The following is a 126883-nucleotide window of genomic DNA, read 5'->3' as shown; positions in this document are numbered from 1 at the left end:
TCTTCGCTTGAGAAAATGATTGACAGATTAAAGTTTTTCACCCACACGGGAGCTCGTGGGCGTTCTGCAAGCGTTCTCAGCTCACTCCTCAGACCGCGCTAAACTGGTAAACTAGCTGTGACAGATTGTTTTGATGGAAGTTGTGTGTGTGTGTGTGTGTGTGTGTATTGGCTTCGTCAGTTGATTCTCGCTCCGAGGAGAGTCCTCCTCGCCAGAGCGATTGACTGTTCTGGTCGTTTCGTCAGCAAGCTGAGTCCATCGTCGACTTCCTCGCCAAAGATTTCGAAACGGGCCTCACGTGTGCCCGGGCAGTCCAAAAATCAGTGTTGGAGATCGTGCTGCTGGTGGTCACAGTGAGGACATTTTGGGTCTACTTCTTCGTGAAGTTGGTGATCGTATGCAGCGAAGGCAAGGTGTTTACCACATCTAATTCGTGCCAGGTCTACCTGGTCGTGCCTCGTCTTCACTGCTTTCTCTTTTGACATTGAATATTTTGAATAAACTTCTTTCAGCCAAGGGCGTTCCGGGTCCCCGTCTTTGATATTGGATTTTATTATTGTGCGGGCACACTTCATGCTGGTTGCCTGGTGGACGCCTTCTAGCTTTGTCGCTTCTTTTGCAGCTTTGTCAGCTGCCTCGTTCCCCGGTATGTTACTGTGTCCGGGCAGCCATTGAATTGTGATTTTTGCCTTCGTTTGGCTCAAACGTTGTATGATGGCATCTACCTCTCTGTTGTTGTGTTGGAGAGCTTGGCATAGGGATTGACTATCAGTCGCAATCACGATCGAATCATTGTCTTCTGTATTTACTGCAATCCACTCTGCTGCTCGTTCCATGGCACGGACTTCTTCTTCATATGAACTCGTGAACTTCGCCCCTTTGGTCTTTATGATGGTGACAGGTGCTATTTCAGCAGGGTCATCTGTTGTCACCACTAATCCTGCTCCTCCATCGGTTGTTCCCGCCATAGCAGACCCGTCTGTGTAGATGGTATATGTTGGGTTGATGGAACGTAATTGCGTCAAGGTTGCTTCAAGGATTTGATCCTGATTTGCATGTTTATTCTCGATGCCAGGTAGTGAGCTGAATATTTCGATGTTTGGATTTGACAACCAAGGTGGGTGGGTGAAGTAGTCTAGAGGTTTTCTGTTCTCGATGTCGTCCAGGTCTGGGAGTCTGGTTAGCAGATCCCTTGCAGTCGTCCCCCAGCTCATTCTTTTAATTCGTTTGGAACGATTTGTTTGCTCGTACGCGAGTCGTCGTGGGTGATCGTGGGGGAATCTGAGTGCCTTTTCTGCTGCGATGATGGTATTTCGTTCGAATTGGGTTTTCAGGCTTTGTTCCCCAGATTCTAGGAGGAGTGCTTCACATGGTGTGTTGAGTGTCTGGCCCGTTATTTTCCTTAGTGGGCGGTATTGGACCCTATCTAGGTTTTTGATTTGGGTAGCGGAGAGACATGGCTGCCATGCGAATCCTGCATAGTTGATGATGGATTTGACGTTGGCGGTGTATATCTGTTTCAGGTAGTTTTTCTTCCACCCCCACTTTGTATTGGAAAGGTAGGAGATCGTTCTCAGTTTTGGTGCGGTTCTTTCTTCAATGCTTGCTACATGTGGACCAAAGCTTAAGGATCTGTCTAGTATCACTCCCAAGAGACGGGGGGTTGGGTTGTATTTGATTGGGTTATCATCTATTTTGATAGAGGGTGTCCATTTTTCGGCCGTTTCTCTCGTTGAATTTGAGAAAAAGCTCGACTCGCTTTTATCGGAATTGAGGGCGATTTTCCACTCTTTGGACCATCTAGCTACGACATCTACCGATCTTTGACATATTTCCTCAGCTTCCTTTAGGGTGTTGCTGTTGCCAGTAGCGTTACGTCGTCGGCGAATAGGGAGTTGGTTGTCTCTTGTGGTAGGATTTTAGCGAGATTGTTGATGTAGAAGAGGAACAATATTGGTGAGAGTACGGATCCTTGTGGGAGTCCTTGGTGCATGGTTACTGCCTTTCCTAGGGTCCCGGTCATGCGTACTCTTGCCACTCTGTTGGTCAGAAAGTTGCTGAGCCAGTGTACGTATACCTGCGTATACCGGGGGGACGCCTTGGTCTTGCAGTGACAGCAGTAGTTTTTGCTTCCAGACGGTGTCATATGCCTTGCTGAAGTCTAGCAATACAATTACCGATCGTTTAAATGGTTTTTCTTGGAAACCATCTTGTATCTTTTGGATTAGTCTACCTATCTGATCACCGCACCCTCTTCCCTTGCGAAATCCTGCTTGAGCTGCATGGAACCATCCTTGAGTTTCCGCCATGTGGTAAAGTCTGTCGTTCACCATCCTCTCGAGGGCTTTCACAACACACGATGTTAGTGAGATCGGTCTGAATGAGGCTAGATTACTGGCAGATTTTCCTGATTTGAGGAGTGGTAGGATATGTGCAAGGCGCCATACTTGGGGGCAGAATGAGGCTGTGAAGCTGCAATTGAAAATATCAAGTAGTTCTTTTTGGGCACAAGGTCCCAATTCTTTTAGGAAAGAGGGAGGTATGTCATCTGGGCCAGCGGCTCCTTTACGTTTCATCTTCTTTATTGCTCGTCTCAGTTCTGTTATGGTGAACGGTTCCCAATCTTTATCCTCTCTAGTAGATCTTAGTCTCTTCTTACATTCTCGATTAGTGTCTCTTTCATCTTTCGAGAATTGGTGGCGGCTTACGGACGCATAATGCTTCGCGAATATCTCTGCCTTCTTCTCATTTGAGGTGATTGTCTTTCCATTGTGTTTCATAGCTTCATTCGGGGAATTGGTCTCTGGGGTACCATTTAGCGATTTGATCAATCTCCACATCTTGTTGTCATCTGTCTCAGTGATAGTGTCCTCGAGTAGGTTCCTCCAACTCTCTTCTTTTGCTGCGTTGATAGCTTCTTGAGCCTCCTTGCATGCATTTAGCCAGGCTTGTCGATTCTCCTTCACGGATTTTCTCAGTCTGTTCCTCTTCTTGAGGGCAGCGCGAACTGTTGGTGTCATGAAAGGTTTCGTTCTTTTGTTTTTCCGACGTATCGGCTGGCTGCAGACTTCAAGGTGGAATTAAACCTGATCACTCTAGCTGTTAGATTGGGTTCAAAGGTGAAGGAATTACATGCGGTCTCTATCTCGTTCCTGAAAAGTGACCAATTTACGCCGTTGGACTTGGATGGAAGTTGTTGGAATGTTTAGCCTTAGCTCTTGTCTTGACAGAAAATCCTTTGTTTTATTGTCAGTCATAACAATGCAGTTATTAACGTTATCAGATGCTGTTTTAGAGTAGTCTGTCACTTGCAAAACTGGATATTTGTCTATCTGGAATAAACTCTGTAGCCCTTTTGTTGCGATTTCACCTGCAGCCGCAGGGCGGAATACTACGCCCCAACAAACCGCCTCTGGCGTTAAAAGGATACAGGAAAAGTGTGTAATTTACTAGTAATCCTTTATCGGAAGTAATTTCCCAATTATGATTTACATTCCCAATCCGGCTTTGAAGAAAAGAAGCTAATATACAGTGGCGGTGGAGCAGCGCAAACTTGTTGAACAAAATTGGGTTATGAACTGATTGAGTTGCAACCCATTGATCGAACTTAATTGAACACTCACAATTTTTTTTTTAAATCTTAGAGGTCGATTGATTTTTTTAATCGAACTTTAATCGTTCGATGGAGCCCAATTGGTTCAATTGTTTGATTGATTCAACAAGTTTGATTGATCTCGTCTGGTTTTCAGAATGGATAATGCAAATATGATATTATTTTAGTTAATATGTGTGGTGGATAATGTCTTGTGCAAGTTCCACTTTTTGCCACATTTTGGTCTAAAATTGACCATAAATAGCATCTTTTGCGTAAATTATCTTGAGTTAGGTAATGAAATCGGCTATACCCGTTTAAAAGTCTTCTATAATAACAAAGAGTTGACAAAATATCTTTGTTTCAAACTCAGAGTTTCATGGTGCACAGGCACCAATCTTCAGTGAAAAGTCTTCTATATAGTTTTTCGAGAGCTTTCGAATGGTATACTTGATAATGTCTGAAAATGAGTGTGAAATTTTCAAAAAAATTTACCCTTAGGGTCTTGCCTGGGGAAAAAAGAAATGTCCCAAAAAAGGGATGTTCCACCAGTGGGATTTTAAGGGATTTTTTCCTGAGGCATAACCATCCTATAGAGAAGGTCTGGAGAAAGTTTCAGCTAGATCTTATTTTTTTCCCGTAAAACATGCTAAATAAACGACCCCACTATATATGAAAGTTGTAATCACTGATTGAAAAAGGATTTTTCCTCTCTGATCATAAGCAAAGAAAAATAGTCTCAACCTTTCTATTATTTTCAGCTCTAAAAAAGGGTCTTGGGAAATTAGATGAGGGATGTCAGCAATCAGGCTAGTTCTAAAGCTCTAAAGCAGAATCTAGTGACATGAAAACCAGAATATGATTCTTCAATGGAAATCAAAACTAAAAAGTGCTCTCAGAAAACATGAATTTGTCAGATCTAACAAAATTAAAAACGGCACCATATGTCATCATTGACAATCAAACAAAGAATATTATCTGTCAAGAACCTTGTAAACATTCCAACAACTTCCATAGAAATGATCTGAGATCAAAATATGCGACCATCCCTCTAATAATAAGAGAGGTGTTGTTTGTATCTTTTATCGAATTCATCTAGGTCTCGATGTGAAACCACAACTCCCTACTGAAGACGAATGTCTTGTAGCTGAGATGAAAACCGGTGCGAACTGGTTTTTTCTTTGCGTCTGTTACCGCTCCCCCAGCCAGACTTTTTTCTCAGAAATGGGAGGAGACTATAATAAATATCCAAAATTTTTCTCCTACTGCTACAATCTTTCTTGGGGATTTCAATGTCAAGAATTCTGACTTGTGGAGCGGTGACGTCACCAATCCTGGAAGCAGAGAAATTCAAAATTTAGCTACCCAGTATGGTCTGCAACAATTAATTGATGGGCTTACTGGTCTCCTTGACAATTCAACTTCTTGCATTGATCTAATTTTTTCATCAGCTGATCATTTGATTCTGGATACTGGTATCCTCCCATCTTTGCACCATAAGTGCCATCACCAGATAACCTTTTGCAGGCTAAATTTTAAAATCCCCTTTGCTCCATCTTATGAACAAAAGGTTTAGGACTTCTCCAGAGCAGATCCCGTTCTTATACAAAGACTGGGATAGGTGTTTTGAGGGTACTGATATGGATGACCGAGTCTCCCTTTTGACTGAAACCATCATTAATATTATGTCAAACTTTGTGCCTAATAAAGTCATAACCATCAGGAATAAGGATGCGGTATGGATAACAGCTGAGATAAAAAGAGCCCTACTTGTAAGATCGAAAGTTTATGAGCGGTATGTAAAAAATGGGAGGAGGAAAGAAGACCTCAAAAAAAAGTTTTTATGGCTTAAAATAGTAACTTTAAAAAAAGTGTGGCATGGTCTCATGCTATTGGAACAAAGTACTCTTGTACGTTGATTGAAATATTTTCATCCCAAATATCTTAAAGTGGAGTAAAACTATTTGCGATGGTCGCCATATGGTGATACAGATAACAAAGATTTTCCATTGTGACCCCCACAGATCCCATTTTGGGGTTCAGAGAGACAGATAGATGGACATATTATACACGAGAGAGGATCACAGCATCGGCTAAAAGGAGAACACAAAGCTGGATAAATTTTGTATTAATTTTTGGACCTACCCCGGTGGGCTGTAGGTCCTATAAATTAACCTCTGTTCGTTCGTTCGTCCGTTCGTCCGTTCGTCCGTTCGTTACTAGCTTTTCTCGAGATTTCATCATTAGTTTTTTCTGATTTTTTGCACAAAGATGCGTATTAGCAATGCCTAAAACATGGATTAGTCCGATCTTTGAGAAAAATTCTATTCCGGCTGAAAATGCCGGAAATATCCCGGAAATCGCCGTTTTTGCAGATTTTCATTGGACTTTTTCCTTATATTTCGTTGTTTTTTCACACAAAAACATTATTGATAGCAATGCCCACCATCAAGCATGGTTTGATTGTCAATAAAAGTGATTTTTGAAGCCGGAACTTTCTAAAAATCGCCGGAACAGCCTATTTTCGCCGGAAAAACGGTATTTCTTGAATTTCTCGAGCTGTACTTTATATTTTTTCATGAAATTTTGCACACTGATGCAAAATGACAATACCTAAATGTGACGGAGCCCGATTTTTCGAAAAATATTTTTTCCCGGCCGAAAATGCCAGAAATATGCCGGAAAACCGTTTTTTTTTACATTTTCTCGAATTTTCATCTTTAGCTTTTTCTGATTTTTTGCAGAAAGATGCGTATTTGCAATGCTCAAAACATGGCCGAGTTCGATTTTTGAGAAAAAAAATTTTTCGGTTGAAAATGCCGGAAATCGCCGTCTTTGCAGATTTTCATTATATGTTTTCCTTGTATTTCTATGTTCTTCACACAAAAACATTATTGATAACAATGCTCACCATCAAGCATGATTCAATTGTCAATAAAACTGATTTTTGCGACCAGAACTTTCTATTAATTTTTCCCTACAACCCTTCCCTCTCCCCCCATCAACAATCAATGATGAATTTATTGCGTTATGCATTTTCGCTAAACGATATATTTTCTGACTGATTTTTTTCTCCTCGCATTGCTATCTAACTTTCATCATCAGGTAGGTCCATTCAGCATCTAGCTTGTTCCTCTTCCTTTTAGAATTTAGATTATAAGAATGAGTAGAAACAAAAATAGTTCAGTTTTCACTGAAACCAAGAAAGCACTAGAACAAAATGATGTCGTCAAACTTAAAAACATTTTGAAAAACATTGAAAATAAGGATTTGTTTGTGGAGGAATTCAAATTATCACCGTTGAGTTTTGCCATAAAACAAAACTGCTCAGAGAGTGTGATAAAAGAACTAGTTAATATTGAAGGTATGATTAATGAAGGTGTGAATTATGAAACTTTAAATGAAATAGACATCAATCCAATTATCTTGGCATGCAAGAACAAAAACTATGATATAATGGAATTACTGATAGAAAAAGGGGCTTTTTTGGATGTTAAAGATTTTTGTGGCGTACCATTATTACATCTAGCTTGTAGGAATGGTCTCAAATTTGTGAAACTTCTTATTTATAACGGAGCTAATCCCCGTCTAATGTGTTTGTCTGAAAACACAGTCCTCCATGAGGCCATCCATTCCCATGCTTCGTTTGAGTTGGTACATTTTCTATTAAAATGTGGCATAAATACTAGTGCAAAGAATACGTTTGGTGATACTGCCGTTTGTATAGCAGTTGCTGATGACAAACTTGAACCCGCTGTTCGCGTAATGTTGCAAACTACGATGGCCCAACAGCAAAAGTCAACATCAATTAAGGAAACAGTTAAACGAAAACTTTGCAATGCACAGACCCAACCTTTAGATAAATTGAAAAATGATATACAACAAATTGAAAAGAAAATGAGGACAAACGATACAGCTTTACGTAAAGCGTATGAAAGAGTTGCAACATTGGAAGAAAAACAAAGTGATTTTTTGAAAAGTGTCACATCAAAACGTAAAGAACTTAACAAGTTTATTGATAGTACTTCTACTGTGTTCGGAACACAGTTGGAGTGTCCATATTGTATGGATGAATTCTCAACAGGTGTCATCATTTATCAATGTAGCAATGGTCATTTGCTTTGTACCAAATGTCAACAACGTTTCAAGAAATGTCAACAGTGTACTGTGGCGCTAGATGTACCAATCAGGAATACTGCATTGGAGGGTATAGTTAAATCAATGTCTACTGTTAAAAGAGAATCTTAGTTTGCATATATTTTTTAATGTGCAGAATTTTCTAAGACATTTTGAATAATTATTTATAAATATATTTATGGCCCTTATTTTGTAGTTTTACCAATCTTTGTGGTTTTAAACTTCCGCAAAAATACACCCCTGTCTCACAGCCCCAGTGGAACTTTTTCCTCAATGAGATAATAACTCCTCTTGAAATCGTGATGGGGGGATAGAAATTCTATTGCTCAAAAATCCAGTGGGGATGGTATTAGAGTGCATTTTTTAACTAAACTTTGAGTGGGGATCAAATCAAAGTCAAATTCCCAGTGGGACTGGGGTACCAGTGGGTTTGTGACACAGGGGTGTAAAAATCGTGCAGAAGCTTCTTTTTCAAGAGTAGTATCAAACACATTCGAGTTGAATTGAATAAATAATGATAACATGATATGAATATCATTAAATCGATTTAAATTTATATTTCTATATTGTTGTAATTGTGTTAAGGTATTTTTATGTTTCGTATAATTTTATAGCTTTGCGTTTTTTATAAATCAAAATATTTAGAATATATTTTATATAGATGAAAAGGAAACATTTGATTTTTATATTTTCAACATTATTTTTAAGAAATTATTATACCAAAAATAATATATTTTGGGGGAAGTAAATATTTTTATTTTATTTTTTATTTTATACAGGATCATTAAGTTGATAATGTTCAAGATTATTGTAACAGATAATAATTATTTTATTACTATTTTAAATCTGTGTATGCGACTTACTGCTCCTTTCATTAGTTGAACCTTAACTCACTTTCAAGTTTTATATTTTTCTATATCTGCAGTACACGTTTTTTTTATAAGAACATCCAACATTTTTAAAGCCTTCGGATGTTGTTAACTTTTTGAGTTTTAAGCCTAAACATGTTCTTAATGTTCTTAACATGAGTATTTTTGTCCATTTTCCTAAGAAAGTAGGTGTTTTAGGATCCGCAAAGCCTTAAAATGTTCTTAACTTGTTCTTAACGTTTTGGCCAACAAAGCCTTATGCTCTTATTATAGTTTGTTCTTATAAAAAGAAACGTGTAGGATGTCCAACCTTCTCTTGACACATCATTGCAGATAGGGTAATCTATTAATCATAGACTGCTTTTGTCACTAGGATGCTCAAAACACCGCCCCTGAGGCTTTTGTATGATTGAAAAGCATGATTGATACTAGGGCTACACGTTTTTTTTTATGAGAACAAACTATACAAGAACATAAGGCTTCAATGGCAGAAATGTCAAAAACAAGTAAAGAACATTTTAAAGGCTTTGCCGACTCTAAAACATCCGATTTCTTAGGAAAATGGACAAAAATACATGAAATATAGGGAAAATAAAGAAAATGTTAAGAACATTTTTAGGCTTGGAACTCAAAAAGTTAAGACCGTCCAAAGGCTTCAAAAATTTTGGATGTTCTTATAGAAAAAAACGTGTAAAAAAGTACTTCAGCCACTTGGGTTACATGATGGGACTTTAGGAAACTTTTGAAATTTTTTGCATCCATTACCATTCACATCTATCAGAATACTGTATCACTACTGATTCTCAATTGGTGTTGCAACATTTTCAATCTAAAACTGTGATGTCAATTTTAATCAGGCTTCAATAAATTATTTATTATATATCCTTTATGATTAAAATCACAATAAGTGGATTAGCTGAAACCATTATAATGGTATTTTTGTAGAGAAAAAATTCAATTGCAAAATATGATTTGCTATCTAACTGTTCAATGTTTTCTTACATTTCACTGTAATAAAAATAGCATGCTGCCTTGTACCATTGATATTCTTTGATATTACATTGTAATTATAATGTTACACAGTTGTAGTATGTAATTTATATTGCTAAGTGATTTGTACACGTGAATTTGTCATTCTTAAAAATTTATAAAATTTATAAGATTTTGTGTGTTGTTCAATGGGTTTTGTGTTTGTTAGAAATTTTAAAATTGATATCACTACTCTATAAAGTTTTTTTGTAGAAATTCTTTTAGGTCAATTTTTTGACGTTTTTGTAATTGTAACTGTCTGTTAAAACGATTTAGAGAATTCGAATTAAATTGTATTTTCATATTTTGTGTTGTAAATCTTCTTACAAAATCGGTTCGCTATCTGATTTCTTATTATATCCAATCGGTCTGAATGAGGTCATGTAAAAAATCTTTTTTAATAGACTGTATTAATATTATTTTGGTGGAAGAGGAGATTGGAGAGTGAAGGTAATTGAATTAGTAATTGAACTGGAATTTTAGTACAGTAATCTTTTTCTTACTGCGTTTATATTCCATACACATTGTATTTTTTTATTTCAACACAGACTGAATCCAAAATGTAAATGTTTTCCTTATAGACCTTTTCATAAATTACATCACGAACATCACTTGCCTCGTTTTGAAATTATTGATATGGTGATTAACTCCCAGTGGATTTTATTAAAACTACTTCCTATTCATAAAAGAATCATTTAACATCTCAATAGACACAACAATCACCATGGTAATTGTTTGAATACGAGGCAAGTGATGTTCGTGACGTAATTTATGAAAAGGTCTATTATGGAGTATCTATTAAAATAGTTTGCTTAAAATTTCTAAAATGGACAATTACGATGAAAATTATTTTTTTATTATTTCGACATCAAGGCTAAATTTTGGAGTCTAGTTGCACAATTGTTGCTATTGGAATGTCTATCACGTTCTACTAACCACAGAAATGCATTTCTGCCTGATTAAAATGTGATCTCCAGTCGCAAAAGGGAACTCCTTTTCCTCCAAAAGAAAAAAAAGTTGCACGAGTATTTCAAACGTATCTAGAGTAGTTTTATTAAATGTATTACAAATCTTTTTGCTCATAGTGTTTAAAAGATCTCTATCTTTTGTATGTTCGTTCGTGTTTGAATGAATATTTTTATCTGCAGTATTTAATATTTTTGTGCTCATACGTTTCGAATAATAGAGAATTTTCATAGTTCCGCCATTATGGAAGGAAACATTCGATTTGTGGTAAAGATCGTCTCTACGGTTTCGAACATTTACTTCGATAATGGCGGAATTTAGGTAACTTTAAGAAAACATGAAAAATCTTTATACACAAATGAATCTTGACGATTTTTGATAATTCACTCACTTCTTAGTAAGTTTTTTGAATGTTTTACCTTTCTTTATCCAAGCTTAATGAAAAATAGACTCAGCTTATGAAAAATTTGCATCGCAGAAGGAGTAGGAAAGTAAAAGGGTCTTAATAGGTTAATTAGATTGTCGTTACTGTAATGATACACGCATTACATTTCATTATTAAATTGCTTGCATGAGAATATTTGCAGTGTCACGCATATACTACTGTTAGTTAATTTCTTGAATTGGCTTATGGGAAAAATTGACAAACATGTAGAAAAGCTTTTTGGAAATGGAATACTAGATGTTCTTTGTTTTTAACCTCCCCACAATTTTAGCTGTAAGATCACTTTTTTCTCCAAAAGAATCAACACTCGTTAAATTTGAAGACTTTTGGATTATATTTTTTTATGATTAATTCTAATGTAAAAAGATTTCTTATTTTTCATTTTCAAGTAAAAGCTTTAATTGTTTTCTTTAGGCAAAGACAAAAAAAAAACTAAAAAAAAAACTAAGACAACAAAATGAACGAAGAGAATTTCAAACTTGCAGAAAAATACGTGTCCACTGGATATGTGAATCAAGGAAAAGAAGCTCGTCGTGTGCTGGAGAAAAATTTGCGGACCTTGCTGGAACAAGTGAGTTTAATCTTCATTTTTAGATAAGCAAGCGAGAATTTTTTCGTAATAGACATACAGTATCACCACTGTTTCTAGGCTACGTCATATCTTCCTTCTTTTCGAGCGTAAAACTCCTGCTCAAGAGTAAGGCCTAAAAGCCTGGAGCTTTCTATTGTGTAGACTACACTTTTTCATCATGATTTTATCATCTAACCAGATGCTCCGCATTTATAGATTTTTATGAAATCAGTCAACTTTCTATTTAAGTTAACCTTTTCAGCCCGGCAGACGTGTATACACGTCGAGCATACGTTCCGGCAGACGTGTATACACGTCTTTTTGACATAGTGATCTTCTAAGCTATATTTCTCCCATTGGCTTCTTTGCTAGCCGTAGAAGTAAAGAAAAACGGAAAGTAGAGGTTCTAAGCTTTCTTTTGATATATGGTGATGTAATGTTTTGATCACGTGGTGAGGCAGCAGATTTCGTAGAAAAAGTAGAGAAAAACACTGAATCAAGATGGCGACCAAGAAATGGGTTTTTCAAACTTACTGCTAAAGCTCTTGGATTTTTTGACTGGTTTAGGCCACTTTTCTTCATGGAAACATTGTTTTTGTAATGGCAAAACATCCAGTAAGTATATCCTATATTTTTTGTTTTGTTTTTAGCATAAAAATTCCATTTATTTGTCATTTTGACCACTTTTCTCGACAAACCATAGGCGGGTCGACCCAAACTTACAGTACTTTTTACTTTTTCTTCAGGTTGGAGCATGGAAAGTTGACAAATCCAATGCAAAAGTGTTTTCTGCACCTCATATATTTCAAAGGAGCACCAAAGAATTTGAAAAGCCTGGATTTATGTTGAATTGCACTACTTCTTTCACTCCTCTCCAAGCACCAGCGACGGTCGATCGATCCCCGAAATTCTTGGCTCATAACGATGTCCTGATTACAGCTTATATGGATCAAAATGATAGCAGGAACCACATAACAGCCACATGGAGAAAGAGACCAGATTTGATAGCAATGAGTTTGCCTCAAAAGGCTTACGGTTTTTGGAAACTTTGCAACTGTCGCCGTGGCATCTAGTTTTCACGGTAGCCGATACCCTTCAAAAGCTTCAGGAGCTAAGAATACTGACTGAAAGTGTTGCTTAGATAGTTGGGAAATACTTTTACACCATTTTTGATGTTGTAGCTGCTTCTAGAAACAGATTATCATCAAAATACTTCAAAATTGTATGTATTGGATTTTTTTAGCCGAAAATTGTTAATTTATGCAAAAGTGACCGATGTTTGGGCGGCTGGTGTGACACATACAGATTTTTCTGGAAGCTGATTTTTGGTATATTACTTCAAAATGATGTATAGAATGATAAATAGCCAAAGACAGATTTTTTAATTAACTTCCCCCCACTTTTTTTTGCTCTAGAAGTGAAAAATGCAGAAAAAGTGACATTACCGCAAAACGTGAAAAAAAACTGTGGTTTACGTGATGCTACCATTTTTGTTGGAATATTCTATTTGGATTGGTACCTGGTCTAAAAGTTGTAGAATTTAATTAGCTTTTCAGGGATACCTTACTTTTTTTCTAAAGATTCCTAGTTCTTGAGTTATGATAAAATAACTGAACATGTCTATTTTCTGAAAAAATGTTGCGCGCTGACAGCGTGAAAATTTAAAAAGTTGCGCGCTGGAAAGGTTAAGAATAAATTTCTAGTCAACAATTCATGATATGCACCATTGCAGTGTCTTCCACCGACCCAACAGCTGATTGGTTGAAAGTGACGTATTAACTGATTTTACGTCACTTACAACCAATCAGCTATTGGGTCCGTGATGTAATGTCAGAAGACCTTGCAATGGTGTATATCATGAATTGGTAAAAAGACAAACAAACTTAACTCAAATAATACGAATCTCATTTCTTCCTTTCAGGGAAAGATACCTACAGAAGGCTGGAATGACTTAAGTATACGACAAGTACTTAACGAGATTGCTTTGATGGACAGTAATAATTTCCCTAGTAAGTGCATAATATTTACACCACACAACCATAGTATGAAAGGGGGAATGGGTTCGAGTTTGGTATAGGATGACGTCAATTGTCTGATATCAATTCATTGTTGTGCTAGCGGATACTTTTTGACGACATTCATCTTGCTACAACTCAAATCCAAACCCCTATAGTGCACGGCATTCTAAATCTAAAGGGAAAGATCACAGAAACAAAACAGAAAGCCCATTTTGATTTTGTATTGAAATTTTGTACTAGCATCAATGTAACAACTTGGAAAAATTGAGCCTCCACAAAATCGAAGTCGCCTGCACGTTGTTGCTGGACCCATATAGTTTGATGGTTTTAAATGGAGTTTTTGCTATTGATACACCGATACACCTTAACATTTTTTAAATAATCACCCTCAAGAATGAAATAAAGATTAATTGATTGATTAATTTAAAATCTAGATTTCCTTCTTCCATAAAATCCCATTCCTTTCCTTCATTAATCTCTTTAAATGAGGCAGTCATTGCACTCGATCTAATTTATGAAAAGGTCATTTTAAATTCGCAACTTCTTATTTTCATAAAAATCCTATTCTCTTTTCCTTCATAGATAATTGTGGCGTTGGCGAACGTGAAGCTCGTATTGCATCTAGACTAGTGGCCGAGCGTCATTTTCATCTCGGACATGGTATGGGCCGGTCAGGTGATATTGCGGAAATTCAACCAAAAGCTGCCGGTTCTTCGCTTGTTGCTAAACTAGCAAATTCGTTTGCACTAGATGTTATCAAGATGGCAGGTACGTGTGTGTAAAGTTTGTAATTAGAAGTGAGATTTCTGATGCTTTTCATCGAAGCTAAACTTTTGTGACCCTCGGTATTCTGATTCCAAATGCCAATGTAAAGCATCGCTGCTCCGTGGCTTTCCTGGTCAGCTTTGCTCAAGTAAATAAAGGCCAACAGTAATGGTTAAATATTAGGAGCAAAAGATTGAAACAGTATGGGCTGGATTTTATGTTATTTTATGTTTTTGATTTTTTTACAAAAGATTCTTCGTGGTCAACCATCTTTCCGACATGGGTGTCCCCAGGTGTCTCTTCTTGAATGTATAACACGCACAAATCCGTGCTACAATCTGTCGATATAGCCGTTTGACCGAGCCTGTCTGCCGTGTTTGCAACTTCTGGGAAACTGGAATAAATGATAAACCCGCTCCCGACAGTGTAGCCTCTGCCCTGTAAAAAGCCTGTCAGCAAAGGTTAGACCCACTGGATCCTGGGAAATTGATAACTTCGCTGCCAATAATCTGGTACCGTAACATTTTAGTCTCTATGCATAGCCATAAACTTTACATAAAAGCCTTGTGTATTAGTAGTCAGAAAATCGGCAATTTCAGTCACCAACAAGCCCAGTCTCCAGACAGGGTAGCCTTTTTACAAAGTCTTCGTTTCTTTCGTTGTTTGTTTTCTACAAACGACGATGAAGAACAAAAGACTTCTTGATTTTTGGAATATTGGATTTCTTCCTCAAGAAATTTAGTTTGACGTTTTTCATCACCCTATTAATAATTGTCTTTGGTTTCTTTTCATTCTTCTTAGTATTTCTTGATTCTTCTTATCGTGCCTCAAATTCTTTCTCCAATCGTTCAAATTCTTGGAGTTTAAAATTTGCTCGAAGTTTTTGTTTCAGATCTTGTTCCTTGTCGAGTTGACGATTTTCTTGTCCGAGACCTTTTTCAAGAGCGAATTGTGCTCTCGAATTCTTGAAGCTCCAATTTTGCTTGAAGTTCTTTTCTCAGATTTTGCTCCTTGTCGAGTTGACGAGTTGCATTTTCGAGCTGTTGTACTAGAGTGAATTGTAATTTCAATCGTTCGAATTCTTGGAGTTCCAATTTCTCTTGAAGGTTTTGCTTGTTTGCGTTAAGTTGACCAGTTGAGATTTCGAGTAGCTCTTCCAAGGCAAATTGTTTTTCCAGATTTTCGAATTCCAACAAATCTTGCAGCTCTTTCGCTCTTTTTTCTTTAATTTTTTTTCATTTTCTGCAGCCTCTATGGCTTTGATAACTAGTTGGCAGCCTTTACAGACCAACTCTCATTGAAATTCATTCAAAATAAATATTTTCAAACAATCGCTCAGATCAATTTCTGCTTTTAGCGAAAGATTACTTGAAAAAATCGATAGGACTTTCCTGTATTCTTCGTTTTGTTGACAAAAAGTATACTTGACGTCAATTTTTTGAGATTTTTGATGTCACTGTTTTGAGATCTCAAGCATGTTCTAGCTGACTTTTGAGCTAGACCATGCAAATTCCGACCGGTCAGCAGAAAATCTTTCGAATCTTTCCCATTTCCAAGCAAAATTCGAGCTAAAATGAGGGTCAAAATCCGACTACAGTTCATTTGGAGACGTCGCTGCATTGGGGCAAGATGTTTTTAATTTTCTTGAAGAATCAAAATGGTTGACAAAATCGGCGTGGATAAAGCGCCCTCACCAAAAACTCACTTACCCAAATCAGATAAAACGTAAACTCTTTGGATTTGTAAAAAATTTATTAGGAAGTAAAAAGGTTGGACTAACCACTGATAACCGGGATATATAAAGGTCAGTGGGACTAACCCGTAAAATCAATTGCTTTTGCACCCTAAATTTATACAACTTTCTTCTCAATTACCCAGGTGTATCTTCTATCAAATCATGTCTCGTGTGCCCAGTTGCTACTGGAATGGCACTGGTCTTAAGTATGATAACACTAAAAGAGAAAAGACCAGAGGCTAAATATGTTATTTGGTCACGAATCGATCAGAAATCATGTTTCAAATCCATATTGACTGCAGGTAGGTTCTCCTTACTTTAGTGGGATAAATTTTTGTGGGTTTAGGTGTCACCCGCGAAATTAAGTGCCAATGAAAATTACGAAAGGTTATACATCCGCGAAATTTTTTTGAACCGCAAAACTCAAAAAATGTCAAATAACTACTTTTAAAATGTTAACTGTCAGCTCTACTGTCAGATTTTGACGTCTAATCTTGTCTTGATTGTACTGACGTCGGTATGTTTTTGAACTTCAAGCGGCTGTATTTCTTTGTGTGTTTTAGTCAGAAAGTTGTTGTAATACATTTTTTTTGCACAGAATTTTATGCTCTTTCAGATGGTACCAATCATGTTCGTTTATTTTGACTTTTGAAAATCAGCTATTTCTCTACCCCTTACTTTCCCTTGCAGTTTTGCTCATGGCGTCACTATTTTGGTCATAAAAAGTTTTCCCGGGCCCTATCCGCGTCCTCCTTCTTAAATATATCTTGTAATATACTGTTCTTTAGCATAGACTAAAAATGGCTAGGTCGTAAAAAAGTGTAACCAGTATGTGTAATTTGGCAGTAAAAAGGCACAAAATCGTGAAAATATTGTCTCTTAAGAATGCCATTCGCGAAATTAAGTCGCCGCGAAATCTTAAAATTCCGCAGATGGGCTCGACCGCGAAATTTATCTCATTAAAGTAGTTTCTCGTCCCTTCTTGAGAGTATTGGACGTCATTGAGACTAGAGGAAACTCTAATAAAAAGTTGAACTATGATACTGTTGACATCTTTCTTAGTAATTTTACTGTCAAATTTGCATGAAATACGTAAACGCTTCTTTGATGTCCAGTAAAAGTTAATTTGGAGTTTGATTCAAAAATATATTGTGGAAAGGTTTGGAAACTTGAAGTGGAGTAAAATTATACTTTCTAGGACTGGAACCGATTATTATTGAAAACATTCTGAATGAGGGTGATTACCTGTCAACAGATGTGGATAGTATTCGCACGACAATCGAACGCATAGGAAGTCAACACATCGCATGCGTATTGACTACCACAAGTTGTTTTGCACCGCGCGTTCCTGATAGGTATTTTGTCATTGTTGTACATTAATATATACCAAATCGCACGAGGACCTAAAAATTTGCTTGAGTTACTGAAGATTCGGTTTATAGAGACTCGTTTATAAAGGGTTTCTTATTTATGCAGGGACGAGAAAACTTGCTCAAGAAAACACTTTAGTTATCTAGGTTTGAGTCACGAAGACTCTGCTTTATAGATGGACTGTAAACATTCATAATCCGTATCGTACAGTAAATACGGGTGCTTTGTGATAATACGATAAAGTTTGTATAGACGACTGGACACTTTCGGCGTTCCAGTCTTATGAAAGCTCAGTCTGGACTTGCAAGAGCTTGTGTTACGTAATAAGTAAGTATTAAGTCTGTGACCGCAGTCGGAGGCGACCCTGAGGCTCCTCTTTTGATAACTGTCTACACGAAGGTAGGGGAGGGCGCCACGCTCCCTGGATTGCTCCACTTACCCTTGGTCCTTCTCTTAATTGCTGAGTATCAAGAAGAGAGGCATCAAGTACCATTTTGAGAATCTTTGATATGACTCGGCTGGGGGTTGAACCTAAACCTTGTGCACCGTAGCCGGATGCTTTACCACTGCACTACGGTCGCTATCGTAAAGCGTATCGTAAAGACAAAGAAAAAAGAACTCTCTGCGAACAAAATTTTTACACTTTCTTCACTTCACCTCGGCATTATAGATTAGAAGAGATAGCGTTGGTTTGCAAAGATTTGGACGTACCACACGTGGTCAATAATGCTTACGGTATACAAGCTTCAAAGTGTATGCATCTTCTTCAACAAGTAAGTGGCTGGTATTGCTTTCAAGTCTAAGTTTTCATAAATTTGGAAATAAAGTTAAGTAAGTATATTCATGAAATGGCTGTTGGCGGAACCAGAGTTTAACCCCTTTTCTATTTGTTCTATTTGTAGAGCACCACACCTACTTTCAAAAGTTTCTCTTGTTTTAAGCATAACTTGATGTGTAGTACACATTCCTATAGATGTGAAATGAAGAATATTTAATCTTCTCTACCTCTTGACAGGCGAATCGTGTGGGACGTGTTGACGTTTTCGTCCAATCAACAGATAAGAATTTCATGGTGCCTGTCGGGGGTTCGATTATCGCTGGTTTCGATAAACAACTAATTCAAGATATCGGGAAAATGTACCCAGGTTTGTTAGATTTGTTTTTTTTCTCTCTTTATCATTTCCCATTTTTGTTGCATTTTTGTTGCACTACGTATAGATGAACGCTTTCTGATTTGAAGATTTAGGGAGAGAGTTGATTTTAGTCTTACCATACTAGTAAGCTATGTTGTGTTTGAAATTTGTATTATGATTTTTAACATGTTTGTTTGCTTTGGAATCTAATCAAGGTTTGTGACCTTGTTTTCATAAGAGCGCTCTAAAGACCCTCCTTTTTGGTCACTGTCTACTTACTTAGGTCAACGAATCTCCTACAGTTTTTACAGTCCTTAACGAAACTGCCAAATCTTAAGTTCTTAATCTTAAGTTGCACGGGACAGAGCTGGCCTTGAGATTTGGACGCTAGCCCACGAAAAACTCACGTCGTAGATTCCGTACGTAATAGATAGCTTCTTGCTTAACCTCGCTAATAAACATAGAAACCACCGTGTCAAAATCTGGCTTTTTTGGGGTGCTTCCGTTAGAAAATACTATAATGTATGTATTACGCGTAACACGAATTGCGCTTGTCTTCGTATAGCCATGTCGTAAGATTACCGGTCGAAAGCCTAATGAAAATATTGCATGATTTCCAAGGGGAACAGTAAGACCAGCGAAAGGATAGAAAAATGTTATTGGGGAAAAGTTCGGTCCTCCTATCGAAGAGCACCCCCCCCCCCCAGTCACTATTCAAATCACGCAATTACGAAGAAAAAATTCCCAAATCACGTTATCACGAGTTAAATTTTTCTTTCTATCACGATCACGTTGATCACGCTGGTTCCTCTGCTCACGCAATCGTGCACTTTAAAATCTTCAATGACGAAATCGCGAACTTGAAAAAACGTCAATCACGCCATCATGAAAACCGCTGGGGGCCAGGGGGGGGTCTTGCAGTTACTCCTTGACACTATGTGGAGTAACTGCAATTTTGGACATTTTCTACAGACACCACCACCCTTGCAGTTATTCCATAGTGTACTAACTGATTTTACCCTCAAAATTGGTGTATACCACCCCCAAAAATGCCTAATTTGGCAATTTTTTCACTGAATTCCTCATTTTTGATACCATTTCACTGGGTACGTCTTATTAACGACCGTTCAAGAGTTAAATATTTCAATCATTTTCCAAGTTTGTTAAAATATCTTTCATGCCTTGATTGAAGAAAAAAATTTGATTTTTTTTTTGACTTTTGAAAAAAATGTTTTGAATTTTTTTGCTTCCGGAATTTTTAAAAACCTAAAATTTTAAGTGAAAAATTGTAAAATGTGCTCACTTAGTACACCATATTCTACCAAAATCGACAATTTTGGGCTTAGGCACCACCCATGTTGCAGTTAGTCCACTGGTGGAGTAACCGTTTTCCCAAATTTTGGTTTATATACCACCACGGTAGTAATTGTCATAGTGTTTATATAATAACTGCATGACCCCCCCCCCCTGTGGGGGCCTCATCGAAACTGCAGAAAAACAATCACTTTAAAGACTGAATTAGCATCAGGAGATCAGCAGCAGGATGGTGAGGTCGCAACTAAAGGTGTGATGATAAGTCGATTCATAGGATTGAGATGGATTGAGAAAATGTTCATCTTCAACGTGGCTATCCCCTTAAACGTGAACACTTTTCATTTTACTTTAGGTCGAGCCTCAGCTAGCCCAATTATCGATTTTTTCATCACTATGCTCTCACTTGGTGCCAACGGATATAAGAAGTTGCTGCAAGAACGAAAGGTATGTCTAAATTAGCCCATTAACTGTGCAATAAGAAGGTTCCATTTATACTGAGGCGGAAAAATCGTCTGAGACGAGTAGTTTGTAAAATGTGATCTGTGGAGGAGATCCTTATTTATTGAAAAATGAATGGAAATAATGCTCATTTTCTAAATTGCTCGTCTCAGACAAATATTCGGGGGTCATCAAAAGTCACAATGTCCGGGGGTAAATTTCCAAAAAAAAATATATCCTCCACCCCCCCATAGGAAAAGCCCAATACAAATTGGGGACTTTTGGGAGTTATTGGTATAAGGCTTTTCAGAGAGTCGCTTTTTAGAAGCCTGGATTTTGTGCTTGTTTTAAATGCTTTCAGGATGGTCACTACCATAAATCCCTAACTTTTCCAACTGATAAACTTCCTCACTTTGCATTTCTTCACCTTAACCACGAAAACATATTCTTCCCTACTGAACTTAGCGACCTCGGTTTTACATCCCATGAGTTTTTATGTCTAACCACTTATGTTAATAACCTCTTCAATGAGGGAGGTAATCTTCCCTAGAAAGCATGTAGAAAATGTATACCGAGTTTATCGTTCTACATCTGCAATTTGAGCTTTACTAAGCTCATTTGACGTCAATCGATACTTTGTCAGCCGGATCGAGAGGGAATGAAATGTCAAGTAGAAAATGTAAAATGATTTTTTTTCCATCAGGAACTCTATCAATATTTACACGACGGTATGAAGCGTATAGCAAAACAATTCAACGAGACCGTCATCCCAGCCAAAGAAAATACCATATCAATAGGTAAAAATATCAATCATCATTTTATATTTCGGTAATTTAATATTGAAATTTGAAGCAGAATGTTTCCTATAAAATGAGGTGTCAAAAACGTGTGACGCAAAAAGGCTACTCAGATCACAAATTTGAGCGTCCTTTTCTATTTTTTCTACTTGAAAAAAAATTGATATGCGTTTTAGTAGGGGGCCAAGCCTTGGGTCCCGTGACATCTTTTCTACAACCTAGCCATTTTTAGTCTATTCAAAAGAACAGTATATTACAAGATATTTTTGAGAGCGAGGATGCGGATTAGGCCCGGGAAAACTTTTTATGACCAAAATAGTGACGCCATAGGCAAAACTGCAAGGGAAATAAGGGGTAGGGAAATAGCTGATTTTCAAAAGTCAAAATAAACGAAAATGATTAGTACCATCTGAAAGAGCATGAAATTCTGAGCAAAAGAATGAATTACAACAACTCTCTGACTAAAACACACAAAGAAATACAGCCGCTTGAAGTTCAAAAACATACCGACGTCAGTACGATCAAGACAAGATTTGAAGTCAAATCGCAGTAGAGCTGACAGTTAGTTGGTCTTAAAGCCGCTGTATTCCTTTGTGTGTTTTAGTCAGAGAGTTTTTGTCACAGAACCCCAGGCTTGGCCCCCTACTATTTGAAATGGTTTATTGTCTTTTAGTGGCTAAACACATTTTTCAATTCAGACTTTGCCTTCAACCTAACCTAGAAATCTAACCTAATTTGATTCAGTCAATAGGATAAATCTGATGTTTAATTTTGACTGAATGTATTCCAAGGCAAAGTTAAAAATTTAAAGATTAAAATTAAAGCACTGAAAACGTTGGGCCGTGTAAGCTGTGTATCTTACTTAACCTTGTCAATACGCGCTTAGTTAACTAGGCTACCTTCAAAATAGCTTCATGGAAATTATTGGCTATAAATTTTGCATATTCGTGTTTGTAGTTTGTCTGTCAGGGGCTTAAAAAATGTTTAACCTTTGGTCTTTACTTTTAGCTCTGTCACTGCGCTCTCTGGACGAGAGATGTGACGGGCAAAAAAAATCCATCACAGAATTTGGTTCTCATCTTTTCAAAAGATCCGTCTCAGGAACGAGGTATGCTATGTTTCATGGTTTCAAAGTGGTCATAACTTTTGACTTGTAAATTAATTGTAGTAGATTTACGGTTATTCTTTTATTCGATTTTCGATTTTTCGAAGTAAGATAGTTTTTTTCTTGGATCTGCTTACTCAAATAAAGCAAAAACTTTCTCGGTTAAATTCGAACTTCAGTTATTCGAAATCTCAGTTTTTCGAAGAGATGTCTAAGATCTTTAGTTCTAAATTTGGTCTAAAGTCCCTTCAATCGTTCGAAAACTTTAAATTAGGAAATCGTAGAAACCTGACAATATACGGATTAAGTTTCAATTCGATATTTGGTATTATGGTGGGAAGGGAATGAATTTTTTGATATTTCCTCTCTTCAGAGTTGTCACACCCAATGACGAAAAGACGATCGGTCGTTACCAGTTTATTGGTTGGGGTGCACATTATAGTAATTACCCATGCTCCTATTTAACCGCCGCTGCTGCCATTGGCGCCACACGACAAGACATCGACCTCTTCCTTAAAAGGCTTGAAAAGAATTTTAAAGACTTCTTAAAAGAACCAAGTAAGAAAGTCTCTTCGTCTAAGAAAGAAACTGATAAATCGGCCACCGTAAAATTGAACGGGGTCTCGCCTACTACTACTACTACTACGTCGACTAACGGCGGACTTATCGAGACTTCGTTTTCGTCATCGTTACCACGAACTAGAACTGAAGTGCCGAGAGCGCTCGCGAAAAACCCTTTGCGCGTGATAAATTCATGTGGCGTGGAGGGAGATACAAGTAAAACATGGCCGAAACAATCAAAAGAATATGCTATGGATGATAGTGCAATACAGAAAAAACGTAACCAATGGTTTAATAACGTTGACGGGAAACGTAAATCCCAATCAACTACTTCAGTCGATGAACGCGCCCAAGCCGTTCGGGAAGAGCGCACACAGCAGGTAATCACGAAAAAAGACTTATCTCCAGATAAGATGTCATTTTTAATTGATTTATAGTGAAAGTTATTACTTTTTTATCAAGCTAAATTATTTAATTTTTACTATATGAAATTTTGATTCTTATCTTAAGATGTATTCACTGACCTTTATATACCCTTTTGGGTTATCGAGACCTCAAATTTTTTGAAGCATCACGTCCACTGACCTTTATATACCCTGGACCAAGCTTCTCAATCCCAGCCAAGCAAAATCTTTGATCGGAGTTTTTTGAAAAGTGGTACCCTAATGGCGGCACTACTCGATAGCGGTGTAAATACATCGAGAGCGCTAGGTCTACTTTTCCTCAAATTCTTTTGATGATGTAGCGACGTTAGACGTTAATTTTTAACATTGCAATGGCTTCTTTTCGGGTACCAATTCCAAAAAAACTCCAATCAAAGATGGCGGATATTGCTTGTTCCAGGGATATATAAAGGTCAGTGGATATATTACATTTTTTTTATTCGGTTCGATATTTGTAGCATATATTTTGTAGAAAGGTTATATATTAGTGAGATATAATAGTGATTATAGAATACCGTATTTATCCTAAAAAAATGCGAAATGTTTAATTAAAATCATCAATTTACAAACATCGATTAACAATCATATTTTTCTACAATTTTTAGTGATGATATATGATACGAGTCTATGCTATATACAATAAACAGTGGGGCGTACGGTATTTCGGAACTCTGAAATTGTTTCGGTATCGAAAATCGATGAATTTTTGCTTCGAAATTTTGGTATTATAAAGTTTTTATCCCGCCCTTTTTCGGAATTCGTACATGAAAAATCAAATTTGATGAAAAATTAGTCAAAACGAAGGAAAATACCCCAAAAAATCGGTATCGGAATTGCAAGTATTTTTTTACAGAATTTCGGAAGTTTTGGCAAAATCATTTGGTATTTCGGAAATCGCAAACCCCGTACGTCCCCTCCCTACACAGTGTTTGGAAATAATTTCGAACACTGGATAAACTTAAAGTTCGAGTGTAAAAAAGGCTTTAACTCTCAATTCTATGCCCTCGTTACATTGGAGTTAACTAGCAATTTCTGTTATTGAATTTAGTCATTTCTGTCTTTAGAGAAGTTAGCCATTTCTGTGTCAACTTTATTCGAGGTACTATTGACTTCATCATTAATTTCCTTTAGAGCAACACCGTTTGTTTCTGGTAAAAAGTAGCAAAGACATCCTGCAACGATACCAAGTATACCCATGACGTAATTCGGTAGAGCGATATCAAATTTTTCTAACCCTTTGGACACCCATGGGGCGCTAGCTCCGCCCACCCAATTTGAAATTGACATTATGCTGAACGCCTCCGATCGGATATTGGTTGGGTAAACTTCACAAACAAGAACCTCGATAGTATCGAAGCAAAAAGCGATCCAGAATTTCCCAAATATGCCAACGAAAACACGAATTACGCGGGTCGTGGTAGACGTATCGGGGATAAAAGGGATGATTACGGTCAAGACTCCGCATAGTAAGATCGGTATAGCCGTAGATTTCAATCGACCAAATCGGTTAGCTGAGTAAGCTGAAAGAATAGCTGCAGGGAATTCAACCAAACTGAGCAGAACAAAATTTAAATGGATGGAACCAGCGCCTAGATTATCAGCTGCTAGTAAGAGGCCGTGATAAATCAAAGCTGTCGCATAGAAGCAATAAATTAGGATCACTGTATGGATAGCCATTCGTTTGCCATTCCGGAATACATCAATGGGGCTGGTCATTTTAGCGGCATGTGTACCTGGAGATAACATTACTGTTGGTTCAAGTACCTTCCCATTCCAATCTGCCATTCGTCGAAAGATCTCCATAGCCTCGTCCACGCGCCCTTTTAACCTCAACCAACGCACTGATTCAGGAACAAATTTGTAGCTCAGTAGAAACGGTAAATAAGGTAGGGTACAAGCGATAATAAAGTACTTCCAGTTATCAAGTAAGTACGATTTCAAGGACATCATACAAAGAGCTGCCGTGTATAGAAACCAGAGCGTGTTACCAGCAATGGCACGATATTTCTCACCTACAGTTTCATTTAGCGTGACGTAGTAACACGGATGTACGGACGCTACCAAGAAGCCGGTCATAAATCGGAACACGATAAGCGATGCAATATTCGGCATGAAAATCAATAAGAAATTCGTTAAAATAACAAAGAAGAAGCAAATATACAGAATCTTTTTCCGCCCAAAGTTGTCACTGTACCACCCAAGAAATATGGCGCCAAATACTCCGCCAACAAAGGTTATTGAGGTGGCAAGGAAAACTAACCAATCATTATCACAAGAGAGATCATATTGAACAATAATAGAGTAATCTTTCGGTTGAACATATTCCCAATCTGATCTTGATATTCCACAACGGTATTTATCTTCGTGAGTAAAAGTCCCATTGAATTGACATGCGGTGCTGTTTGCGGCGCATCTCCACTCTGGCTTTAAGGCTGCAAAGTACATTACATAGTAGACAAAGAAATAAGGCCATAACATAAACGCAAAAATGAGGGTTAGGATTTTCTGGAATTTTCCAAATTCACCGACAAATCCTAAGAAATCGTCTACATTTAGATTGTCTTTTTCTTTTCCCTCCGACATTTTTCTCTTTCCGTGTCTCCAGTACTACTTGTCAGAATGAAATAGATCTTTAGACTTGAAATGTATTTACATTTAGGTTTGAAAGTGATTTACGCTCAATCATAATAGTTTATTTATCAAGATCAAGTTACAATGTTTGGATAAAGGTCATTGCATGGTATACTTTAATGAGATAAACTTTCGCGGGGATTAAATTTCGTTTTTGGGCCTATCCGCAAAATTCAAAAATTTCGCGGGGACTTGTTTTGGCGGGTGGCACTATTGGGTGGCAATATTTTCACGATTTTTTGTGACTTTTACCGTCAAATCGTGCATGTCGGTTGTTGAAATACACATTATTAGCGTTTCTTTATTATTTATTCTATTAGTATTTATTTGACATATTTCGAGTTTTGTTTAGAAATATTTCGCGGATGAGGCCCTTCCGAGTTTCCATTGGGACTTAATGTCGCGGATTTTCGTGGATTACACTCAAATCCGCGAAATCCGCGAAATTTAATTCCTGCGAAAGTTTTATCCCATTAAAGTACATGGTAGGTGGGAGTGGTTCACCTAAAATTTGGTTCGATCTTGTCTTGTTGCCCCCGCAACGAGCGTAGCGAGTGAGGAGGCCTTCATAGCTTCACGCAAGGATATTGGACAGGAATCTCGAATCTTTGCGCGCGCGTTTGTTCGTATTTCTGTTCCGGCCAATTAAGTGTTCCGCAAAAATATGGCGGTAAATTATACAGCGGTAAATGTTATACACATTTTCATATTACGTTATATGCTATTACCATTATTATATATTGCATTTCATTAGTTTTGATTTAGGATTGAAAAGCTGAAGCGAGTGTTATAAATGCAAATTATAGAAAAAGTATATAACATCACCATAACAAGGATTACAATATTACTTTTGCAAATCAAAACAAACAAAATGGCAGACTGGTTATGATGATTAGCTGATTCGATTCATTGAATGGAAAAAGTGTTTTGTATGTCTAATTTTGTTTCTTGTCTTTAAAACTGAATAAATACTGTAATTTTCAGCAATGATTTCAATTCTTTTTCGGGAATCTTTAAAGAAATTTGCTCAAGTTTTCAAATGTACATTTTGTTGATATTTTTGTTCAAACTTATCAAACTGTAATTTATATTGTCTGTTATTTTATTAATAACTACCTTTATTGTTTATAGAGCTTCTTAAGCTTTAAAGACCATTATATGGTCGTAACTCGGGAATATCTTTCTTAACTCGGTAAAACAAGATACCGGCAAAGTACAAAAAAGTAGAATGTAGCATATGAATCCAAAATTGAATGTGAATCGATCTAAACAAACTTTTTTTTTTGGTCTTCAAAATAGATTTACCTCACTTAGAGTGTTTTCATTCACTGTTTGTTCAGTGTGGTAAATCTATTTGGAAAACCTGAAAAAAGTTTGTATAGGCGCATACATTCAACTTTTTCAGTTGTGATAGCCTACGTAATAACTTGCGCTCCAGTAGTTTGGTGAAATAGCTCCAATTCTGGCTTTCCAAGTTAGGAGGGACCTTCCCGAAGACATTTAACGGTGGTTAGACTAGGCACACAGACAGTCATACAGAAACGGTAAAACAAGATACCGGCAAAGTACAAAAAAGTAGAATGTAGCATATGAATCCAAAATTGAATGTGAATCGATGTAAACAAACTTTTTTTTTTGGTCTTCAAAATAGATTTACCTCACTTAGAGTGTTTTCACTGTTTGTTCAGTGTGGTAAATCTATTTGGAAAACCTGAAAAAAGTTTGTATAGGCGCATACATTCAACTTTTTCAGTTGTGATAGCCTACGTAATAACTTGCGCTCCAGTAGTTTGGTGAAATAGCTCCAATTCTGGCTTTCCAAGTTAGGAGGGACCTTCCCGAAGGCATTTAACGGTGGTTAGACTAGGCACACAGACAGTCATACAGAAACACCATAAAGTGAAAGTATATAGCTATAAACTCAAAAAGTCTAGCTTCCTGAAGGCACATCTCTTCATTGTCTGCGCTGCGATCATCTTAATGGATTCAATCAGCTTTTAGTTTGGAGAAAAGATTGCATCATGAAAAAGTACTATGCACTTTAAAAAAAATTAGGCGCATTTCAACTTTTCTCGACTGTACGTCTGAATGGACCACAATGGTATATCTTTATTTTTCTTTTGACCAACAACATAAAAGATTTTGCTTGAGAAGTACAATCAAAGCGTAGGCGAGTGGAGTCCGGGCCTTAGCTAGGATTGGTTTCTATTTCGCCCTATTTAAGATGGCGCAGAACTTTTTGATAAATTTTATCCGCAGTATCCTCTTGACTATTGTTTATTAGGCAAAGTAGCAATAGAGAATCAATCAATCAATCAATCAGTAATTAAATCAATTAATTATTCCTGATTATTTTTTATCATATGTTTCAATCTTTAAAGCATTAAAAGCTTTATCTCGTCAACCTGTTCCGACAAGCTCGTTTCTTGAACCCGTCTTACATTTAAAATCTATTCCATGTAAATTGGAAGTTTGTTTTGCTACCATGTACAAACCACTCTCAAGGAAGATACTCTCGGGTATCTAATAAACGTACATGTACGTTTATTAATTTTAACAAAAATTTTCCTCAATTTCAAGTGCCTACTTTTGTTTCTAATGATAAATATCCATCTTTGACTTTTGAGGTTTGTTCTACTCGTCAAAAGAAAGCAAATTACCCAATATTTACCCCCTAACCTCATTAAAAAGATCCTTCAATTAGGTTTGCATGCCTCCATTTTCGACCCTGTACGTTTATTCGCTACTGTACGTTTATTAGGTACTCGAGTAGTCTAATTACTCTGATATGGTTTCCACATGATAGCAAAAATGAATGCCAATTTAAGTGGAATAAACTTTAGCTTGCAAAACATAAGAGTCATTTCTTTTTAATTAGATTTTTTCATGTCTTCGTCGAAACCTTAATTATAACTAGGCCATCGTTTTTATTTATTTAGATGGAGTGTTATTGTTATTATTTTCAGGAAAAAAGAAAATCTTTTATTTCTTCGTTTAACCAAACGTGTAGTTACTTACTATTTTTTGTCCCCATGCATTTCTTATAATCTTGCAATTGACATTGTTATGATTATACAATTTATTATAGAATTTTTTAAATATTATATTGCTGCGGTGGCATGTTAGTGTAAGCTATGTACTAGTTTTAGTTAAAGGGAAAAATTAAATTACTGTGGAACCTCTTATTAGCCGACACCGTCGGGGAATCGGATTAGTGTCCACTAATTAGAGGTGTCTGCCTTTTGGAGGGTTTGGAGTTTCAGGCTCAAATTTCGAAATTAAACCGTACGAGGGGGTCGCAAACATGAAATTATGGTTTTAGGCATTTCCCTAAAGACATCGGAACATGAAAAGACTCGAGAAAAGTTATTTAATTAAACACAACAAACTGCTTTTTTTTCAATCGTTCAAGAAAAGTCTAAAAATACTAAAATTAACAAAGTCAACTTCAGGGTTGGGAAAGAGCTAGCTGGGAGAGCTTGAATAGCTGTAATTGTTACTTCCATTATCTAAAAAAATGTTTGATTGTTTTTTGTTGTTTTTTTGTTAGAATTGACAACAAAGTTAATAAGTTAATTCTAACAACCTCAAGTCGAAGATAGAGAAGACCTTTCCTCATTATTAAGTTATTTTAAGTTAATCTCTGGCGAGACCAATTTAATTGGTTGCTCTACGGGCCCGACCGACCCTATTTTTGCTAAAATCAAAAAAAATAATAATATTGAATTTCCAATAGAATATATTTTATGCACTAGTTATTTATAAGGATTAAATTTGAATAAAGCTGAAAATTAATTCAAGAAATTGAAAATTTTAGAAGATAAGCATTCCATAGACTCAAATTTTATTATGATCTTCATCAAAGATAAAAAAAAATTTTTGATCAAGATATTTTTTGGAAAATATTTTCGGTACCTTACCAACCCTGATAAATGAAAAATCTATTCTTATTTTACCGACCGACCGACCCATATTTTTCTAGCGATCTGCCCGTAGAACAACAAATTAAATTGGTCTCGCCTCAGTTTGTCAAGGAAAATTAAGTGTGGTGTGATTTCCTCCGGGTCAATTTTTTGAACCTCGTCTTCACTTTCCAGGTCAGATTTTGGGTTTTTTTCAATTCCAGATTCTTTATTCAAATACTCGCTAACACATTTACTCACGGTGCTTACTCTCCAGTCAACTGAAATAACTGGCAAAAGAGTGAACATGGGAGGTGGCTATGGACTTGAAGTGCCAGTCATTTACTATTTTACTGGCTCAGGAAAGCTTGTCAACTGGGTAAAGGAAAAACTGAATCTTTGTAAGCAAAGTTTGGAGAAAAAAAAACGAAAAAAGCTTGAAGTAATTGGTTTAAAATCACTTATTACTTGTATTTTAATGTCTGAAACTATGTTTTCCTCGGTGTCCGCTAATTGGAGGAAAAAAAACAGGTTTTTGACCATTCTGTGCAAAAGTTTTTGTCCACTAAATGGAGGTGTCTGCTGAGTGTCCAACTTTTGGAAACTTTTTTATAAGGATTTGACTAGGAAACGACCGGGGAAAAATATTTTGTCCGCTAATCAGAGGTGTCCGCCTTTTAGAGTGTCCGCTAATTGGAGGTTCTACTATGCTTGATAGTATGCTAATAGCCATTCTTTTAGGCAATGTAGAAGACGATTATTTTTAAAATAATTTTTCAAAATATTTTTACTATAATGAAAATTTCCCTCATGGATATTTGATTTATGATGATAACTGTCATCGTGATACACAATGGAATCATCACGGGAACCAATCAAAGAACACCACGATCCAATCACCAGTGAGGTGCACACGTGATTCTTTCCGTATCGATTTTAGATTTATGGTCGGCAAACACAAATAAAGGTTCTTATCAATTTCAAAGCCCGAAACCACTTATGAGCATAAACAAAAAAGTTAGTCAAAATACCCTTGAACTCTTAATGTCTATTTCACAACACCACTTACCTACACGCCATTGAATAGGTATTACACATATTTAAAACTAGCCAAGTTGTTAATGGTCAAAAAATTAACACTATAAAAATCAAAATCTAAAATAAGAATTTGTACCCTGGGTACCAAAGCTCAAGTTTTCAGAGCTGTGATACTCGTGGTAAACAATTTGCTCTTAAGTTCTTGGATTTACGAAAGACGGACAACTTGCGAAAGCATTCGCCAAGAGTGTTTTCATTAATCAAGAACGATTAAAAACACACCATACACGCTTCTTTTTTATAAGAATGGTGTAAATCCATTTCATCATGGATATTCTTAACTTTTTTGGGAAAATCATCCTAAAATATTCTTACAGTACATTCTTAGTTTAGGACCCTAATTCATACTAGATTTAACATTTAGTACATACGTCTCAAGCATAAAATGGCACTTTTGTAAAAGGAGTGAGCCGTAGTACTTGAGGATAATTTATAATTTATAATTGAAAATGCTCTTAAAATGGCATTCTTAGCTTCAGTACCCAAATTCCATGATGGTGATATTCTTAGCATATTCTTAGTTTTTTTGGCCATTTTCATCATGGACATTCTTATAAAGTGTATTCTTATAAAAAAAGCGTGTAGCTGGCTGGTTAACATAAATTATATGCCTCTCCTGTAGGCAAAAAACAGCCATTGAATAATTACTAATGTAGAACGGCTACTGCACTATACAACAGTAGAATTTTTTTCTCAAATTTTGGTTTAATTCGCTTATTGAGTTCACGTGACCTAGATAGGATTTCCTACCTAACTACGACACACTTTTAGGCCAAAGCCACCCCATCTAGCCCTTCGGTTTCGTGCTTTATAAATATGTGGGTCACAGTAGAAACCTTACCCTGAGTATCAGAGGTTGAGTTTTCAAAGAATATAATCAACCTCTGAGGACCAATAATAGAAATTTTATCGCGCATGTGTCAATCTAATCACTGTAGAAAGAATCAAAGATGAAGAGCAAATATTACCATATTAATGTCTAGCAGACGGTATCAGTAAGCAGGTTACTATTTACGAATTCCCCAGAAACCTCCAAATGTAATTGAAATGATTTTATTTCGAAAGAAATCTGTTACATGATGTGTAATGTTACTTTGATGGAATGGAAATAATAAATATCTTCATTTTGCGTCCTCGTTGGGTCTAAAAAGTGAGTCGGTCGGGTCGGTCGGTCGGTCGGTCGGTCGGTCGGTCGGTCGGTCGGTCGGTCGTAAAAATTTTCGGGTTTTCTTACCTCCATCATCCATTTTTGGAGTGTATTCTTGAAGGAAACACTACCAGCCAGTCAGCAGCCAAAACAACCGCGTGTTATGGGTGGTTTCAAATCATGACCTTATGAACACTGTGACCTCCGACCAAAAATGGCACATGTAATGATAAACAAAGTCAAAATGCCGCGAATGTGCTAGTAATCACTCGCAAAAAATTGGCAATAATAAAATTTTTGAACGAAGGAGAGAAAAAGTCCAACAAATTTACCGACTCACCGACTCAATTGTACTCAATTTTTGAGAGTCGGTCGGGACGCGAAACGAAGATATTTGTGATGTGATTGCCGCCTTGATGACATTTTTAAGTTGTGTTTTCAACGACGGGAATAAAAACATCAACTTTGAACTTCATCCAAGATCTTGGAATATATAATTTTGGCCTGTGCTTTTTACGGTATAGAAACCTTGGTTGAAAATTCTTTGACACAAAATGACTTCGGTGCAATCACAGATTTCTACATTACTGTAAGGCCCGAAGGGCTAGATGTCGTGCTTTAAGCTCTTCCAAGCTAAAAAAAAGTAAATATCGGTTATCGCAAAGAAACTGTTATTGTTTTCAATAAGTCGTGAAAGCTTCTGATTGGTCAAGCGCTGAAATTCCATAGTAATGTCGTGTGACCTCTAGGTAGGATTTTCCAAGGAAGTATAAATAAGCCCGAAGGGCTAGAATCGAATCTCTAACCTTTCTCAGGCAAGAAAAAGGGAAGCCTTGAAATAGGCGCCGTATTTTTGACGACAGACTGAATTTAGCAATTCCTTTGTTTTCGATTCGAATGATATTTCTTTCGAAATTTAGTGGTAAATGTTAGTTCCAATCTGCCATTTGTGTAAAAACCAGGCGAGGCGCCGCGGTAGGATTTGTTGGCTTCAAATTCTATTATCTGATATTCCGATGGCGGATTGGCGGATTGGCGGATTGCCCACGCTAAAGCTCTAAAGGGAGCGGGCCAATATCCCATCGGAGAGGAATGATAGTCGACCTTATGTGCCGCATCCTCAGTCGGGTTCAACAGCCCTTGCCTGTAAACCCCGGGGGGGGGGGCAGCTGGGCAAAAAGACCGACGGGTATGTGCGGGTCCTAAGGGTACCTTTTCCAGTATGTTTAAAATGCGCTGTAAGGGTCGGAAAAACTAGAGATGCACTGTAAGGGTAGAAATTTCAGAAAATTTTTGAAAAATCTAGATATTTTGACCAAAAATGCTAGAATTTTGATCATTTTTTGGACGAAAAGGATAGAAAATTTTGGGGAAAATGCACTGTAAGGGTATGATTTTCACTGATTTTTGCTGCACTGTAAGGGTGCAATTTTAAAAGCCAATTTTTGGCCCGCACATACCGTCAGTCCGTAAACCCAGTGCCCCCCCCCCCGGGCTGTAAACCTAAAAATAAAAATTTCAACATCTGGGTGCCAGAGATAACAAATTCTACTGAGAAGATTTGCTTCTAGCCCTTCGGGCTTATACTTCATTGGGATTTTTCCGGTCTGGACTAATCGTCGTGGGTTGGGTCACCGACTTTTGAAGGTTGCCTTGGGTCGGGTCGCCGACTTTCGAAGGTTGTCGTGGGTCGATCGGAGCAGCGCCCTTCGAAAGTCGTCGTCGGACCAGGAGGTCGTTGGGAGTAGTGATGTGACTGTTTTGTGGGATGAGGGTTTTTGACTTCCTCTGGTCGTACGATGACCCTCAAAGGGCACCGCCCCGACCCACGACAACCCTCGAAAGTCAGCGATCCGAACCCACGACTAATATTGTGGACCGAGCGGCATTTATGAGCCGAATCCCCGCTCATAAAAAAAGCACGACATCTAGCCCTTCGGTATGGGTGCAACTCTTGAAACCGACCTGCGTTGAGTCGTTCAGTAGAGTGTCAGTTTGAATTGAAGGTCAGAAGAATTTAGAACCGAAAATCCACCATCTGACTTGGATCAAATTGATCATCAAGAGCAGCCACCGGCTAGGATGTATGAAATATCTGTTCTTGAGGTCCCTTTCTCCTGGAAAAAACTATCTGTTCTGTATCCTGGGCTCTCCTGGATTATATCATCTGTTCTGGAAAAAAATGGGAATCCTGGAAAATGTATATCTGTTCTATAGAAATATTATGCTCCTGGAAAAATAAAACAGCTATTCTCTAAGAAAGTTAAAATGCTCCTAGAAAATTAAAAAGAAATGAAAATTATGAAGCTCCCTGGAAAAAAAATCTGGCATCTGGTTGTGTTTTTCACAATTTAGCTCCTGGATTTTTCGAACAGATTGTCCGCTGGAAAATTTTATGTGTTTTTCCTTAAAATGTGCTCCTGGATTTTAAGAACAGATGTCTTTAAGGCAAGGCGACCCCTGGATTTTACCTAGGTGTTTTGAGGAAAGTCTCTCCTAGATTTATCCATAAAATTTACTCTCCTAGAAAAAAGGAACAGATATTTCAAAAAAATCTGCCGGTGGCTGCTCTTGGATCATTGTATATGTACAAAAAGTAGGAGAAGATCCTGAAAATTGTGAAAGTTCCAGTTTGCTGTAAGTATTAGTTTTGTCTATCAAACTTTTTCATCTGTTTTTTTTTTCATTTTTTAGTTCTGAACATTTGATATTTTATTGTATTGATGTTTTAATCTGGTTTAAAATGTTTAAGGTGGTAGTCTACCGAGAAATGGATAATCATCGAAAAAATTGTCGAATTTTGGTTTTTGGGTGTTTTGAGATCCTTAGGTCTTTCTGAACATCCCCTGGAAATTTCAGAGAGATATCTTTATTTTTCAGGTCGCAGTGAGCATTTTTGTCCTGCTGGGTGCTTGAAAAATTGCCCTAGCAACGGAAAAAATCCCGTTGCTAAGGACTTATTTTTTCAATCTCGGCCGAAACATAGCAATGTGATACGCCAAAAGAAAGCTCTTTTTACGCCCTTTTCGGGCGTCAAAATATTATTTTCCGTGGCATTACGTCATCCTTAAAATTAAAGATGGTAGCTTCAGTAGTGTAACACATCAAAACAAGCTGAAAAGCAAGCTGTTTTAGCATGATTCTGCAGATTTCTTGGCAGGTTTTAGATCAAAACTTAATTTCTTTGATGGAAATGATTTGTTTAAATGAAGAATAGACTCTACAGAAGCCATAAAGTTGCTGTACATTGGTTATGTTGCTGGATTTCTACGAAAAACATTTAAGTTGCCGCCATTTTGTTTTGAGGAGCATATAGGCGGTGAGAGGCGGTGTGTGCTTTTTGGTGGCTCACATAATGTTTTGTAGTGGATTTAAATGTAACTGAAATATTTCCAAGCACAACATGATGTAACAGAGATGGAAATGTGCATTATAATGAACTGGACCTAACTTCTGGAGACGCACATTCTCATCTGACACCCGCCACTCATAACAGCCTTCCTTCGGTCAAGAAGCCAGCTCATTGCTCATTGTCATCTAGTCTATGTGAATAAAAATATGCACACAAAAAGTTTTCATGCCTACAGAGAGTTATGCTGGACTTTCAATGAACATTTTGACACACTTATGTGGCTGTTTTCACCCAAATTTGATGTTATCGCAAGATTACCGCAAACTTTGCTATGTATACATGACTTTAGCGCAACATGTTTTTGTTAATTTTTGGATATTTTATCAATTTTTGTGAAATGTTTTACTTTAACTTTCGAAACCTGACTGGTTGGATGAGTATTCAGTGAAGAAATTTTTTGAAAAGAGCTTTCCAACTTAAAATAATACCCATTTTTGCAGACTTTTGCCTTTTTCTTTGATTTTCTCAAAACGCGTTTCCGGGGGTTTGCATTCACCTTGTCAGAAATATCTTAGGATTGAGAGTAGCTACAGACTTGAAATTTTCAGGGAAGTTTCCTTACATGATTGTGTATTGAATGAATGGATTAAAAAGTTTTAAAATTGGTTTCCTGATTTTTAATCTCAAAAAAGCGTTTTTTTCAGTTTCTTACCCCCTGGAAAAAAATTTCAATTTTTTTTTTCACTCATTCTAGACCTTTTCTAAATATTAGTCATTTAAAAAAAAAACTAACTTCATAGGTCAAGCCGACTATTCAGAAAACCTGACACAAGCAAAATAAAGTATTTTACCCCCTGGCTGATTTTACCCCCGTCTTTGGTTATTTTTAGAATTTTTTTTTATTTTTAGAAATGCTAATAGTTGATATACATTTCCTGAAAATTTCATTACGAAATGTAAAGAAGTTCTTGAGTTATTGCAAAAAATGTGATTTTTTGACTTTTGAAATCTGGCGGTAGACTACCACCTTAACACTTCTAACACTTTGTTTAACCTTTCACTTTTCCACCACCAGGCCACGCTGCTTTTTTATATCCACGCTGTCCCCACACAACATTTTTTGACAAAATGGACATGTTCGATTATTCTGTCATAACTCAAGAACTAGAAATCTTTTGAGAAAAAATCAACTATCACTTTATAACATCAAGCTCAAAATTTAACTTTTAAAATTAGATTATGACAAAAAATGATATAGGCGGCACGGTCATCGAAAAATTGTTCTATTCGCGTCACCCACCCGCATCAAATTTTCCGCTGATTTTCTGACGACCATCGAAAAATTGTTTTGCTTGCGTTACCACCAGCCCAACCGCCCGTCCGCCCGCTAAAATTTTTAACACGTCTGTTGCGATGCGAACAGAGCATTTTTTCGATGACCGCTCAATCAAAAATATGTTGCGTTGGGGTCGTCCAACCGACTGTTTATTTACAAGAAAACCCGATTCGGAAAGTCGGTAAAATCGTCAGGATTTTTTGGGCGCTGTTCGCAGGTTCGGATCTTTCCCATAATGGCGGGCACGGGCGAACGAGGTATGTCTTTGATAGGGTGCGCACTCGTCGGGATTTTTTGCGTGGAAAAAGTCGAAAATTAAAATTAGAACATTCCATCCATCATAACTTATCCTTAACAACTCCAAACTTGTTCATTCTTTTTTTTTAATACTCAGAATTTATCAGAGAAAACAAAGAAAAAAACCCCATCCCATTACCTACCTTCAATAAAAAGATATACCATTTATTAGACATCAAGGTGAAAAAATGGCGACTCGGAATTCGTGGCACCACCGTCTACCTTGACCACCATTTTTCAAATGGCTATCGCTAATGAGCTGGATTAGTTATAGACTCGCGGTTTTTTTTATAAAACGGGGGAAAGATAGTACCTTAGTTTGTCACGTGGTAGCCTTTTCGATAATCTACGGGCCGTCTTTAAATCGAGAAAAAAGAAGAAATTTCGATTTTTCGACACTTTCCTGAAATTTTTATCAGGGCTACCATATATGGTTGGAAAGCTAAGGGTTTCAGCTTTTCATTGGTAAAATTTGTTTTTAGCTATCATTTCCAGCTCATTAGCGATAGGCTAAAGTTTAACAGTCATCGGGCCGATTTTCAGACCGCGCCAGCAAAACTCCTCACGCCCCGCCACACGGAAGACTAGATTTCATCCGCCATTTTTGGCGCGATTTTGGTGCTTCCGAAAATTATTTCTTGCTGGCGTGGTGTAAGGAGGCGATTCTTTGAAAAGGTGGTTTTTTGTGGTTTGAAAATGGAATAACTTTGGAACTACTTAACCAATTTTAACAAATGACCCCTTATTTTTCTCACAAAGGTAAGGACTTTCAAATAAAATTAGTTTGGTTTTCAAAATTTGAGGGGAAAATTTTGGCCTGACCACCCTATCTTTGAATCATTATTTTTTGTTTACTTCACAAGCGTAAGCCAAATCGCGTATTACGAACTATCGTCATCTGGGGTAAAAACGGGACGAAATCGACGAACCTTTCCATATCTCAGGAACTTCAAAAGCTACAATCATGATTTTTGGCCAGCAACTCCCTCTAATGGTCATCTATCAACCCTCTTAATGGTTTAAAATTATGACTTTTAGTTTTCGCAAAATATTCACGGATATGCGTCCCGTAATTACCCCGGATTTTGGGGTAAAAACGGGACACCCCCGGGGTAAAAACGGGACGCGTCCCGTATTTACCCCTCGTTGTTTTCTGCCCAGTGGGGTAAAAACGGGACATGAACTAAACTTTGATTAAATGCTGATAGGTATCTAAAATACGTCTTAACACTTTCTTAATGTCACAAATGAGGGTCTTTAATGCATATATTAGATATAAGGATCGCCTAGAAAAGAGAATTCTTAAGCAGTTTAGGCGGAATCAGGCATTTGACTTAAGATCGGGATCGGGATCGGGAAGATATTAAAAGACCACCAGTATATCATTAATGCTAATTTGTTTTTTTTTGTTTTTTTTGCTTCAGGAAAAAAGATAAAGAAAGTTTATGAGCTATCGATATATACATCAAAGTTTCTTGGTAAGTAACTATTTCATCTCGTGCAATAGAAGCTCAAAAAGAACAAGTAGTCAGTCATCTTATTATTTAGAGGTGGTAATTGGAAACAATCGTTCATATTCCTCCTGTCGTTTTAAATCTTTGACCATTTGGAAGGTTTTTACAACTAATGGATAAGTTGGTATATTCCATTTCCCTGATCCGCGCCCGGTCGGTCCAGACATGATTTTAGCCTCTAGAGGGGCAGAGATAATGTTATGTATCTTACATAGTTCCTGATCTTTTTGAAGGTGGTCAGGGGTTTCCTCCAGGATCGTGGACGTAGATGTAGCGGCTTTCTTAAAACTAACAATTTCAATGTGATTCACTGGACCTTTATCATCTACCATAAAACGTCGAATGATCTTTCCTACAAACAGATGCGGTTTCTGTTTGATATCGTAGAAGATAAAGGCGACCACTTTCCCGAGAAGCTCCTTTTCCTCGTTAGGAGGATTAAAATCTTCCCATACATCCTTCAAATAACGATATCCATCGAGATCGTTTGATGGTGGGAAAAGGCATTGATCATTGTGCTCGGGTCGGTTTTCAGAATCACTCTCGTCGTCGGTGTCTTGGTCAATCCACTCACCTTCTGACTCGCTCGAACTTAATTTACGTTTGGCTGCACTTCTTTTCTTCGTCTTTGCGTTTTCTTTGTTAGCTTCGATCTTCTTTTCCTCCTTTTCCTTCTTCTTCGCCTCTTTAGCGTTCTTTTTTGCCTCTTTTGCATTCTCTTCATCAATGATTTTTTGGAACTTTTCATCGCTAGTTACTAACTCACTCATCGGGTTGACTCGCTTACGTTTTACGGTTTCGGGAGCTTTGGAAGACTTCGGCGTGTTGTTTTGCATAGCTTCTACCCCCTTTAACGCAACTTCTTTGAACGATTTCTTGTTAGAGTCGGGTGTGTTCGTTTGAGACGATGAAGGTGGGGTGTCGATACGCTCCATGGCTGTTGGGTCTTCGTCAGGAACAAAGAACGAAATGATTTTTCCTTTGACGCCATTACGATTGAGTTCTGCTAGTGCCGTTGGTGTGTTTGGCGTTGATTCGTTTTCTTCTTGTTCTTTCATTTCGTCGTCTTTCTTTGCGACATTTAGTAGTGCATCCAGTTCTTCCGCTGATAATTCAGGTTTACCTTCCGCAACCCACAGATCGTATCGAGATTTCAGGTGAGGGTGAAAGCGATTGGTTGGGTACTGCTCTCGGTTAGGAGGGAAGATACCACATCCTCGAAAGCCGTTTGTGATATTCGACTTTGAAAATGCTTTGCTCCAACAATCCAAATCACAAAGGGCATTTGAGAACTCGGCTTTGGATAAGCGATTTCTTGTGGTTTTAAGTCGACTGAACAGCATGTCGGCCCAGTGGTTCTTCAGGGACTTGAAAACTGACACGTCAAGTGGTTGAAGCAAGTCGGTTGTATGGGCTGGTAGTTTGATAATCGAAACATTTTTGTTTACGCGCCAACTCGATCGTTCCGTACCAGATGTGAGATAGGTGGCCATCATATATTAGCAAACGTGGCTCCAAATTACCATCTTCATCATAAGTGCGGGTTTTCGATTCCCATTCCTCAAACCAGCGATAGAACGTACTCGAGTCCATCCAGCCTGATTTGTTGGCGTAGAGCCAAGGATAATTTTCATGATCCTTGGGAAGATTCGGTCGCCAAGTAGTTTGAACGTGGACACCTTCAAACACGATCATCGGGGGCAGTTTTTGTCCAGTCGCTGAAACTGCAGCCATTACGGTTGTGTTTTCACGGTCAGCTCCAGGATTCACCTATAAAGAAATATTTTTTTATTAAATTTTTGTTTTTATTTCCTTTTCAGAGAACCAGAAGCAGAAGCAGGAGCAGCGTCGCACACGAAAAGACGTCGAAATTCTCGAGGCCGAACAAAAGATTCATGTGTTTTCAAGCATTACATATCTTAAAAATTATATAGAGTTTTAATTTTGTATTGAAATATGTATATGTTTGAAATAAGAGAACCTCTCACCAGTAATGTCTTTTGACCTTTTCTTGAGATGATTTTCAATTTGCTTGGCTCATGGGGGAGACCGGATTCATCACAGTTCCAGATCAAGTGAGGCTTGTCCTCGATCTTAAGCTTTTTTATGGTGTCTTCCAATAAGTCATAAAAATGGTTGATCACAAACGGATTTTTTGTCGCATTGTAGCGTGCTGTGCTCAATGTTGTGGCTTGCTTCGCCGAGAGGTTATTTGCTTTCACAAAATTTTCGAGCCAATCGGGGCCAGGGTAGCCTTTCCGTCCTTTGAAGTTAAATGCCTTTTTCCCTCTTACGTGGTCGTTGTAATCCACGTAAGAACATACTAGCTCGCCAATGTCTTTGGAGGTCATTCCGAAGCCAATGTCGGCAAAGGTAACAATTGTTTCGACCAAGTCCGCTGTTTCTTTTACATCAAAAACCTGAGAATCGAGATAAAAACACAGCTTGTCACGACTAGCAATCATAAAAATTAATCACCAAAAAGGCCGAGGTAGGTATTAACTTAAGGTATGTAGTGAATCAGTTAAAAAAAAAAATTGACTTACAGGTTTCCTTCCTCGATTTCCAATATTACTATTAATGTGCCTTTCGATCGTTGATTTCGGCACATTATACTTATTGGCCAAATCCCGATAAGATGTGCCAAGTGTCTTCCTCTCGGCAATAGCATCTTCCAATGCCTTCTCGTGGCGATTCGGGCGAGGTTTTGGATTCCGCGGCATTTGTATCTATGTACTTTTACTTTTTGTATTACTTTTTATTGCTAGGAAAAAGAGAGAAGGTTTAGATAAGCAATTATTTCAACTTTTTGACACACAAAGTTCCCCCTCTTCTTCAACCACAATCTTCTGAAAGAAATGACAGACATCGTATTTTCAGACCACACACATGCTCTCTACCAAAACGAGGCTTAGACATGCGTGAAACGGCGTCCCGTGATTACCCCAGCGCGCCAAATATAGACTGGGGTAAATACGGGACGCGTCCCGTTATTACCCCAACATAGAAAAATCTTCACGGGGTAAATACGGGACACCTTTTTTTCAAAAACGGCGCCCTGTACAAACTTGCGACTTTGGGCAGGTCAAAATAGGGTTGTTTACTAGTCTCGATGACCCAAACATGTAGCGCCTGCATTTAGTACGGCGTTTATTCTAAGTCGAGAAAAAAGCGTTCTAGAAATGAAAAATCGACGTTTTCAACCACCAAGAAACATCGTGGTGTATTCTGATGTAGAGGAATGAAGCTGATCAAAGTATGGATTTTTTTTACAGCCTTATAAATGATCTTTTAAGGGGCATAAATTTGAGTTCATCCTTTTAAGTCTTTGTTCTTTATTTTGGGTGTCCCGTTTTTACCCCGTCATTTTAAGTGTCCCGTTATTACCCCAGATGACTATACCTCTAAATTGCCGAGTACAGGAGAGAAAAAATCGAAATTCAAAATGGCGGCCAAGCCCACGCTGATAACTATCAAAAATCTACGTATTTCAATCAGCTATTGCAGCTCAATAAATCAATGAAATAATTTGAAATAAAAAGTAAACAAACCTTGAACCTTTCATGAATCCAAATAAATAAAGTATTCATCTAAAGTGAAGATTACATTTCAAAATAAAATGATTTCCAAGCAAACCAACCTAAAGTCAGTGTCTGCCAACTAAAAATTTCTCTGCGGGGTCACTGGCAAGGAGTTACGACTTCAGACTTTAGATTCAAATTCTTGTATAGGCTACAACTACACTGCCAAATGATCTGTATTACAAAGACTTCCAAATGGGTCCATAAGTTAAGAAAATGAGATTATCATCTAGCACTGGGGTTTTGTTTTTAAAAACAAACTTCAAAATAAAATTGTTAATGAACTTCTTACCTTAAATCTCATACTCACATAATTTATTTATTATATAACACCCCTTTCTTAAATAAATGGCCTCTTAAAGTCTTTTATGTTTGCCGCAAGAAAGGAGAAACATTTAATATGACCCCCAGTTTTTTTCTCTCTTTTTCTAGCTAATTCCCGCGTGTTAGTGTAGACACAACTTTAATCCGGGGAAGAGAAACGTTTTCATTGGTCTAAAATCACGGATGGTCACGTGACCAGAATTTCTATCCAGGGAAATGCCGTGGCTGCAATGTTTTGCTTTAGTGAGATTGATCATTTTGTTGTTTAGATTTGAGCGGGCAAAATTTCTGTACAAACCAAAATATGGCTTCGTTGGAATACCGGTTGAAACACTTGTGACTTAACCCATATTGAGTCCCGTTCAAGTTTTTTCATGTACCCTTATTGAAATTTTCATGTCAAAAGTCAGCAACGCGGTAGGGCCAATACCCTGGGGGCCGAAAATAAGGGCCGCTTTAAAGGTTAACACATGCGCGCGCACATTTAGTTTGGCAAATTAAAGATGGTAGCATAAGATTCTGTTGATTGCCAACTTGATTCATCGGGATTTTACTAGATCTTAAAAATCCGACAAAATTTACCACTGACCGACCAACCGATTTGAAGATGTTTTAGGACCCGAATGGAACATATTTTTTATTGCTGCCATATGATTCCGGATTCTCTTTTACAGATAAATCTTCAATTTTTAGGAAATCATAGTTACAAAGACCTTTCAAGACAACAAATTTCAATGATTTTGAAAGTTTTGGTTCAAGTATATACAGCAAAGTATTAAAAGCCAAAGAATTACTCAGTTAAATGTTTATTGCTGATTTTAAAGTAAATTCGACAAAAAGTTATGTCCGCAACCAACAAGGTTTCATTTTCAAATTTTTTTTTTGATCAACCGAAACATAGCAAACTTTTGGTTTTTTTGAAAGCTTATATTATAATGAGTCCTTCAAATCTAGAATGAAGTTTTAAACTGATCATAGCCAGTTGTTTTTTTCATGAAGTCAAATTTTATGGGAATATTTTTTTTAGTATTTCAGATTTTCTTCTGGAAAAAGTGTCAGAATTTGAATGTCATACTGGACGATAAAAATTGCTTTTCAATGCAGCTTAATATATTAGCCATGGACTGAAATCTAAGACAAGTATTCAGTGTTTTTTCCAAGCACCCAAATGCCCCCGTTAGACGGTGGCATTAAACTCAATTCAAATTGAGTTCATTGATAAATTCTATAAATTCATTCAATTTTACCCGTTTTAAAGTGCTAGTTAAGACAAAAATATGCTCAGCTCTCTGAACCCCCCACCAGGGCTAGCCCTGGACCCACAGGGGGGCTCAAGGCGCTCCCAGCCTCTGATATCGTGGCTTACGCCTTTGTTAAAAACTCAATTTGAAAGTACAAACGGAGGCATTGCTTGGTGCTTGGAAAAATCCCTGGTATTAGATTATGTATATTTTATCTCAAATGAAGTGTAAACTACAGTACAAAGAGTTTTTTGCCGAATTTGTCTGATTATAACCTGGGGGGGGGGTACTAGGGTTTGCGAATGAGGGGTATGTGCAGACGGGACCTCCGAAAACCAACCCTTAAAGAGACTGATTTTTGCTGAATAGGTGACCCTTAGAGAGACTTTTTGAATTTTGGAAATCAAAAAATTTCCTAAAAATCCTGAATTTTCCGACCCTTAGAGAGACTAATTTAAAACTTTCTGATTTTTCCAACCCTTAGAGAGACTTTGAAAGGTGAAAAAACCGACCCTTACCGTCCGCACATACCCATCATCCATCATCATCCCCCCCAGGATTATAACTACTCTAGGTCAAATTTCTGAGCCAAGCCAGTTTGATTAAGCCCTGATATTTATGTTTTCTGAAAATTGAAGTCGTTATTAATAAAAAGATTATCCAGGAATAAAAGTGAAATTCAAAGCTTTATTTTTTCGAATTTTTTCACCTATTTGGGTGACATTACCAGATTCATGCTCGTACAGGAGAATGTGTCTTTCTAAGGAATTTTATAACACTTTATGGCAGATTAAAAAGACGATCATGAAAACAAACACTTCTTCCTTTTTCATTTTCGTATTTGGGGAAGAATGAAATTTTCAGAAGATGCTCTATTCGGTAGGAGGATTCCCATTTCCATAAAATCGCGACTCCCCATGGTTGCAAAATGGTGGCTATAGGCAATTCCTTTGTTCTTTTGCTATTTTCTTTTGTTCTATGTGACGTAAAGACGCTTCACATATCAAAGTACTTCTACTAACTGCCGGGAAAATATTTAGATTGTTTTATTTTGTTCAATCGCAAATAAGTGCCAAATGTTTTATTATCCAATCATTGTGATATTGATCCTTTTATTAAGATAAGAAAAAATTCATCCCTTAGAATCAACGATTGAAACCAATAAAGTTAAATGACTACTTGTTATCCAAGGTGCTAAAAAGCAATTAGTGCGGAAAAGTAGGGCTAGTCATTAACTTTCATCACACACGGCAATCTCACTGCTTGAAATTTTCTGATGGAGCAAATTACTGAAGCAACTGAGAAGAAGAGACCACTTTCGTTTTTATTGCAGATTTCCATACAAAAGTTGCTTGGGGAATACTTCTGTCAATGTGTATTATGTGTCCACAATTTTATTGTTGGAATAGAAAAGAGAAAAGAAGTAAGTCTAGCCTAGCCTAATTGTCAACTGTCAGGGGGCGTAAAAAGAATGTGAGACTGAGAGCTTTTTTGTATCAAAAGCAAAACACACGACAGTATTTTTCAAGCTGTCAGTGGGGAGGGAAACTTGCATTGCCATCAAATACCTGACCAACCAAAGCAGCAAAATTTCAAAACAGATATCACTTATTGAAGAACCCTTTATCTCCCAATGCTGAAAAGGGGTAAAGCGTGCCTCATAAATATTCGTTATGGTGCCCCATTTTGACAAAAGTATTGCAGGTGGAAAAAACAGTAGATTTTTATTTCATGAACATTTTCTAGAAAGATGGAAAAATAAAAAAGTTGTATATGATGGTTTCCAGTGGTTGCTTGATATAAATACTAAATTTGAAAAGTATGTTTACTGAATTTCTTGCAAATTTCAAAAAGCTGTTTTTTGACCTTCTTATTATTTATTTAACATTAGGTAAACTCAAAAGTGCATTATATACAAAGTCTATTATTTTCTGTGTATTTTGTCTAAAGGTTTAGAGCCATACGTTAATGAAAGAGTGGACAAAAGTGGTTGTTCTTTCAAAAAAAGTGTAACTTTTTTAATACAAAGGTTCTATTTTGATTGAACATGTAGTGAGGAACAACTGAATGCAGTTCAATTACGACTGAACCGATCAAGTATACTGTAGAAGTTTGCAATTCGATTCAATCTGGGATTTAAGTATCAATTGATTGGTTGCATTTTATCTGGTTCACTTGCTTCAGCTAATTTGTCTTTTTTCCTCCCTTTACTCCCAAATGAAAATTCGACCTTAAAATTAGGAAAAAAATGATTTACTGGATTTCCAATCCATTTGGCAAACTAGGGCTTTTTCATTATAAATCAGGGTCTGTCGGGGATAGACACCAAACAATTATTTACAGACAGCCCAAGTTGTTAAGGTCCCATTACACAGAGCAATAAGATGATAAGATAATGCTAAAAATAATACTCATTTATACGGCTGACTTTAATGCTTAATTTTAGAATTTTTATGTTTTAATATTATCTTTAAGTAAGCGTTGATAGACATTACGATAATGGAAAACTGATTACTCGACAATGATAGCAGGAGAAAAATTGCACACTTGTTGAATGATGCTTTGCTTACATTTTGTTGAAACAATAGGTCTTTTGTTATCATCGTAGCTGAATCTTTCTAGCCAAATATATTCAAACAATAAACGACAGACGTCACATTTTCATCTCGAATAAACGTTTTATCTATTGTTGAATCACTTACACGACAAGGTGATATTAAATAACCTTGTGTCGATTATTTTTCACATAATAGCGTAATATTGCCCCGTGTATTGGGCCCTTTTAATATAGTTAGTTTTGATGCTTTTACAGCTTGGTCTTCCTAGTTGTTTATTAATCCAGACCCGATAAATTATTTTATATCCGGGCGTTATTTGAGTTTGCAAATGTGTACTTTGCAGGCTGCCTTCTGATTTTAAAATTCTTTTGGACCTACTTGGAGGTCCTATAAATTAACCTATGTCCGTACGTTTGTCCGTTCATTTCTCTGTTACCAGCTTTTCTCGATGTTGGCTCATTATTTTTATCTGATTTTTGGCACAAAAGGTGCAAAAAAGTAATGCCCAAAATGTGACGGAGACTAATTTTCGGAAAAACCAGTATTTTGGCATTATCTCAAGATTTCATTATTAGTTTTTTCTGAATTTTTGCACAAAGATGTAAATTAGCAATGCCTGAAATATGACCAAGTCCGATTTTCGAGGAATATTTCTTTCAGGCCAAAAATGACGGAAATGATTCATTTACTATTTTTAAAACCCAGCTGGATGAGATTCTTTTCTCATATAAATGTTGAATGTAACTAGTTTTGGGGCATGCTAGCAACAGATACCCAGTTTGAAAGAATTTGGTTCTCTGATGGTATTCATCTTGTTTATTTCAGCATTAAAAATATTTTTCAAATACAAACACAACAATGGAGGAAATAGAAATTCCAAATGAAAAACCCTTTGATCAAGTCACTGAAGATTTACAATCGACACATATAACTGATGAACCGATTGAACTAAACACACCAGTAAATCCAAGCGACGATCCTTCTCTAAAGATTGAACAAAATGGAGAACAAAATACAGAGGTTGCGGAATCAAAGGAAGAAGAAATTGAAGAAATTCTCTCCGAAGAAGTCAAAGAGGTATATTTGAAGGGTTGATTATAAGATCAAAATAAGAGAATAATGTTCTTTAAAGATAACATTTGGGGGGTAAAAGGAAGTGATAGAAAGGGTGGCACCTCAATGATGAGTCAGATAGATAAAAGCTACATTTTTACGCAACGATCACCTCCAAGCAAAATGAAAGATCGAAAGTTGTTTCGAGATGTGACCTCGTATGTGACCTCACATTCTGTTGTTTTTGTAAACAAAAAATAGCAAAGTCGATTTCAAACAAATTTACAATCGAATGTTTTGATCTAAAACGTTCTATTTATTACATGCATAAAAAAACATTCGAAAGAATATCATTGAAGGCTCCTTTGTATGAGAAATGTGTTTTTATTAAATAATTGAATTCAAGAACTTTTTCTAATCTTGTCACACTTGTTTTTACTTATGCATGCGCATACTAATGTCAGGCTAGTGCCAATGCGTGAGCGCTTGTGATATATTGACGATTCAGCATCATCGTACCATTCAGCAGAGGCGGATCTGGGATTTTTTTGAGGGGGTTCAAAAATCTCTTTTCAAAAATTTTTTTTCGGAACAAACGTTTTGGGCGTAAATTTTGCACCCGCCCTGTTTGGGCGGTGTCACATTTTTTCCATTCAACATGGGGGACGTTGATGAGCGCCTGCACGTCTGCAGTTCCCATTACCTATGAACTCCAAACATAGGCCTCAGCGGGGGACCATTCAAAAAGTATGTACGCTCGAAAAAGGCAAATTTTTGACTCCCCCTCCCCCTTGTACGCTTTATGTGTACCCCCTCCCCTTCAACGTACGTACGCTTTTTAGTACACCCCCTAACCAAAGTCGAAACTTGTAACTCTTGTAACAGTAGAATATGTACAATCAAGGTCATAATATTTGAGAAAAAGGGAAATCCACCGGGAAGTTTTTGAACCACAATCGATTTGTAAGTGATATAAAGTAGGTTGGAAGGGTAGAGTTTTAACTCTGAGTTTTAACATGAGACTTAAGACTCTGAGGATCCAAAAGTTCAAAAATAGTCCAATAAGACTCAGAATATAGCCTGGAAGTCTGCCAACCCCTCCCAAATTGAAATATTCGATTAAATTAAAAAGATAGCCAAAAATCGACTTTCTCGCCAGAACTTTAAATCTTGAAAAACGTTAAAATAGCCAAAATTCTCAATATATTATGACCTTGATTGTAGGTATCCAATCGTATTTATAACAAAGTCTCAAGAAATTAAAAGAATCTTTAAGATGAACAAAAATACCAAAGGAGAAATGAAAATAACAATCGCAAAAACCATTCTTTGATGTGAAAATATTGCGTTTTTCTCTCAAAAAAAAAGTTTAGGAAAAATTACGAGCGTACGTACTTCTCCTCAAGGACCCCCCTCCCCCTCGTACGCTTTTGGGATTACCCCCCTCTCGAGCGTACGTACTTTTTGAATGGTCCCATGCGTTGAAAGGAGGGTGGTAGGCCTTTTTTCTTTGTCCCGGCTTGAACAGCCAGAGGCTGAACGTGTAATAATCGTTTGTGGTGATATTTATATATACATTGGGAAATTCCCTAACTGCAACTGCGCACATCTAGTTTCTTCTTTTCAATCTTTATCACGCAAAACGTTCATAAAACAGAAATATAGTTAGTATTATATTTCTTATATTTCTTTGGTTTGACCTTTTATTTTGATAAAACAGACACCCAGAGCATGCTCAGAACTGCTTGTTTGGTGTATATTCTTTTATATATTCATGGTTCTTGCAGAAAATGTTTTTGAGAAAGCCATGGATAAAAGAGCAAATAATTGGTTTTGAAGAAAAGTTTGAAGAAAAAATAAGCCAATTTATAATATTAAATACTTTACACTCTTCAGTTTCATTTCGTGAATATTTAAAACATTGTAAAAAAGTTCGATAATTTATTCTTATAACCATTTTTTTATGGAATTTCTTTGTAGCGAATTAATTGGCTGACAATCAAGCAAAAACTTTTCATGTTGAGTATGTTTACATTATAAAACCAGAAATGGATAATATTTTGAAAACAGTGATCAAGTTAAAAAATAAAGGAGATTATTTATATAATATATACATACATAGGGAATACAATATTCTTAAGATGGAAAAATAAAAGATTGCCAAAAAGTGGAGTACACCATGAGTACTGATATAATGTGTTTTATGTGCAAATAGACTCAAGAAATTCTAGCTCTCAAATTAGATGAATAATCTCATAAAAAAGTACTTTTTACATTCAAAGTAAAAAGTTAAAAGTTTGATGTTCTTTAGCATTATTAAAGGTACTAACAGTAATCATCAACAATCTGTAGGAAAGCACTTTTTCAACTTTCACAATTGTATGGAGTGTTGTTTATAATTCTTTTGGTAGAGATTGTTGTTATATATCATTTCATAAATTCTGCATTCAACCGTACTCTTTTATGCTTACTTGTAGGGGGTGGAAGATGCAGGGGCAGTACTCTCAGAGAAAATCCATAAAATGGGGGGGAGATCATTATTAACTGATTTTGGGGTGATTTTCCCAAAAACCCCAAGGAAAATAAAGGTTTGGCACTTTATCAGGAAAATTTTATAAATTGGAGGTCATTACAAAATGCTAATTGGGTGATTTTTTCCAAAAAATTGCAAAATGTCCATCTACAATTAAGCACAAGAGGGTAATTTTTCAGAGGTCACCAATGTCTCTTTTTGTATAAAAGTACACCACATTTTCATATGATCACGTAAAAGTAATCTTAGTTTTGTTTTGCAAGTATAAAGTGGTATGAACTCTCTTCTTATGACATGACGAAACCAAAAATATTTCCTCGCATCACATTATCTTGAAGCATGCATGAAGGTTCACCTTTCCAGAAATTTCATTCTTCAACCAAATTCAATCAAATTACTAAAATATTGTTCCCTAACCTTTCTTCCAGTCTCTGTTATAAAACAAATTTTGTTTTGTTTTTCTATAATAGTTTTCAAAAATAAAGCTAGCTAGCTTTTTTTTCCATACGTGAAATTCATCAATGTACAATGATGGGAGAAGAATCTCTCGAAACGTAGCAATGCCAATGTGAAATTCATCAATGTCCAATGATGGGAGAAGAACCTCTCGAAACGTATCCATATGTAGCTAGGTAGATTTTTCCCCGTGATATTCCTGATGCCCGATGATGGGAGAAGAGCCAAACGTAAATTCGTGATTATATTCAAGACACAATAAACTTCCACCAAATATTCACAAATAAGTCCTTTCCCATAAATAAATTCCAAACTTCATTTATCAAGCAAAATTGATTTAAGTTTTGTTTTTGCTGGTATGAATGCTTTTCCTCTAAAGATAAACCAAAACAAAAATGTTTCCTCGGAATGAAAGTCTTTTTCTTTTATCACTCTTCACCACATCAAACAAAAGCAGATGAAAATTCCATCACACAGAGTCTTTGTCAAAATCATCATACATTGATTGATATTGTTGTGTGATTCTCAAATTTACTGATTAAATTGAACCAAAAATGTCCTCAAAAAGATAAGTAATTGCCTGATTATTACCACTTTTCAGGACTTCAATTCCTTTCTTTAAAACACTGCATTGAACGCTTGCAAAGAAGTGAGGTCGTTTGCCGTACGAATAGCTACCCTTCAAATCATTCAATATTTTGCCGGCAACGATATGCGACTGAAAGTTATTTTTGTAGGAAAATCTTTTACGCTCAAAACAGTCGGTCTCGTATTTTCGAGAAATTTCCTTGAACCACCTCAAATTTGCCATTTCACTGGATGCATTCTCTGAACCAGGTTCAAAATCAAAGATTTTCCTAGCACAGAACACAGCTAGATATTAATCCCGCAAAAAAAAAGTCATAACAAAGATTTTTTACAGCGCGGGAAAGCTAGCTACGCCGTACACACATAACCTAAAGATTTTTTAGCGCGGAAAAAGCTAAGTTTGTCGCGTGCACCACGGAAACGCACGCCACATCCCCTGGTAAAATAATATCAAGATATGACCAAAAAGAAAAATCAGTTCCGATCAGAAAACTAGACTTCACTTGAAGAAAGGGTCTTTGTTTTTTTATTTACTAAAAGGGTTGGGGTGGTTCAGCTGAACCATTTGAACCCCCTCAGATCCGCCGCTGATTCAACAAAACCTTCAAATTATAGTAGAGGGCATTTTGTAAAATTGCCCGATTGTTTTGGTTTAACCCTTAAAAAAAGTGTTTTTCAGCCAGAAACAGCTGTTTTGTCCAGATTTTGCGCTTGTTGAAGCTCAATATCTCGAGTTAGGTACCGAAATCACCTATACTCGCAATATATCTCTAATCTTAATTTTTTGAGAGCTTTCCAAAAATATACAACAGGTCTCCGTTTTCTCAAGCTAAAATTTTCATTAATTTTTGATCCTATGATTTTTGCCTGAGACCGTCACATTTGTCCGAAAATCACACCAAAGTGTCCGAAAAAAAATTGGAACTAAGTTCTTTTGATTCCCCTACCCCTTAGCTTTCCAAAAATGTATAACAAGTGCTTTGACCAAAACAATAGAGCGACCTCAGAAAATCGAACAAATTCCCCCCTACTACTATAAAGAATTTAAGATTGCTTTTCTTTTATTAGTCCTTTTTTTAACTGAATAAAATTAGCCTTGGATTCTCATTAAATGGTGGAACAACATTTTTAGTTTGCTTCAAAATCTCATTAATTACTATGTACATTCAGAGCATGTTTTTGGTTATTGTGAAATTAAGAATTCATTCATTATTTATTGTCAACAAATTTTCGTTATCTTGCAGCAAAAACACAAGGAAGCGATCACTTTAAAAGACGAAGGAAATGTCCTTTTCAAAAATGCAGGTATAATCTTGATACCCTAACTGAGGTTACTCTGGCTTAAGTTAGTGTCAAATAATTATTAACAAACAAGGTCAATAGGGGGAGATTTGAGAGAAAATTTACATTCAAAATACTTACTCTGAAAAAGACTGTGGGCTGTAAAATAAGAGATTTGAAGCATTTTTAATATAACTTTGAGATCGCTTTTCCCAGCTGGCACACAACGTTGTTTTAACGTTAATCAAACGTTATATCTTGGGCGTTAAGGATGTCAGATGGACATCGAAACAACGTTGTGTGCCAGCTGGGTTATTTCCAATCGTCCTATGTTTTGTTTATTTCAGAATACGAAAAAGCAGTTGGTCTGTACACTCAAGGCTTGCAAACTTGTCCAAAATGTTTTTCAAAAACATTGGCTATTTTGTATTCGAATCGTGCTGCCTGCCATATGAAAACGGTAAGAGATTCAAGAGTTACTTATTCAAAGAAATTAGCTCTAAAATCCTCATAAAGTCTTGAATTTTTTTTTATTTATTTCTCTCAAATAAAAGATGTAGTGGATCTTTCTGATATTTTGGTTTTCCTGCTTTTTTACACGTTGCACCAAGGTTGCACCAAGTTCTCCAATTGGGACTGATTTAATTATTAGCAAATGGTAAAACAATTACCTTATCGGCCCTTTTTACGCCGGCCCTTATTGGCGTTATTTTTGGGCTCCTGGCGTAATAAGGGCCGGTGTTAAAAGGGCCGGCGTAAAAAGGGCCAAAATTTAGTTAATAATCACTGATTTGAAGCCTGAATAGCGATTTTTACAAGTTTTGGCATTATTTACGGCCCTAATTGGCGTAAGCCCAAACCTAGGCTGTGGCGGAATTAGGACTGGTGTAAAAGGAACCGGTGTTAAATTAGGGCCGGCGTAAAAAGGGCCGATACGGTATGTAAATTTATCGAATACAAGCTCTAACTGCTAACTGTCAAGCCTTCCAAATCGGTGTTATATAGAATGAAAGTGATCGGATTATAAAGATATTTTCTTTTGTTAGGATGAAAGCGAAAAAGGAATAGAAGATTGTACCCAAGGTATTTTAATTTTGAATAGGTTCTTCGAAATTATCTTCCCAACAGGCGTTGTAATTTTATTTTAGCATACAGTTGTATCCTCCTTATTCAATGCCTGATTTTGTAAATAATATCACGAGGCCTCGTTAACGCCAGAAGCAGCCGGCGAAGAGATTTTTTAGAAATATGTGTTCTTATTTTCTAGGAGACCAAATATTATGACCTTTCAATTTTTTATACAAATGATGTGTTCTGATTTCTAGGAAACCTTTATCGCACTATTTTGTCTTCCTAAACTTTATCACTACTTTATGATTTGATTGCTCTAAAATCTAGGAAAAACAGTTTGCCAAGATAAACTTGTAAGATTTTTGTTTTTCTCCACGAAAGATGTGTTTGAAAATTTCTAGGGTTACCAGGCAACAAGATTGAATCAATTTTCTCTTGATTATACCCCTGTCTCCTTTAGAGATGTGTTCTGAAGCTTTCTAGGGTTACCTAGACAACAAGAACACGTTAGATGACCTTTATTATACCCCTGGCTCGTCAGAACACGTCATCATTTCTAGCTGATTAATTTTCGAAGATCTGATCAGAACAGATCAAAATGTCTAGCTGAAATATGATCTCAGAACACATCGGAAAAAAAGGTCGCCTCGCCGGCTACTTTTATTAACGCTGCCGACAACGAATATATTTGTAGTAGAGTTGAAAATTTTCTATTTCTAAAAAGGGCTCGTCAGTGAACATGTTAATTAATGTTTGTAAAAATTTGATTTTTTTATATTTCCTTTATAGCATTGACGTGTGATGAGCACTATACGAAAGCCAGAATCAGAAGAGCTCAAATATATGAAACTACCGATAAACTGGATGAAGCACTCAAAGGTTCACTCTTTTTCTCCTTCTATTAATCATTCAAGTCAAAAAATCAGTCAAGCCACTCGAGAACTTATATCCATAAGGATTTATTATCATCTCAAGGCACAATTCTTTCTTAAACCTGAAAACCAGTATTGTTTAGAACAGCAGTGAATGTTTTTTTAATGTTTCATTTTAGTAAGATTTACCTTTTAATGGCATTTTTAATGAAGCAATTTGTTTATACAGTATGTTCATAATGGTTGTATTTGTTTATTAGATTATAATGAAGTATTATCATACGATCGAACGAACAAAATTGCACTCGATGCAGCCATGGTAAGATTTGTCTAGTAGTTCTATAAGTATATGCTTTGTGTAAGCGAAAACCACTTTCACTTTCACTTTCACTGAAGATTGCCATCATTTACTCAAAGTTGTATGTAACATAAAAAGCTTGCGGTTATAGCGGTGATGTATCTCGTTTTATTTACTGAAAGAATTTGATATTACCTTGAATTGGGAAGAAAACATAACAGATTTTCTCAGCAAAAAATGTTATTCTTTTGGAGGGATATTTAAAGAGAACCTACAAAATCAGCAATGTGTTGACAAAGATGATGTTGACGTTTTTACACGTACCATAGTGTACATGTTTTTTTTAACAAGAATGACTTCATAGTAATATCGATTTAAGGGCTTTCAGGGTAAAAGTAATAGGCCTTTCAATTAGAAAACTTTTACCCTCAGCAAATGCATATTATTCTTATAAAAAAGAGTGTACAACATAAAGGGAGTATAATTTTAAAGATGTGATTACAATGCAATTTATAATTACAAAAGGAAATCAATTAGTGTTTTTTTTAGTAGGAAGTTTAGTTTTCATGGAATACAAGCAAGTTTGACGAGAAGGGAATGTATACCATTTTCAATGAACTTTAACAGAGCTCGTAGGTAGAGCTTTCCAAATTTTTCTCAATTGGGAAGATGGCGTTTCGTGAAAAATATTCTTTGGAAATTATTGATGTAAAGTCAGAACAGACTATATCGCATATTTCATATGTTGGTCCGACAACAGTAAAAGAAATAAAACGAGAACTGCTGAAAAATACAACCAAAAATGTAGAGGCAGTCTTTTACTTAAGATCTGGTGACGACTTTGAAGTTCTACTTGACGAAGAGAATATAATAAGTGAGCGGAGGACAGTGGATTCGAGTTCAACCAGTACTGTGTATTGTGCATTATTTCGAATCAATTATAACGCAAATGGGGAAAAGACGAATTTTCAGAGCAATTCATACTCTTGTTCGAGTAAGAAGTATGTTATAAACTTACCCCGAATTCGTGTGCTTGTTAACGATGAGCAGAAGCCTATTGTTACGTACCAAAGGAACTGTGTAAGACCTTGGCTGTGTTCGTTCACCAATTTCAAGAACGATGGACAATATTTGAGTGGATTTCCATTGGGTAGAGTTTACTTTTACTGTAAACCTTACACCAATGAAGTTATTATTGAAAGTACCAAAACATGGCTATACCATATGTCGATTGCAGGACAATAGACGATATCGGCTTAACGAAATTCTCCCCGAATGATTACCCATGATGCATTGCGCAAAAAAATTCACGGACTATATTGACTTACTGAATTTTTTTGCGCAATGCATCATGGGTAATCATTCGGGGAGAATTCGTTAAGCCGATATCGTCTATTTGATAAAGATTTTGTTGTTTATGTCGGCCTGTTGAGTCAACCAGAATCTGAAGTAATGAATATTCATTATGATGGGAGGGTGAGTTTCTGTCGGCGCTTGCCTTACGTTCAAGTATTGAATACCTATAAAGGAGAAAATGATGGAAGTCAATATCGTGAAATAACTCAATGGTATCCAAGGACTAATGATTGTACTGTTATTGGTTTGAAAGAATTTATTGAAAAAGAAACCGGAATTCCTGTTGAAAATCAGGTGCTTTACCACGATGCTGAATATATTAGTGATGGAAGATCGATTTTGAAGACTCTTTTGAGAAACGACAAAGATTGTCCGGTAGTAATACATCTTATGTGTAAATCCAACCAATCACAATGTAATGAATTTATAACTTCCAAAGCAAAGGAACTTGGTATACAAGCAATATTTTCGATCACAGTCGAAGATGCAAAACATCACTTAACACTTTTTGAAGATTTCATTTCAAAATTGGCCCATAATGAAGATTGGTTGACTAAACTAAGATTGTGCATCAGTTTACCCTCCCATCTTTATCATTTAGAATCTACAAGTGGCTTTATGGTAATTTCAGAAAAACAACTTTATAGTTTGTTTTGTAAGCTGGATGCATTCAAAGAAAATATACGACTTCGACTAGTGACAATTCAACCTCTTTCAAGAGAAGTCGAAAGCATTGTCGAGAGTTATTATTTCAAGACTTTTGGGTTGAAAACGATAGTTTTGAAATCGCTGACAAAGACTAATAGCTTAGATTTTCGTAAATACAAGACTTTATCTTCTATTAAAAACTTTGTGGAAAAAGAGTATAAAATCCCGGATTATTTGCAAATCTTTTTATCCAAAGGAAAACAACTTGAAAAGAATGACAGGCTGTCAGAAATATTTTGCAACAATAGTAGTGCTGAGGATAAGAAAGATGGAATCTTAACTTTAAATCTGATATCAAAATCACCAAATACTTTTACTGTACTAATAAATGGGCCTTTATATACTAAAAGTGAGTTACCAGAAACGATTGAAGTAAAAGAAACTTCAACCCTTACTGACGTGCAAAATTCCATACCAGAACTTGCTTCATATTCAATCCGACCTTTACATATAGGAGCCGAGAAAAACACACCTTACATGTCGAATGATGAATGTTATCTTTTCCAAATCGCAAGACAATCTGCTTTCGGTTCTCGTGTTGAATTATTTGTATATCGAAGCATCCGTGTCAAGTTTTTCTCTTGTACACGCTGTGGAAACTCGTCCATTGTAGAAAAATCTCTCCCCGTTGATACTGACGGTAAAAAGATAAAAGAATCCCTGAAGGAGTGTAACAATGAATTAAGACACGGATACTGTTGCGATAAAGTTGAGTGGAAACTATCTGCAAACAATCCTCGGCATATTAATCCTGGTACAATCTTATCGGATATTGCGAAGGACTTAGTATTGAATTTTCAAGCCGTTCGATCGATGTCATTATCTTTGAAAAAGATTTTTCAAAGATAAGAAGGAATTTTATGAAGTGAATTTACGTATTTTGTATATATAGTATTTCTTTTGAGGTTGATTCTTATCCTTTTGAAAGTGTCAGAATATTATCAGATAGCACGAAAACAACTCGCATTATCACATGTTTGTTTTTTATAAGAGCAAGTTAATTTCAGTTGATCCTGTAATTGGTCTTAAATTTCTACTGTTTCAAACAAAAGAGCTTTTGTTCTGAGGACCCATATCTGAGGCTTGTGTTCTTATCAAATTACTTTTATAAAATTGTTTTTTTGAAATTGTTCTTAGAAATAAAAAACGTTTACACTCTTTGGGTGTTGTCTGATGTTTGTGAAATTGTTGACATGTTGTTAAAATGCTTTTTCAAGGGGTGGCTGACGGGAGTAATTGTATCTCTGAAATACTTAGAAAAGTCTCAAAGTAGCACAGATAATAACGACGGACCATCGACTCCAATACGCTCTTAAATTTACTTGTTTTTCTCGTACAGCTACAGGCAAATTTAACACAGGTTATCTCATTCCTTCCTTAAAATCGAGCCTTTGCTTTCGATAACCATTTTTAATGACATAATTTACAAAAATTCTGATCGGGAGATTAATCAAGGGACTTTTAAAGAGAATCCAGTTAAACTTCCTACATATCAAAAAGTCATCGTTATTGTTAATGGGGTAGTAGTCATTAGTCTATTTTTGAAGATTTAATTTAAAATGCAGCTTGATTTGTTTTAATTACAACGAAACTAATTAGTGTGTGGAGTAGGAAGCTAAATTTGCTTCTTTTTTTTTCTCAATCATTACAGGCGAGCCTTAACAGAGCTCACAAGTAGTGTTTTAAAATTTTTCTCAATTGGGAAGATGGCGTTTCGTGAAAATAATTCTATGGAAATTATTGATGTGAAGTCAGAACAGACTATAGCGCATATTCCATATGTTGGTCCGACAACAGTAAAAGAAGTAAAACGAGAACTGCTGAAAAATACAACCAAAAATGTAGAGGCAGTCTTTTACTTAAGATCTGGTGACGACTTTGAAGTTCTACTTGACGAAGAGAATCTAATAAGTGAGCGGAGGACAGTGGATTCGAGCAACCAGTACTGTGTATTGTGCATTATTTCGAATCAATTATAACACAAATGGGGAAAAGACGAATTTTCAGAGCAATTCATACTCTTGTTCGAGTAAGAATTATGTTATAAACTTACCCCGGATTCGTGTATGTGTTAACGATGAAAAGCCTATTGTTACGTACCAAGGGAACTACTTAAGACCTTGGTTGTGTTCGTTCACCAATTTCAAGAACGATGGACAATATTTGAGTGGATTTCCATTGGGTAGAGTTTACTTTTACTGTAAACCTTACACCAATGAAGTTATTATCGAAAATACCAAAACATGGCTATACCATATGTCGATTGCAGGACAATTTGATAAAGATTTTGTTGTTTATATCGGACTGTTGAGTCAACCAGAATCTGAAAGAATAAATATTCATTATGATGGGAGGGTGAGTTTCTGTCGGCGCTTGCCTTACGTTCGAGTATTGAATACTTATAAAGGAGAAAATGATGGAAGTCAATATCGTGAAATAGCTCGATGGTATCCAAAGACTAATGATTGTACTGTTGTTGGTTTGAAAGAATTTATTAAAAAAGAAACCGGAATGTTGAAAATCAGATGCTTTACCACGATGCTGAATATATCAGTGATGGAAGATCGATTTTGAAGATTCTTTTGAGAAACGACAAAGATTGTCCGGTAGTAATACATCTTATGTGCAAGATCAACCAATCACAATCTAATGAATTTATAAGTCCCAAAGCAAAGGAACTTGGTATTCAAGCAATATCTTCGATCACAGTCGAAGATGCAAAACATCACTTGACACTTTTTGAAGATTTCATTTCAAAATTGGCCCATAATGAAAATTGGTTGACTAAACTAAGATTGTGCATCAGTTTACCCTCCCATCTTTATCATTTAGAATCTACAAGTGGCTTTATGGTAATTTCAGAAAAACAACTTTATAGTATGTTTTGTAAGCTGGATGCATTCAAAGAAAATATACGACTTCGACTAGTGACAATTCAACCTCTTTCAAGAGAAGTCGAAAACATTGTCGAGAGTTATTTTATTTCAAGACTTTTGGGTTGAAAACTATAGTTTTGAAATCGCTGACAAAGACTTATAGCTTAGATTTTCGTAAATACAAGACTTTATCTTCTATTAAAAACTTTGTGGAAAAAGAGTATAAAATCCCAGATTATTTGCAAATCTTTTTATCCAAAGGAAAACAACTTGAAAAGTATGACATGCTGTTAGAAATATTTTGCAACAATAGTTGTGCCCAGGATAAGAAAGATTGAATCTTAATTTTAAATCTGATATAAAAATCACCAAAAACTTTAACTGTACAATTAAATGGGCCTTTATATACCAAAAGTGAGTTACCAGAAACGATCGAAGTGAAAGAAACTTCAACCCTTACTGACGTGCAAAATTCCATACCAGAACTGGCTTCATATTCAATCCGACCTTTACATATAGGAGCCGAGAAAAACTTACCTTCCATCATGTTAAATGATGAATGTTATCTTTTCCAAATCGTAAGACAATCTGCTTTTGGTCCTCATGTTGAATTATTTGTATATCGAAGCATCCGTGTCAAGTTTTTCTCTTGTACACGCTGTGGAAACTCGTCCATTGTAGAAAAATCTCTCCCCGTTGATACTGACGGTAAAAAGATAAAAGAATCCCTGAAGGAGTGTAACAATGAATTAAGACACGGATACTGTTGTCGTAAAGTTGAGTGGAAACTATCTGCAAACAATCCTCGGCATATTAATCCTGGTACAATCTTATCGGATATTGCGAAGGACTTAGTTTTGAATTTTCAAGCCGTTCGATCGATGTCATTATCTTTGAAAAAGATTTTTCAAAGTTAAGAAGGAATTTTATGAAGTGAATTTGCGTATTTTGTATATATAGTATTTCTTTTGAGGTTGATTCTTATCCTTTTGAAAGTGTCAGAATATTATCAGATAGCACGAAAACAACTCGCATTATCACATGTTTGTTTTTTATAAGAACAAGTTAATTTCAGTTGATCCTGTAATTGGTCTTAAATTTCTACTGTTTCAAACAAAAGAGCTTTTGTTCTGAGGACCCATATCTGAGGCTTGTGTTCTTATCAAATTACTTTTATAAAATTGTTTTTTTTTAATTGTTCTTAGAAATAAAAAGCGTTTACACTCTTTGGGCATTGTCTGATGTTTGTGAAATTGTTGACATGCTGTTAAAAGGCTTTTTCAAGGGGTGGCTGACGGGAGTGATTGTATCTCTGAAATACTTAGAAAAGTCTCAAAGTAGCACAGATAATAACGACGGACCATCGACTCCAATACGCTCTTAAATTTACTTGTTTTTCTCGTACAGCTACAGGCAAATTTAACACAGGTTATCTCATTCCTTCCTTAAAATCGAGCCTTTGCTTTCGATAACCATTTTTAATGACATAATTTACAAAAATTCTGATCGGGAGATTAATCAAGGGACTTTTAAAGAGAATCCAGTTAAACTTCCTACATATCAAAAAGTCATCGTTATTGTTTAATGGGGTAGGTAGTCATTAGTCATTAGTCTATTTTGAAGATTTAATTTAAAATGCAGCTTGATTTGTTTTAATTACAACGAAACTAATTAGTGTGTGGAGTAGGAAGCTAAATTTGCTTCTTTTTTTTTCTCAATCATTACAGGCGAGCCTTAACAGAGCTCACAAGTAGTGTTTTAAAATTTTTCTCAATTGGGAAGATGGCGTTTCGTGAAAATAATTCTATGGAAATTATTGATGTGAAGTCAGAACAGACTATAGCGCATATTCCATATGTTGGTCCGACAACAGTAAAAGAAGTAAAACGAGAACTGCTGAAAAATACAACCAAAAATGTAGAGGCAGTCTTTTACTTAAGATCTGGTGACGACTTTGAAGTTCTACTTGACGAAGAGAATCTAATAAGTGAGCGGAGGACAGTGGATTCGAGTTCAACCAGTACTGTGTATTGTGCATTATTTCGAATCAATTATAACACAAATGGGGAAAAGACGAATTTTCAGAGCAATTCATACTCTTGTTCGAGTAAGAATTATGTTATAAACTTACCCCGGATTCGTGTATGTGTTAACGATGAAAAGCCTATTGTTACGTACCAAGGGAACTACTTAAGACCTTGGTTGTGTTCGTTCACCAATTTCAAGAACGATGGACAATATTTGAGTGGATTTCCATTGGGTAGAGTTTACTTTTACTGTAAACCTTACACCAATGAAGTTATTATCGAAAATACCAAAACATGGCTATACCATATGTCGATTGCAGGACAATTTGATAAAGATTTTGTTGTTTATATCGGACTGTTGAGTCAACCAGAATCTGAAAGAATAAATATTCATTATGATGGGAGGGTGAGTTTCTGTCGGCGCTTGCCTTACGTTCGAGTATTGAATACTTATAAAGGAGAAAATGATGGAAGTCAATATCGTGAAATAGCTCGATGGTATCCAAAGACTAATGATTGTACTGTTGTTGGTTTGAAAGAATTATTAAAAAAAGAAACCGGAATGTTGTTGAAAATCAGATGCTTTACCACGATGCTGAATATATCAGTGATGGAAGATCGATTTTGAAGATTCTTTTGAGAAACGACAAAGATTGTCCGGTAGTAATACATCTTATGTGCAAGATCAACCAATCACAATCTAATGAATTTATAAGTCCCAAAGCAAAGGAACTTGGTATTCAAGCAATATCTTCGATCACAGTCGAAGATGCAAAACATCACTTGACACTTTTTGAAGATTTCATTTCAAAATTGGCCCATAATGAAAATTGGTTGACTAAACTAAGATTGTGCATCAGTTTACCCTCCCATCTTTATCATTTAGAATCTACAAGTGGCTTTATGGTAATTTCAGAAAAACAACTTTATAGTATGTTTTGTAAGCTGGATGCATTCAAAGAAAATATACGACTTCGACTAGTGACAATTCAACCTCTTTCAAGAGAAGTCGAAAACATTGTCGAGAGTTATTATTTCAAGACTTTTGGGTTGAAAACTATAGTTTTGAAATCGCTGACAAAGACTTATAGCTTAGATTTTCGTAAATACAAGACTTTATCTTCTATTAAAAACTTTGTGGAAAAAGAGTATAAAATCCCAGATTATTTGCAAATCTTTTTATCCAAAGGAAAACAACTTGAAAAGTATGACATGCTGTTAGAAATATTTTGCAACAATAGTTGTGCCCAGGATAAGAAAGATTGAATCTTAATTTTAAATCTGATATAAAAATCACCAAAAACTTTAACTGTACAATTAAATGGGCCTTTATATACCAAAAGTGAGTTACCAGAAACGATCGAAGTGAAAGAAACTTCAACCCTTACTGACGTGCAAAAATTCCATACCAGAAACTGGCTTCATATTCAATCCGACCTTTACATATAGGAGCCGAGAAAAACTTACCTTCCATCATGTTAAATGATGAATGTTATCTTTTCCAAATCGTAAGACAATCTGCTTTTTGGTCCTCATGTTGAATTATTTGTATATCGAAGCATCCGTGTCAAGTTTTTCTCTTGTACACGCTGTGGAAAACTCGTCCATTGTAGAAAAAATCTCTCCCCGTTGATACTGACGGTAAAAAGATAAAAGAATCCCTGAAGGAGTGTAACAATGAATTAAGACACGGATACTGTTGTCGTAAAGTTGAGTGGAAACTATCTGCAAACAATCCTCGGCATATTAATCCTGGTACAATCTTATCGGATATTGCGAAGGACTTAGTTTTGAATTTTCAAGCCGTTCGATCGATGTCATTATCTTTGAAAAAGATTTTTCAAAGTTAAGAAGGAATTTTATGAAGTGAATTGCGTATTTTGTATATATAGTATTTCTTTTGAGGTTGATTCTTATCCTTTTGAAAGTGTCAGAATATTATCAGATAGCACGAAAACAACTCGCATTATCACATGTTTGTTTTTATAAGAACAAGTTAATTTCAGTTGATCCTGTAAATTGGTCTTAAATTTCTACTGTTTCAAACAAAAGAGCTTTTGTTCTGAGGACCCATATCTGAGGCTTGTGTTTCTTATCAAATTACTTTTAAAATTGTGTTTTTTTTTAATTGTTCTTAGAAATAAAAAGCGTTTACACTCTTTGGGCATTGGCTGTGTTGTGAAATTGTTGACCTGCTGTTTAAAAGGCTTTTTCAAGGGGGGGCTGACGGGAGTGATTGTATCTCTGAATACTTAGAAAGTCTCAAAGTAGCACAGATAATAACGACGGACCATCGACTCCAATACGCTCTTAAATTTACTTGTTTTTCTCGTACAGCTACAGGCAAATTTAACACAGGTTATCTCATTTCCTTCCTTAAAATCGAGCCTTTGCTTTCGATAACCATTTTAATGACATAATTTACAAAAATTCTGATCGGGAGATTAATCAAGGGACTTTTAAAGAGAATCCAGTTAAACTCCTACATATCAAAAAGTCATCGTTATTGTTAATGGGGTAGTAGTCATTAGTCTATTTTTGAAGATTTAATTTAAAATGCAGCTTGATTTGTTTTAATTACAACGAAACTAATTAGGTGTGGAGTAGGAAGCTAAATTTTGCTTCTTTTTTTTCTTCAATCATTACAGGCGAGCCTTAACAGAGCTCACAAGTAGTGTTTTAAAATTTTTCTCAATTGGGAAGATGGCGTTTCGTGAAAATAATTCTATGGAAATTATTGATGTGAAGTCAGAACAGACTATAGCGCATATTCCATATGTTGGTCCGACAACAGTAAAAGAGGTAAAAAGAAAACTCCTAAGAAAAACAAGCAAAAATGTAGAGGCAGTCATTTACTTAAGATCTGGTGACGACTTTGAAGTTCTACTTGACGAAGAGAATCTAATAAGTGAGCGGAGGACAGTGGATTCGAGTTCAACCAGTACTGTTTATTGTGCATTATTTCGAATCAATTATAACGCAAATGGGGAAAAGACGAATTTTCAGAGCAATTCATACTCTTGTTCGAGTAAGAAGTATGTTATAAACTTACCCCGGATTCGTGTATGTGTTAACGATGAAAAGCCTATTGTTACGTACCAAGGGAACTACGTAAGACCTTGGCTGTGTTCGTTCACCAATTTCAAGAACGATGGACAATATTTGAGTGGATTTCCATTTGGTAGAGTCTTCTTTTACTGTAAACCCTACACCAATGAAGTTATTATTGAAAGTACCAAGACATGGCTATACCATATGTCGATTGCAGGACTATTTGATAAAGATTTTGTTGTTTATGTCGGTTTGTTGAGTCAACCAGAATCTGAAAGAATAAATATTCATTATGATGCGAGAGTTAGTTTATGTCGGCGATTGCCTTATGTTCGAGTATTGAAGACTTGTAAAGGAGAAAATGATGGAAGTCAATATCGTGAAATAGCTCTATGGTATCCAAAGACTAATGATTGTACTGTTGTTGGTTTGAAAGAATTTATTGAAAAAGAAACCGGAATTCCTGTTGAAAATCAGGTGCTTTACCACGATGCTGAATATGTCAGCGATAGGAGATCGATTTTGAAGATTCTTTTGAAAAACGACAAAGATTGTCCGGTAGTAATACATCTTATGTGCAAGATCAACCAATCGCAATCTAATGAATTAAGTTCAAAAATTAAAGAACTTGGTTTAAAACAGATATGTTCAATCCAAATTCAAGATGAGAAATATCAGATCATCTCGCTAGAGAATATAACCCCACCTTTAACCCAAAACCAAGATTGGTTTACTGAGCTAAGGTCACAGATCACAAAAGAATTTAATTTGCCCCATCACCTATATCATCTTGAATCTCTATCTGGCATGATTGTAAATTCAGAGAAACAACTTTATAGTTTGTTTTTTAGTCAGGCTGGTCCACAAGAAAATATCTGTATTCAAATAGTGACGCCTCAGCCTGTACCAGGAAAATATGAACTTATAAATCCTCTTGAAAATTATTTTTTCAAGATTGTTGGGTTGAAAATGTTTGTTTTGAAATCGCTTACAAAAACGAAAACTTTGGATATTCGTGAACACAATACTTTATCGTCCATAGAAAACTTTGTGGACAAAGAGTATAAAATCCCTCACCATTTGCAAATCTATCTTTGCGAGGGACATCAACTTGAGCCCCACGATATGTTGTCAGAAATCTTTTGGACCAAAAGCAACGCTGACGATAAAAAAGATGGAATCTTGACTCTAAATTTAGTATCAAAGCCACCACGTAATTTGACTGTATGGTCAATCAGAGAAATAGATTGTTATAATTTGTTGGATGACCGAATTGAAATGAAAGAATCATCGACTATTAGTGAGGTGACTAATGCTGTTTCAGAATTAGTTTGTTTTCCAGTTCGCCTTAGACAGTGTCCTGTCGAATATCTGATACCGGGAGATCATTCGTATCTTTATCAAATGAAGAGAGAAATCGGCTTTCAAAATACTGTTAAACTTTACGTTGATCGAAACATTTGTGTGAAACTTTTTTCTTGTAAACAATGTGGAAACTCCGAAATCATGGAAGAGCTTGTTACGATTCGTTTTTCTAGTGATACTGTAAAAAAAGTTACCAAGCGATTAAATTTGGAATTAAGAGACAAGTACTGTTGCGATAAAGTCAGTTGGAAACTATCTACAAACAATCCGTGGTATATTAATCCTGGTACAATCTTATCGGATGTTGCGAAGGACTTAGTTTTGAATTTTCAAGCCGTTCGATCGATGTCATTATCTTTGAAAAAGATTTTTCAAAGTTAGGAAGGAATCTTATGAAGTGAATCGCGTGTTTTCTAAATTATTTTTTCAAGTTGACAAATACTCTTTATAAAGAGGTATTAACAACAATACTTTGTACTAAATTTTACTTTATTTACCAATTTTATTCTGTATTAGATTTACCTCACATTTCTTTGTCAATACTTGTTTCCCCGGTAATTTTCCTTGTGAAAGGGTGTGTTTGGTTTGGGAAAGGAAGGTGCAAGTGGCAAGAGGAGGTTCCATTAAGTAGTGGGCGGAAATATCAACGCCACTATGCGCCACTAATATTTTTTTACCCGCTTTCGAAGTATTAACAACGCAAACAACTCATCATGCTGTCTTTGTTCATACTTCCACTAAGTGCCATAACTTCGATCTCAAATGTCATATTTTATGATTTTATGTGGAGTGTGACCCCTAAATATGAAATAGAATCATAGTAATTAAAAAGTATTACCTTGTTGGAAAGGCGATTTCGAGTGTTGAAATTTAAGAAAAACAAAAATGAAAAATTTAGAATAAATGGGCTTTTTAAAATTGGAAAATATGCTATGAATTCAAAGGTCAGTCCCTTAAAGGAATTAAAAGTAGTAAAGTGTAAATATTGTGCGAACCACGTGTCATTAAAAGAGAACAATTAAAATCACGTGTCCAAAACAAACTTATAAAACTATCGAAACAACAATTAAAATGATCCATATTTGTTTTTGGACCTACCCCGGTGGGGTGGAGTTCCTATAAATTCACCTCTGTCCGTTCGTCCGGCCATCCGTCTGTTCGTTACCAGCTTTTCTCGAGATTGAATCATAGGAATCATTTGATTTTCGATACAAAGGTGCCAAACGGTGGTGGCCAAAATGTGACGGAGCCCGATTTTCGAAAAAAAAATTTTGGGCCAAAAAACGGCTAAAAAACGGGTTTTTAGACTTTGTGAAAAATTGGATCATTAAATTTGCAAAAAAATTTATTTGGCTTAAAAAACGCATGTTTATCTATAAGAATCACTATCAATAAGCATACATCAATGTTCTTAGTCAAATTACTCAATTTCTTTATGAGATAGAAGTTTTTTTTGCCCATGAGGGCTTATTTTTGAAGAATATGTGTGTTTAGACATGAAATTTTGGTTGCTTGGCGTGTTTTTATAGAGAAACTGGCCAAGTTCAATATTCTTTATAAGCACATTATCAATTACTTAGGTATTAGCTTTTCTCGAGATTGGCTCTTTCATTCTTTGTGATTTTTTGCACAAAGATGCATAACTATAAACCCTCGAATGTGACTGAACCCGATTTTTCGAAAAAAGATGTATTTGGGCAATTTGGGCCAAAAAACGGCTAAAAAAGAGTTTTTTGGACTTTGTGAAATATTGGATCTTTGTAAAAGATGAGTCAAGCTGATTTTTGTAAAAAAACTTTTCAGCTCAAAAAACGCATCTTTATCTATAAGAATCAGTATTAAATAAGCATGCATCAATGTTCTTAGCCAAATTACTCAATTTTTTGATGAGATAGATGTCTTTTTATGCTCACGAAGTCTTGAATATGAAAGAATATTTCAAGAGCATGAAATTTTGGTTCCTAAACGTCTTTTTGGCCCAGCAGCGCAGCGTAGTGGGCCTTTCATCTGCACAGTGCCCGTACGTTTGTTAGTTACGCAAAGCAATTAGGCGGTGTTCCGCGAGAGTACATATATTTTCCAGGCTAAACTCAGCGCTATAATGTAGAGGGATCGACAGGGATCGCCTGTCGGTTAGCATACAATTTTCTATCCTCTAGCAAAGCCGAGCAAAGCCATATGTTGATATATGGCTGAAGACCGTATCTTGTTATTGTCTGTATTTCGTATAGTCTACCACCTACATAGACTATCTTCAACTCAACGTGGAGTGTTCAACGTGATCTCTTTTTCTCTCAAAGTCACAAAACAAAGACTGAGAAGTAAAGAGTTCAAGAAATAAAGAGGATAATTCAAGATTTCACTGTCACTGACTGTTGCTGCCATTCATAAAGGTAAATCTCTATTGTGTGTGCTCCAGTAGTATCATAAGAATATTGGCCTTCAGCAACAAGACACTCTGCGAAATACAAAAAATCTGCAAGGTTAATTCTCAAATTAAGGGCTAGGTAGGAGTAAGAATCAGGCAATTCCACTTATACAAAAAGTGCAGCTTGGAGGGGTAAGAATCAGGCAATACACCGTTTAGGAGTCTCGCCATTTCACGGTACTCCATTGCAGAGGCCCGGTAAAAATGGTAGGTAAAAATGCGCACTTTAGTACTGTGAAAGGTTAGAGGAATGTAAACATTGTGAATTTTTGTCTCTCCTTTAAAGAGAATGATTTAGATATTTGAACATGATATCAATGATAATTTTATAAGTCTCCTGAAAATTTCACAAAAATTCATCAAGAGGAAAAGAAGTTATGATTAAAAGGAGTTCTTTACCTACCGTTTTTCTGCTATGTTTCCTTATGAGAACCAGATGTTTACCTACCGTTTTTTTACGGAGGAGAGTGAATTTTCCGTGATCGCTAAAATCAAAACAATGGAAAATTGGATTGACGCGTGCGCAGTCGACACTCCTAAACGGTGTATTCCACTTATACAAAAAGTGCAGCGCAGGTCACTGTTGGGTTTTTTGGCGTCTGCTTTGATTTTGAAAACAGCTAATCTATCTATTACTTCCGTCTGCCAATAATAGGGTCGGTCGGTCGATACTCGAAACCAGACGATCTCAATCGAACAGAACCAATGATCACACCAGATCGAACGCAAGGCTTGGTAAACTAATGACTTAAGTGAAAAATCAAGTTGTGTATTACCATTTACTGCAAAATCTTTGTTAGGTTGGGGGAAGCGTGGTAAAGAGAAGCTCATTGTTGGTTATAGTCTAGAGGAGGATTTCTGTTTTTGATTCGTAATTTTTTGTCCTTTTTGTTTGAAACTTTTAAAGGGATAACCAGATAAAATATGAAAATTGGCTAAAAGATTCTTTCCACGGTCCTTAGTAAGCCCTCCAAATATTTTTGAGAAATAACATTCCAGATTCAAGATATAACAATTAGAAAACTCGTTTTTCATACCTCACACGTACCTCATGTTGAAATTCTATTGTTTTCCAGCAGAAATTAAAAATTACAAACCTAAATATTTCGACTTTGAAAAACAAGTAGCCTGTAAAATTTGGAGGTTTTGCTAAGGACTATGGAAGGAATCTTTGGGCTGAATTTTATTTTTTATCTGGTTACTCTCGGGTGCCTAATAAACGTACATGTACGTTTATTTTTTTCGTATCAAATTTCCCGCCTGTACGCACCTTATTAGGAACTGTACGTTTATTTATTCTGAAGAATTTTCCCGCCTGTACGTTTATTCCCTCCTGTACGTTGATTTTCACCCAATATCGCCCAATTCATACTGCAAAAATTAATTATTTTTTGTTCAAGTAATAAGATATGTTGAAAGGCAGTAAATTACATTCGAACGTATCGTGGGAGATTTCGAGTGTTACGCGAGTTAATTCGAACGTTTTGCTTATTTCGTACTTGTCATTGATCTATAAGATACATGTACTTAAGTCAGTCGTTTCGATCTAGATGTTCTACTTTTGAAAAATTGGTAGATTATTCCCTGTACGTTTATTTCAGCCTGTACATTTATTTATTTTAGCTCTGATTTCTCGCCTGTACGTTTATTTCAGCCTGTACGTTTATTAATTCCAATTTTATTCTCTCCCCTTTACGTTTATTTTGGTCTGTACGTTTCTTAGGCACCCGAGAGTATCCCTTTAAGGTAGCTGCCCTGGAAATGAGATTTTCACTTGTATTTGTAAAACATCATGATCATATTTCATCTGGGGTTCTTTAGGTTGTGTGAAAAAATTGTGACCTATAAATGCTTGCACGCCTCAATTTTCAACAAAAACAAGTATCTTCCTAACAGGTGGACATAATTATGATAAGTCTTCCAGAACTTGGAACAAGCTTACGCTGCACTTGAGCTTTACGATTTATGAACATGGTAGTATACTCCAGTTGAACACGACTGTTTGGGTAATTTTGTTTTTGTTTTTATTTTTCAGGGTTCATCAAGTCCACATCATTTAGTGTATAGCTACTCTGGTCAATCTGGATTTACATTAGATACTTGGATTTACACAGTTAACTCAGATTTAAAGGATTCCCCCCGATTCACTTGGCTCACCAGAATACACTTGGAATACTTTGTTTTACTCAGTTGGCTCAATTGATACTACTCGGCTCACTTGATATTACTCGGCTCACTTGATATTACTCGGCTCACTTGATACTACTCAGCTAACTTGATATTACTCAGCTAACTTGATATTACTCAGCTAACTTGATATTACTCGGCTAACTTGATATTACTCAGCTAACTTGACACTACTCAGCTAACTTGATAGTACTCGGCTCACTTGATTCAATTAACTTGTGTTTCATTTGGGTAACTCAGATTTCCGAGGCTAACCCGGAATTTATGATTTTTTTTTTACATTGGGCTCTTCCAGAAAAAATCCGTTCATGGGGGGTGGAGGATGAATTGTCCAGAGGTATTAAAGAAATACCAAAAAATTGCAATGTCCAGGGGGTAAATTCCAATGTCCAGGGGTAATTTTTTGTGTCCACGGGGTTGATTTGATGTTTGTCCAGGGGTATAACCCGTGTCCATGGGGTTAATAATCAAAATGTCCAGGGGTAATTCATGAAAAAAATAATATATCCTCCACCCCCCATGAACGGATTTTTTCTGGAAAAGCCCATTTCATTGTTTACAACTTACTTGCACAGCTTTTTTAACTTGTTAAAAAACAATAGGCTATTAAAATAAATATACATTATATTTGAAACTGACGTATTTATCATTTTTTTACATTCCCCTTTTCAAAACATGATATCAATCGAAGCATCCCGTAGTTCAATCGGCAACTTTACGGGACAAGGCAATATGATCTCCGCTCAATTTATCGTCATTTAGTAGAGTTGACTCTTCTATTTCAAGCAAAACTTCAAAACTTTCTTTGTCTGTGGTCATGGTAGAACTCTCCATATCAGACAACTTGTGAAATAGTGACGGGAGATTTTTTTACTATCTTTACAAAGATGACAATCAATTTTGCAAACGAAGGGTACAATTTTCCCTTCAAAAAAAGGGGGGGTGGGGTGAAATAGTGAAGGGAGATTTTTTTAGTACCATTAAAAAGTGACAATGTCTAGATATATTACATGTTAAAAACTGCTATTGATATTTACATATTCAGGAACTCTTGCTTCTTACACAACCCCTTGGGAATGCAAATTGGGTCGTCCAGTTGTTTGATCATCGATCCCTACAATGTGAAAAAAAAACAGTAGACTCCCGGTTATTCGAAGCTCCAAGGGGGATAAGAATTTTTCGAATAACTGAAAAATTCGTTTTAAGATTAATCAATCAATTCGTTTTAATCAATCTACTGTAAGTCATAAGATAAAACAAAAGCGGAAATTATAGAAAAATCAATTTTGCGGATTATTTTTCAAATTAACCCTGTAGCAAGTATCCTTGTATTTTGTCTCTATTACAGATTTTTTAGCTGGGCCTTCACGCCCTTGGGCGCCTTGTTTTATAAGAAACAAACGACTAATTTTAATAAATCGTCACTATTTGTGTTCTGAATGATTGTTTAACCCTTTAAGTGCCGATGTCGTATATATACGACATGGGCTATATAGGAGGGCGAAGCCCTCCTGTAATGCCCAGTTTGAGTTAGAAATCGTTATTTTTGGTCGAACTCGTAGGAATTAGATTGTCCTTTATGGTCAAGCAAAAAGAATTTCAAAAATGAGTCTTTCCAGCGAGATTTTAAGCAAAAAAGTCAAAAAAATGCAAAAAATTGACAAAAATTCACTTTTTTGAGATTCTGACCGTTTTTTGACTATTTTTGGTCAACGAGTGATCCAAGAACCTCCAAATTTGGCCCTGTTTTACTTTATTCTGTCTTGTAGTGAATTGATTTGAAGTTTTACCACTGTCACCTTTCCATCAGTTCAGTCAGGCCCGCGTGAATGCTTTAATTCCCCTAACCTACCCCCCCCCCCCCTTGGCCGCCGCCCACCACGCCCTTCCTCAATCGGGCGGCGCCGAAGGCGCCTAAAAGAAAGAGGAGACTCTAAGCTATCCAACGAGCTATATACGAGCTTCTAATTCTTTCTAGATCAGGAGATATAAGCCCTTAAAGTTTGAACTAGCGATTTTTAAAAAAAAACTTAGAAAAAAAGACCCTGGCACTCAAAGGGTTAACGTTCATGCTCACGTAGATATCAATTATATATGTGTTAAATGCATAACCAGGTAGGTTCATAAAAGCATCACTGGTTATTTTTTATTTTGACATGTGACATTTGTTTTGATTTTGTATCCCGCTGCATACGGTTTGTTTACATATTTGGTCAGTACTTTTATTTGCCTTTAAAACTTTTAAATTTAATTACTTCTAATTATGATGACATGGTTTCCACGTGGTACCAATAAAGAGCACTATTTTCTTAAAAATTGGATAAGTCAAGAGAAAGTGAAAGAACATTTTTTGTGATTTTGCGGGATTTTGAGCACCAGATACTAACTTGATGCCTCAAGATCCTTGTTTGGTCAATGTTTGCCTCATGTTTGGTATTGAGACCACCATTTAGTCCCTGATACAAAGTTGCAAAAAATTTTTTTTCAATTAGGACCACCACTTGTACATGGTACTAAGTTGTTTTTTACTTACCTTTTCTGACCACCACCCGGCACTGGCCACACAACTTAGTACCGACCCCCCTGCCCTTTTGACCATTCTAGTGTTTTCCTATTTTTTTACTAAGTAAAATGAATAGGAAAATAGAACCTTTGAATGGCATATTTTCCAATTTTAAAAATCCAATTTATTCTAAAGCCGCTCCCTTTAAAAGCTCAAGATTAACTAGCAGTGCTTCGACCTTGAATTTTGACCAGTGCTAGATATGGGTAATTGGAGATGATTTGTAAAATTTTTGTTCGGCCACCTGTCTGATTGACATACAGACCTGAATGTAAATTTGGCTAAAACCACGATTTGATTGGAATTTGTTTCTGAAGCCTGGTTTGTCAAATAACCCACAAGTATTTGGTACTTTACAGACCGGTCTGTAAAATACAGGTCGATTCCATAACGGAACTCAAGAATTGCTGGTACTTTTGACTTGAAATTTTTTCTCTAATTCAGTAGAGAGGAATTTGTTCGTTTTTTAGTCAAAGCACTTGTTATACATTTTTGGAAAGGTAAGGGGTAGGGGAATCAAAATAACTTGGGTGCCAATTTTTTTCGGACACTTTGATGTGATTTTCGGACAAATATGACGGTCTCAGGCAAAAATCAGAGGGTGAAAAATTAATGAAAATTTTAGCTTGAGAAAACGGAAACCAGTTGTATATTTTTGGAAAGCTCTTAAAAAATTAAGATTAGAGATATGAAAGTATAGGTGATTTCTGTACCTAACTTGAGATATCAACCCTTAAAAACAGTGTTTTTCAGCCAGAAACAGCTGTTTTGTCCAGTTTTTGCCCTTTTGTAAGCTCAATATCTCGAGTTAGTTACTGACTTAGGTATGACTCCAGTCTAATCATGACGGCGGACTTTATCTAGCGGTTCCTTTGTTTGTCCTCCAAAATATTTTTTGAAATCTAGCGATAGATTTTAGTTTCAATCCGGCGTTTGTGTAAAAACTACGTGCTGGCGTTCTGGATGGAAAATAAGTGGTTTCATTTCACAGCCAAGAGTCTCGCATCTAGCACTTCGGGCTTGAAACTCAATGGGTCAAAGGAGCAATTTTAGGCCGGTCTGTAAAATACACCCCCTTCCAAGATGCTTGAAAGGTGAAAAAGAATTGTCTTAATTCTTTTCATTCATGGTTTCTTATTCTTCGTTATTCGAACAGGAAAATTGAAAGATCTTGGAAACATGTGTTTGAAACCGTTTGGATTGTCGACAGAAAATTTCAAATTTCAACAAGATCCGAAAACTGGTGGTTATTCAGTGAACTTCCAAAGATGATATTCCACAATTGATGGCTTCACGTACCAAGAGAGATGTTAATGATGGTGAAAAAGATACAAAAATGGTTCTGGGAGCATACTACTGAAGCTTCTCCAGAGTTTGTCGAAACAGTCTACTAAAGCTGGTTTTATTTGCCAACTCAAAAAGTCAAGAACATCCGAAGGCTTCAAAAATATTAGATGTTCTAATGATAAAAAAACGTGTACATCAGTAAAGTTTAATTTTTATTTGAAAGATTTATCTCATCGCCATCTGTTGTACTTTTCAGCCCTTTTCTGGAAACATAAACTAAAGTTAGCATGATGAAGTAACAAAATTTGAAATTATTTTACAATTATTTTTTATAATTTTAAAGTAGGCGATTGTGTATTATTACAAAAAATGTTAGAGAAATATACTAATACAATAATAATAAGATAAGTTTATTCACAATTATTTGCACATTGAAAAGATTATTGATGAGAATATTTTTTAACTCGTTGGAAAAATTTTGTGCTGAGATGTAAATTTATCAAATTCGCAACAATTAAATTAGTTCATAAAAAAAGAATTGACAAAGAAAAACACAGTGCTTAAAAAAATTGTAATATTTACAACATGAAATAATTTAAAGGTGCAATATTTTTATCTTTTTTTATAAAATAACAATTTTGAAATTTTTATTTTCAAAAAAAGAAATAAATGAGAACCTCTCTTTTTATAATTAAAATTTAAATAAATTATTATTTTCAAATGCCTTGAAAAGGTATGTCACAGCATAGTCATTATAAAAAAACTGGTCTTGAAGGCTTTTGCCTCTTTTTTTTTTTGATAAAAGATGGAGATTATGTACCAAAATCTATTTATTTTGAAAACTTTTTGATCATGTGATTCGAAAATAAACCAATCCCAAGAGGAGATTTTATAACAAAAGAAAATTGAACAAAAAGCCAAAACAATACATTACCAGACCGTGGTTTTTTATAATGACTATGGTCACAGTTTTGAACAGATACTTTCTGAACAGTTGGCAAGACAATTCATTAGTGTTATGTCAGCGTTCTTCCTCCTATCACAATTTGTATAAGGCTTTACAGCTCCTTTTTGTGTGAACCTTGATCTCGTTCCTAATCTATCTTTATCCCAACACGCGATTTTTTATCACAGCATCGAGGAGGAAAAAGCCGTGGTAAACGTAACGTAAGCCTGGAATACAAGGCGACGAGGTTGTTTGAATCTTTAACTTTCGTTTTTTTAAGATAAAAATATCAAATGAAATATCTCCGAATGACGTATAGGAAAATAACTTATGCTTCGGTATGATCCCCATCGTTACTTGTAACGCTGAATTGTCGTGTGCTTTCTAACGTGATTTTATTATTGTTATCTAGGTTTTTGATGGGTGAGTTTGACAACCGAGGTGTTGTCTTATTGATATCACCATCAATATCAGGAAGCTCGTAATCCGCATTTTTCATATCCGCCAAACTTACACTATGGGAGGGCGTCTCCGGTGGTGAACTTCGATAGCTGGGCGGGTAGCTTGGTAATGATCCAGGTTCATATTTACCTAAATCGTACGGATCAGTGTATTGGGGCGTTACGAAATCAGTAATGGGCGGTTTATTCATATTATCGCCATCATCGGTGAATTGGACCCAATCTCGTTGTGGTGGTGCCTTTTTGATATCTGGTTCTTCATAAACCGCCCCTACAGTAGCGCCCTCAGCAGGCGGGAACTTGGCGCCTGCTATTTCAGCATAATCTCCAAGGGTAGCAGGAAGTGGCATGGGTGAGGCGTATTCGCCAAGGGAAGTTGAAACGCCCGCTTCTTGTGGTGTCGTGTAATGGTTTTGTTCGACAGCTGGGCGGTTATTGCTTTCCGGTAATTGAACTTTGTCACTATGGAGATCATCATAGAGACGGTTTTCGAAAGAGACTGGACCGAGTTCGTTAGCACCACATGTTGTAGGAGCTTCTTTTGTAAATAATCGCCTGTAAAATGAACGGTTGATAAGTAACTTATATTGATCAGTCATGTTCATAATTTTGGACAGATCTAAGTACAGGAGATTTTCACAAATTTTTACTGATTTTCATTCTCATGGATCAAATTTGAAACAATTGATCTGCTTTTCTGGACATATTGAAAACATACTTGTTCAAGAATAAGAGTTTAAGGGCCTCTTCCACAAAATGTTCGTCCATGGGGGGAGGGGCTGATGATTATATGATGATATGATGCCAAGGGGTAGTGGTAAATCTACAACATCGGCCTTGTCCGGGCCGGGAGGGGATGAATTTTCTCTGTTGGGAGGTAACTTTGAATGTCCGGATGTCAACTGATGCTTGTCTGGGGAATTAGACCTATTGTCCGGGGACCAGAAGTCACAATGTTCGGGGGTGAGTTTCAAGAGAATTGTTACATCCCCACCCGAATATTTAATTCTTTTCTGGAAAAGCCCAAGGCAGTGAACTCCAGTCAAAAATGCTTACTTTTTCTTAATGTACCAAGCCGCCATGACCAGGATGACCAAAATGATACAAGCAATGATCAATCCTACTGCAAGGTTAACACGCGAATTACTTCTCGTGCGGCCGCGTGGTGTCGAGACATCCAAGAATTGAATTTTACCAGTCTGTGCATTGAATAAATGGTCCGCATCATCATCCGTGGAAATACCTTCTTTAATATGAGCGCTACTTAAAGTCGTCAATTGACCTGTTTTGTCGGCATATAAAACGGCAAATGTGACCGTTTGACGTTTGTTATCGGTAATGAAATCAAAAATGACGATATCTTTGATGTAGGACACCGGCACAGAACGACGTCGCCTATGAAGATAAGAAATATTTTTTATTAAAGGTTTTGTGTTACACTGTTTCATTGATCATGTGATAGACACGTGGGAAGTTTATCGTACGAGTACGACATTAGAATTTGATTGTGTTTCAGAAAGTGAAACTCAAAAATACTCCTTGAATTAGCAAATCTTAAAAAAAAAAGAATTGTAAATGGTCTTACTTTCTCTTTTTGCTGACATCACTTTTCGATTCACATTTGAAATCTTCACAATAATCAATCAATGTCTTTTTCATTGTCTCTTTGAATTCTTCAACCGTCACCTAAATAAAAGATTATATTATAGATGGAAATGATATTTTACTGACGGCCGTCTCCCGAACGGACATTTACCCGAGTGGAGCTTTCCCCGACTGTACCCAGACCTTTCACCAAGCGGTTATTTACCCAACAGACATTTAGCCGACTTAACATAACTATGATAACTAGATATTAAATTATCGTCAACTCATCTTTACAGTGAGAGGTCTAGCATAACTGGGTGCATAAGTCAATAGGCTGAATAAGGATGAATAAATCATAACCTAGAGAATGGAAGGGGATTTCAACTCCTGGTCTATTTCAAGTCCCCACTCCTGGTTTGTGGAATCAACGTCTTTTTCTATGCAGTTATTGCCAATATTAACACCATGAAGTCTCAATTCTTACTTTTATAATGTGAACACATTCAACTTAGATGTTCAAAATCCATTCGCTTTAAAGGGACATAAAAGTAGTAAAATGTAAACATTGCGCGAACCACGTGTCATTAAAGAGAACAATTAAAATCCAAAACAAACTTGTAAGACAATTGAACAATCAAAATTAGGCATATTTGGTTTGATTTTTTATTTTGACATGTGACATTTGTTTTGATTTTGTATCCGCTGCATACAGTTTGTTTACAAATTTCGCAAGTACTGTTATGTCCCTCTAAGTACTATGTGGATACCACCTTAAGGGAAACAGTCTTATTACGATAACATGGTATCCATACAGTAAGCAAAAAATAATGCCAACTTAAAGCAAGTGAGCTTTAAAACTGGAACTACCGACTTAGAGAAATTGACTTTTGCCCATCATTAGATTTCTAGAAGCAATATAATGCATGAAAAGCCATATTGCATTCCAACAGTTCCCAAAAACTTCAACATACCGGTGTAGAGCTTTCCAAAACCATTTTCACGATATTGGATTCTAAAAAAAAAGAAAATAAGTAAGATTGGTTAAAGCGTCTCCGAAATGGATTTCAAAGATAGACGATATGCTACAATAGTAAAGTAGGTTCTCTCTATAAGACAGTGGAGTCTCTTTAACTCGAACCTCTTCAGTTAACAATTCCTTTCTTTAAACTTTACTTCATAACTCGAAATTTTCTTAATTTGAATTCGAAAACAGGCAAGTTACGGCCTGTGCAAAAAATTCGATAAGTCGTGACGGCCGTGACGGCCAGTTGTTCCACCCCTTTTTATGGGAAAATTTTTCGTTATTTTTACTCTTCATATTAATACATTTCCAAAAAGTCCTGGGCCAAAAATTCTGTTTCAGCCATTTTTGGAAATTTAAAGCAAAACACTTTTTGCTGACGTCAGCCAAGATTTGAAATACTAATATCTCCTGGATTATTTATTGAAATGAGCCCAAATTTTGTACGAAGGCAGGGTGGATAAATGTCCTTAATTTCCAAAAAAAAAAAAATTCAAAAAATTGATGACGTCAGCACTAATCAGCAATTTTCGTTTTTTCTAACAAAATGCTGACGTCATCAATTTTTTGGAAAATTTTTTTTGGAAAAAAAAGATATATATAAACTCTACCTTCGTACCAAATTTCAGTTCATTTGGATAAATATTCTAGGAGTTATTAGCAATTTAAATTTTTGCTGGCGTCAGCAAAAAGTGTTTTTCCTGAATTTTCCCAACATGGCTGAAACAGAATTTTTGGCCCAGGACTTTTTGGAAAGGTATTAATATGATGAACATAACCCAGTAAAAATTTCTTCCAGAAAAGGGGTGGAACAACTGGCCGTCACGAGTGTTATGATTTGTTGGGTTTTTGTGTTGGTTGCCATGGAAATGACGGATATTTTTGACGTAAAAACTTAAAATGCCAATAATTCCTGAAATTTTTATCCAAATGAGCTCAAATTTTGTACATAGGTAGGGTTCATGAATATCTTTTATTTCCAAAAAACAATTTTCCTATAAATTGATGACGTCAGCATTTTTTGAGGAAAAAAGAACATTGCTGATTTTTGCTGACGTCATCAATTTTTTGAGATATTTTTTTTTTGAAACGAGAGATATTTATAAACCCTAGCTTCGTACCAAATTTGAGCTCATTTGGATAAATATTCCAATAGTTATTAGCAGTTTCAATTTTTGCTGACGTCAGCAAAAAGTGTTTTTCCTTAATTTTACCAAAATGGCTGAAACACAATTTTTGCTGGCCCAGGACTTTTTGAAAAGGCATTAATATGACGAGTGAGAAAAACCAAAAAATTTTCCCGAAAAGGGGGTGGAACAACTGGCCGTCACGCATTATTTGATTCGTTAATTTTTGCACAGGCCGTAACTTGCCTAGATTGTGTTTCCCTGTGCAGGTTCAAGTCATGGAGACTCCGCTGTAGCTCAGAGAATTACGAGTTCATATTGGGTTTAAGGAGAGTTTGAGTTAAAAGAAAGCCTTTTTGAAACTCAAACTCTCCATAAGAGTTTAGAAGATTAGAAGATTACTAGTTCTCATTCGGCAGAAGATAATTCATTTACTTACCTGCGTTAATTTCACAATACTTTCCAGCGAAATATTTGGGACATTTACAAATTTGGCTGTCACTTTCTGTACAGGAACCACCATTTTTACACGGGTTGCTTGTGCAAAGTTTTCTTGGCTTGATAGCTAATGAAGATTATAATATAAAACCTTGTTGAAAATCTTATTTATGGATAAAATACTCTGAAATGTTTCAACTAGATTGAAAGTTTCAGAGATTGTCATATGTTAGCAATATTGGTATATTTTAAATATCAGAAGTTTTAAATATCAGAAACTTTAATATTTTCTCAAGCATGAAATTTTCTGAGGTCAAAAGACAGCGAAAACAAGTTAATTGATATACGTTAAAAGTAATTTTACGGGGTTTTTCGAATCCCGGATTCAATACCTGTAGGAGGTGAGAAGTTTCCGAGTACGATAAAATGGTTTAGAAAAAAATTCAATTGCAATTAAAAGCGAGCTTGTTAATTAAGTTAAATTTAAAGGATACATTTCAGTCAAAAGACACGAATTCGAGTCTAATTAATTTTCAGTATTCTGCAAAAATATGCCTGATTTCTGTCTCTGATTTCTCCTTTTGAATTTTGCTTAATTATGTGTTAATGAATACTTAAAATTGAGAATAACCAAGAAAAATAAAAAAATATGTTAATAATTATGTGCAAAAAGGGTTAGTTAAGTTTAGTCGCTTGATTAATGAATTTTAAACAGGTCTTTTACCTCCTGTTGAGAGATGCGATTTAGTGGTTTTAATAAAGGGCGGTTTAGTTGTTATCGCAACAGGCGTTTGGTGGCGGGTTGTTAGCAAGGGCACAGAAATCTCGTTTGGATTTTCGGTAGTATGTTCGTGGGTTTTTGTTGAAACGACAAAATGTTCGGTAGTCGGTGGTTTCCTTCTGGTAGTTTTCGGGATGACGTTTGGAGTCGTTTTCGGGATGACGTTTGGAGTCGTTTTCGGGATGACGTTTGGAGTCGTTTTCGGTCTAACGAAAACGGTTGTTGTCATCGGATTATGAGTAGTAGAGGCCTGTCTTTTCATCGTGGTCGTAGGGTTTGTAGCTGGGATGAGCAATTCTGTAGTCTTCCGACTAATGCTTGTTGTATGGTGGTGGGGCGTTGTCTTTATTTCCGCCCTTTTAGTAGTTGTATATTCAGGCGACTCGGTTGAATGGTAATAGTTAGCTGCAAATTCATTAGTTAGAATATTTCCTTTATCGTTAAACTAATTATATTTAGATAGCGTGCATGTGTGTATGGACATTGAGTGAATGAACGAATTATAGTGCAGCATGATTAGAAAGATATAAAGTTTACATTGTGGGATGAATGAATGAACGGGATGAATAAAAGAAGGCTGTGTGGTAATTGAAAAGCACAGGTTTTTTTTATTTAAATCCACTTAATATCGACAAACGGTTTTTTGCGGGATTGATTCTTAAAGGGATTGTTTGAGGTATTCGGCATGTGGTTCGCTCTATTTCTAAGAACAAAACCTCAAAATATTTTTGCATAACTATCTTCCTAAGTCGAGATATATTAGTTACAAGTTTATGGCTTTTAGTAAGAATTACAACGAAAGAACCGTGTAAGAATCCATTTTCAGTAATTTCAAATTGTGATATCTCGACTTTGGAAAATAGTTACACCAAAATACTTGGAGGTTTTACTCAGGACCGGTAGAAGGTTACTACAGGTCAAATATCTCAAACCATCTGATTATCCCTTTAAACTCTAAGTAGAATCCGATATAATTGTGCTCTAAGTCGAAAACACGATTTAATGAGTTTTGGAATGAAATGAAAATACTCCAAATGAAAAGACTGTGAGACGAGAGTATTTTTACCAAATGTAGGCTAGCTCGAATAAAACCTCTCTGAAGATTATTGAATCTGAAAATTAAATGATTTTGGCAGAAATGCAGGTACGTAGTATTTATAATTATAAGTCACAGAAAACCGAAAAAAAGATCAATTTCCCCAAAACCTTGGCTATTCTCAATTTAGATCTTATGGCAAGTGCACGTAAACTTTGATTTTCTAGAAGTTTATCTTTATAAAGATTCTTACCATGGCAAGTCTTTTGACATTTCTCCAATGTTGTGAATCGGTTCTCATTGCCTTTACAACCTCCATAACTGAATTTCTCACATCTGTTGGTTATACTATTGAAATAGTAACTTGACTGCAACGCTTCACATGGTCCAGCGTCCTTTGGTTTGTAGCAAATGTTCCGTTTATCTGTTATGGTGAAGCAAAATGTTAAGAAATTGTCATCTTCAGAGATTAAAGGAAGGTTTTAAGTATGAGACAAAATGGATTTTACTCCACAAATTTGCACATATTCTTGAAAATTTTGAGACGGAAAAGCCACTTTATTATATACTTCGAACGAATATCTATACGGATTAACTTTTAAGACATTTTCGTTGTCCTCCCAACTAAGTCTTCGGGCTGGCGACTGAAACTTTGTCAAGTTAATATTCAAGGGCATAGGTTTAGCCAAGTGATGATTATGGTTATTCCCGGACTAGTTTTCTCCGGACTTACATAACTACTCCTTTCCAATGATGAATAAATATTTATAGAGGTTATGCTGTTTTTAGTAATTGACTTTGCCAAGCAAGGCCCCTTAGATATATGCATTTTGGCTTGAAGTTCTCTTGCTGTAACCTCCCTAATAGTCTAATGGCGAAATGGAAATTCTAATGGGCGCCTTGAGTCAAAAAAAGAAAAACAAGCAACATGCTGAATGGACCTACCTGATGATGAAAGTTAGTTAGCATTGATAGCAATGCGAAAAGAAATATGAAAAAAATCCGTCAGAAAATATAGCATTTAGCGAAAATACACAACACAATAAATTCATCATTGATTGTTGATGGGGGGAGAGAGAAGGGTTGTAGGGATAAAATAAATAGGAAGTTCTGGTCGCAAAAATCAGTTTTATTGACAATTGAATCATGCTTGATGGTGAGCATTGTTATCAATAATGTTTTTGTGTGAACAACATAGAAATACAAGGAAAAAATCCAATGAAAATCTGCAAAAACGGCGATTTCCGGCAACCGGAAAATTTTTTTTTCTCAAAAATCGAACTCGGCCATCTTTTGAGCATTGCGAATATGCATCTTTCTGCAAAAAATCAGAAAAAACTTAAATTGAAAATTCGAGAAAAAGTCAAAAAACCGGTTTTTCCGACATATTTCCAGAATTTTCGGCCGGAAAAAAATGTTTTTCGAAAATCGGGCTCCGTCACATTTTAGGTATTGTCATATTGCATCAGTGTGCAAAATTTCATAAAAATATATAAAGTACAGCTCGAGAAATTCAAGAAATACTGTCTTTCCGGCGAAAATAGGTTGTTCCGGCGACTTTTAAAATAGTTCCGGCTTCAAAAATCAATTTTATTGAAAATTGAAACATGCTTGATGGTGGCATTGCTATGATAATGTTTTGAATGAAAAAACAACCCATTATATGGAAAAGTCCAATGAAAATACAGAAAAACGGCGATTTCCGGCATATTTCCGGCATTTTCGGCCGGAAAATTTTTTTCTCAAAAATCGGACTAGGCCATGTTTTGAGCATTTATAATACGCATCTTTGAGCAAAAAATCAGAAAAAACTTATGATGAAATCTCGAGAAAATGCCAAAAAACCAGTTTTTCCGGCACATTTCCGGCATTTTCGGCCGGAAATGAATTTTTTCGAAAATCGGGCTCCGTCACAATTTAGGTATTGACATTTTGCATCAGTGTGCAAAATTTCATGAAAAAAATATAAAGTACAGCTCAAGAAATTCAAGAAATACCGTTTTTCCGGCGAAAATCGGCTGTTCCGGCGATTTTTAGAAAGTTCCGGCTTCAAAAATCAATTTTATTGAAAATTGAAACATGCTTGATGGTGGGCATTGCTATTAATAATCTTTTTGAATGAAAAAACAACCAATTATATGGAAAAGTCCAATGAAAATCCAGAAAAACGGCGATTTCCGGCATATTTCCGGCATTTTCGACCGGAAAAAATTTTTTATCAAAAATCGGACTAGGCCATGTTTTGGGCATTGTTAATACGCATCTTTGAGCAAAAAATCAGAAAAAACTAATGATGAAATCTCGAGAAAATGCCGAAAAACCAGTTTTTCCGGCATATTTCCGCCATTTTCGGCCGGAAAAATTTTTTTTTCAAAAATCGGGCTCCGTCACATTTTGGGCATTGCCATTTTGCATCATTGTGCAAAAAATTAGAAAAAACTAATGAGCCAATCCCGAGAAAAGCTGGCAACAGACGAACGAACGGACGAACGAACGGACAAGGGTTAATTTAAAGGACTACCTTAGGTAGGTCCAAAAACTAGCGCTCTTGAAGTCTTGGCGAAATATTGTTACGGGTTTTTGAAAAAATGACATGTAAAATGTTAAAATATCAAATCAAAAATGCCTAAACATGGTCAATTTTTTGTTCGTTTGAAAGATATTTTCATGCAGATTGAAAAAATCATAATCTACTACTAAAATCCGAATCTTTTTCGAAAGATTTTGATGTTTCTCCCTTCACTTAAGATATCCTATGATATCATTACTCATTGGCAACGAGTGCGAACCATACCGGTTCCTTTCTTACAAAATAGTCAACGTCAAAAATAAATTCTTTTAAAGGGTCTTTTTCGAGCTTTAACTATGGCACATACCCGTCACCTCACAAACCTAGTACCCCCGGGTCCTCGGCACAAGGTGTGCAGCTGTAATAGTGAGGCCATTAAAATTTATCCTACCTTCTGGTGTACAAGATGTTCTACATTCTAATTCAGTGTCAAATCGATTCAAGTTGCCATTACATCCTCCATAAGTGAATTTTTCACAACGTTGTGACGCACTGTTGAAATACCATTTTGTAATGGCTGCTCTACACGGGCCACTGTCTTTCTCCAATTTGCACGACTTTTGAACTGAAATAAAATTTTGAAAGGTGATCATTGGCATGAATTATGTCAAATAAATCCTTGAATTTCGGTTTTTTTAACAATATTCCAATACGATGGTGATAAAATTGCGCTATTCTAGATAAACTTTATGCCAACAGGGGGCATTCAAGAAAGCCTGGGAAATACTGGTCAATGAGATTGTTCGCTAATCTAAAAGATGAAAAGCCGGTAAGTTTCTGGAATTTCGGTGATAACTGGAAAGCGTACCTCAATAAGCGGTCGGAAAATCGACAAAATAGTCCAAAGCTAACACTTTGGGAAAAATCCAAAAGACTCAAAAGAGTTGTCCTTCCAAAACTCTTCTCCTCGTTTAAAATAGACTATTTGGTAGTCTACTTAATATATCAATCTATAGAAGTTTTCCATGTTTTGTCAAGTTACGTAATTTCCGCCATTATGGAAGCAAAAAACGTTCGAATCTGTAAAGGCGATACCTTACGCAAATCGAACGTTCGCTTCCTAATGACATAAGTTACATAACATGAAAAACCTCTTTTCCATCACAAAAAACTTACTTGATTGAACACACTCGCTACCACAACCACGACTGCAACACATTTTCCCATCATTGCATTCTTTGTTGTCCAGACAGTTCTTCAACGGGTCGTATATGCAAGCACCCACTTCATTGTTGGCTGGACAAACATCTGAATGAAAAAGTATACAAAATACAAATTTCCAGTAAATAATTTTTAAGAATGTACTTGATAAACACCTTAACCAATCACGATAAAACTTTAACCCCTGGTATTACTTCACCCTGTAAGAGTTAACCCAGACTATCAAGGACAACCAAAAGTAAGTAATCAATGAAGTGGTTAGCTCCCATACATAACTGGCCTTTTGTATTACTGTACAAACTCGCATCAATCTCATGTTTACTTATAGACCTTTTCATAAATTACGTCACGAACATCACTTGCCTCGTTTCGAAATTATTTTCATGGTGATTAACTCCGAGCGGATTTTATTAAAACTATTTCCTATTCATAAAAGAATCATTTAATGTCTCAAGGGACACAATCACCATGGTATCACCGTTATTTGTGAAAAGGTATTAGCTCCATAAAACTTTAGTAGAAGAATTTCCGAACGAAGGAATGGACAAGAGTAAGAAAGGACTGGCGAACGAACAGGCAAACAAACAAACGGGTATGCAACCGAACGGGCAGGCGAAAGAACAGGCAAGCGAACAAGCAGGCAAGCGATCGAACAGATAAGCAAAAGAACAGGCGAGCAAACGAAAAAACACGCAACCGAACGGGCAGGCGAAAGAAACGGCAAGCGAACAGACAGGCAAGCGAACGAACAGATAAGCAAACGAACGGGCAAGCGAACGAGCGGGCAAGCAAACGAACAGGCAAGCAAACGAACAGGAAAGCGAACGAGCGGACAGGAGAACCAAACAACTTACACTCTACTGGTCTCTCATCTGTACATGTTTTTCCGTCCGCTTCCAAATACATTTTGTCCGGACACAAACATTTAGGTTGTCCATTGGAAGGTCCCACTACACAATGATGGCTGCATCCTCCATTTCGTACTGTACATGCGTGGTCTGAAAAATTGAAAAATCGTTTCTTAAAAACAACAAGCGATACTTTTATGGACCTACCTGGTTATCAAACTAATCAGTGAACATTGAAACAATGAAACACATAAGACATAACTGGTCAAAATACAAAAAAATAAAGAAAATGAAAGCATATCTATTGAGAGAAACTATCAACACTATTGAAAAAGATTTTTGAAAAAGAAATAAAAAAGCTATTAAGCGCTTTTCTTTATAAAAACAACTATCAGAAAAATGCACAGCTTAATAAATAAGGTTTCCAGAAAACTCAAACCGTCGCACTCTACCGTGATATTTTCTTCTGTTAGAAAAATAATAATAAAAAAACAATTTAGCTAATAACATTGATCTACTGTATGCTCATAAATAGTGATTCTTATAGATAAAGATTCGTTTTTCAGCCAAAAAAATAATAAGTGTTTACAGAAAACTCAAATAATTACCCTCCACCGTGACATTTTCATCGTGAAAAAACTAATAATAATAATAATAATAATAATATGGCTAAGAACATTGATGTATTCTTATTAAAAGTGGTTCTTATAGATAAAAATGCGATTTTTGAGCCAAAAAATTTTTTTCCTAAAATCTCCTGAGCCATCCTTTAACTATGATTGTACCCTACTTTCATGCTAAAAATCAGAAAAAATTAATGATCCAATTTTTCACAAAGTCCAAAAAACCCGTTTTTAAGCCGTTTTTTGGCCCAAATTTGCCCCCCAATTTTTTTTTTCGAAAATCGGGCTCCGTCACATTCGAGGGTTTATGGTCATGCACCTTTGTGCCAAAAATTAAAAAAAAACTAATGAGCCAATCTCGAGAAAAGCTGGTAACTAACACACTAACTAACGAACGAACATGGGTTAATTTATAGGACCTCAACCCCACCGGGGTAGGTCCAAAAATTCAAGGACTAGTTCTATATTGACGCCTTTTTCTAGGGCACAGAACACGAACACGTCCTTATAAAAAAATAAACTGGCAGTGGAGAATGGTTTAGAATAAACAATTACATATGTGGTGAGCAACGATGTTGTTTACTAGTCTTGATCTCTTATCGTATACAAAAGTGTTCTCTACTGATAGGTAACGAACTTGGTAGGAAGTTTGTTAACGGGTTATTCCCGTGAAACACTTTGAATCTTTATAATATAAGGACCCAGGCCTTATAGAGAACCAATGTAATGATAAACAGATAAATTAGATATAATCTTAGCCTGATTAACCAAGCCAGTTTTTACAAGGCCAAGATACAGATGTCGGCAATATAGCGTTATCGGTGCTTTAACGATTTTTACGATGTACGGAATTTTGCCTTGAAAAACTGATGCTCAGTCACAAATTACCATCAGATTTTACCGAGTGACTGAATCAATCTGGCTTAGATTTCTAGGCTAATATAATCTAACCAATCTGCACCTAAAACCTTTCATGATCTCTTCCCTCCCATAGTTTTTTCTACTTACCACTTTTCTGAAGAGGTTTTTGACAAATTGGACTTCCACACGTGGTCAAACAACATTTGTTTTCTCCTGCACAATCGTCGTCATTCTTGCATGCAGCCGAGGCTAGCATTTTGACACATTTCTCATCATATGGGCAATATCCTGGTTTGACAGCTGAGGATTTACGAAAAAGACTTGAAGACTTGAATTTTAATAAAAGAATTGAATGATAACTAAAGGGGTGTAATCGGCAAGCGACGTTTTTTTGCCCTAGCTAGGGGTGTAAAGCCCATATGTGAAGCTTATTCCGTAGGTCGATTGAGGTCCGAGGGAGATAGAATCTTATAGATTTAAAAAATAAATTCACCTTAAATTTATTTTTTCAAGTTTATTCTTGATATATAATGTAATTATAGCGTAGTCAAGAAAAACACATCGTCTTTCTATGAATATTTCGGCCAACTGGCCTTTTATTTTTTGATGTTGAAAAAGGCCAGTTGGTCGAAATATTCATAGAAAGATGATGTGTTTTTCTTGACTACGCTATATTGTATACACATTATATTATGACCTAATGATAGATAAAAGCCAGTGTTGCTTTTCTGTTTTCCGGTGTTTCTTTGGGAAAAAACTTAGTGTAATAATCGCAATACAGTCGACTCTTGCTGATTTGAACGGGAAATTTCATTTGGTCGAGTTACAGAGAGATTCGAATAAAATAGAAAAATTCGAATACTAAAAGTTCGAATAAACTTACTTTGTTTGCACTCTCGTACTTTGAACAACATCACCGGATTCTGATATTGTGGCGGGCAGCCATAAACGTCACTAAAGCCGCGCTGTGCACATGACATCCAATCTTTACATTTGCATTTGAAGTTAGCACCAAATGAATCCGTAGCTTCGGCGCATTTTACGCCGTAGTTTGTCTGTTTATATCCAACAGGGCATTTTTCAGGCTCCTTAACGGACGATTTGAAGAAAGTCGTAGCAGCGCAAGAAGTGAAACAGCGAGCTTTGGACGATGAACCAATGTTCATTAAATGGCTGATTTTGTAAATGATTTTACTTTCTATAATGATAAGTGAAGAAAATATTTATAGTCAGGGTAAGAATGCTCACTGCTTTTAAGCTAACACTGTCAGTTTTAATTTGTTATTAAATACACTGACAAAAAATACAAACAGCAGCAAAATCTATAACAGATGACAGAGAAAGTCATCTAGTCTAGATTTTCTTTACTTTGATATTTATTCTCTATGCGAGAAAATAAATTTTCAGTAGGGTAGTGCTATACTGCACGATGCAAACTTTCAATTTTTGCACTTTCAATGCAGTTCATTTAGTTAGGCTTACCATTGACAGCGATATCTTTGACCACGTGCAAGTCACGTGGATGATCCAAACCACCTGTCACATAGTCGATCCGCCCGCCACTTCGTTTATCGGCAGAAAAGATTGCTCTCTTATAGGTATCCGTCCAAAACATCTGGTCACCGGAAATAGATAAATCGAAAGGTTCAACCACGTGACTATCTTGAGTGACCAACCAAAAACGTCCGTAAAAATAAGTCGTTTTTTGCACAACCAATTTCCGTGTGCTCGATACCAAACTAATATCGATTGATTGGATGCTATACGATTCACTATCACACCAATATAATCGATTTTCGATTTTATCAACAGCTATACCGGTAATGGCGGTTTTCCGGGTTGATTTGTATGATTTTAATCCGGTACCGTCAGCATTGATACGGTATATACGTCCATCGTAATGGTCATTGAAAAATATGAGTCCTACGAAAAAAAGAATTTCTCTTTGGGTTACATATCAGCATATAGTGTTGTCAACAAGGTGACCCTAACCAACTAGCAGTGGACTACTACACGTTTTTTGTACAAGAACAAAGTATATAAGAACATGGCTTCGATGACCAAAATATTAAGAACAAGTTAAAAACATTTTTAGGCTATATTGACTCGAAAATACCCAATTTGATAGGGAATTGTAAGTAAATTGATATACTCCAAAATGGTAGAATTAAGAACATTTAAGAGCATTTTAAGGCTTGGAACTCAAAAAGTTAAGAACATCGGAATGCTTTTGGATCCTCTTATAAAAAAAAGCGTGTAAACCGAGGACATGACAAAATGCGATACGAACTCACCGCTTAATCTTCCAATATATCGAACCAAACACTTTCTAACTGTTTTCTGTTCCAGCTTGGATAAGTAAGAGACTAGTGTTGTTTCAATCCCAAGACTATAATATCCCAGCTGGCACACAACGTTGTTTCAACGTTGAACGTTATATGGACGTTGTGAACGTTAGATAAATGTTGAAACAACGTTGTGTGTCAACTGGGATAGCATAAGAATCCTGACGAAAAAATATTGTCTAACCTTTTTCTTCATATAAGGCAATATCTCTTGGTGAATGTAAACCAGCAAACATGGTCTTGATGTCTTCACCAGTAACAGATGAAACTACCAAATCCTTATTATCTTTAAACCAATACAATAATTTATTGATTTTATCGATAGCTAAACCGTATGTTACTTGACCGGTGATCAAAGTTTCGAATTTACCCCCGTTTTCGTGCATACGATAAACCTGTGGAAGTGAAAGTGAAAGTTAGAATCTAAGCTTGAGAATAAATCTTGAATGAATGATTCTTTAATGTGCAGCGTGTAACTTTTAATGCATTAGATGAGAAATAGTAATCAAACATAATGAGCTTACGCTCAAACCACAATGACATAATTAGAAATTTTTACGTCAATTAGATACGACTCAAGTCGATTTCAATCATCCGTCCAGAGGGGTAGCCAGTCTGCAAACTCAGTGTCGCATACGCCGCCGCCGTCGCCGTCCCGATCATGAATAAAACGACTAACGTACTGAGCTTTTTACTTGACAAAAAAAAACATAGATAGGAAATTCTCTTACTTTTTCTTTCTTATGATCAGCCCAATAAACATATCGACTATCAGGTGTCGAATCAAAATCCAAAGCAAGAGGACTTTGCAATCCCTCGTGTGTGATGTTTGGTAAAGGTTTAATGGAGAATCCATCTTGTCCTTCATATTTGACCAAATGATTGACCGTGTTAGCGAAACTGTCCGCAAAATAAATTTCGTAAGAACGTTTCGATTCAACACAAACTTCGTCATCACTGCTTAATTCCCAACCTGTTAAAGAAGAGAGAAACATTGAGGGAAGAGCGTCCAACTTCGAGTTAACGAAAATTTTATGATAAGTGAGGGTTTGAATAATAGTTAACTCGAAAACTTATGTACGAAAAAACCGAGTTAGTTAACTCGAAACGAGAGACATAGAAAAATATAAACATGGTTCTATAAAAAGGAAAGTAGAAAAATTGAGACACGGTGATAAGACATTTCTTCACTGTTTGGAATAGTTTAGGTTCAAAGCCGTGTGTCACTGATTTTAGATGTCTTAAAATGACCAAGTGGATTTAGACTTAAAGAAGTATCCTAATACAGTATGTATCCCTTGACTTGTGCTATTCACAACGGTTTTTTTTTACTTTGAAAAATGAGAATTGAGAGAATTTCTATTAATTTTGACTGGGTTAAACGGGCGGATCTGACCGGGTTACTGATACAGGCGTGGTTTAATTTTTTGGTGGTAGAAAACACCACTTTTGGCAAAAGGGTTAAAACAGTTTGAAAATTCTTAAATAATTAGAACAGATCATTTTTTCATACTGACCAGTAGGACATCCACATTTGTATGTTTGACCAGCATTGAAACACATATGCGAGCATCGATTCGTTGCACATGGTTTGGTTACTGAAATGAAAATATCATTCTTAGCAGACATCTACACCACTGTCTCACAGCCCAGGTGGGACTCTATCCCACAGTGGGAATGAAAATTACTATCGAAATCCCAATGGGCATAAATATTATGTTTCTAATTCAAAATGATGGTTTTAGAGTAAAATTATCTTCCATTGAATTTGAAATAGGGGTAAAACTAGATTCAATTTCCGAGTGGGGCTGATATTGTAGGTCATTTTCCTGGGGAAGAAATTTTTAAAATAAGAAAACTTCATACTTCCAGCGTCAGTGTAATCCTCATGTAATCGGATTTGACCAATATTCTTTTGTTTGCCTCGATTCTGAAATACTGACGTCACATTATGTCCATCCATAAGGGTGTCTACGTAAACTCGATCAGTTTGCCAATCAGACAAATAAATCGCATGATTTTTTGTTGAATAAGCGAGACTATAAGGATGTACAATGCCTTGATTAAACATGAGCTCATAGTGAAGCTTCATGTTTTTACCATCATAATCAACTGAGTACAAATAGTCATATTTCGCATCTACCCAGTAGAGACGTTCTGACGTATGATCTATAGCCAGATCGTTGGGCCATGTTAGATTTTTGGTAACTATGGCAACTCGATCGGTACCGTGCAATGTGCTTCTTTCAATTTTCGGCTCTTTACCCCAATCAGTCCAAAAAAGATGTCTGTAAGAGAAAAGACAAATCATCGATTACTATAATCGAGACAAACCGATCTCAAATAAACATCATTTTGCAACCTTAATTTCGTGTTTCTACCATGTAGTTGTCTAGCTCGAATAACAACTACCCAATTCCATGAATTTATCTATGAAATATATTTAATGTTTATTAGTCTAGCTGAAATAATCAGCTACAAACAAGATTGTCTACTTCCACTGATTAATTTCATATCGAGAGAATCTTCAAAAAAAGTTATTTAAATCTCCATAAATCGAAGCATAAATATATACTCAGAGGTTTCAGATTCAGAGACAACTTAATCAAGTATGTTTACGTTTTTTTATAAGAGCACCCAAAATTGTTGAAGTCTTTCGATTTTCTTAACATTTTGATTTTTGAGTTTTAAGCCTTAAGAATGTTCCTAACATGTTCTTATTTTTGCCATTTTGTACGAGTATTTATGTCCATTCCCTAAAAAATCAGATGGAGCCTTAAAATGTTCTTGAGTTGTTCTTGATAATTTGGCCATCGAAGCCTAGTTTTTAAATAGTTTGTTCTTATAAAAAACATCTAGTAGACTTGTAGTATTAGATTTCACATTAGTTATAGAATTAAGAAGCAACGGATACTGCAAAAGATTAAAAGTATACCTTGATTTCGGGTTAGCCAGAATGCCACGCGGTTCTGATTCTTTGTCCAAAGCGAATAAAACTTTTCTATGTTTGCCTTCATAGTCCGCCACTTCGACCAAGTGCATTAAACTGTCCGTCCAATAAACATTATTGGAAGTCCAATCTGCCGAAATACCTTGGGCGTATCCGATAGCATATGTCAATACCGATTTACGGTTTCCACCATCCAGATCACTGCAATTGATAGTATGATAACGGAAATCACCCCAAAAGACTTTCTTGTTATGCGAGTCGATTTCTAGAGAACGGATATGTCCGCTGGATTGGAATAACGTTTCGGCTTGTGCTGATTCGCTGTACCGTTTACCGGTCGTACTGTTTAACCGGAGACGTAGTACGCTTGTGATGTTAGTGATATAGAGACACGGTGGAGTACAACTGGCCGGTGTAGAGAGAGTTGTGGCTGGTAACTGAGTTGGACTATCTGTAAATTTATAATTTTATTATAAAAGTTTTCAATAATTGTAAAAAAAACCAAATTTTGTTAAATTCTTAAAAATATTTTACCCTCACCAAAAGTATTAAAAAACCATGTATAAAGAATGGTGAATTTTCTTGACTGCCCTGAGATGATATTCGAAGAATTTCAGAAAAATTTAATAATCACACAGTAATATCGTAAGACAGACAGACAGACAGACAGACATACACCTTGTCATAGTGTGAATAGGCCCAAACCTAAGCTAGAGATCACTGCACGAATATGATATTATAAAGTAATGTGAAATCATTAAAATTCTACCTGAAGAAGTAGCACAAGTTTCCGGGCAATGTTTTGAAACGTCGAATTTGGCATCACCACATCCAAGCAATTGACCACAGTTCTGCTTCAAATGAATGCATTGTGCTTTGCAAACTTGATCTGCTAGATCGTTGTTGTCTTTGCCCTGATCTTTAATTCAAGAAAAAAATCATGTACCGTATATTCTTTAACATCATTAGGGGCCGCAGTCGAGGGTGACCCAATGGCTCCCTTTTCTCTAGACGATCCTAACGTCTACACAAGGGAATAATTTATGAGAAGGGATGAATTCAAAAAACAGAGGTTAACCCGAGGTGAAGAAATCAGTGGCGGAGGCATTTATAGTGTATATTCCAAACTCCCACCGCTTTTTTACGTGAAACGCTCTACGGCTGTAAACTCCGCGCATATATATTTTCCCGTGTTTAACATCCCTCTAACGGACTATAGCATCGTCTACCTTTCTTTAGCTATCTACCCTAAGTACAAAGTAAAAATTCTTTGGCAGGGCCCAGCCAGGGGTTTAACCCTAGGTAACGGAAGTAAACAAGCTTGCAATACTTTAATAATTGTTTAATGTTGGACCTTTCAAATTTTTTTTAGTAAACTTAGAAAAAAAACAGCATGGTCGCTAAAGTAATAACTTACCAGCATTGACAGCTGCCATAAAGGTGGTCAAAGCCAAACACAGTAATATTGTCGTCAAAAACATAGTTTAACAATGTAGTCTCATTTTTAAAACTTCTACGAAAAAAAAGAAGAATAGAAAAATACACAATTTGTCAGTCAAATTTCCAAATTACAATCTCAGTTTTGACATCTCAAACTCAATAAAAACAACCCGTCCATGCAACAACAATAATACCGTAATCGTGCGGTCAGGAGCGATTTTTTTATTTAATCTACCACCCTAAACTCGACCCAATCCATTTTTTACACTTTTTCTATTGTTTTTAGGTGCGAAAAAAAAACTGGGGCGGTTTAGGGTGATAAAACGGACAACAAAATGACCGCGCGGCAATTGGCAGCTACGGTCGAAAAGGTGTATTAAAGGCTTGAGTGAAAACTAAAAACTTTGCGGTTATACAATCTCCTTTAATATATGTTAAATGAGTAAAAGTGATGTTATAAAAGTTAAGCATTAAATCTTATCATCTTACTTTATTGAATATAATATGCTCAGTTTGATAACAAGAAAATAGCGTGCATAAAAACAAGATCGTAGGATTTTATCGTGATAAAATTTTGATCGACGGTTAGATAGAATAAAACTTATCCCACATGAGGTAGGTTGGTATTGAAAGAGATTAATAGAATATTTTCAATAGCTGACTACATTTAATTGCTAAGTAGCTGAGGAGGAAAGCAGGAACTTATTATCAAATCATCATGATAAAATGACGTCAATCTCTAAAGATATTATAAAAACTAAAGCTCTAGTTTTTTAAACTTTAGGCGTATAGACTTTCGCGATCAGAAACTTTCGAATGTAAATGTCTTTACATTCTAGGAAGGGCCATTCGCGAAAGTTTATGCTCGCAAAGATTCTTGACAAAATAGAAAATCTGTAAAACTTCAAACTTTGAAAAAAATGTAACTTTTATGGCACTTTTTAGCCTGCTAAAAGACTAACAAGTCAAAGGACAAATGTTTCAAGCCAATCCAAGAAGTATTTGTTCCTCTAAGCTATTTTTCATGTGAAAATTCTCAATTTTGCGTCTTGATTCGCGAAAGTTTATGCTCACGAAAAATATTTTTCTGCTAAATTAGCGAAAGTAAATGTCGTGAATTTCGCGATTTTTCGTCATCGCGAAAGTTTGTACGCCTAAAGTAGTAACCGATCGCTAAACACTAAAATCTTAAGCTAAACTGGATAAGATAGATAGAGACACTTTTAATCCCCATATCCCCACTCCTGTACATGCTTTTTATAAGAACATACTTTATGAGAATATAAGGCTTCGATGGCCGAAATATCAAGAACAAATTAGAACATGTTAAGGCTTTGTGGGCTTTTCTTGACAAAAACACTTATAAAATTTTGAAAATAAGAACATGTTAAAAGTTTCTTTTCAAATACGTCCCTGTATCAGAAGGCATATCTTGTTTAACTTGGTTGGAAATTCTCCTAGTGATATTGATTCTTGCCTTACTTCAACTCATAAATCTGAAATCTACCATCGAACTTTAACAGCCGTCAGAGGTTGATGTCTCTACTCGGAAATGCACGTTTTTTGTAAGAACGTTAACATTTTTTGAAGCCTTCGGCTGTGCTTAGCGTTTTGGGTGTCAAACCCAAAAGTGCTCTAAAGATGTTACTGGCCGTTATTATTGTCAGCATCTTGTGAGTATTTGAGTGTAATTCTCAAAGAAAATCGCATGTTTTACAGCCCGCAAAGCCTTTTACTGTTCCAAGAAACTTATATATGTTTTATTACTGTTCTTAGATTATTCTGTAGTAGTTGGACTCGAAGCCTTATGTTCTTACCAACTTCATACCCTGAAAATTCTACTTAACTTTGTAACTCAGGACTCTCACTAGAGGGACATTTTAGAAAAACTTAGGCATACACTAATGACTAACGTAAATATAACAAAAAGCTCCGTTGATTGTAACTCGAATTTCACATTATAGTGAGAAAGGTTACCCGACCCGACTTAGAGATGTACTCGACAAAAACCTTAAGTGCTGCTAAGTCTTGCACAGGTCATCAAAAGTAATACCGACCAATTTTTTAAGTTATATCTCAGAATTTTGAAGAAATGTTAATCAAATTTTGCCTCTATATTTAAAGCCTTTTAAACAACATAAACTATCTTATTTATTCTACAAAAGCGATTTCTTGTAAAGCACATTCAAGGACAGCATGGCGACTGAAGATACACGAGCTCCGTCCCTGATTAGGGAACTTTAGCATCTAGGACGGTGACTTGAATGAGGAAGGGAAGTAAATCTTAAAATCAAATGGCAAATTTTATTCGATTTTACATATATTTAATATCACAAGTTTGAGTTTAGTCAAGATATCTTGTACAAAACGACGTTATGATTTTCTAGGGATTCGTATCATTTAAAACTATTGTACTCTTCCTTTACCGTCTTCTTCCTAATGACGACGTCAAAAAAGAATTTTCAAGTCATCTTGAGATTCGAAAACGTCCATTAAAATTCACTATTCTCATGAGAAAATTGATATGAAAAGAATAGAACCTGGCTGCGATCCTTATATCAATCCCCTAAGGGCTTTCTTTTTGTACAATCTTGCCGTACTTTTTCAAAGTCGCCCTTCTAAGATGTTAAAGGTTCCTGATTATGTAATATTGAGTGAAAAAAATACTTCGTGCATAATGTACATACCCTACTTAAACAAGTCCGAGTCTCATAAATATAGCAATCAGACTGTGAAAAGTTTGAAATAAATGAAAACATCAACATAGATATCGACAAAGTGATAAAAAAAAGTTGTAAAAAAAGTAATGAAAAAACACTTAACCTGAAAAGAGGGGGTAACATTTGAAAAAATTAATTGCCAAAAGAATAGATTGAAACATAAGAAAATATCAAAAGAAACAAGCTCCAAAATTATCAAAAAAAAATATCACCTGCAAAAAGAATTAAAGCAATTTAAAACAGAGATTGGACAAGTAGTAAGTAGAAACAAACAAGCCAACCAAAAGATTATTTCAAAAATAACCAATATATTCATAAAAATATGATTTATTATTAAGTTTAATAAGTTGTTAGAAAATATTTTTAAATTATTTATCAATATCCTACGAAGAACCATTTCAAGTGATATTTTTGAAGAGATTTCTCATATTATATAGCCTACGCACGAATCAGAAATATTGCATGTCCAGATTTTTATGTAACATAAAAACATGTACAGGTTTTCTTTTTATTAGAACATCTAAAATTTGCCTAAGTTCGGTTAAAACTGTTTGAAAAGAGGAAAAAATTGTAGTTTCTTGTCATTTTTTTTCCAAACTGAGGCCATGTTCTTACGATGTTCTTAATTTTTCGACAAATTTCAGCTTCAATGTTCCTATAAACTGGGCCACAAATATTTTTTCATGGAAGAATATGTGAACAATTTACACGTTTTTTATAAGAACAAACAATGTAAGAACATAAGTCTTTGATGGCCAAAATTTTAAGAACAAGATTTTGTAGACTCTGAAACACCTGATTTCTTATAAAAATGGACAAAAATACTCACAAATTGGTGAAAATAAGAACACGTTAAAAACATTTTTAAGGCTTAAAACTCATAACGTTAAGAATATCTGAAGGCTTTAAAAATTTTTGATGTTCTTTTTAAAAAAACCGTGCAGCGTGGAATAAAATACCTGAAAGTTTATCTTAAAATCAAAATGAAATAATTCCAAAATCCATAACAACTCAAGTATACCTTTTAAAATTTAGCGCTAGTAAATCTGGTTTTGGACCAAATTTAGCTAATTCTTTGCAAAATTTTAAAACCTAAGAGCTAAAAGATTGCATTCTTCTAAAATCTTTCGACAAACTTTTTACCTATAATTGTTCTTATAACCATAAAAAAGACAAACTTTAATCAGTTCAAAGATTATAAAAATTGCTACAACAATCTGTCTCTCTTTTAGAAAGCATTTTTGATAATCTTTTTCAAAGATTTAATCACACGAAAGCATGTCGTCAGGAATTTCTGTAGGAAAGTACTAGAAGAGTTTAGTTGATATGTGCCATTCCCTTTTTTTTTAAGTAGACTGCAAAAATTAAAAAATCTATATACTCTACACGTTTTTTTTATAAGAGCATCCAAAATTTGAACCTTTTCTTAACTTTTTAAATTTTAAGCCTAAAAATGTTCTTAACATGTTCTTATTTTCGCCATTTATGAGTGTTTTTGTCCATTTTCCTGAGAAATTGGGTGTTTTAAAGCCCGGGAAGCCTTAAAATGTTCTTAACTTGTTCTTAACATTTTGGTCATCGAAGCCTTATGTTCTTATATAGTTTGTTCTTATAAAAAAAACTATAGATTCTATAGCACTGATCTTCAAATGAGAAGCATTAAGAAAACCTCGTATGATGTAAAGTTGTGAAAAATTTCCAAAGCCTATTGTAAAAATGGTAGGACTTATATAACTAAAATATGAATAGTGTAGAAAGATTCGCATGAAATAAGTTTGAATAAGCGAGAGTCTACGGGGAAGGGGGCGTCAAAATCGGCATTTTTTCCCGGTCTTGGTCAACCCATCACTATTTTCGAATAAAAGAACGTATACACTAATTAAAAGCGATTTTCTTGAGACATTATACAGTTTCCCATGAGGGCTGGGGGGGGGGTACTACATTTGCCGCCCGATTTTTCCCACGTCGTTTATAAGGAACTTGAGGCTGGAAATGGTCCGAAAAACAAGAAATTGTTAAGAAAAATAAACAGAATAAGAAATCAAGTTACAGTAAAGAAAAGAGAGTTCAACTTGAAGCTGCACACATTTACGAAAGCCTAAACAAAAAGTTGACAAAATATTGACGAAACGACATTCAAAAAAAACATCTTTTTCTGTACTTTTGTCCATTGTTATACCATGGAGGTAATAAAAATATAGATGGAGATACCATTCCTACTATTCTATTGTATTGTATCGTTGATAGCAAACTGTTGCTTTGTTGCTTTGGGAAAAAGCCATTAATTTTGCTTTCGCTCATGGGAATACTTGAGTCGAAGAGAATTTGAATAAAATCACGCTACATTTTTAATTTGTTCATTGTGCGATGACAGTTTTGTTTATAAAACATAAGAAAACCTTGCAAGAATAAGCACAGAACAAGTATTCTTTAAACGTAAACAAGGCCCATGGGTGGGATAATGTTTCTACTCGTATGATCAGGATCTGTGGTGATTCTCTAGTAAAACCTTTGTTTAGTATATTCAATCTTTCCATCAATTCTGGCATTTTCCCATCACAGTGGAAGAAAGGCAATGTGGTTCCTGTCTATAAAAAGGGAGACAGGAGCATAGCTAAAAATTACAGACCAGTTTCTCTTCTTCCAGTGTTTGGAAGAATATTTGAAAAGTGTATCTATGATGCACTTTACAGATATTTTGAAACAAATAATCTATTTTCTCCATGTCAGTCTGGATTTCGGGAGGGTGACTCTTGCATTTCTCAGTTGTTGTCCATAACGCATGATATTTTTACAGGGTTTGACGTGAACCCTTCTTTAGATACCAGGGGTGTGTTTTTAGATATTTCAAAGGCATTCGACCGGGTTTGGCATGATGGCTTGATTTTCAAACTCAAATCATATGGGGTAACTGGAACTCTGCTTTCCTTAATACGTAACTTTCTTGATGATAGGCATCAGAGAGTTGTGTTGAATGGGAAAACGTCTGAGTGGAAGAGGATCAATGCTGGGGTACCTCAGGGCTCGATTCTTGGTCCTTTATTCTTCTTAATTTACATCAATGATCTCCCATTAAACCTTGAGTCAAAACCCAAAATCTTTGCTGACGACACCTCCTTATTTTCCCTTGTGATGGACCAGCTCTTGAGCCTTGGGGTACTAAACAGAGATCTTGCCAGGATAAGTGAGTGGGCTCGTCAATGGAAGATGTCTTTCAACCCAGACCCTTCTAAACAAGCTGTGGAAGTCTATTTTACCTGCAGAATCACTCCTGCTAATGCTCCAGTAATCTCCTTCAATAACACTAACATCGCTGTCAGTGAGCACCAGAAACATCTAGGTCTTATCTTAGATTCAAAACTTTCTTTCGATTACCATCTTGAGGAGAAGATAAAAAAGGCCAATAAAGGTATTGGCCTTCTTAACAGAATTCGCAAACATGTGCCTAGAAGATCTCTTCTTACCATCTATAAATCTTACATTAGACCTCATCTAGACTACGGTGATATCATATATGACCGCCAAGGAAATGCCTCTTTTGTGCAGAAGCTTGAATCCATTCAATATAATGCCTGCTTAGCTATCACAGGTTGCTTTCGTGGAACGTCTCAGGAGAGAATATACTCTGAACTTGGCCTTGAAAGCCTTGCTGACAGACGTTTTGCCAGAAGAATGATATTTTTCTATAAAATCATAAATAACCAAGCTCCGTCTTACTTACGTAACTATCTGCCAGCAAGGCTTACAGAGCCAGTTAACATAAGAACAAGAAATCCTATTTATCCTCTTAATATACGAACTGAGCGTTTTCGTAATACATTTTTTCCTTACTGCATATCACAGTGGAATGTCCTGGGCGCGAATATAAGAGATCTACCTTCTGTTAAGACCTTTAAGAATGCAATTTTAAAATTTTTGAGACCCAAACAATCTCGTGTTTTTGATGTTTCTGACAATCAAGGTGTAGTCTTTCTAAATCGACTGCGGGTAGGGTTCACTCATCTGAACGAGCACAAATTTAGGCATGGTTTTCGTGATACTTTAGACCCTTTTTGTGGTTGTCGAACTAACTCAGTTGAAAATACTCAGCACTTTTTTCTGCACTGCTCTATATATTCCCATGCAATGCAATCTCTATTCGACAAACTACAAGACTTAGGTATTATTTTCCTCCCACTAAACCCTTCTTATTTTTGTCGATTTTTATTATACGGTGATGAAAGCTTGACTTTAATTTTAAATCAAACTATAATTCTTTCTGTCGTTGAATATATCCACGAATCTGGAAGGTTCAGTGGTGCGTTATTTTAGTCTACTACAACCATAGCTCTCTCCACGTCACACCTTGTTTTACTTTTTCCTTTCTTCATAGCCTTACCTCTGGCGATATAACTTAAGTTTCTAGCGGAGGGAGGGACTATATTAATGTTTAGTAGTATTTTGTATTATATGTTCGTAATGTACCCTGTGTTTATGTTTCAATAAAGAAAAAAAAAAGAAAAAAAAAAGCACAGAACACCGAATTTAAAATGTTCGCTGCTCAGGGAATCCTCGGCAATTTTTGTCAATTTTTACATATTTACTAATGCCAATCTTTCAACTATATTCTATCAAAATTTTGAGGCAGCTGCTATTTTAGATCTAAAGATATTTATAGCAAAGAACCTTCCACAAACAACAAAGAATTCGCAAAATTTGAAGAAGTTTACCTCTCGAAAGTTTCCCGATAAAATAAAAACTTCTTTTAAGGGCTCTGGCCATAGTGAATTTTTCATAATTGCCGTGTTTAAAATGTGTTTTCTGACTGATGTAACCAACAAAACTATGGCATGTTATACATTTTCTGTTAGACAAACTATTCCTGAATCTGAAAATTCAAAAATTGCATTGAAAAAATTTGATGAAGAAGAAAATAAAGACTTTTGCGAGGAAGAGTATTTCAACTTTGAAGAGCTTAGTTTCGGCAAAGAAAAAACATTTTGAAAAAATTTTCGCAGTAGATGGTGTATCTTTTACCGAACAATAAAGATTTTTGCGGAAAATTTTTGTAAATGCTTCTTTGTCTCGAAATCTTAAAAATAGTGGTTTTTCATCAATTTTTCATCTGGATTTTGCTTAAAAAAACAGTCATAACTTTTAACACATCTTTCTAGAAAAATTTTCCGCAAAATTTAAAATAGTTCAATTCTTTGCGGACAGTGTAAAGAAATTTTGAAACAAAAAAGTTAATTACCCATTAAAACTAAGCACTTTTGTAAAAGAGGGTGATGCAACATATTATTAACATCTTTTTAAAGTTCATAACGTCATTTTTGCAATTAAATTCTTAATTACTCTAAAGGGATTCGATTAAAAAGCTATTTATAAAGGCAATTCTTTGTTAAAAGGTTTAAGGAACCTGAAATATAACTTTTATGTTCAAATACTAAAATAAATTTTTGGACTATGGTCAGAGCCCTTAAAATTATAAAGAAATTATTACTCGAAAAAAAATCGCATTTTACCTAAAAATACGAGGTTTCGTTGGAAACTTTACTTTAGTTCTTATAATCTATATCTTGACTGATTTTTGCTATCAAGGATTTGGTAATCAAAAGAGGCCGATTTGAAAGAAATTTCTAAAGAGTTTTATGACTTCTCTGGCTATTACAGAAAAGTTGTTACTCCATCTATTTTTTATTACCTCTATGGTTATACTTAGACATAACTTGCTCATTAAATCCAATCGTAACAGCTAAGTAACTAAGGAACTCGATAAGGAATTTTCAAGCTCGGAGCCAATTTAAGGTTCCTATTAAAAAAAAACAGTATTCCAGTTTTCAAAACCGAAAGATAAACTACGCCAAAGTTCAATTCCATGTATCTCCAGACAACATGCTTTTTTCCATACAACATATTCATACTCTAGCTCCTCATTTATATTATATAATAATACTGTAGCCATCATATACATTTTTCACAGAGGTAGGCGAGTTGACTTAGCATTAAAATAAAGAGATGTCTAAATATGGGATACACGTTTTTTAAAAGAAAACTAACTATTATAAGAACAAGTTAAGGCATTGAGGACTGTAAAGCACCCGATTTCTTAGAAAAATTGGACAAAAATACTCACAAAATGGTGAAAATAGGAATGTTAAGAACATTTTTAGGAGGCTTGAAATTCAAACAGCTAAGAACATCCGTAGACTGCAAAAATTTTGGATGTTCTATAAAAAACGTGTGAAGAGATTCTAATATGGGATATGATCATTATTGATATCATAATGAGGTTAGTTGTCATAAGAGGTAATTAAAATAATTGTTATGTCATGGCTGAACAGCAAGAGGAGGATAAAGAATTCATGATATTCATGACGTAATGTTTTCTACGAAAAGACTCCGGTTTTTGCCAGTAGCAGTGGCAAATTTTATACAACTTTTGTCTAATTTAAATTTACCACTATTGGCAAAAACCGGGGTATTCCCGTAGAAAACATTACGTCATGATTATCATGAATACTTGACACCGATTTTCTTTAATTGGCAGATTTATGATGACGTTAAGTTAAAGTTAAATTTTACCAATCGTCGTTTACATAACTAAAGGTTCAATCTCAAAATTAGTACCTTACAAAATTTAAAGCTTTACTGTGGGTAGGTCATCTTTGAGATTGACATTGCCCTTTTTTCATGTACAGGGTGTCCCTTATTAAAGTATCGAGTTTGAACAATTGAGTAGAAAAGTTTGTGTGTGTTATCGCTAAAATATAAGAACGTTCTCCATCACACGGGCCTATTACAAAAGGTAGTTACAACGTATAAATTAATCGTAATGACAAAGAAAAAAGAGGGAGAGCTTAAAATACAATTTTGTGAACACGCACATAAAACTTTCTACTCATAGTTGTGTTTCGACTCGATACTTTAATTAGGGACACCCTGTAGAGGAATACATAGTCAATGTTTTAATATGACAAAAAGGCCTAATCTCAAAGGCAGAACGGAAGATTTCCAATTTCCCAAGACACTTATTTTGAGATTGAACCTTTAGTCATTTAAACGACGCAATAACCTATACATATTTTAAGTACATCATTTCCCTTACTTAGGAAAAAAGGTTAGGTTTTCTCACCTTTTAAATTCTCTGTAAGGTTTACAAAAATCAGAATATTTCAAAGTAGTCCCTCTAATGGAAAATTCACGATTTTAAGGCAATTTTTATGGTTTCAATTGTATAAAAGCCTCTCTTCTATACTTATCAAAAACCGAACAAAACTTTTCAAAAAAAGGTTCTCTAAGGGACGGTTTTTGTCGACGGTTTGCAGGCCTTCCGCACTACTCCATCATTCATCAACCTTAGTATCCCTGGTATTAATGCCCACAGGTTAAAAAATTCTCACCGCATCAGGAGTAAAACAAAATGTTCAGTTGTAATTTAAAACAAATCAAACAGTTGAAAAATCAACATTAAAGGTTGAAGCGAGAATCTCGTGATTCCAAAATCTTCTCTCGACAGTCATTTCAAAAACACTATACCGCAAAAGAGAAATCAGAAACCTGCTAGAGTGAAGAAGGAAGAATGGAAAGAAGAAAATCAAAAAGAAAAAATATTACTTTCAATAATTCAAGATAAGCAACAAAAAAAATGATTAGAATGAAGAAAGATGATGGAAAGACTTTTTGTGGATAAAAAGGGAAAAAAAGTATTCATGGATAGGAATACTTATAAATATTTTAACACCTTTTTTCAAAGAGTTTTGTATGCTATCTTTTTTATCTACTGTATAGGAATATAGTTTGATCATAACTTCTTATAGAAATTATAACATTTCCCTTGTATCATTTTTGTCTACGATGTCACTACAAGAAAGAAAAGGGACAATCGAAAATACTGAAGTCAAAGAAACCAAGACTTAAGGAGGTTATTACAGTTGTTGGATTATACTCAAGAACATTTTTATCATTTTTAAAGATTATTATTGAAATTTTCCATGCTTATCGATCGGTCAGTCATTTTTTATAAACATATCAATGAAAAAGATGCTTATATAATTTGTAATTAAAAATCAAAACCTAATCAATAAGTAATGATGAAAGGGGCTAAAATGTAAAATATCACACAGAGACAGTTTTAAAAAGCCCAATTAAAACCGTTAAATTTTTCCTATTTTTACCCAGGATTTGGGCTTTTTTAAAGAAGACCACGGTTTTTAAGGAATATTCCCTCCAAAATGAAAACTGCACACTTCCAGAAACAGTAGCAAGATAGATGTTTTAGCTTGTTTAATTCACGCGTTTCTCAAAAAGACAATTTCAGATCCTGAAACGGGCAAGATTTAAGCATATTAATGGGGGACAATTTAAGGGTCGGGTCAAAGAAATAAAACAACCCTATGCCACAGACCCGCTGGAGCCCCCAACCCACTGGAAAATCTAGCTAAAATTTCGTCCCGGTTCGAAAACACCCAACAATTTCAGCCCCACTGGGAAATTGACTTTGATTTCATCCCAATTCGAAACTCTATGTAGAAAATTGCAATCAAAAACCATCCCAGCTTGATTTTTTGAGCTTGAAACCATAGAGTGTCTATCCCCATTGGGAAGTTTTTATCTGGACTGTGAGAAAAAGCTCCACCGGGGCTGTGAGACAGGGGTGTATGAAGTGTAGAGTAGAAAAGCTATGTATTAAAACTTACTTCTCCCTTAGAGATAAGAATAGGATAAGTACAAAATAATAACGGCCGAGCAACAAAAACAACATTCGTACGTTTTCTTGATGAGATGAGCTGGAGTTTTTACAAGATACTTCACTAATTGGTCATTTAAAGTGATAGAGATGATGCGTTCTTTAGAAAGAGTAATGAGATTCTTTTATTACATCTTAACGACCAACCAAATCAAATAAGAGCTTGTAAAAACTCCAGCTTGTCCATTTCTTGATAAGCGCATCTAAAATTTTTAAGCCTAAGAATGTTCAATTTTTTTTAGTTTTAAGCCTAAAAATGTTCCTAACATGTTGATATTTTCACCATTTTGGGAGTTTTTTTGTCCATTTTCCTAAGAAATTGGGTGTTTTAGAGTCTGCAAACCCTTAAGATGTTCTTAAGTTGTTCTTAATATTTTGGCCATCGAAGCTTTATGTTCTAATATAGTTTGTTCTTATAGAAAACGCGTACTGGTTTTGGTTCTACAAAGAGAGTAGCAGTCCTAGATAAAAAATTATCCCACTTTATAGGCATGTACAGAAATATAAGTAAGAAGTTTGGATCGAAACAAATAAAAGTAACCTGCTTTGTAAAGTTTCACTTTCAAGCCATCAACATCACCTGTAAATAAAATCATTCATTTTAATCTATCGCAAAAATGACAAACTAAAGGTTCGGTAAATCAATAGATAGATGGAAGTTTAACGTTTTTGTGCTTTATAAAACAACTGGACTCTTTTCCTCTTTCTGATCAATCTTGCTCCACATCCGTGTCAATCCAATATCAAAAAGCTTTTGTAAATCTAAATTGATGAGTAAGCAAACGATATCACTCTTATTTAAAAACAAAACCTTTAAATTGGGCCATTCCATTTTATATCCATACATGGAGGGGGGGTTGGACGAACATTTCCAGGGTTTTTTTTCTTCATTTTTTCCAATAGGGTAAAAGACTGATTTTAATTCGTCCACCCCCCCCCCCCCTTTTAGGTATGAAAATAATTTTAAGGGTTTTTTTGGAATTTTTACCATTTTCCGGGGTATCCACATATTTTTAATAATTTTTTTTTGCATTAAAAAGGTTCGTTCACCCCCTCTATGGTTTTATAATGGGACAGTATTTATATTAGAATGAGTATAATGTGATGTGATAGTCTTAAAGTAAAACTAACAATATTGTAATTAATAATTACTTTGCCATTTGTTGTATTTTCTTCTCTTCTGCACCAAGCCCCAACAATTCATCTACCCTGGACAAACATAAAGAATAATATAGCTAAAATCTAGAGTATTTAATTATAAGGATCCGCAAAAAGGCTTATCTATAAAACAAAATGAAAAGCCCTGAGGGTCAATTGGTTATTTCCTGGTGAACAAAATCCCGCTTAGCTCTGACCAAACACCCAGTGAAATCCCTTTCTGATTTCCCATGGCAAATCAATACCCCTGAGAATCCGATCATAAATATTTTTGAATTAAACTAAAGCTGTCATGTCGGATGTTGAGCTGATGTTTTCTATTGGGAATTTTTAGTATTGATCCTAAAATCAAGACATTCACATATCAATTTCGTTGGTGGAAAAATAAAAGATAACAAATAAGGCTGGACTAAAAAAAAAATTGCCGTCAGCCGACCGACTCTTCTCTAAACTTGCCGACCTAAAAACTTTTATTGCTATTTCGACGAAGAGAATATTTTTTCTTCAAAAATTATAAAAAGTAAACAAAAATTTCACGAATAACCAAAATAAAAAAAATTTCCGACCGACCGACCCTCCTCCAAAATATAGGGTGGGTGACGGCAAACCAAGAAGTCCAGCCAAAAAGAGTTGAGTAGGTGTAAATAGAAAACAACAGATCTAAATCGAAATTTGACAAATTGAAAGGATACAATTGAAGGCTATCATTTCCTATGGGTTCAAAAAAAGTCAATATTCCCAGAAGACTCAAATTATGTGCCTATGACAATCATTACAGGATATAATTGAGAATAAAACTGCATTATCAAAATTATTTTAAAGGTGTGCAGTGTAAAATTAGACAATTCTACGGCTACAAAACTAATACTAACTATAAACGTTATCAAAATTTACGCATTGAAATTATTTAAAAATTACGATATACAGTGGTCGGTTTTTGATATAGTGAGAAAAACCTGGCGGAACAACCGTAAAAGTGGGCAGGCTGAATCAAATCTCATTTGCTGAAAAGTGGGGAGGCTGCCCAGTCTCCCCGCTTCCGCCGGGCCTGAATCATTTAAAGCAAGCAAATGAAACTTAATATAGGATGCCGAATCCATTCAAGTCAGTTGACGTGCAAGATATTGAATGGTGAGAATAGATTTCTTCTTCAGAAGCAGAATAAAAAATAATGAAAATAACAGGAAATTCTTGTCCGTTGCCTTCAACAGAAACTTTTAACATCACCGTCTGGTTTCAAGAATGACCAAAAAGAACAAACAAAATTCTATAAATTTTAGGTAACTTCTTTAACAAATCGGAAGAAAGGATAATTTTTGTCATGCGTAGGTTCAAAGATAAAATAATTAAAAAGCACCCGCAATCAGTAAATATCCAGGGATAAAAACTACTACTATTAAAACACCCGTATTATAGACCCGCTGGGACCCCAGCCCCACAGGAAAATTTGGCGAAAATTTGGCGAAAATTTCTTCCCCGGTGGGAAAATACCCTGAAATTTCAGCCCCACTGGGAACTTGACTTTGATTTCATCCCCATTCGAGATCCAATGCTTAAAAATTGCACTCCAAAACCATCCCAACTGGATTTTTTAACCTTGGAACCAATCTCCATTGAGGTTTTAATAGAGGGAAAAGTTCCACCGGGTCTGTGAGACAGGGGTGTATTAAAGTATTCCAAAAAAGTCTATTTCAAAATTGTGTAAGAAAACTTTTAAATTTAGTAACTTAGGAAATAATAATATTTAAGTAAAACACCTATTCCTTTCGACTTTCATTTTCAATTTCTGTAACGGTCTTCGCAATAAAATTAAGATCTTTGCTTTTACAGAGTTCTTTAAAACGAGTTGTACTCATATCACCAAATGTATCTTTTAAAAGTTTTAAACCAGCACTTTTAGTTCCATCTTCAGCCTTACTGTTTCGAATTTGCTCAATACTAGGGCTTGTAAATTCATATTCTTCAGCAAAATACTCCCAGTTTGATGCGTTTTTGTTATTCAAAAGCACACTCAAAGCTAATATATCGTCAAATTCCAAATCACTTAATTTACCATTGTGCTGTAAATAATGAGCCTTGTTTATATCGCCTCGTTCTAATGAAACAGCGACTTTTCGGAAGTCTTTACAAGTTAAATCAGGTTTGTTGGTCTCGAGTTTTTCAAGAAATGAACGCCCCGGATTCCCACCACCTAAAGAGCATTGCTCCAAATCACCAACGATTCTCTTGCGTTTTGGAATATTTTCCTGCCCTTTGTATTCCTCTTCAACCAGGATTTGCCAGCGTGGTACGTTTCCAGTTGTACAACCGTCAAGCTCATGACAGATTCGATCTAATTGTTTCTTTTTTAGACTTCGCAATGTAATAGGTTCTGAAATAAGGAATACGGTGTAAAAGACCTTAATGTCACGATACTATATTTTTCGTTGATTTGGGGGGGGGATACAAATTTGAAGTATAAAACAGCTTATTCTTTAGACTGGGAAGATCAAATGGGAACATGGTTCATTTTGGACGAAGAAAGATCCGAAGGGATAACTTTAGGGGGGATATAAATTTGAAGTGAAACAGCTTATTCTTTAGACTGGGAAGATCAAATGGGAACATGGTTCATTTTGGACGAAGAAAGGTCCGAAGGGATAACTTTAGGGGGGATATAAATTTGAAGTGAAACAGCTTATTCTTTAGACTGGGAAGATCAAATGGGAACATGGTTCATTTTGGACGAAGAAAGATCCGAAGGGATAACTTTAGGGGGATATAAATTTGAAGTAAACATCTTTTCTTTAGACTGGGAAGATCAAATGGAACATGGTTCATTTGGACGAAGAAAAAATCCGAAGGGATAACTTTAGGGGGGATATAAATTTGAAGTGAAACAGCTTATTCTTTAGACTGGGAAGATCAAATGGGAACATGGTTCATTTTGGACGAATAAAGGTCCGAAGAGATAACTTAAGGACGTCCTATGAAACTGAGACAGGATTGAAATCGAATAAACCAGCTGCGCTGGAAGGTCGCCCTTAAATATTAAAGAGCTGAGAAGGCTAAAAGCTGAGAAGACTTATTATGAGAAAACTGACGAAATCGGAAGTAATAATTTTTGTCAATTTCATAAATTTTTCTTAAGAATAAAAAGATATCATACCAAAGGATAAAATGGAGTAAAAGAGAATAATTATTATACAACTCGAATATCAATTAAGTTTCATTAAATAATACTGTCTTTTTATTCATATGCAAGTGAATCAATAGTATGTCTTTATAATTTCTTCCATCAAAATGACAATATTTTTCGAGAACACGATTATTTGCAAGGACGAACAACAGGCAACACAACAATTTTAACCAGCAATCCAACCAGGTTGATGCATATTAAATGGCCAAAATAATTTTTTAAATTGATTTGATAATAGACTTTCACCAAGTAAAAAAGCAACGACAACGAGGAATAATTTTGAAAACCAAAATATTTGTGTGATGCCATTTGAGCAACTTTTAAAACATAAAGAGCAAGGTTACGAGCGTTTTTTGAATCACCAAAATGCGTTGACTGAAATCTTAAAAAACCATATTCAATCTTCACCACAAGAAATGTCCATCTATGAATGCGCTTTATTGCTATACGATTAACGAATAAAGAGCGCTTCGATATTTTGACTGACACAATGATGTTGTAAGTAGCCAAAGATGAAATGAATTTGGACTTCTTGTTCAAAATCTAGCAACAAAAGGAGAAACAAAATATTGTTCAGAATGTGTGAGTTTATAAATAAAATTCTTAAATCTAGATCAATTGGACAGCATAAAGACATGAAAAAATCCACTTTCTTGTATATATCAAGCAGCAATAAAACAAAGTGCACAAAATAAATCTACTTTAATGATAGGTTTTGATCTTCTGTCTCTTTTTGTTTCGGATACCCTGAACTTAGTTGATTGATACATATTAAAAAAGATTTTACCTGATTTTTGTAAATTTAGAGCATCAAAGTAGAAGATCGTCTTGGTGTTGGTGTGTTTGATACTTTTCTGTACGATCAATCTCCTGGTTTAAAAAAATAAGTTTAGCAATCAAAACAGAGTCATTCAGAAGGTCTTTCATGAAGCGATGTTAGGCGGATCTCTATAACTCTTAAAATTGGAATGGGGAGGGCCAAAATTAACCTGATAAAGAATGGAGTTGCGCTGATTTTAAAGAAATTAAAATTTGACTTGAAATAAATTAATATTTTAAAAGATATCTCACCTTGCTCCTTTCCATGTTCCTTGTGTGAATTGTTTGATATACAAATCATGAAATGGACAATTTGATGTTTTTGTAGGCTATCGATTATGGTATAGTATATAATGTCACCCAAGATTACGAACAAAGAATTCAACCACAACACGACATAATGCATTGATTATCAACATTTCTGATTACCACATTAACAAAATTTCGTACACTTCCATTGGCAGTTAACATCTACATATTATTTTAGTCCAATAGTATCCAATATTATTTTCATTCATATTTTCATTAGTATTGTCCTTATTTAAATTTGTTTCTAGAATTAAATTTTAATGAATTTGTTTTATAAACAGTGAACTTTGAAATGAGATAAATGAATAAATTAAAAATTTCCTAAAAATTCTGAAATTCCCTTTGAAAACTAAAAACAATTGTTTCAATAAATTAAAAAATGCTTAACTATATTACAAAATTGTGTAATTATAAATTTAAAATTTTTGTACTAATTCAAGTTTTTACAAATATGTAGTTGAAATTTATTTACAAAAAATGTACAAATACATAAAAAAAGTTATGAAAAGTATACTAATAGGTAAAAATTGTAAATTTTAATCTTCAGAGATCGCAGAGAAATGAATATTGCCATAGAAATACCTGATAGCGACAATAATTATTTTAAATCTAAAGAGCAAAGGTATCATTAATTCCTAACCTAAGAGTGTTTTATACATCAAAACAGTTTTTGGCATAAAATTACAAAATTATTGAATGATTTACCAAAGAGAAATTATTTGTGATTTTCATAATTTCAAATTCTTGTATTACCCTAACTAAACAATATAACAAAGGCAATGCAATCAAACGGATACCCCCTTTCCTACCCAGGGGGGGAGGCACTCAAAATAAAAATTACTGTTTGTTTACACCAAAGGTTGACTCTAAAATTCTTACATCACAATGGAATCTTTCAGAAATTTCTTTAAATCCAAGAAGACTAAATTTTTTCAAATGAAACCTAGGTTATTTACCTTGAATGCACTCCCCCACCCCTCCCCTCTCTCAAACTGATTATGCAAAGCAGGCTAAGTAGACTAAGTAAGCTGACAAAAAGTAATAATGAATTTATCAATAATTCAAGATTTGTTCAATAGTGAAAAACAAACTCCATCGTGGTCTGAAAAATAAATATTCTTAACAAAGCATTCTACTTCTTTCTGATCTATGAAAGTTTTTTTCAAATACACATGATCAAGAAGGCCACCTGCCAGATGAGTTGGTTCATTTACTATCAATGTGTATGCGGAGAGTACATTAGCAAGATCTACCATTGTAGGATCCAAAGCATCAATATTGAAATCTCCCAAGATAATGTCTATTCCATCATATAAAAGTTCTCGCAGTTCTTCAAAAAAAGTATATTTTGAATAATCAGGTGGTTTGTACAAAAGTAAAAGTGTAATGGGTTTGTTACTAAATGATTCTTTAACAAACTTTACACATGTGTAACCAGCTGCTTTGAGGCATTCTAGAATCTGAATTGAAGAATTTGAACAATATGCAGTGTTTTGAAACCGGTTGATAGAATTATTATTGTATTCAATTTTGAAAGCTTGTAGTGTTTCATCGATATCATTCGTTTCACTTGAAGGTGAAATTTGGGTTTCAGTAAAACATAATAAGTCACTACTCATAAGAGTTTCTGTATGAATTATATCAACTGCATGTTTCTTCAGAGATCGGACATTTAAAAGTGATATATACAACTGCTCTTCAGAAATGGAAGTAGGTGAAAATTCTTCAACTTTTGGTAAAGGATTAGCTTTACGTAACCGTTCATACTCAATACCTGCTTCCTTGTTAGCACGGATAGCTTTTTTATTGTATTCACCAACCAAGAATAATCCATTTATGTCAGTCACTCTAGATAAATTTACATACATTTGACCTTCGTTGAAGATTTTTTGTGCAAATAATTCAAAACTGACAACTGCAGACTGTAGTGTTAACCCTTGGACTTTGTGACTTGTACAGGCATAAGACAAAACTAGAGGAAATTGAGTTCTTCGAACATTTAAAGGTTTTTCTTTATTTCCTTTTTTCTTTTGCTTTCTTGTATTAAATGTACATTCTGCTCTTTCAATTAAAGTCCAATTGTTTTCTCTACATATATTATCTAAATTAGATGCTTTTTTACCAGCTGTAATATCATCAAGTTTAACATAAATACCTGAAATTTTATTATTGGAATTAAATTTAAAACCCATAACTTTTCCTACTTGGCCATTAACAAGCCTGTCTGTAATGTCAATATTTTTGGAAATCAAAATACGAGCACCAACTTTCAACTCAAGTACACGAGCTAGACCACCTGTTTCTCTTGCTTGAGCATTTTCAATAAACTTCATATCTTTGGTTGTCAAATGTTTTGGAATCTCATCTTGTGCAGTAATCATTTGGCTCTCAGTCGATAGCTCATTCAATTTTTGCAAATTATAAGAATCCACTGGTTTATTTTCTGCAAAAATGTGAGTGATGTCTGCTGGGTAATCTGGACTGTCTTTAGAAATAAATCTTGACTTTAAAAGTGCTTCTTTTTCCTCATCTAGATCACCTAGTCGAACTTGATTCAAAAGATCAACAAATTCTATGTCATTCCTTTGACGCATAACTTGGGTTAATTCGGCTAATTGGAAACTTCGCCACAGTTCAAATCCATTTATTTCATCCATCAAAGAGCAATTTGGTTTTACATGGTTATTTTTACCATCAATGGGATCTTTTTTGACAATGGGACCTTTGAAAATGGGACCTTTAAAAACAGGTGGTAGTTGATATAAATCTCCACATACTAAAACAGATTTCCCAGCAAATGGCTTCTCAACATTAAATATCTGGCGCAATCTTTTATCAATTTTTCTAAACAGATTATTCGAAACCATGGAAATTTCATCAATCATTACTATTTCAATGCAAGCAAGTTTTTGTTGTAAGTTTTGTTTTGATGAAGCATTCAATGAATAAAACTCTGTTGTAGGAATGATTAAACCTGAATGTATGGTAGTTCCATTCACATTTATAGCTGCTACACCAGTCGGAGCAAGCACTAGGATTCTTTCTTTGGTAGGTTCTCCTCCTCTGTACATTAAAAGTTTTGACAAAGAATGATATATAGTTGTAAGCAAGTGGCTTTTTCCTACACCTCCGCCACCAGTTAAGAAAATATAAAATGGTTCAATATTTCTAGGTACTTTTGAACAAAGGTTCTTTATAAAATCTCTTCCCCATTTATGAATAACATCAAAGATTTCTCTCTGTTGATGATTTAAAGACCTAATACGTGTATTTATATCATTATCTGGAAGCAAAATTGATTCCATTGGAATTGCTGCCCTGAGATTTGGGGCTTCATTGTTATTTTCATTATCTGACTCATCCTCATTGTTTGGATTTCTATTTTGAAGTTCTTCATTTATTTCATCATTTTCTTGTTGTTCAAAATCATTCATGTTGAGTATCAAGTCCGTTCTGTATCGTTCTAATGCATCATCTACTAAACCTGCATATGGTTGGATCAAAGCTCTGTTCCTGTCAATCATTTCAATAACACCTGGCTCGTGTAACTTGGCAGTGTAGGTCTTTTCTACCTCTGACAGTAATTCATTTTCGTCATGGAATGGCAAATACAACATTAACAGATGGTGTGCATAATCTTCTGGATGTTTGTTTGGATTAGGTTCATAAAGACGAAGAACTAGTGGGACTTTGCGACATTTAAGTTTACCTTTCAATGTTTTTAGTTTAACAATCTTTGGATAATTATTTGATGGATGATTTGTTTCTATTAAATCATCTTCAAGCTGATTAGGTTGACAATCATTTTCATTGCATTCCTCATAGACAACAGTGTAAAACCTTAAGAATTCTGCATAACACATTTCAACGACAGATTTATAAGCCCCGCTTCTATCCTTTGGCCTATCACAATATCTATCAAGCATATTCTTTTTGAAAATTGAAGTGCTGTCTTCAGGCAACTGACTGATTTCATCCTCACTAAGACACATTCTAAATCTTTTCTCTGGTACATTTGTATTTGCAAAGGTTACACCTGGGTAAAGCTTTCGAAGCCACAATTCTGGCATAGTGAGATACACAGCTTCTTGCACGGATACTTCACGCTTTGAAACATATGCGTGTGCAACAGATTTCATTTGCTGATACTTATCGCCACCGTTTTCAAAGGCATCTTGGACAGCTTGGGTCATAGCATGAGACACTTCATCCTCAGTTTTAGAAAGATATGCACACATGTAAGTTGCAGCCTTATAATAATTAAAAACTGGCTGAATATCCAAGTTACCCTGCCAGGCTTTGAGACCTTCAGTGAAATAATTGTTCACAAAGCATGCATTTGTGTCACGTTTTAAATATATATGGAAATCTTCGTCTTCAGATACAGAAAGAGCATATTCATAATCATTTTTTGGAATATCTAATTCAGCAAGTACTCCATCTATGGTTGGAACTGGATTATAATTTTCTGCATCTGGATCAAAAAAGTTCCTTTTGCTTGGATTAAGGTTGTCGTTAATGTAATTCCTAACTTTAGTCAAAACTTCTTTTCGTAATGCAAGTATGGTTTCTTTTTGCTCGCGTGGAAGTTCTTGAGGCAAAGGTTCGGAAACAATTGTTTTCCCAGAAAAAAATTTACCAAAATAAAATCTACAAGGAGTATTCTTATATTTCCGACAAGTTTTTGAATGGCGATGCAATTGGTAAGTTTTCACAAGGTGAAATAAATCTGGATCTTCATCTTGTGATGGCAAGCTAACTTTAATTATTCTATCAATGAATTCTGTGTATTCAATCTTAGTTGCTGCGGTTAATATTGGTGCATTTAAAATCCAAAGAAATGAGTGAATGTGGGGGCTACCACGAACTTGAAATTCAACACGGATAGCATAATAAGTTGTTTTACCGAGCGGGCCATCCAAAACAATTGTTTTAAAAAATACCTCAACTCTATATTGAAAATGTCTCGCTACAAGTACAGGATTACTATTTAGTAAATCACACCTCTCATGATAAGAAAGATTATCAATGAATTCATCAGTTACATTTTGACCTTTCATTTTGTAGATTATTGAGATCAATTCATTCCACCTAAGATCAGCACAACTCAAAGTGAAAAAGAAAGTTGGTGGACCTAGTTGTTTCACCATTGCCAAGACTTCTTGTTGAAATTTTTTCCAATACGAGGGAGACCCTTTGACAGTACTCATAAAGGCAAAAGCCTTGTCATTTGCAATGAATTGTTTAACTGTTTCTTTGAAATTCTGACTGAGCATACCAGCACTTAAATTAGAGCCAGCTACTTTTTTCATAGCAATATTTATTTGATTTGTTAAAGAGAGTTGCTGCAGAACAGAGCAAGCATAAAATATATAGTCTGCATCTGAGGCAAAGCTTTGCTTTTCATTCAAAAGGCGCTGGTTAAAATATTTAGATGGACTTAGCTTAACATCGCGTTCGGTTTTGTAGCCAAATCTACCTTTAGGAAATAAGTAAGGATGCGCAAGCAATTCACAGTTTTCATCACGTAGGATTGAAATAGGTGTTTCACCTTGACCAGGTGCTAAGGTTAGAATTTCATTGTCAACTTCTACATCTGTGGGAGTGTGAGACATTAAGGTTGTTTCGTTTGCACTTGAACGATGAGCATCAAGTGGGTTGGCTGTGGTTTCAAGATCGTCTGAATGGGAATCTTCTGTCTGAAGTTCATCACTAACCTCATGGTGTGAAAGAGCTTCTTCTTCATTATTTTCAGCATTTATCTCTGACGCGTTTTGTGTCATGGTCTCATCATTAGAAATATTAGTAACATCAATTGCTATGTCTCGATAAAGGGGATTATTTTCTTTCAAATAACTTAAAATGCGTTGTATGAAATCAGGTCTAATGGGTTCAAAAACAACATGTCCTTTGTATTCTAATTTCCTTTTAAGTTTAACTATAAGTAAACCATTGTCACTAGTTTTTCGAGGTAAAACATTAGCAATATTTTCAACATCGATTGGTACATTACAAATTGAACCCTTCAATTTGGGAAATTGACCTTTAGGCATTATTGCAATTTTCTTAAATAAAATCCTGCGAGAAATCAAAATTTTTTCTAGCCTGCGAAGAGAACTAAATTCAGCTGGTAGTTCATCTAAAGTGAGTTTGTTTTTCACAGATTGACATGGTAAATTGTCTTTTTTAAGTTTATTGTGGCATGTTTTGCAAATATACAATTGCCCATCAAATGAAATTATTTCAGAGAGATATTCTACTTCTGGCATGTTATACTTGTCAGGTGAATATTTGATGACAGTTTGCTTGTAGAGACATCTGTGACAACAAACACATTTGTAAAACGGACCTTCATGTATAAGCTTTAAAAACTTTGAAACACCTGTTTCCTTTTTGGGACAAGCTTTCCTTTTTTTAGCTATTCTTTCTTGGTTTCGAGAATAATAGACTTTCTTGTTTTTGAGTATTGTTTCTTTGTTGTCATTGTGATATACTTTCATGTTTTTCAGTTGTGTGTCTTTATTCTTATCATGATATGTTTTATTTATTTCTTGACGTGTTTTTTGACGCTTTGCAATATTATTTCCATCATTGGAACCATTTTTTCGCTTTTTGGAAACATTACGTGAAAATGCAGAGAAATTCTTTCGGAGTATGCTTATAAGCTCTATGTTTAGATCATATATCTGAATAAATTGAATCTCAAAATTAGCAGTTTCTTTATTCATTTTTTGTAAGTAAAAATATTGGACATATTTTTCGAAGTCAAAAATGTGGTCAAATTTCAGCAGACAAGATTTTCCATTAGGATCACAAAGTCCAAGCTCGTTTCGACTATGCGAATCAAATAAATAATAACCTTGAGGACGTTTCATAATTGCTATCGTGAAATTGTTGATAATCATTAAGGCATCAAAACTTTCTTGATTTGTGGATTCACTCAGAGGAGTTTGTAGAATCAGGTCGTCATCGACTAAAGTAGCATTACCATTTGTAAAATTCAGAAAATTGATATTAGTTATAAAACCATTTGTTTCAATAAAGCGTGGCATCTCATCAACAGATAGATAGCAGTTTACACCAAGCTGTTTGTATAACTTATCTCCCTCAATCAGGATATTGTCTAAGTCAGTGGTTTTCCAAATAGAAACACGTCGAAAATTTGACCAGAATATCGCATAGAGGCAATTGACGCTACACTGAGTTCCTGCAGTTAGGCCGAACAGCTCTTCATTTGCTTGATTAAACGAACCCAAAATGGCTTTTGAAATTTGATAATTTGGCATGCTTGACATTCTCTGGGAAAATAATTCAGTCTCGTGTACAATCAAATGACTACGACGTAGTCTACGTTCAGTAGATATTAAGTGTGATACGCAAGATTGGTTATATCGGTTAGATTGGTTGGATAGGTTGATTAAGTTCTGTAGGTTAAGTAGGTTAAGTAGGTTAAGCAGGTTAAGTAGGTTAAGCAAGAGGGTGCAAGGAGCTCGCATGCAACCCTCTGGTGTGTAGCTACTTGTTTGATATATAACACAAACAAGCTTATGCTATCTTTTTTAGACAACTAGCAAGTGAGGTAGGAGTACCAGTAATTACACTTGCTGCTGTCTATATATAACAAAAAAAAGACAATAAAATACTGTAACGTAGGGATCAGAGACTCTCACCTATAAAGCAAAAGTAGCAGGTACAAATTGCAAACTGAAACTGCACTGACATTTCCAACCATCAGTCGGGTGTTTAAGATAAAAACTGCAATTATTGCTCTTTTCGGAAATTATTGCCGAAAACGGCAATTTTGTTAACGATGAAATGATGAATCAGCAAAATGTGTTGTCCTTTTAAGGGCAAAGATGTCAGAGGTGTTTGAAAATAGTAAATTTGCATCGAGAAAAAGGTTTTTCGGATTTTTAAAAGTGATTATTTCAATTTTTCGTGGCTCAATAACATGAAAAGTTCTAAAATAATAAGTTAAAAGATCCTGCATCGATGCCGAAACACAGCCAGAAAGAGATAACAAAACCCCCGTTGTAAATTTGTTTACATATGACTCGATTTTGCTATCTGCATTTCCAACAAAAACCAGTTGAAAACAAAACTAAACGAGGCACAGTGCCTACTTATCGCGAGGGTGTCAAATACCACGTGTTCAATAATAAAATCAACTTTTATTTGCAAAAACGGCAATAATTGCCGAAAACGGCAATTTTCATTTATTTACTTTTTTATTTTTCTGCTGATTCAGCATTTCATCGTTAAAAAAATTGCCGTTTTCGGCAATAATTTCCGAAAGGAGCAATAATTGCAGTTTTTTTCTTAAACACCCGACTGACCATTCCACAAGGCTTCCAATTATCTCCATTAGTTAGAAAATTCCAAGTGCGCTTATTATTATGGAGGAAAAGATTGTTGGGCAAGCAAATATTTGATGTGTGTTAGTGGCGTAATATAAGGGAGATAAAACGGCTGATGCAATAATTTACTACGCGGGAAATATTTTTCCGATTTTCCGAACATTTAATTCCGAATCGGGCGACCAAACTTTCACAAAAAAAGTCTTATGGAGAAAACACCGAGATTAAAGGTCTCCTCCACTTAGCCGTGGGGCGACCAACTAGCAAATGATGTTGATGTGTTCTGTGTCCTATTGAATTATTTTTTCAAGACGGGGTCGGGAACGGGAAAGTAAATTCAACAGTATGTGAAATCTATCCCGTTCTTTCCAAAGTAGAACCGAATTTAGGGATTCTAAGTGTATACAACAAAAAGACAGACATGAATTTAAATGGGAGATAGATTCAAATAAAACGATACTACTTTGTTGGACATTTTGTGAAGCAGCTGGTTGTTGATTGGTTAGAAATTGTTGACCAGGAGGTGTTTGGCAAACTGGAGAAACTGGTGAAGATGGAATTGTTGGAGGTTGTTTAATATCAAGAATATCAACATTTGATGCTCCACTCAATAGATCTGGTACTGCTTCGGATATATCTTGATTGATGACTATAATTAAATTTGAAATTCATTTTACAAGGGTCAAACTACTTCATAAACGATGTGGATAAAAATATATATAGTAGTTCTAGCGGGGAAAGGGCTTGGATCATTGTGCAAAAACTCAGAAAAAACTGATGAGCCAATCCGAGAAAAGCTGATAACAGACGAACGGACGGACGGACGGACGCTACAAAAAATCTTCCAAACCCCCTCTTAATATATCTACTTTCTTCAATGAGAATACTTTGAGTTGTGACTTAAAAGTTAAAGGTAAGAAAAAAAAAGTCTGAGTAGTAACATGGTTCTTGGCTGTTGTCATGACAATCACTAGTCTCTTTTGGTATAACGATTTGTGGACTTAAACATAAGCCTAGAACGAAAGGAAAAAAGAAATAGACGAAAATAATAAGTTTGGAGAGTAAAATATGCTCCAATCGAAAAATCGAAAAAAAGCGTCGTTTTTCGACAAAAGTAGGTATACATTTTTTGAAACTTTCAAGCTTTCGCAAAATTAGAAAAATTAAACGAGCCGGGAATGATTTTTTTCTCTTGTAATGCATATCTGATAGTTTTTTCGTCGAGTTAAGAAATCACGAAAAATCAATTACTCCTGAGGTGAAATTTACACAATGTAAATAAAGTGAAGAGTTTCTTGAAGCAGCCGAAAAATGAGAGTTTGATCCATACCTTTTAAAGTTACACTGGAACTTGCTTCTAGAATAGGCTGAAAAAATTTTTTTAAAAGGAAATAAAAGAAATCAAATTATCTGCCAAATAGTATCTCTCAATACCAAAGAGCTGTGTCGCATAATGTATAACTTCCCAAATATTGATTTATTTTGATTGACGCTCTTACAAATACAGATTTCAATATAATCTACAGGTGACAAGATCTTGGTAATATGCAGTGAAAGAATGAGAGATAATTAAAACAAAAGTCAGTTTTAAATTCGAACATGATGATGATTCGGGACGAGATGGAGTTTTTACAAGCTCTTATTTGATTTGATTGGCCGTTAACCAGTGATAAAACAGTTTTGTTTCTTTTTCTAAAGAACGCGTCATTTTTATTACTTTAAATGACCAATTATCTAAGTATCTTATAAAAACTCCATCTCATCTGGATGACTTTCCAACACACTGAAGGGTATTTTTGCTAAATATTTTGACTATTTGAATATTTTAACACATGAGATATTATCAATGTATCATATACCTTTGTTGGCTTTTCCTTGATGGTGGCCATTTTATGTGAGGTCCTGTCCTTCTCAACAAGTTTGGTTGAACATTAAGTGATTTTTTTAATATTTGTTTATGTTGATTTTTAATGTTTTTCTACTGAAAAATAGTGAAAAATATAAAATATTTAGATTAGAATTAAATAAACGCTTCGAGTATTGAGGTAACTTTCGATAAATATTACAGAATAAACAAATTGTAAAATTTTGTTATGTTTCTTCAATGATACTTTGACTCGTCAAAATCAAGGCGTGCTTTGTTTTTTTTATTGACTTTAAAATTAAGATAAAAATCGTTCATATGATGTATGGTCCTAAAAAATGACAACCTATTTACAAAAGTTTATCAGAAAGTTCCAAAAGGCAATATAACAAATTTTTATCTAACATAACATTCATCTATTGGAGTATAAAATAATACTCTCTAAAATGTGAGTGTGCATTTATAATTTGAGATAGAAAATTGGCAGGGGAGGGCAACTGCCCCACCCTAGCATCCAAAATGTTTTGGGGTCACCGAAAAACAAGGGGCACCAAAAGGCGCCTCTGATTGTTAGTTTCAGCGCCCCTTTCTCTCTTCCCACCCTAAAATCAGCAATTTTTGACAAAAAGAGGGTAAATTTCCAAAATTTTCGTGCCCATATTTTCTTTAATAGAGGGAGGTAAAAATTCGTAAAAGTTCGGACAATTGCCTCTCGAGTTTCTCCGAATTTCAGACGAGCCACCACGCTCGGTTTTGAATATCTCAGATCAATGGTTTGTTTTACAGGACACACTCTTATTTAAAAAAAAAAACAGATTGATTACATCACTATTTTCTTCGTTTTTTTTAATGAATAGTCGAAAATAACATCTGGCATTCTAGGTGGGGGGCGTACGGTTTTTCGGAATTGCGGATATCGACCCCTTTTTCTTCGGAATTTCGGAATTCAGGCAAAATTCCTTCGGTATTTCGGAATTCTGAAACTGTTTCGTTATCGGAAATCCATGAATTTTTGACTCGAAATTTCTGTATTATAAAGTTTTTATCCCCTTAAGGGGATTTTTTCGGAATTCATACATGAAAAATCAAAATTGATTAAAAATTAGTCTAAACGAGGAAAGATACCCAAAAAATCGGTATCGGAAGTATCTTTTTACGGAATTTCGGAAATTTTGGCAAAATTATTCGGTATTTCGGAAATCACAAACCTCGTACGCCACCCCCTTCTAGGTATCGCTTAGGCCATTCAGACAGTTTCTTTTGTATGACAAGAATTATGAACTATACTTAAGATGGTTTTAGATCCTGTTAGAAAAAAGTTCTTCAAATGTCAAACTAAGCTTTTAACATTAAACAGACGATCATAATCCAATAATTAACTTAAAAAATAAAAATGTCTTCCATCATAATAAACTCTCCAAGTACTTTTTAGCATCATTAATACCAGCTCTACCACAAAAATCAGCTAATTGTTGAACGGTCATATCCGTTTTATCTCCTGCCAATCTATCCAATAAGCACTCAGTACACGTTTTGGGTTTGACGTTTCCTGCAGATGGTTTGGTTTTAATATTATTGATTGTTTTGGGATCAAAATCAAATGTTTCTTCAGCTAACTCTATCCAAAACTCATCAACATCTAGCTTAATTTTAAGCTCTTCCATATGAACTTGGTCTAATTCCTTAGCCAACAGTTGATCTGTTCTGTAACCCTTTAAGATAACATCAGCTATATCGTTCCGGTGGAATTTTTTACACTCGGCCCTGAATTCCCCTATTGTGAGATCCGGTCTTCTATTACTGAGGTTAAGCAAGAATGATCCTGCCACGCCTCCTCCAAAACGTTGCGGTTCTATACTGTCCTTAATCTTATTACGTTCACTCTGTGGTAATTCATCATAAAGAACGTCAACTAAATGTTTCCAATTCCTTAGATAGCTTCCAGATTTATCCAAGTACGCCGCCAGCTCTTCTTTCTCTCTCTTTTTTAAGCTTGTTAGCTTTCGTTCTTCAGTTACAACTATATACAAAAATTAACTTTGTGATCAAAGTGCTTATTTAGGTTAGTCAAATGTCGGTCACACCTTCCAGTCCCGCTATTCTTCTTTAGAGATAAGAAAGATAGAAAAAGATATGATGGCCGAAATCGCTGATTTAAGGAAAAACTTTTGCTCTCTTGCAAAGTAGTCCACCAAATAAAGTCTCAATGGAAATCTGAAAAGGCATCAACCGCAAAATAATTTTGACAAAATTTCAAAAAAGACTCATAAACCACATTTAAAGGTTTCTTGACATGGAAGAAGCGCTACCTTATCGGGGAAAACTTCGTCGGGGAAAAGTGACGAAATTTTGGCCAAGTGACGAATATTTTCCCCGACGAAGTTTTTCCCGATAAGATATGTGTTTCCGAGGGCGTTCGAGAAATCTAAAGTAAAATAGGGTCTCCATAACTCGAACCTTTAAAACTCGTATGTCGAACAGTTTTTCTCGTCCTTTTAGTTAACGATGCCTAATAAACTTTACTCTATAACTCGAAATTTGCTTTACTCAGACAATTTCTCTATGCGGGTGCGAATTATGGAGACTGTATGGAAAAAAAGAAAGATTTTTCCAAACCTTGCAACGAAGATTGAGTTGTTGTATTTGCGTTTGTATTTAAAGGAGTTGAACTTGATGAGCCATCTTCTTCCTCGTTCTGCTCGCTTGGACCTAAAATATGAATTGTTTCAAGAAGTATTTTTTATAAATCTTTTTATCTAACACTATATATATTATATTTGAAGTTGATCTGTACAAAATAACTCGGGCTAAACTGCTCTCCTCTCCTCTATAATTATTCATAATAATTGCACATTGGAAGTTTATAGTGGCTTGGATAGCGAAATTTACATTTGGCTACGTTTCGAGAACTTCTTCTCCCAGAAGAGCGTTTTCTCAACTATTTGGTAAAGAGCTTCTGATTAAAACAATTTACGAAACCAGCTATATCAAACCTCTAGTGGAAGGGACTTCTTCGCCACAAGTCGCAGTGGAACATGGACTAGCTAAAATGGAAAGAAGATATGGATTAGAGTGACATTTTATTCCATAAGATATACTTAAAACATTTTTCTCGGCGGGGGTAGGCCTTAATGAGATTTTTACATTGTTTCCGTTAAAACCGGCAAAAAAGTAAATAAAATTTACTGGATGGCATATTTTACAGAGTTTGAAATTAACAAAAATTAAAAAAAAACTTTCTAAACCAATTGAGTGAATTCTTGAAAAGGTCCGAAAAAAGCTCAGTTGATCAGATTTTTAAAAGTTTGGTCAAATGAAAGACCTCCAGACTAAGTTTTTTTACATTTTTGGTTTAATTTTGCCAAATGACCCGAGTGTTAAAATATAATTGTTCAGCATTTTTCTGGGAAAATTTTGAAAAAACTGCTTCTAAAAATCAGTCAGGGATAAATGGTATTAGCTTAAATAATTAAAAAAAAAGAGTTAAATGAATTTCAGGGGTAAAACATTATTTAATCTAATTAAAAAAAAACTGTTTGGCTTGGGAAGGGTAGCTGAATTATTCAATAAGGCCAAAATATTCCCGATAAGGTATAGCATACCTATTGTATTGAACAGCGCAAATTTTCTATCTAAAAATAAACAAGTGGATATTTTAGCAGAAACGTTACAGTCAAAATTTTCCTTTTCCACTACTTATGATGATCTTTGTAACGTCACTACCCCGGACAAGAAGGTTCTGAGAAGAAATTCTCGAATGGGTAGAGCTTTGGTTCATATACTAAAAACAATTTTATAGCAAAATCAAAAAAGATAAAAAAATCAAGCACTTATAAATTGATCCACTCTCTGATATTTTTGCCCTTGAGTCAATATTTTGTTTCTAACATGGAATTATTATATAAACTCTGGATTAACATCGAATGAAACGGTGGAGAGTGAAGTATTGTTTTTCCATTGTTTCAGACAAATATCCGCAAAGGACAACTGTCATGGCGGCACGAATGACTCTGATTTTGCAAAATGAATAATACTCTCTTTTTTAAAAAGCTCTCTGTCTTTTTGTATTTTTACTGCTCAAAAGTTTGAAAGTAAATATTAGAATACTAAGCGGGTACATTTATAAAATCTGGTGTGAGAAATACAGACAAGTAAAATCAAACGAAAAGCTTATAACGACACGACATCTTTTAGTTGAGAATATCTTTCCAAAGTTTCTCCGAGAAAAGCTAAGATTGTCATATACTAGACGCCCGGGGGGGGGTACTACCCTCATTAGCAATTAACTAAATGAGTTTGACTCTCGGAGGAATACTTAAAGTCTCATTTGGGAATTGGATAACAATGTCGTCATTGCGGGCAAGGCTTGTACATCAGAAATTGGCAAAAATCGGCCAGTTGTTTCTCCAGTGTATATAATAATTCCTTGTTCGAACTTCTATAATTCGAATCTTTCTTGTCCTGTCCCCGTCATGGGGAAATCCTCTTAATTTACTTTCTATAATTCGAATTTCTGTGATTCGAACAAAATAGGATCTCCCTATCGAGTTCGAATTAGCGAGAGTCAATTGTATGTGCATAAATACATACAAAACAATAAAAATTCATACCATTCATATTTGATTCTTCCGTCCATTCGGACGCTTGTATTGCCTCGGTGGTCACAGTACTCATATCTATCAAAAGAAACAGAAAATGGATCAAAATTCACAAAGGTCCGTGGACGAATTCACGAAAGTAGAGTTTTAACCAACTTAGCGCCGTTCCATACATCGTATGGGATGTCCATAAAAAAGAATAATTGTTTATAACTTTTTTCATAAGAACCAGGAGCCAATAGTTCTTATTCTGTTCTTATTTCTATGATAAAACTGAGGTATCTTAACTTTAATACCCAGTTCTCACTAATCGGAGTTTGCTTAATTTACAGCCATTCCAGATTCAGCATTATTCTTGCAAAATTATTCTCATGTACCTCCACACATCATATTAGCAGATTCATGTAAAAAAAGTCACGAAAAAACCGTAAATTAAAGCTCTGAACATATAACATATTTTTTATGATAGCTTTACAATTTAGTTTTTTCGTGACATTATTACATAAATCTGCTAATAGGAAATTTGCGTATTGAAAACAAGATGGCGGACTAGTCAGCTCTTAAACTGGACACATTTAATCCTTTAGTGTCCTCCTTGAAAATATCTTTCCAACAGTGTATAGCTTTTTAACATAGTGTTAATACATGCTGCAAAATTGTCAAAAAAGTAAAGTGTTCGCATATTTTT

At 35.4% G+C, this 126883-nt stretch overlaps 7 protein-coding genes and 1 long non-coding RNA gene across 9 annotated transcripts in view; 2 read left to right on the top strand and 6 right to left on the bottom strand.

Annotated features, from left to right (window-relative positions):
- Positions 1-11450: 11450 nt before the first annotated feature.
- Positions 11451-23364, top strand: LOC136814092 (O-phosphoseryl-tRNA(Sec) selenium transferase-like). The gene is made up of 11 exons (XM_067070595.1): positions 11451-11609; positions 13531-13618; positions 14210-14395; positions 16271-16429; positions 17326-17482; positions 18169-18271; positions 18514-18643; positions 20298-20389; positions 21087-21180; positions 22189-22288; positions 22659-23364. The coding sequence occupies exons 1-11, from the start codon at positions 11496-11498 to the stop codon at positions 23281-23283; spliced, it is 1848 nt and encodes a 615-aa protein (XP_066926696.1). The 5' UTR covers positions 11451-11495; the 3' UTR covers positions 23284-23364.
- Positions 23365-24254: 890 nt separating this feature from the next.
- On the bottom strand, positions 24255-25913 carry LOC136814093 (solute carrier family 22 member 2-like). The gene has a single exon (XM_067070596.1). It carries the CDS (start codon positions 25870-25872, stop codon positions 24334-24336), a length of 1539 nt encoding a protein of 512 aa, XP_066926697.1. The 5' UTR covers positions 25873-25913; the 3' UTR covers positions 24255-24333.
- Positions 25914-34651: 8738 nt separating this feature from the next.
- Positions 34652-54480, top strand: LOC136814091 (tetratricopeptide repeat protein 1-like). Its single transcript, XM_067070594.1, has 7 exons — positions 34652-34704; positions 47096-47347; positions 52145-52205; positions 52529-52641; positions 53228-53264; positions 54042-54131; positions 54385-54480. Exons 2-7 carry the CDS (start codon positions 47129-47131, stop codon positions 54456-54458), a joined length of 594 nt encoding a protein of 197 aa, XP_066926695.1. The 5' UTR covers positions 34652-34704; positions 47096-47128; the 3' UTR covers positions 54459-54480.
- LOC136814059 (uncharacterized) lies at positions 39950-41335 on the bottom strand. The gene is made up of 3 exons (XM_067070557.1): positions 41113-41335; positions 40555-40986; positions 39950-40336 (listed from the first exon to the last, which is right to left on the bottom strand). The coding sequence occupies exons 1-3, from the start codon at positions 41287-41289 to the stop codon at positions 39950-39952; spliced, it is 996 nt and encodes a 331-aa protein (XP_066926658.1). The 5' UTR covers positions 41290-41335.
- Positions 54481-74488: 20008 nt separating the features above from the next.
- On the bottom strand, positions 74489-94539 carry LOC136814090 (low-density lipoprotein receptor-related protein 1-like). 2 transcript variants are annotated; one of them, XM_067070592.1, is made up of 20 exons: positions 94442-94539; positions 93794-93943; positions 93010-93475; positions 91941-92362; positions 91592-91672; positions 90806-91047; positions 90259-90469; positions 89212-89652; positions 88613-88927; positions 87877-88029; positions 86252-86395; positions 85353-85484; positions 84628-84801; positions 81921-82091; positions 80575-81036; positions 79852-79977; positions 78236-78276; positions 77263-77363; positions 76734-77072; positions 74589-76232 (listed from the first exon to the last, which is right to left on the bottom strand). In XM_067070592.1, the coding sequence occupies exons 1-20, from the start codon at positions 94503-94505 to the stop codon at positions 75545-75547; spliced, it is 4923 nt and encodes a 1640-aa protein (XP_066926693.1). In that variant the 5' UTR covers positions 94506-94539; the 3' UTR covers positions 74589-75544. The 2 variants fall into 2 exon arrangements, with proteins under 2 accessions (XP_066926694.1, XP_066926693.1); XM_067070593.1 differs by lacking the exon at positions 80575-81036 and having other exon boundaries at positions 74489-76232.
- Positions 94540-108803: 14264 nt separating this feature from the next.
- Positions 108804-121707, bottom strand: LOC136814089 (uncharacterized). The gene is made up of 5 exons (XM_067070590.1): positions 121593-121707; positions 121064-121100; positions 120675-120746; positions 120197-120382; positions 108804-109441 (listed from the first exon to the last, which is right to left on the bottom strand). Exons 1-5 carry the CDS (start codon positions 121620-121622, stop codon positions 108828-108830), a joined length of 939 nt encoding a protein of 312 aa, XP_066926691.1. The 5' UTR covers positions 121623-121707; the 3' UTR covers positions 108804-108827.
- Positions 110171-111640, bottom strand: LOC136814087 (uncharacterized). The gene is made up of 3 exons (XR_010847598.1): positions 111320-111640; positions 111036-111118; positions 110171-110791 (listed from the first exon to the last, which is right to left on the bottom strand). It is a non-coding gene; the product is annotated as an uncharacterized lncRNA (long non-coding RNA).
- A 1208-nt stretch (positions 121708-122915) lies between the features above and the next one.
- The window catches only part of LOC136814088 (uncharacterized), a 6058-nt gene continuing 2090 nt past the window's right edge, over positions 122916-126883 (bottom strand). Inside the window, exons 5-9 of the mRNA XM_067070589.1 lie at positions 126208-126273; positions 125200-125229; positions 124591-124641; positions 124214-124306; positions 122916-123617 (exon numbers count right to left, since the gene is read on the bottom strand). Coding sequence (XP_066926690.1) covers positions 123001-123617; positions 124214-124306; positions 124591-124641; positions 125200-125229; positions 126208-126273 — 857 coding nt within the window. The 3' untranslated portion in view covers positions 122916-123000. The remainder of the gene's footprint in view (positions 123618-124213; positions 124307-124590; positions 124642-125199; positions 125230-126207; positions 126274-126883) is intronic.

This window comes from Clytia hemisphaerica, unplaced genomic scaffold, assembly GCF_902728285.1.
Source record: "Clytia hemisphaerica strain Z4C2 unplaced genomic scaffold, Clytia hemisphaerica genome assembly, whole genome shotgun sequence".
In the NCBI taxonomy this organism is placed as follows: domain Eukaryota; kingdom Metazoa; phylum Cnidaria; class Hydrozoa; order Leptothecata; family Clytiidae; genus Clytia; species Clytia hemisphaerica.
The sequence above is the reverse complement of the archived record's forward strand: the minus strand, read 5'-3'. Positions and strand labels throughout refer to the sequence as shown.

Coding starts and splice junctions, on each gene's coding strand:
- LOC136814091 (XM_067070594.1), top strand. CDS start 47,129: ATGGAGGAAATAGAAATTCCAAATGAAAAACCCTTTGATCAAGTCACT. Junction 47,348..52,144: donor TCTCCGAAGAAGTCAAAGAG/GTATATTTGAAG, acceptor GTTATCTTGCAG/CAAAAACACAAGGAAGCGAT. Junction 54,132..54,384: donor ACTGGATGAAGCACTCAAAG/GTTCACTCTTTT, acceptor TTTGTTTATTAG/ATTATAATGAAGTATTATCA.
- LOC136814093 (XM_067070596.1), bottom strand. CDS start 25,872: ATGTCGGAGGGAAAAGAAAAAGACAATCTAAATGTAGACGATTTCTTA.
- LOC136814092 (XM_067070595.1), top strand. CDS start 11,496: ATGAACGAAGAGAATTTCAAACTTGCAGAAAAATACGTGTCCACTGGA. Junction 11,610..13,530: donor TGCGGACCTTGCTGGAACAA/GTGAGTTTAATC, acceptor TCTTCCTTTCAG/GGAAAGATACCTACAGAAGG. Junction 22,289..22,658: donor AGATCCGTCTCAGGAACGAG/GTATGCTATGTT, acceptor TCCTCTCTTCAG/AGTTGTCACACCCAATGACG.
- LOC136814059 (XM_067070557.1), bottom strand. CDS start 41,289: ATGCCGCGGAATCCAAAACCTCGCCCGAATCGCCACGAGAAGGCATTG. Junction 40,987..41,112: donor GAAATCGAGGAAGGAAACCT/GTAAGTCAATTT, acceptor CTCGATTCTCAG/GTTTTTGATGTAAAAGAAAC. Junction 40,337..40,554: donor AAGGTCAAAAGACATTACTG/GTGAGAGGTTCT, acceptor ATTTCTTTATAG/GTGAATCCTGGAGCTGACCG.
- LOC136814089 (XM_067070590.1), bottom strand. CDS start 121,622: ATGGCCACCATCAAGGAAAAGCCAACAAAG. Junction 120,383..120,674: donor TGACAACAGCCAAGAACCAT/GTTACTACTCAG, acceptor ATTTAATTATAG/TCATCAATCAAGATATATCC. Junction 109,442..120,196: donor TTCACAAAATGTCCAACAAA/GTAGTATCGTTT, acceptor TCCTTATTTCAG/AACCTATTACATTGCGAAGT.
- LOC136814090 (XM_067070592.1), bottom strand. CDS start 94,505: ATGTTTTTGACGACAATATTACTGTGTTTGGCTTTGACCACCTTTATG. Junction 93,476..93,793: donor AACTTGTGCTACTTCTTCAG/GTAGAATTTTAA, acceptor ATAAATTTACAG/ATAGTCCAACTCAGTTACCA. Junction 89,653..90,258: donor TGCCTTATATGAAGAAAAAG/GTTAGACAATAT, acceptor TTTTTTTCGTAG/GACTCATATTTTTCAATGAC.